The 140,368-nt window shown below is 48.7% G+C and overlaps 6 protein-coding genes across 15 annotated transcripts in view; 4 read left to right on the forward strand and 2 right to left on the reverse strand.

Moving 5' to 3' along the window:
- The first annotated feature begins 13,680 nt into the window (after positions 1-13,680).
- On the forward strand, positions 13,681-75,579 carry TMIGD3 (transmembrane and immunoglobulin domain containing 3). Of its 3 annotated transcripts, none has more exons than XM_089300154.1 (8): positions 13,681-14,263; positions 14,648-14,796; positions 68,494-68,599; positions 70,589-70,936; positions 72,185-72,251; positions 73,045-73,145; positions 73,625-73,686; positions 75,384-75,579. In XM_089300154.1, the coding sequence occupies exons 3-8, from the start codon at positions 68,560-68,562 to the stop codon at positions 75,447-75,449; spliced, it is 684 nt and encodes a 227-aa protein (XP_089156280.1). In that variant the 5' UTR covers positions 13,681-14,263; positions 14,648-14,796; positions 68,494-68,559; the 3' UTR covers positions 75,450-75,579. The 3 variants fall into 3 exon arrangements, with proteins under 3 accessions (XP_089156280.1, XP_089156281.1, XP_089156282.1); XM_089300155.1 differs by having other exon boundaries at positions 13,683-14,263; positions 74,712-75,579; XM_089300156.1 differs by having other exon boundaries at positions 13,974-14,263; positions 75,447-75,579.
- Positions 56,277-60,315, forward strand: ADORA3 (adenosine A3 receptor). Its single transcript, NM_001082058.2, is given in 2 exon segments — positions 56,277-56,855; positions 59,709-60,315. Coding segments are annotated over 2 exon segments (960 nt in total). The 5' UTR covers positions 56,277-56,502.
- A 5,463-nt stretch (positions 75,580-81,042) lies between the features above and the next one.
- Positions 81,043-85,965, reverse strand: C7H1orf162 (chromosome 7 C1orf162 homolog). 8 transcript variants are annotated; one of them, XM_008264678.5, is made up of 7 exons: positions 85,731-85,965; positions 84,365-84,403; positions 84,194-84,241; positions 83,002-83,071; positions 82,434-82,528; positions 82,129-82,178; positions 81,043-81,544 (listed from the first exon to the last, which is right to left on the reverse strand). In XM_008264678.5, the coding sequence occupies exons 3-7, from the start codon at positions 84,228-84,230 to the stop codon at positions 81,380-81,382; spliced, it is 417 nt and encodes a 138-aa protein (XP_008262900.2). In that variant the 5' UTR covers positions 84,231-84,241; positions 84,365-84,403; positions 85,731-85,965; the 3' UTR covers positions 81,043-81,379. The 8 variants fall into 8 exon arrangements, with proteins under 8 accessions (XP_008262900.2, XP_008262898.2, XP_069933981.1 ...); XM_008264676.5 differs by having other exon boundaries at positions 84,194-84,271; XM_070077880.2 differs by having other exon boundaries at positions 84,365-84,407.
- Positions 85,966-98,713: 12,748 nt separating this feature from the next.
- Positions 98,714-110,529, reverse strand: ATP5PB (ATP synthase peripheral stalk-membrane subunit b). Its single transcript, XM_002715776.6, has 7 exons — positions 110,437-110,529; positions 110,166-110,202; positions 105,689-105,834; positions 104,672-104,835; positions 104,180-104,305; positions 100,743-100,922; positions 98,714-99,101 (listed from the first exon to the last, which is right to left on the reverse strand). Exons 1-7 carry the CDS (start codon positions 110,474-110,476, stop codon positions 99,024-99,026), a joined length of 771 nt encoding a protein of 256 aa, XP_002715822.1. The 5' UTR covers positions 110,477-110,529; the 3' UTR covers positions 98,714-99,023.
- A 74-nt stretch (positions 110,530-110,603) lies between these two features.
- WDR77 (WD repeat domain 77) lies at positions 110,604-119,210 on the forward strand. Its single transcript, XM_002715777.6, has 10 exons — positions 110,604-110,966; positions 111,217-111,402; positions 112,282-112,423; positions 112,677-112,726; positions 115,606-115,676; positions 115,806-115,860; positions 116,305-116,376; positions 116,944-117,052; positions 117,532-117,600; positions 118,153-119,210. The coding sequence occupies exons 1-10, from the start codon at positions 110,852-110,854 to the stop codon at positions 118,310-118,312; spliced, it is 1,029 nt and encodes a 342-aa protein (XP_002715823.3). The 5' UTR covers positions 110,604-110,851; the 3' UTR covers positions 118,313-119,210.
- Positions 119,211-135,271: 16,061 nt separating this feature from the next.
- OVGP1 (oviductal glycoprotein 1) overlaps positions 135,272-140,368 on the forward strand; it is a gene marked incomplete at its 5' end in the record, with an annotated part of 13,022 nt that continues 7,925 nt past the window's right edge. The window contains 6 exon segments of the mRNA NM_001082105.1: positions 135,272-135,296; positions 135,833-135,862; positions 136,275-136,479; positions 137,263-137,319; positions 138,802-138,967; positions 139,435-139,559. Of these exon segments, the coding sequence (NP_001075574.1) occupies positions 135,272-135,296; positions 135,833-135,862; positions 136,275-136,479; positions 137,263-137,319; positions 138,802-138,967; positions 139,435-139,559 (608 nt within the window).

Consider the following 140,368-nt stretch of genomic DNA (forward strand, 5'->3'; position numbering starts at 1 on the left):
AATATAAATTTCCAAAGTACAGAATATGGATTACAATGGCTTCCCCCCCATAACGTCCCTCCAACCCACAACCCTCCCCTTATCCACTCCCTCTCCCCTTCCATTCACATCAAGATTCATTTTCGATTCTCTTTATATACAGAAGATCAGTTTAGCATACATTAAGTAAAGATTTCAACAGTTTGCTCCCACACAGAAACATAAAGTGAAAAATACTGTTTGAGTACTAGTTATAGCATTAAATCTCAATGTACAGAACACTAAGGACAAAGATCCTACATGAGGAGTAAGTGCACAGTGACTCCTGTTGTTGACTTAACAAATTGACACTCTTGTTTATGGCATCAGTAATCACCCTAGGCTCTTGTCATGAGCTGCCAAGGCTATGGAAGCCCCCTGAGTTCACTGACTCTGATCATATTTAGACAAGGCCATCGTCAAAGTGGAAGTTCTCTCCTCCCTTCAGAGAAAGGTACCTCCCTCTTTGATGACCCATGAACACTATGAGAAACGGTGACTTGATCAGCCCTCACCCTGACTGTCGATGAGCAGCTTAATATGTTATCCCTCTTAGTATTTTTTTTTGTTTGTTCTACTTAATACTTTTGGTTGAATACTGTAATCAATACACAATTCTTCTTAAGTGCTGAAACTTAACTGAAAAGTGATCGCTGTTAAATATAAGAGTGGGAATAAGAGAGGGAAGAGATGTGCAATTCGGGACATGCTCAAGCTGACTTACCTCAAATGGTAGAGTTAGAAACATACCAGGGGATTCGAATTCAATCCCATTGAGGTGGCATGTACCAATGCCATCTCACTAGTCCCAGTGATCAAATTCTGTTCACAATTGATCGTAATGATAGGACTAGAACCAAAGGGATCACAGAAACAAGACTAGTGTCTGCAAATACTAGCTGATAGAATCAAAAAGGGAGAGAATGATCCAACATGGGAAGTGAGATACACAGCAGACCCATAGAATGGCAAATGTCCTAACAGCACTCTGGCCTCAGAATCATCCCTTAAGGCATGTGGATCCGGCTGAAATGCCCATGAGAGTATTTCAGGCATGGAAAGCCAAGACACTCTGGGGGGAAAAAAAAAACCTAAATGAAAGATCTCCACGAGTGAGATCCCAGTGGAAAGAATGGGCCATTAAGTCTTTTGAAGAAATTAAGCTTCTTTATTCTGCCTTCTACTGTGGTGTCAAAAATCAGTGGTCAATTTTAACAATCATTCCTCTGTAGGTTATATATTTTGCTTTGTCCAGTCTTGGCTTTTTTATATCATAAATCTGTGGTTTTGCTCCAGTGTGTCATCATCTTCTTCTTCTTCCCAAGATTTATTTTACTTACTTGAGAGAGAGAGAGAGAGAACTATCTTCCATCTGCTGGTTCACTCCCCAAATGACCACAATGGCCGGGGCTGGGCCAGCCCAAACCCAGGAGCAAGGAGCTCCCTCCGGGTCTCCCATGTGGGTGCAGAGGCCCAGAAACTTGGGCCATCTTTCTCTGCTTTCCCAGGCACATTAGCATAGCAGGGAGCTGGATTGGAAGTAGAACAACTGGTGCTCATATGGAGTGCTGGTGTTGCAGGTGGAGGCTTAACCTGCTGTGCCGCATGCCACCCACCCCACCGGCCCCCTGAGTGTATTCTTTTTATTAGGGAATCATTGTGATTCCTTATATTGAATATTTGTGTCTCTTATTGGACTGGAACTTCTCAACTATTGTCTATCGCCCCCAAGCTTTAAAAAATTGTGAAATTTAGCATTTTAACCATTTTCTGTGTACAGCTCAGTGGCATTAAATACATTGTGTGCAGCCATCACCACCACCCATTTCCAGAATTTTTTTCATCTTACAGAAGTGAAACATATACGATAACTTTTTCCTCCTTCCCGTTCCTCATCCCCAATTTCCCCACCAGATACCTTTCTGTCTTTGACTCTGACTACTCTGAGTACTTCATATAAGAAGAATTATATAGTATTGGTTCTTTCATTCTTGGCTTATTTTACTTAATGTAACTCCTTCCAGTTCCATCCATGCTGCAGGGTGTGTCAGAGTTTCCTTCCTTTCTCCTGGGGAGTAATATTCCATTTTATGTGTATACATATGGTGTTTATCCATTGATTTGTAGGTGGGCACTTGTGTTGCCTTCACTTCTCAGCTGTGGTGGATAATGCTGCAACAAACATGGGTATTCAAATATTCGTTCAGGTCCCCACTTTCTTTTTCTTGTTTTTAAAATATTTATTTATTTGAAAGGCAAAGTTGCAGAGAGGGAGAGATAGAGACAGAGAAAGAGACAGATCTTCCACCTGTTGGTACACTCCCCAGATGACCACAACAGCTATAACAAGCTGAAGCCAGGAGCCAGGACCCAGCTTCTTCTGGGTCTCCCATGGGGGTAGCAGGGTCCCAGGGACTTGGGCCATCTTTTACTGCTTTCCCAGGCACATTAGCAGGGAGCTCGATCAGAAGTGGGGCAGCTGGGACTTGAACCGGCACCCATGTGGGATGCTGGCACTATAACCATGTGGCAGCTTAACCCCCTGTGCCACAAAGCTGGTCTCCTAGGTCCCTACTTTCAATTATTTTGGGCAGATGTCCAGACATGGAAATGCTGGATCATAAGCTACTTCTATCGGTAATATTTTGAGGGAATGCTATGCGACTTTCTATAGAAGCAGTACCATTTTGCATTCACATCAGTCGATATAGAAATGTCCAATTTCTCTTCATTCTCTGTTCTCGCCAAAGCTTATTGTCCATGCTTTAAATTTTTTTTTATTTATAGTCACCCCAATGGGTATGAAATGGTATCTCGCTGTGGTTTTGATTTGATTTGCATTACCCTAATAAGTAGTGGTGAGCACTGTTTCCTGTTCTTGTGGGGTATTTGTATTCCTTCTTTGGAAAAATGCCTACTCAAGTTCTTGGTCCCTTTTATTAAAATCAAGTTTTATTGTTATTATTGAATTGCAGGAATTCCTTATATATTCCAAATATTAGTTCCTTAAAGATAGATGATTCGCAAATTTTTAAAAAAGATTTTATTTATTTGGGGCCAGCGCTGTGGCTCACTATGTTAATCCTCTGCCTGCGGCACCGGCATCCCATATGGGCGCCGGGTTCTAGTCCTGGTTGCTCCTCTTCCAGGCCAGCTCTCTGCTATGCCTGCGGGAAAGCAGTGGAAGATGGCCCAAGTCCTTGGGCCCCTGCACCCACATGGGAGACCCGGAAGACACTCCTGGCTCCTGGCTTTGGATCGGTGCAGCACGCCGGCTGTAGTGGCCATTTGGGGAGTGAACCATCGGATGGAAGACCTCTCTCTCTCTCTCTCTCTCTCTCTGTAATTCTGACTTTCAAAAAAAAAATAAATCTTTATAAAAAAAGATTTTATTTTTTTGAGAGATAGAGTTACAGACAGTGAGAGGGAGAGACAGAGAGAAAGGTCTTCCATTGCTGGTTCACTCCCCAAATGGCCTCAACAACTGGAGCCGCGCCAATCCGAAGCCAGGAGCCAGGAGCTTCTTCTGGTCCCCCACGTAGGTCAGGGGCGCAAGCACCTGGGCCATCTTCTACTGCTTTCTCAGGCCATAGCAGAGAGCTGGATCAGAAGAGAAGTAGCCAGGACTAGAACTGGCACCCATATGGGTTGCCAGCACTGCAGGCAGAGGCTTAACCTACTGTGCCACAGCACCGACCCCACAAATATTTCCTCCCATTTTGTGGCTTGCCATTTCAATTTGTTAATAGTATCCTTTGGTGCAGAATTGTAAGTTTTGATGTAGTCCAGTTTATCTAGTTTTTCTTTTGTTGCTTGTGCTTTTAGGATTATATCCAAGAAACTGGTGCCAAATACAGTGCCATGAAGCTTTTCCTCTATGTTTTATAGTCTTAGCTTTTTTTTTTAAATAGGTTTTTGATTCATTTTGAGTTTGAACGCTTTCACAAATGGTACAGGAAAAGGGTCCAACTTCATTCTTTGTGTGTGAGTATCCAGTTTTCCCAGCACCATTTGCTGAAGAGACCGTTACCTCTTTGAAGAGTGCAAATCTTTTATGGGAAGTTTCTTTGGCTCTCTGACCTCATCTTCCATGGTTCTTACTGTTTCTCACTTTCCGTTTCATTATTTCTCTAGACTGAATGCCATATATTTTCTTTAGCTCTGTTTTCAAACTTCTAACTCTTCTGAGTCCATCTACTAGTTAAGCTGACCACCAAGTTTTAAATTCAGTTACTACATTTTTCCCCATTTCTAGGACTTTTCAATTCTTTTACACATACTTCTGGTTATTTTCAGTAATCTGTTATTCTTTTCTCATTTGTTCAGTTCTGTTACTTTTAAACAATTATATAGACTAACTTAATATTCTCAGCAGGCTATTTTTTTCTTACGTGTTTTTCTGCTCTCTCTCGGGGAATGTTGTTTATTTACATATATCGTGATTTATGGTTCTGAATTAATATTCCTTGGGACTTTGTGGGAATTCTCAGAGGCCTGAGTGGGGAGAATTTGTGTTGGCATTTGCCGGACTTGGCCAGTACTCTGAGACAATGTTTTACAAAACTTGTGATTTGGATTTTTGGGAACATGCAGGTCCCAACTCTATTTTAAAAATCTCATATGGTTAAATATTGTCAGAGTGGATGTTTTTACACTGTACCAAGGGCTGTGACCAATACATAAATAATTTTCCTCCTATATTCCTTTTAGGGTTATATGTGTATCTCTCTTTAACTATTTACTGAACATGTAAGCCTTTGAAAATCCTGGATTTGTGTCTGTAATCTTACTTTTGAACTTGCGTGCCCTGGAGTCACAGTGACCTGGGCGTTGGAACAAACGCTTAGTCCAGGCTTTGGTACACAGATTAAGATCCCCGCTGGGATGTCGGCACCCTATGTCAGAGTGCCTGGATTTGAGTCTTGGCTCTGCTCCTGATCCCAGCTTCCTGTTAACGTGCACCCTGGAAGATAGCAGGTGCTGGCTCAAGTTCTTGGGTCCCTGCCACCCTTGTGGGAGACCCAGATTGAGCTCTAGGCTACTGGCTTTGGTCTAGGCTCCACCTGGGCTGTTTGGGGAAGTGAACCAGTGGAAGGAAGATCTCTGTCTGTCTGCACATCTCTCTCTCTGCCTTTCAAATAAAGTGAAAATAAATGAATAAAACAAACGCTCTAAGATTATCATGGACCAACAAACGTCCTAGAATAGCTATCAGCTGTAATGTTCACCTTCTTTAAATTAAGGGTGTGGTTTCACCTTTGACCTTTGAGTATTCCCTCACTAAACAAGAGATGTTTGTTAAATTTCATCTGTTTTTTTTTTTAAATATTTATTTATTGATTTATTTGAAAGGCAGAGTTACAGAGAGCAGAGGCAGAGAGAGAGAAAGGGAGTCTCCCATGTGCTGGTTCACTCCCTAAATGGCCCCAATAGCTGGAACTGAGCTGAGCCGATCCAAAGCCACGAGCCAAGAACTTCTTCCAGGTCTCCCATGCAGGTGCAGGGGCCCAAGCACTTGGGTCATCTGCTGCTGCTTTCCCAGGTCATAGCAGAGAGCTGGATAGGAAGTGGAGCAGCCGGGACTTGAACCCGTGCCCATCTGGGATGCTGACATTGCAGGCGGCTACTTCAACCACCACAACACAGCGCCAGCCCCTCATGTGGTGGTTTTGCAAAGTTTATAAGGAAGATTTTTCAGATGTAGAACCATCTATAGTACCACATACCTACAAGGCTCTCCCTGCTCTGCAGTCTGTGAGGTTTCTGATTGATCTTTGATGCTAATTTTATGTGTATTAACTCAGTTCTCACAGGTCTGCAAGACATGTGTTATTGTTATCATTATTCCCAACTTAAAGATGAAGAAATGGAGGCACAGAAAAAAGCACTATGCCCCAGGGCACTCTGCCAGAATCGGAGAACTCTGGCTTCAGCCCATCTCATTTAACCACTCCAGTAAATCTTACTCAGTTTCTGTTTTGTGCCCAGCACTCTTCCTGGCTGCTTATGATCAGAATGGGGAGCAGTGATACCCATATGACGCCAGGATCACACAACTAGGGTAGCACAGACTCAAACTCTGTGTTGTGCACAGGTTCTCAAGTACAGCAGATGTTTGCAGAAAGGGTGGAGAATGGGAAAGTTTGCTGTCAGATTGGGACCTGAAATAGGTCTTTGAAAACGGATTTGAATCGACTAAGTAGGAGAAAAAGTAAACGGGAAGGAATTACAACAAGGGGGCGGAGAGGGGCTCAGTGCCAGAGGTGGAAACGTGTGCAGGAGAACCTGTGTGACAATCTTCGCCCGGGGGCAGGCCTTCCTCAGGAACAAACAGGCGTTCAGCTGGGTGTGCAGGGAGGAGCCTGATGTCCAGACAAATGAATGTAACCGATGGAAATCAGGTTTAAGGAAGCTACATTGGCCACAGCAACCTGGATGGAAGTTGTCAGAACCCGTGGCGCCATGTTTAGGAGCTGAAAAGTCCTTTGTTTCATGGACACTGGCAGAAGGCGTGAGACTCCCGGGATAGTGACCAAGCATTTTATTACTCAGAACACAACGAGCGGCACGGATGTCCGTTTCACATCCCCTCCCCTCGCTGCTTCCATTGCACGGAGGTGATGCAGAGTGAGTCCTGGCTGAGGAGGGGTTTTTGCCAGAGCCGAGGAACCCCGAGCCTAGGAAACTCGAGTCTTCCAAGCTGAGCTACGAGAGTACCTGCCTGACCTATGCCCCAGAGGAAGCCTTCTTTATCATCTTAGTCAATGAATAAGCCTGTTCCATACTCTGCAGAGAGAGTGTCAGAGTCTAAAAATAAGGCCATGTGTGCCTTTGCTTACAAAATGGGGATAAACATCAGAAACTCAAGAAAACTTGTTTCCCATCAGAAATCCTCTGAGAAATGCAATCTGAATCTGAAGTACTGGGGACATTCCACATAAGCCCCACAACGCTAGAGACCTTGGGGACCGGAACTGCAGTGCAGCGGGTAAAACGTCTGCCTGCCATGCTGGCATCCCGTGTGGGCACCTGTTCATGTGCCAGTTGCTCCACTTCTGATCTAGCTTCCTGTTAATGGCCTGGGAAAACCAGTGGAAGATGGCTCAAGTGCTTGGACCCCTGACACTCAAGTGGGAGACCTGGATGAAGCTCCTGGCTCCTGGCTTTGACCTGGTTCTGCCTTGTGTTGCAGCCACTTGGGGAGTGAACCTGCGGGTGGAATTTCTCTCTCTGTAACTCTTTCAAATAAGAATCTTTAAAAAAAATAGATACTTTTATCACCCCAATTTATGGATGGTAAAAATGAGGTACAGAAAGTTTTATCCAACTAATTATAATCAATACATATAGGAAGTGACGTTGTTGGGATTCCAACACCAACCTGAGTGGAGAATCTCTGGTTTTTAACTAGTATGATGAATTCTCTCTCAAGGCCTACCTGGTGGTGGTGCTGCTTACACCACCATTATTTATTTTTTTATTGTTTGACAGGCAGAGTGGACAGTGAGAGAGAGAGACAGAGAGAAAGGTCTTCCTTTGCCGTTGGTTCACCCTCCAATGGTCGCCGCGGCCAGAGTACCATGCTGATCCAATGGCAGGAGCCAGGTTCTTCTCCTGGTCTCCCATGGGGTGCAGGGACCAAGCACTTGGGCCATCCTCCACTGTACTCCCTGGCCACAGCAGAGAGCTGGCCTGGAAGAGGGGCAACCGGGACAGAATCCGGTGCCCCAACTGGGACTAGAACCCGGTGTGCTGGCGCCGCAAGGCGGAGGATTAGCCTAGTGAGCCGCAGCGCCGGCCACCACCATTATTTTTCTTAATAGAAAAACAGACAAAGGAAACTTCTAAAGGAAAGTTGGCTGACTTTGGTGAATTTCTGGATATAATGGAGAAAAGAAAAAGGATGAGTCGTGATCTTAGCGAAAATAGTGGAGTAAGATATTCAAAAAGCTGGGGTAGTTAAGATGCTCATGTTGGCATTGGGATACCCATATCCTGTATCAGAGTGTCTGGGTGCAAGTCTCAGCTCTGCTTTTAATTCAGGCTTTCTGCTAATGTGTTCAGCAGGTGCAGCAGGTGATGAATTAAGTATTCGAGTCCCAACCACTCATGTGGGAGGCCTGGATTAAGTTCCCTTCTTCCAGATTTGGCCTGATGCAGGTCTGGCTGTTGCTGGTATTCAAAGAGTAAACCAGTGGATGGGAGCTCTTTGTTAGTCTGTCTTTGTCTTTCACATAAATGAAATTTTAAATAAAGATATGCTAATGGCCAGTGCTGTGGCATAGCTGGTAAAGTCACCACCTGCAATGCCGGCATCCCATATGGGCTCTGGTTCGAGACCTGGCTGCTCCACTTCTGATCCAGCTCTTTGCTATGGCCTGGGAAAACAGTAGAAGGTGGCCCAAATCCTTAGGCCCTTGCACCTGCGTGGGAGACCTGGAAGAAGCTACTGGCTCCTGTCTTTGGATTGGTGCAGCTCCGGCCATTGCGGCCATCTGGGGAGTCAACCAGTGAATGGAAGACCTCTCCCTCTCTCCACTTCTCTCTCTCTCTGTAACTCTGACTTTCAAATAAATAAATAAATAAATATATTTTAAAAAATACACTAAAAGTCAAGTTCTCCATAAAACACAAACCATCAGGCAAAACCAAACTGAAACAAAACAAAACAAAAACACATGAGAATCAATTTTTTAAGAACCCTGGAAACTCATTAGAAACTTGCAACAACCCAGGGAATTCGGGAAAAAGCCGGAGCTTGGTAGGAGAACAAAGCTTGTGGCATTTTCACTTGCTCTTGTCCCAGCTCACTGGTAACCCTGAACACAACAGTCTGCATTTTAGTACCAGTGACAGGGGAAGTAGAGTGAATGTCATTTGGAAGTCCTGGTCCTCAGTGGATGTGTCTGGTGACTTCCTAACTGATCAGCTCAGCAGAAGGTGTTTCCTTTTGCTTCAGAACTTCCATAACCTTTACGCCCATTACGTTGGGCCACTTGATGAAAGCACAGGCAAGTGTTTTAGGTTCTGTTGCTGAGGCAATGGCTATGAGTCAACCAAATACCTTGGGAGGAAAGGCTGGGGAATGAAATTCTTTGGGGAACAAGCTCTGACGTTTCTGGGAATCCCAAAGTCTATTTGCATCCTCAATGCTGTCCACCTGTTCAAGAAAGAGTGGATCAACTCTCCAGCTTTTCCCTATGATTGATCTTCACAAACAAGAAGTGAGGGCTAAGGCAGAGCTTTAAACCCTCTGGCTGAGTGTTGAACCCATGCTCTAACAAAGAACAGACTCCCTTAGCAAAGACGGAGAGATCTTTTGTTTCAGGCGCTTTAAGAAAATATACGTCCAATCACTAGCTGGCCACTAAGTTAACAGAACAGACTTTAGTGGCTGCACTTGACAAAGAATACAGACTTTTCTGCAAAATTATCCCGGAGAAGTCACTAAACAAATTCTCACAGTAAGCAGCAAAGCCTGTGGAGGGAGTAGCATCTGATTTCCAGAGTTGCTAAATTAAAATATTCAAAACATCTAGTTTTCCATACACATTCTGAGGCATGCACAGAAGCAAAGTGTGTCTCATTCACAGGGGAAAATTCAATCCATTCAAAGTGTCTGTAGACCTGTTGGGCATTTGTGCAGTGGTTAAGATGGTGCTTGGCATGTCTGCATCCCACGTCTGAACACCTGGTTCTGTTTCTCTTACCTGGTTCTGCTTCTTACCTACATTTCTGATAACCCACATCCTCAGAAGCAGCAGGTGATGGCTCTAGAACCTGGGTCCTTGCCACCCACATGGCAGATTTGGATGGAGTTCCAGGCTCCTGGCTTTGGTCTGGCTTAGCCCCAGATGTTACAGCCTTTTGAGGAGTGAACTATTTGATAGAAGTTCTACCAGCGCCGTACCTCACTAGGTTAATCCTCCGCCTGCAGTGCCGGCATCCCATATGGGCACCGGGTTCTAGTTTTGGTTGCTCCTCTTCCAGTCCCACTTTCTGCTGCAGCCCAGGAGGGCAGTGGAGGATGGGCCAAGTGCTTGGGCCCCTGCACCCGCATGGGAGACCAGGAAGAAGTGCCTGGCTCCTAGCTTCAGATCAGCGCAGCGCCGGCCATAGCAGCCATTTGGGGAGTGAACCAATGGAAGGAAGACCTTTCTCTCTGTCTCTCTCTCTCACTGTAACTCTACCTGCCAAGTAAATAAATTAAATAAAAAAGTTCTCTCCCCACCCTTCTCTCTCTGCTTTTCAAATAAATAAAAATAAAATTAGTTTTAAAACTTTTTTTTTTTGACAGGCAGAGTTAGAGAGAGAGAGACAGAGAGAAAGGTCCTCCCTCCATTGGTTCACCCCCCAAATGGCTTCTACAGCTGGCGTGCTGCACTGATCCGAAGCCAGGAGCCAGGTGCCCCCTCCTGATCTCCCACGTGGGTGCAGGGCCCAAGCACCTGGGCCATCCTCCACTGCCTTCCTGGGCCACAGCAGAGAGCTGGACTGGAAGAGGAGCAACCGGGACCAGAACCAGGGGTGCCGGCGCCACAGGTGGAGGACCAGCCCAGTGAGCCATGGCGCCGGTCTTAAAACTTTTTTTTTTTTTAAAGAAAGTATTCTTGAAGAAGCCTAGACCTATAGCACTTACCAAATATAGTCCAGACATATTACGTATTACCAAACACGTCCAGAGACCTAAAGGAAGCCATTCCTAAGGAACTAACAAGAAATTGGAAACCCTACATTGCCTCACCAAATAGAATAGCAACACAGAGATAGAAGTTACCAGAAGAAACCAAGTAGAAATTCTGGAATTGAAAAGTATAGTAATTTAAGTGAAAAATTCACTTGAGCAGCTCAATAGCAGATCCGAGGAGGCAGGGAAATCAGTTACCGGAGGACAGATGAATTGTGATTATCCAGCCTGAGGGACTGAAAGGAAAAAGAATGAAGAAAAATGAATGGAGCAAAAGACCCTGATGGGACACTGTTAAGTGAACTAAGTTATGATGAGTTCCCAAAAGAAAGGAGAGATAGAAGGGAGTAGAGAGAGTATTTGAATAAATAACGTCCCCATATTTCCCAGATTTGATGAAAAATCATATTAGTTCACATCTTCAGGGAGACAACAAACTGAGAGAGAGCCACACACAGACACTTCATATTTTTATTGTCTGAATATGATTTGGCTCCCCCAATTAAACCACTAAGTCTTATGCTAATGGTTAATGGTGATGAACTGCTGTTGGAGGCCTGATCCAGTTATGGTGTCTGGGAGGTGGGCCTATGGGAGATCTTCATGTCATTGGGGGCTTGCCTTCAGAACACTGCTTGAGAGAGGGTTGGTTACATAAGCCAGATCACCATCTCTCTCTGCCTCCTCCCTCACCATGGAATCCTCCCACTACCCATGCTCTGCCACGCACTGCTCTTGTCAGTCGTCAGGCTAGGTGGGTTGCCAGATCTTGGGCTGAGTGTCCAAAACCCTGAGCTGAAAACAAGCCTTCCAGGTGTGGCACTGTGGCACAACAAGCTAAAGCCCCGGCTTGCAGTGCTGGCATCCCACATACAGTTGCCAGTTTGAGTTCCAGCTGCTCTACTTCTGATCCAGCTTCTTGATAATGCACCTGGGAAAGCAGTGGAAGATGGCCCAAGTCCTTGGACCCCTGCATCCATGTTCGAGACCGGCTCAGCTCTGGCAGTTGTGGCCATTTGGGGAGTGAACCAGAGGATGGAAGACCTCTCTCTCTGTCTCTACCTCTCTCTGTAACTCTGTCTTTCAAATAAATAAAATAAATCTTAGGAAAAAAGAAAGAAAGCCTTCTTTCCTAAGTAGCACTTTGCAGGTATTTGTTATAGTGACAGAAAGCTGATTGATACAATAGTCAGGCTGTTGAAAATTCAAGTCAGAGAGACTCTTGAAAGCAACAAGAAGCAATTCATCACATACAAGGGATGTTTAATAAAATTGAGAATGGACTTCTCATCAGAAACCAGAGGCCAGAGCAGCAGCAAAACATATACATGGCAAAAATGTTCTTCAGAATTGGAGAAATTAAGCCATTCTCAGATTAAAAACAAAACAAAACACAGTTTGTTGTTAGCAAATCTACCCTAAAAATATTATGAAAAAGAGCCCTGTAGGCTGGAATCAGAGAATACTAGGGTAATTCAAATCCACAAGAAGAAATAAAGAATGTCAGTAATGGTAATTATGTATATAAATATAAAAGATAGTATTACTCTACTTTTTGTGTGTGCCTTCTCTTTTTTCTAATTTAAAATATATTTAAATGTATTTAAAATATAACTGCATAAAACAATACTTATAAACTTGTGTTACTGGTGAAACATACAGATGAAATCTGTGGCAATAATAGCTTACAAAAAGACGAAGAAACTGAGCTGCATTGGAGCAAAATATCATATACTGATGAATTAACTTAATATTAGTCTGGATTAGATTGCAGTAAATTAAGGCATTGACTGTAATTCTCAGGAAAACTACTAAGAAAAGAACTAAAATATATACAGTAAAGGAAGTGATAATGAAATTAAAATAGCACCTTAGAAAATTACTCATTAAAATAGTAATGGAGAAATTGAGGAATGACAAGAAGTATAAACAACAGCAAAATGGTGGAATTAACTCCTTCCTCATCAGTTAACTTTATTAAATATAAATGGGTTAAACTCTCCAATTAAAGTCAGAGATTGGCAGTAGATTTTAAAGAAACATGATCCAACTATATTCTAGAATTAGATAGTGATGATGGCAGTACAACGTTGAGAATATACTAAAAATTATTGTACACTTTAAAATTGCTAAAATGATGAATTTTGTATTATAGGATTTGACCTCAAATTATTTATTTTATTTTGAAGATTTATTTTATTTATTAGAAAGGCACAGTGATGGGGTGGGGGGAGATCTTCCATCCATTGATTCACTCCCCAAATGGTCCAACAGCTGGGGCTGGGGCAGGCAGAAGCCAGGAGCCAGGAGTTCTATTCAAGTCTCCCACATGGGTGACAGGGACCCAACTACTTGGGCCATCTTCCGCTGCCTTTCCAGATGCGTCAGCAGGGAGCTTGATTGGAAGTAGAGCAGCCAGACTCCACCTGATGCTCATATGTGATTGCCAGTGTTGCAGGTGGCAGCTTAACCTTCTGCGCTGCGACACTAGCCCCGGCCTGAATTTACAGAGTGGGTAAATCAAATATGAGTGACCCTGCTTGAGCTTCCATGGCTGGGTAATTTAGAGAATGATATCCCACCGCAGAGAGGAGAGTGTCAGAGGGGGCGCCTGATGCTTGAGGACAAATGGCAAATCTCACTTTCAATATGTTGGCTTCAACTTGGAGACTTTATTTGGTTGGTAATTATGACCTCACACAGGTGTCTGGTGAGAATTCAAGACTGGAAATAGAACTTAGGACCCCTCAGCATAGATTATGATAGGGGTTAGGAGTGTGGGACATTCCCTGAAAACACGGCCCTTTCTTTGGAGGTCATAGCCAATTCTCTGTCTGCGAAGGCCCAGAGCTTTAAATAAGGAAAACTTGCACCAGCTTGACAAATGGCCACCCTGGGGGCAGGACGAAGGGATGACACAGAAAGGAACAGGGGGAACTCGATTTCCATTTGAAGTTTCTCTATCTGTAGTGGGGCTTCTTCCCTCTCCTGCTCAAGGCAGAGCCAGGTCTGGCAAGGAGAGAAACCCACCTTTCATTTTCCCAAAGCCTCATGGCACCGAGAAGTGAGTGTGTTAACATTCCAGTGATAGTCCCCCCAACCCCACTGTTGAAGTTGATTTCTTCTGAGAGGATTCGTTCTGAGAAGAGGAGCGTGGTGGGGGCAAGAGGCACGGAGCCACCACACAGACCCCGGGAGTCGGGTGAAAGCGGGCCAGAGGCTAGCAGCCCTCAGACTCATTTATTTCAGTTGCTACAGCTGCTTAGATAGCCAAGGCAGCCAATCTGGTCAAGGGGCGGTCTATTCCCTAACCAATCACAGCCTGTTGCCAGGCAGTTTCCAAAGCCATCCAATCATAGCCTGTTGCCAGTCAGGCTCTGTTGTCATGTGGTTTCCGAAGCCATCCAATCATGCCTGTTGCCAGGCAGTTTCTGTTGTCAGTGGCCATCTTGGCATGACCTTCTCACCTCAGCAGCCATCTTGGCATGACCTTCTCACCTTCTCATTCCACCACACCCCACCCCGCTCCAGGAGGTGTGAGCAGAAGACGTGGTCCAGGTGTGTTTCTAAGAGCCTGCCCCGCTTGCTGTGTGGAGAAGGGGTGGGAGAAGGTATTGCAGTGAGAACAGGGAGGACAGTTTGTCCCTTTTGGCAGTGACTCTTCCTTGGGAACGAAAGGTTCACAAAACACAGACAACTGAGTTCACATAGAACTACTTTCGTCTGAGGATTTGGGGTTCATCCGTGAAAAGATCCACACAAGTCGACATTTCACATCCGGGTTACCAAAGGACTCTCACCTCTGCTGTGTGAGTTTAGGAGAAAAGAACTCCTCTGGACTTGGTCTAGATACTATAACCCGTGGGACAATGTACAAACAGGCTTTTGATTTCAACTTCTCGTTGCATTTCACGTGCTGGCTTTTCTGTCTTCTTTTATCAGGAGGGAGCTGAGCTTGTGAAGGGGCCGCCAACCACAGCTCCTTCGCGTAGTTTCTTGCCTGGCATTGCAGCAAGCCTGGCTGCATTTCTCCTTGAACAAAGTCCAGAAGTTTCCAGCAAAAGAAACAGAAATCTGCAAGTGAAACTTGGGTAAGATATTGCGGGAGTCGGGTTAGGTGTTCTGTTGAGTGTTCCAAGTCTTCAGAGGCCCAGGAATTGAAATGGATGCTCTCAGGGCTATCAGAAGCTAGGAAAAGCTTTATTTATTCATTTATTATCTATGGTTACTGAAAGAACTAGACATGGCAACTTTTGAAGGTAGGAACTGATCTGGAAGTAGACAACTATGTCTGATACAGGAAGTTGACAGAAAAGCGCAATGCCCCCTTCACAATAAAAACACGAGAGAGGAGGCCAACATCGTGGTGTGGAGCTGTTAATGCTACCACCTGCGATACCAGCTTTCCTATGGGTGTTGATTTGTGTCTTGGCTGCTCTATGGCCTGCGCTGCGCTGATCCGAAGCCAGGAGCCAGGTGCTTCCTCCTGGTCTCCCATGCGGGTGCAGGGCCCAAGGACCTGGGCCATCCTCCACTGTACTCCCGGGCCACAGCAGAGAGCTGGCCTGGAAGAGAAGCAACCAGGACAGGATCTGGCACCCTGACCGGGACTAGAACCTGGGGTGCCGGCGCCACAAGGCAGAGGATTAGCATAGTGAGCCGCGGCGCTGGCTAGGCTGCTCTACTTCCAATCAAGCCCCCTTGTATTGGCCTGTGAAAAGCAATGGAAGATGGCCCAAGTGCTTGGGCCGCTACACCCACATGGGAGACCCAGGTGAAGCTCTTGGCTCCTGGCATTGGCCTGGCCCAGCCCTGGCTGTTGCAGCCATCTAGGGAGTAAACCAGTGGCTGGAAGATTCTCTCTCTCTCTCTCTCTCTCTCTCTCTCTCCCCTGCCCCCATCTCTTATTCTCTCTTTTGTAACTCTTGACTTTCAAACAAATAAATAAAACTTAAAACAAAAACAAAAACAAAAACAAACACACAGGAGAAAAGGCATTCAAATGGCTGTGCGGCCATGGAGTAGGCACGAGACTTCCCCCGGTCAGCTGTCTCTTCTGAAACTTCACTCTTCCCCTACAACTCCCTCCACAGCCCCCAGCTTCCTCCCTCAGTGCTGTGCCGAGTTCTTCACCAGATCCACCGGAGGCCACCAGGCAGCTTCCTGGTGCTCTTCCTCTCAGCGCGCACAGCCCTTTCACCCACAGGAGAGGGAGCCATGGCTGCTTCTCCTTTGCCTCGTCCCAAGTTAAACCCCTTGAAAGAGATGTTATCGTTTAGATAAGGGAATACTTGTGGAGTGACCTGTGGTCTTGGTGACACAGGCCTTACAAAAATTCACCGTCTCGGAGTAGGCATTTAGCACAGGGCTTGACACCTGCATCTCACATCAGAGGCCCTAGGTTCAGCTCCCAGCTTTCGATTCCTGCCTTTGATTCCACCTTCCTGCTGATGCAGACCTGGTAGGCCCTAGTGATGGCTCAAGGCATTTGGTGTCAGCCACTCACATGGGAGACCTGGACTGAGCTCCTGGCTCCCAGCTTGGGCCCCTCTCTTCTGAGTTCCAGTGGCGCCCAGGCTGCCAGGCTGTTTGATGACAACCCACAGCAATGGTCTGTGAGCTCTTCACGCAAGAACCAGGTCTTTTCCTTCTCCTTTTCCTATTCTTGTTTTTCTTTTTAATTCACAGTAGCTAAACACAAGATCTGGCATACAGATAACATCTGTTAAACCTAATTGAAGGGAATACGAGGTCTCCCAGGCAAGAGTCTGCTGCTAAGGGTGGGATATCAGTGCCATTGGCCAAGGGAAGTTCAAATGGGAGAGGTCCTCTAGTACCAGGTCTGGGGACCAGGCTTGCTGGAGGGTAGCATATCTGACCCCTTGCAAGGGAACATAAGTATCAGATGACTTCCATAGAGCAGCCTTCGAAAATTCCCCTGCTGCCTGATGCCACAGGGCATCTATTCAGAACAGTATATAAAGTTCAGGTCACTCCAAAGGCCACTCACTGGGCAACAATCCAATTCCTCTGGGGTGTAGCAGTCCTTTGCTGGAGGCACGCCAGAGGCCCTGGGAACCCTTTTATTCTCCAGTACATTTAGACAGAAATACGCCTGCTGAAACGGTAGTCCCGAGTTCCTGAGAATGTTTCTCCCAATGCCGTTCGATGACTGTAGATGCTGGGATTGTTTTGTACACAGCATGACTCTGAAGCCAAAGGAGACCCAGTGGGCTTGGTTCCTGGGACATCAAAGATGAACAAAGGCGTTTAGAACCAAGTGAGTAGTGGTAGGTGGCTACCCTGAAGGGCCAGACACGGGAAGTGGGGTGATTCAGCAACCACAACAGAAGAGAGGGACGCCCTCACCAGGAACCTCCTCCTCGTGTTCTGCTGAGAGCCGTTAGTCACAGGCAGACGTGTGGCACCAAGACAATGCGCCTGGCGAGAGGAAGACCACACGATTTCTGTAGATACGTGAAAGGAGTGAGTGACGAACTTCCCAGATCAAAGCCTCGTGCCATATATGGCAAACTTGATGTGTTAAGAAAATCTATTTTGGGGGCCGGTGCTGTGGCACAGTAGGTTAATCCTCCTGCAGTGCCAGTATCCCATATGCGCACTGGTTCTAGTCCCGGCTGCGCCTCTTCCGATCCAGCTCTTTGCTGTGGCCTGGGAAGGCAGTGGAGGATGGCCCAAGTGCTTGGGCCCCTGCACCCATGTGGGAAACCAGGAAGAAGCACCTGGCTCCTGGCTTTGGATCAGCACAGCTCCAGCCGTTGCGGCCATCTGGGGAGTGAACCAACGGAGGGAGGACCTTTCTCTCTCTCTCTCTCTCTCTCTCTGTCTGTAACTCTACCTCTCAAATCAATGGATAAGAGTCTTTAAAAAAATCTATTTTTATTTGAAAGAGAGATGCGAGAGAGGGAAGAGAGAGAGAGAGAAAGACAGAGAAAGCTCTTGCATCTGTTGGCTTACTCCCCAAATGCCTGCAACAGCTAGGACTGGACCAGGCCAAAGCCAGGAGCGTTGGAACTCAATCTGGGTCTCCCATGTAGGTGGCCTCCGTGGATCTGGTGAAGAACTCGGCACAGCACTGAGGGAGGAAGCTGGGGGCTGTGGAGGGAGTTGTAGGGGAAGAGTGAAGTTTCAGAAGAGACAGCTCACCGGGGGAAGTCTCGTGCCTACTTGAGCCATCACTTGCGGCTGTCGGGGTGCACAGTACCAGGAAACTGGAATCAGAAGCAGAGCCAGGACTCCAATCCAGGCTCAGTGTCTCGTCCGTAATATGTACTTGATAAGAGATCCAGTTCTAGGAGGATAAACTGTGCTTCTCCGTGAAAGCGAGGCAGTTCTCCGCATCTTACAGGAAGTGTATTTTTAGTGGCTGATACTGTCCACATCATCCTGATGTGCTTGGTTTTCTGACCCAACATTCTTTTAAAAATTGTGAAAATGCCATATGAGCTATTAAATAGCAAACAAATGGTCTGAAATCTTAAAAGCTTAGGTGTTTGAGGAAAGTATTTAAACAAAACAGAGGACTATTGTGGTGGAGAGGGCTCAGGGAGAAAAATAAATCTCCTTGAATAAATGAACAGTAATCAAAGTGGCTCCGCCAGAAAGATCACACCTACTATCACTCTGGCTATCCTGCCCTCCATGTGTCTCATGTTGCCAATGACGTTGCCTTAGTTTTCTTTAACATTTATTAATTCCAGATTAGATATGTCTTCCTTGTGCTTAGTGCAATAAGATTGTTTCCCTTGGAAACATAATATTTTTATCCCTTAACAATTTTGAGTTCATGCTACTTTCTAATTTTTTAAAATAATGTGTCAAGGAGGGATAGTTCTCTTTTAAAGAGGAATTCTCTAGGGTCCTAAAATAGTGTGTCCTAGGAGAAAGTTCAAAGTTCTGCTTGGATGTTCAGCCTCTTTGTCCTTGATTTCCCAAGAAGGGAAGTTTCCCATTTAAAAATAATGTCCTCTGAACATCGTGTGTGTGTGTGTGTGTGTGTGTGTGTGTGTGTGTGACAATTGCTTTTTTTTTTTTTACATACCTGCCTACACCATGGGTGATGTACTGATGTCAGATTAACTTCACCTGCTCAGCAAGTCTTTGCTGAGCGCCTGCAGAGGACTCAGTGCTGGGCCAGGTAGGAGTTATTTAAGTAATTCCATGCCTATGCGATGCTGCAAATTGGAATACAAACCAAAAGGATGATCCCTGTGTGTGTGGGGGGGCACCTTTGTTCAGAATCCAGGTGCGGAGACAGCCTATGAACACGTAAGCGCGCAGCAAGTCGTGTGCGCGTGTGCTACAGAGGAGTGCTTGGGGAGAAGGAGGGAGGGATCATTGTGCTGGGGCTGGGGACCAGGGACTTTTCAGGCCTCAAAGGGTGAGTGCAATTTCATCAGTTAAAGAAGAATTAGGTGAGAATCATGGAGGAAAAAAAAAAGTTTGGGTGGGTAAGGTGGTTGCAGGACAAGTGGCAAACCTGGGGGATGGCCGAGACCCTGAATTGGTGAGCGCGCAGGTCGCCATCAGCCGTGGACTGAGGAGCAGAAGGCTGGCATGGCCGGTGAGTCGTAGAGCAGTCGGATGCTCTATGATCAGCTGCACCGATCCGAAGCCAGGAGCCAGGAGCCTCTTCCTGGTCTTCCCATGTGGGTACAGGGGCCCAAGGACTTGGGCCAAATTCCACTGCTTTTCCAGGCCATAGCAGAGAGCTGGATTGGAAGTGGAGCAGCTGGGACTGGAACCAACACCCATATGGGATAACAGCACTGCAGGCGGCGGCTTTATCCACTACGCCACAGGGCCGGCCCCTGATGCAACATTTTGGAGACAGAGAGGCTGGGCTGCAAGCAACCAGGTCGTTGGTGTGGCACTAGTCAACTGGAGGGTGCACAAGCCTGCAACGGGGCTGAATGAACGAAGGGAGAGGAATGGAAGGGGCTGTAGCAGGAAGGGGCAGTGCGTGGCCCCCGGAAGGAGGAAAAGAAATGTCTGTTGACAGATGATTGAATATTTAAGTGGATAATGAACAGGACTAGCTGAGGTATCCAAAGTGTGTGTGTGTGGGGGGGGGACGGGACACGAAGCATGACTATGACTATAAAGATCTGAACCTAAAGGGACAAAAAAGCCCGGCTTATGATTTCAGTGGCGGGGACTGGGGAAATACCAGAGACGAAGTGGATTCACAGAAAAGGAACTGCACCGGTCTGTAGAAACTCCTGCGCGGTAGGGTTTTGCTTCCTTCTCCCAAGCACGGGATGTAGCACACAGCAGTGGAGCGGGAACCGCTAATGGGAAGGGAACAGTGCCGGTGAACCTGGCACAGGAGGGCACGGCCCTCAGCCAACTCCCAAGATAGGTGGGTGGGTCCTGGGGGGGGGGTAGTCCCTTGCTCCAAGCGCCCCTCTGGCTGCCAGCCTCTCTGGCCTAAGTTTCTTTATCCGAAAGATGCAGAAGTTGAATTGTGGCTAACTAACATCCTGACCGTGTTAGTAATTAGAGACTCCCTTCTTTTTGCTGATATTGGTGGTTCTTCTTTTGGAAAAAAAAAAAAAAAAACTTAAAAGTTAAACCCTAGTTCTTCGGCCCTATCCTGTCCCTCTGGGGTGTCTAGAGGAAAGGAAATGGAGGAGGTCGGAGCAAATCCAGCGGCCTTGGGAGTGGAAGGGGGGTTCCCGCTGCTTTGGAGGATCCCCATTGCCATGAATGGAAGTGGTGCTTGCAGTGCTGTTTGCCATTTTGCTGGACTTAAATGGAACTAAATTCTCTCGCAGAGACGAGGGCGGCAGGGGAGGGGTGCCTGGGCTGGGAGCTGGCTGCTAGTCTCTGCACCGCGCCGGGCGGTTCAAGTTCAGCTATGCTTGCAGGAAAGCTTCAGTTCTGTTTCTCCCTGCATACAATGCCACTGTTGTGCGTGCAGAGGCTGTCAGAAGGCAGCTGGATTTCTCGAGCTCAGCGGCCAGCGTCGTTTTGATTCTGCTCTGTCGCGGACACACCCCACAGGACACACGTATTTCTGCCTTGGTCTGGAGAAGAAAATACTAGTGAAAAACATTGTGTGAACTCCAGCATACGAGCCATACATCCCGAGCAGGATCTGCCAGCCTTCATTAGCACACGGCCTTGGCGAGTTGCTGAGCAAAACGAGGTTTTCAGTAAACATCTTACCCTCACTTTAAACGTTTTCTCTGCCTGTGATGACTCCTAGATGCTGGACGGCTGGGTCCTTTTGCTGTGTCGGCTTAATTTTGTAAATGACCCCTACAGGAATGTGTTGAATAAATGCCCATCTGATTTCCAATGTCCAGAGGGACTTTTGTGCCTGCTGCTTACAGGATCTGACCAGATGGCTCCTGATAGGGCTCTGACCCCCTCTTTTGGAACCATTTCTGGAGTTCTATATACTTGTGCACTAAGCCTCTGTGTGATAACTTTCCTGTGACTTCTCTTTAAACAGAATGAAATGTAAGAAAGTTGGCACCAAAGAAAATGGAGGTTCAGAGGTGGAGATGAATTTAGTTTCAAGGATAATAGCAGGTGAATTTCTTCAGTGCTTACGTGGTGCCAGGCACCGTTAGAGATACTGTATGAGTCTGATGCCTCTAATCCTCAGTGTGGCTCCGTAAAGCCAATGTTGCTGATACACAGTTGAACCAGGCTCCCAAACCTGGTACTTCCAGCTGTTTCCTGTGCTAATTTTCTGTGAGTGGGCTGTTCACCTAACTTTTGTGCCTCCTGGTTTCTTGACAGCCATGTTGTACTTTAGTTCTGATTACAGTTCTTAGCTCTCTGTTGATTTTTATACTCTGATGCCCAGATGTAAAATGGGTAGAAAACAATAGGAGAGTCGACAGAGATGGAGATAAAGGGAAAAGTCATGGTGCTGAATCCACACCCAGGCACACACACACACACACACACATGCATCCACGCACACTCTGGCCCCATGATTTTATATTCGCATCACTCATATGTTCCCAGAGGCCCCTTTCTTGCCCGGTTATACATAGATCTTTCCTCAGGGATCAGTTCTTCCCACCCCAGGTCATGGGAAGGGGCAGGCAGGAGGTGACTTCCTTTCCAAGGGCCTGCCGGAGAACCATGTTTGGAGAGGAACACTTATGGAAATTGATCAGTGAGGATAGTAACTGTGCTGGACAGACATTTAGCTGAATGGTTAGTGCCTGGCTTCTTTTTTGGCTCTGGATCCTGACTCCAGCTTCTCAACAATGCAGACCTTGGGAGGAAATGGCGATGGCTCACGTAATTGGGTTCCTGCCACCCACGTGGGAGACCTAGATTGCATTCCAAGTTTACAGATCTGTCTCAGCCCAGAATGGCCATGGTGGGCATTTGGGGAGTGCATCAGCAAATAGGAACTTCCTGCCTATCTGTCTCTCTGCCTGTTAAATAAATAAAATAATTTTTAAAATTAATTAAAAGCAGCTTAAGCTCGTTTCTGGACTAGTGATTTATTTGCAATTCAGAATTACAGAGAGAGAGATAGAGAAGAGGGAGAGAGATCTTCCATCTGCTGGTTCACTTCCCAAATGTTCACAATGGCCAAGGCTGGGCCAGGCCGAAGCCAGGAGCCTAAAATTCCATCTATATCTCCCATGTGGAGGCAGGGACCCAAACACTTGGGTCATCTTCTGCTGCTTTCCCAGACACATTAGCAGGTAGTTGGATTGGAAGTGGAACAGCCAGGACTTGAACCGGTGCCCATATTGGATGCTGGTGCTGCAGATGGCGGCTTAACTTGCTGTGCCACAGACAACTCCATCTCTTATAGCCATACAATCAAATGTCATTGTTGTCATTACAATGACTGGGATCATGTTAATATCGAAAGATGCCTGTTGTACATTTATCAGGTGACACAAGCATGGAGAACAGTACACATATATGATCCCGTTTGTGCAACAGATGAAAATGCACACATAATAACAATCGTTAGCATGTACAATGATACTAGTGTTACTCTAAGTGTTTGCTAGCTATTTATTTCCTTATTAATCCTCAAGAAAAAAATCTCTAGGAAGTGGATACTAAAATTATCTCAATTTTACATGGAAAGATCCAAGTATGGTGAGGTTAACTCGCTGAGGGTTGCCCACCTAGCAAGTGGCAACACCAGAAATCAGAACCAGACGTGCTAGCTCTGAGCATCTATTAGCAGCCGAAGCACTATGCTATACGCTATTGTAAGTGTAGAACAATTCTAGACAAATACACAGCAAACTGCTAACAATGGTTGGCTGGGAGGTGTGGAAATGTTGGGTGGGCTGAAGGGCAGGAAGGGCTATTTTATTTTTATAACTTTTTAATACTTTTATACCTTTTGGTGTTATTCTTAAACTGTTTTATTACTTGTTTACACTTTCTCAAACCCACGAAGGGATGTGGCCAGCCATTGGGTCTGTGGCAACCTGGTTGAAAGAAGTGACCACACAGGTTCTGTTGGCAGAACTGGGCTAGGTTTATCAGTGGAAAGGAAAGAACAGGCCAGCACCTAAAGAAAAGGGGTCAAGGAGGGGGTGAGAGGACCAAGGAGCCAGCAGAGCCAGCAAGGAAGGGGGGAGAGTTGAAATCTGTGGATCAGTGCATGGTGAGGAATTTGGATAGCTAACGCTGTCAGAGTTAATGATTCACACTTAAATATAAAGTCTTAGTACAGAAAAAAAAAAATACCCTGTGTTCTCCATGGACAGAAACGAAATATTTCACGCATTTTAAAAGTTAAGTAGTCATTGTCCTGTGGGAGAGGGTCAGAGGCCCTTCTAAATTGATTTTATTTATTTGAAAGGAAGAATGACAGAGAGAGAGAGATCTTCCATCTGCTGGTTCACTCCCCCAAAAGACCACAACTGCCAGGGTTGGGCCAGGCCAAAGCTAGGCGCCTAGAACTCCATCTGTGTCTCCCACGTGGGTGGCAAGGGCCCCAGGGGCCCAAGCATTTGGGCCATCTTCTGCTGCTTTCTCAGTCACAATAGCAGGGAGCTGGATGGGAAGTGGACCAGCCAGGACTGGAACCGATGTTCCAATATGGAATGCCGGCATCGCAGGCAGTGGCTTAACCTGCTGGGGAGAACCCTAACCACAGCACACTGGCTCCAGCCTGAGACCAGATACTGGGGTTTGGAGAGAAAGCTGCTGTTATAAAGCAGGCGTGGGCTCCCTGCCTCGAAAAGGCCAATGCAGATCCATCATCCCCTCCACAGAGCAGTAGGGACCAGGACCACCCACAGCTGCACCAGGACCCGAGGCAGGGATCCTCTTTCCACTGTTGGGACACCTTGCCGGCTTGGTGACAGGGGTCCTCATTCCAGCAACCCCAGTGGTAGCTTTGCTAGGTCTGCCATCAGCTCATCCACCTCCCGCCTTGAGCGAGGCAGAGGTCTCTAGAAGCAGGAGTGTGCTTGTTGCCTTTCTTTCGTGTCTGATGTTCCTGGGACACGCTGTGGTCAGGCAGTGCTCAGCCGCGAGTGCTGTGCCCCAGGCTCTCATCTCAACCGCGTTCTCCTGGTAGGGGTGGCTACGAGAGGCACCGAGTCTCTGGAACAGGTCTAAAGGACTCTCAGCCAGGCCCCAGAACAGGCACCTTCACTTAGAATACTTCTGACAATTTGCATTTTCCGGAGTATGGATGAGATTGTATTCGGTGTTTTAAGGCTTGGATGGACTTCATTTCAGATGGCATGTCCTCATTTTGATAAGTATAAAGAGGTGCCGCCTTCGACTTCCTTCCTGTGGGCAAGGTTTCTTCCCCAGATGGCCACCGTAACAGTGGTTACAGCTCTGATGCTGAGTGAATGTCGTAGGCTGGGGCTCATATGAACCCTTTGCAAAAAGCTGCAAGAGAGAATGCTGTCGCCACTTTATATGTGGATAGAACTGAGAATTAGAGCAGTTAAGTGTCTTGTTCAGAGCCACTCATTGGCTGCAGAAAAGTGGGATTTGAACCCAGGTCTTCTCAACCTGAAAGCTGGTAAATTATACATTATGCTGTGTTGCCCTTTCAAATGTAAATAGAAGCTGTTTTCCAATCAAGTAGCTCCTAACAAATAGGAGGCTGGAGCTGCAGCAACAGCAGAGAGGGGTAGCTTGGCTGACCCAAGGTCTCTACCTTGCCAGGTGTGAATGGCACCTGTGGAGCTTTGGAAACCACATTTACTCACCTACTAAATACCATGAGGGTCCAGGTGAGAGATTGCATGCCTAGGGTTTCTCTCTTGCACTAAGAAGGATTTGCTCTGATCCGTGGAATGAGCCAATTAGACCCACCCCACCTCCCATGCTGAGGCCAGTGCCGGCCCTCTGAGGTCCTCACTGCCCAAGCAGAAGACTGAGCATTACTGCTCTTGGAAGAAGAATCATTGATTATCAGTGAGGGCTGATTGGCATCTGAGAATTGCTTCTCTGCCGATGATATCTCCTCGTGGGGAAGCAGATCTGGGTAGTCAGTCCTGGGCTCGATTTCCCATTATCTCTTGTACATGACCTTAATTATTTATAACACTTAACTTCAAGCTCAATCTTTATATAAGTTACAGCTTCTGCTAGAGAACTTAGGAGGGTTCTGTAAGAGAGGTAAATTGCTAAAGTTATTAAGTCTCTGCATGCCTATACTCTGCAGTGGGTAGAATTTTTATTCATGGAAAGGTTTCTTTCTTTTTTTTTTTTTAAAGATTTATTTATTTATTTGAAAGGCAGAGTCAGAGAGAGGCAGAGGCAGAGAGGGGCAGAGGCAGAGATGGCTGTAATGGCCAGAGCTGCGCTGATCCAAAGCCAGGAGCCAGGAGCTTCTTCTGGGTCTCCCACGTGGATACAGGGGCCCAAGGATTTGGGCCATCTTCTACTGCTTTCCCAGGACATAGCAGAGAGCTGGATCAGAAGTGGAGCAGCTGGGACTCGAACCGGAGTCCATATGGGATGCCGGCACTATAGGCGGCTTTACCCGCTACGCCACAGTGCCGGCCCCGGAAAGGTTTCTTTAAAGATGGTGTTTTTCATTATGCTGAGTGATCTAAGCCAATCCCAAAGGGACAAATACCATATGTTCTCCCTGATAGGTGACAACTAAATGAGCACCAAAAAGGAAACCTGTTAAAGTGAAATGAACACTATGAGAAACGGTGACTTGATCAGCCCTCGCCCTGACTGTTGATGAGCAGCTTAATATGTTATCCCTCTTAGTATTTTTTTTTGTTTGTTCTACTTAATACTTTTGGTTGAATACTGTAATTAATACACAATTATTCTTAAGTGCTGAAACTTAACTGAAAAGTGATCGCTGTTAAATATAAGAGTGGGAATAAGAGAGGGAAGAGATGTGCAATTCGGGAGGGACATGCTCAAGCTGACTTACCTCAAACGGTAGAGTTAGAAACATACCAGGGGATTCCAATTCAATCCCATCAAGGTGGCATGTACCAATGCCATCTCACTAGTCCCAGTGATCCATTTCTGTTCACAATTGATCATAATGATAGGACTAAGAACCGAAGGGATCACATAAACAAGAATAGTGTCTGCAAATACTAACTGATAGAATCAAAAAGGGAGAGAACGATCCAACATGGGAAGTGAGATACACAGCAGACTCATAGAATGGCAGATGTCCTAAACAGCACTCTAGCCTCAGAATCAGCCCTTAAGGCATGCGGATCTGGCTGAAAAGCCTATGAGAGTATTTCAGGCGTGGAAAGCCAAGACACTCTGGGGGAAAAAAAAAACCTAAATGAAAGATCTCCACGAGTGAGAGCCCAGTGGCAAGAATGGGTCATCAGAGAAGGAGGTACCTTTCTCTGAAGGGAGGAGAGAACTTCCACTTTGACCATGGCCTTGTCTAAATATGATCAGAGTTGGTGAACTCAGGGGGCTTCCATAGCCTTGGCAACTCATGACAAGAGCCTAGGGTGATTACTGAGGCCATAAACAAGAGTGTCAATTTGTTAAGTCAACAACAGGAGTCACTGTGCACTTACTCCTCATGTAGAATCTTTGTCCTTAGTGTGCTGTACATTGAGATCTAATGCTATAACTAGTACTCAAACAGTATTTTTCACTTTATGTTTCTGTGTGGGAGCAAACTGTTGAAATCTTTACTTAATATATGCTAAACTGATCTTCTGTATATAAAGAGAATCGAAAATGAATCTTGATGTGAATGGAAGGGGAGAGGGAGTGGGAAAGGGGAGGGTTGCGGATGGGAGATACGTTATGGGGGGAAGCCATTGTAATCCATAAGCTGTACTTTGGAAATTTATATTCATTAAATAAAAGTTAAAACAAAATAAAAAAAAATAAAATTGATTAGATTTATGAGATGGAGACCACGCCCTCCACCATGCCCCCCCCCCCCAAAAGATGGTGTTTTTTTCACAGCACCCCTCTTCCTCTACCACACTCTCAACCCACAGAAATACAATTCAGTTTTACTTCTGGCCAAGGTGGAGTAAGATTTACCAAGATGAAACCAGGTTTACCTTTCTGCCTGAAACAAGGAATAAACTGACCAGAACATATGAAGCAATGTTCTGACACTCATCAGGCTGTGCAGGAAAGGGATCCCAGAGAGAGGGAAATCAGCTGATGTGAGTCCTACAGTCACCCCAACTTTATTCTGGAGACGAATTCCCCATTGCAGTGAAGGGAGGGGAAACGATTGAGAAGACGGACATGGGAGTTCAGGGAGATCTAGATTTCTAGAGTTTGCAGAACAGAATGCCAAACAGGAGAGAGCTGTGTCCAGAAGGGTCCAGTCCTGAGGATCTGAAGAGGGTCTCCCTGAAGTCTTCAGCTGAGTGTGTGAGAGGAAAACTACAAGTCAGGGAAAGAATTACCCCCAAATGAGCAAAGGACAAAGTCAGAAACATTTGCATTCCAGTCAGATAGGGTGGGATCTTTATAATGAATCCTTAAAGATTTACTTATTTATTTGAAAGGCAGAGCAGTGTGATGGCAGGTGGGGAAGAGATGGTTGCATCACTGGCATCCTATAGTGGAGCAGTGGTTTGAGTCCAGATACTGTGCTTCCAGTCCAGCTTGCACCTAGGAAGGTAGCAGTTGATGGCCCAAGTACCTGAGCCCCTGTCACCCATGTGGGAGACCTGGATGGAGTTCCTAGCTCCTGGCTTCAGCTTGATCCACTCCTGGCTGCTGCTGCCCTGTGGGGAGGGAATCAGTGACTGAAAGATCTCTTTCTCTCTCCCTCTCTCTCTTTCCCAGTCTCACCCTCTCTCTGTCACTCTGCCTTTCAAATAAATAATTTTTAAAAAAAAAATTTTCAGGGTACAAGGTAAATGTCACAAAAGTCAATTATGTTCTCATACTCACAATGAAAAATTGAATTTTGATGTTAAAAAACACAACTTACATTAGCACACCCCACAGTGAAATACTTAGATATAAATCTAACAGCACATGTATGAGGAAACCCACAAAATTCAGGTGAAAAAATTTTAAAAGCGTAAAGAAATGGGCAGTTATTCCATGTTCATGGATAGGAAGACCAAGTGTTGTCAAGGTGACAGTTCTTCCCAACTAGATCTATAGGTATAGGTTCAAAAAAAAAAAAAAAAAAAAAAAAAAAAAGAGAGAGAGAGACTCAATGAAAACCCTAGCAAATTATTTTGTACATATTGATAAACTGATTCTAAAGTTTATGTGGAGAGGTAAAAGACCAAGAACAGCCAGCAAAACACTGAAGGAGAAGAACAAAGTCAGCACTGATGCTACCAGACTTGAAGACTTATTATGAAGCTACAGTAATCAAGACTGTGTGGTATCGGCAAAAGAACAGAAAAATAGATCAATGGGCTAGAACAGAAAGTCCAGAAATGGACATATGTAAATATGGTAATTGATTTTTGACTAAAGAATAAAAGCAATACAGTGGGAAAAAAGAGTTTTTTTTAAAAAATCATGAGCAACTGGATATCCATATGCAAAATTTAGAAAAAAAAAGCAGAAGAGGAAGAAGAAAGGCAGACTTTATAGCCTTCAAAAAATTAACCCAAAATGGATCGTAGATATAAACAAAATGCAGAGCTCTAAAACTCCTAAAGGTAACATAAGAGAAAATCCAGATGACCTTTGGGTAGGGCAGGGACTTCTTAGATACAATACCAAATGCATGGCCCATGGGAAAAGAATTGATAGACTGAAGCTCATTAAAATGAAAAATCTTTGCTTTGTGAAAAACAATATAAAGAAAATAGAAGGCAAGCCAGAGACTGGGAGAACTTTTTTTTTTTTTTGCAAAAGAGATCTAATCAATGATTGTTGCTTAACAAAAAGACAACTCAACCACAAAAGGCAAAAGACCTGAAGGGACATCTCAGCAAAGAAGATATTAGTGACAAGCATACGAAAAGATGCTTCACTTAAACTGCTATTAAGGAATTGCAAATTAAGAAGAGAATGAATTAACAATACATAACTATTAAAATGCTGAAAATCCTAAATACTGACACCACCAAATGCTATTGAAGGTGAAGAACAATGAGAACTCTCATGCATTGTTGGTGGGAATGCAAAATGGTGTAACTACTTTGGAATACAGCCTGGCAGTTTCTTCAAAACTAAGTATACTGTTATTGTACTATCCAGCCATCATGCTTCTTGGTATTTACCCAAATGAGTTGGAAGCTGTGTCCACAGAAAAACCTGCACATGAATGTTTGTAGCAGCTTTATTCCCAACTGCTAAAAACTTGAAAGCAACCAAGACCAACTTCGGTAGGTGGGTAGGTCAACAAACTGTGGCCCATTCAGATAATGGAAGGTTATCCGGTGTGAGAAGGAAATGGGCTCTCAAGCCATGAAAAGACACGGAGGAAAGTTAAATGCATATTACAAAATAAAAGCAGCCAATTTGAAAAGGCTACATACTATACGATTCCAACTAGGTGACATTCTAGAAAAATGAAAACTACGGGAAACGTAGAATGAACCGTGGTTTCCAGGGGTTGGTGGGCAGAGAGGGATGAATGTGTGGAGGCCAGAGGGTTTTTAGGGCAGAGAAACCATTCTGTATATACTATGATGGTGGAGACTTACAAGTATACATTTGTCAAAACCCAGGCCACGAGTGCTGCACGAGTGAACTCTAATGTGCGGTGTGGGCTTTGAATGATAATGACGCCTCAATGTAGGCGCTCTCATTTTAACGCATGTACCATGCTGGTGCTAGATGTTGACAGTGGGAGAAGTTGTGTGTGTGTGCAGGAAAGGGGGTAAAAGGTGCACACTGTACTTTCTATTCGGTTTTGCTGTTAACTTGGAACTGCTCTGAAAATATGTATATAAAAAAAGCCTAACTACTCAGTTCAGGAGGCTGGCGCTGTGTTGTAGCCGGCATCCCATATGGGCACTGGTTGGAGTCCTGGCCTCTCTACTTCTGATCCAGCTCTCTGCTAATGGCCTAGGAAAAGCAGTGGGAGATGACTCAAGTGCTTGACCCCCTGCCACCCATGTAGGAGACCTGGAAGAAGCTCCTGCCTTCAGATCAGCTCATCTCTGGCTATTGCGACCATTTATGGAATGAACCAGCGGATGGAAGACCTCTTTGTCTCTGTCTCTTCTCCCACTCCCTCTCTCTAACTCTGCCTTTCAAATACATAAATACATCTTTAAAAAAAAATAAATTCAAAAGAAGACATAGAGGAAAAAAGGGAACCAAGAGCAGATAGAACAAATAAACAGCAAGATGGCAGTTTTCAGCCCCACCATATCAACAATTACATTAAGCAGTTATTAAAAAGAGATTGTCAGATTAGATAAAAGAACAAGAATCATATGTTGCCTGCAAAGAAAATCACTTTAAATATACAGACACAAATAGGACAAAAAGTAATGGGATGGAAAATAGTACTCCACAATCACACTCATCAAAAGAAAATTGTAGGGGCTCTGTTACTACCAAACAAGGTAGAATTCAGAGCAAGGAACATTCCCAGGGACAGAGAGGGCTATTTCATAGTGATAAAAGGGTCAGTTCATTAGGTGGGCATGGTAATCCCAAACAGTTTTGCACCCAATATTAGAGTTTCAAAATACATCAAACCAAGACTGCTAGAAGTGCAAAGAGAAACAGGCAAATCCAGTTATAGTTGGAATTTTAACTCCCTTTTTTCAATAATTATTAGAACGCATAGATGGAAAATCATCGAAGATATAGAAAAACTGCATAACACCATGAATTAACTGAGCCTACTTTGGCATTTATAGAACTCTCCACCTAACAGTAGAATGCATATTTTTTAGGAGCACAGAGAACATTTACTAATTAAACATAAAACACAAGTCTCAATAAATTTAAAAGGGTTTAACTCATGCAAGTTGTTCTTTTATCACATGGAATTATATTAGAGCTTGATAATAGAAAAACATTAGGAAAATCCCCAAATACTAGAAACTAACACATGTTTCAATAATCTGAGATGCAAAGAAATCTAAAAGGAAATTAGAAAATATTTTGAAATATATGAGAGTAAAAATTTAACATTAAAAATACATAACATCTGGGGCCAGTGCTGTGATGTAGCAGGTAAAGCCGTTGCCTGCAGTGTTGGCATCTCATATGTGAGCTGGTTCAAGTTCCAGCCATTCCACTTCCAATCTAGCTCCCTGCTAATGAGCCTGGGAAAGCAGCAGGGGATGGCTCAAATACTTAGGCCCCTGCACCCACGTGGGACACTTGGAAGAAGCTCCTGGCTCCTGGTTTCAGGTCAGCCCAGCCTTGGCCATTGCCACCATTTGGGGAGTGAACCAGTGGATGGAAGATTCTCTCTCCCTCTCTCTCCCCCTTTCTCTCTTTCTCCCTGCCTCTGCCTCTCTGCAACTCTGCCTTTAAAACAAATCTATATATATTATATATATTTACATATATATTATATATAAAACACATCACAAAACACAGCTAAAGCAAATCTTAGAGGGAGATTAATAGCATTTAAATACCTATATAAAGAAAGGTCTCAAACAGATGACCTCAATTTTCCCATAAGAAACTAAAAAAGAAGGGTAAACTCAGTGCAAGCAGAAGAAAGAAAATAATAAAGGTAATATCATACATGTATGAAACAGAAAAATGAATCAAAGAAACAAAACTGGTTCTTTGAAAATGTCATTAAAATTTGCAAACCCCTACTTTTACTCAACATGGAAAAAATAGACAAAGTTAGCAATGTCAAGAATAGAGTAGCCAGCGCCATGGCTCACTAGGCTAATCCTCTGCCTGCGGCGCCGGCACAGCACCCCAGGTTCTAGTCCCGGTCGGGGCGCCGGATTCTGTCCCGGTTGCTCCCCTTCCAAGCCAGCTCTCTGCTATGGCCCGGGAGTGCAGTGGAGGATGGCCCAGGTCCTTGGGCCCTGCACCCGCATGGGAGACCAGGAGGAAGCACCTGGCTCCTGGCTTTGGATCGGTGCGAACGCTGGCTGCAACGCACTGACCATAGTGGCCACTTGGGGAGTGAACTAATGGAAAAAGGAAGATCTTTTTCTTTGTCTCTCTCTCTCTAACTCTGCCTGTCCAAAAAAAAAAAAAAAAAAAAAAAAAAGAATAGAAGACATCATTACAGCTGCCACACACATTAAAAAGATAAGTGAGTACTAATCACAACTGTTTGCCAATAAATTAAACAATTTAGATGAAATAGAAAAAAATGTTTTGAAAGACATAGAATCTTAAAGCTACAAAAATCGAATTTATAATTAAAAATCTTCACATAAACTCCAGCCCATATGGCTTTCCCACTGAGTTTTATCAAACTCTTAAGATTATTACCAACTCCACACAGACTCTTCCAGATAATTGAAGAAAAACCTTCCTAACTGATCCTATAAATCTAAAATTGCTTTGAATCTGAAGACAGATATTACAGGGGAAAATTATAGACATATATTCTTTTTTAAATGAATGTAGGGGCCAGTGCTGTGGCATACAAGGTTAAGCCATTGCTTGCGATGCCAGCATTTCATATGGGCAGTGGTTTGAGTCTACTACTCCACTTCTGATCCAGTTCTCTGCTAATGCACCTGGGAAAGCAGTAGAAGATGGCCCAAGTGCTTAGGCCCCTGCGCCCACGTGCAAGGGGAAGAAGCTGGAAGCTACCCACCTAGAAGAAGCTCCTGGTTCCTGGCTTCAGTATGGCCCAATCCTGCCCGTTGTGGCCATTTGGGGAATGAACCAGCAGATGGAAAACCTTTCTCTCTCTCTCTCTCTCTTTTCCCCCACCCCGACTCTGTAATTCTGCCTTTCAAATAAATAAATCTATTTTTTTAAAGGAAGCAGTTCCTGGGAATGCAACCAGGTGACTACAGTCTTTTTTTTTTTTTTTATGTTATTAGCTAAAGAAAAATGGGGCCAAAGTGGGTTTTTTTTTTTTTTTCCAAATAAAATTTGAAAGGGAGAGAGAGAATCAGAGTCAGAGATTTCCCATTCATTGGTTGACTCCCCCAGTTACCACACAGCTTGGATTTGGCCAGGCTGAAACAAGGAGCTCTGAACTCAATTTGAGTCTCCCTATGGTTGTCAGGAGCCTGAGCACTTAAGCCATCACCCGCCGCCTGCCAGGGTGTGCATTAGTAGGCAGCCAGAATCAGAGGAGGAGCCTCTTTAACCTAGGCACTCTGATGTGGGATACAGGCGTCCCAAGTGGTGTCTTAATAGTTGTGTGAAATGCTTGCCCCTAAAGACTTTTTAAAATGTTTATTTCTTTGTTTTCATCTACTTGAAAGACAGAAAGAGAAAGAGAGAGAGTGTGTGTGAGAAAGCGATATCTTCCATCACTGGTTCATGTCCCAAATTTCTGCTACAGTTGTTGAATTTGCAGTTCTTTCCCAAACTGATGTATCAATTTAGCACAATCCAATAAAATGCCTAAAACAAATGCCTAAAATTTTTTGGGGAAAGATTTGAAAGTTGATTTTAAAATGTATTTTAGAAAATTCAAGGGGCTGGCACTGTGGCATAGAGGATCAGCTAGTGCCTGGGATGCTGGCATCCCATATCGGCATCAGTTTGAGACCTGGCTGCTCCACTTCCAATCCAGCTCCTTGCTACCATGCCTGGGAAAGTGGTAGTGAATGGCCCAAGTGGTTGGGCCCCTGTTCCCAAGTGGGAGACCTGGAGGAAGCTTGGGGCTCCTAGTTTCAGCCTGGCCCAGCCCCGGCCGTTGCAGCCATTTGGGGAGTGAGGCAACAGATGTAAGATTTCTGTCACTCTCTCTTTGTAGCTCTGCCTTTCAAATAAATGATAAATAAACATTTAAAAAATTTCAAACAACTTAGAACAGCCAAAACAACTTTGAAAAAGAATAACAAAGTTGAAATACTATAGTACTTGATCTTGAGACTTACTATAAAACTACAGCAGTCAAGATGAGGTGGTATTGTATAAAACTAGAGAGAATGATGGAACAGAATAAAAGTCAAAATAGAAGTAGACCCACACACATATGACCAACTGACTTTCAAGAAAAGTGCTGGGGGCCGTTGCTGTGTCATATCGGGTAAAGCTACTGCCTGCAGTGCCGGCATCCCATGTGGCCGCCAGTTTGAGTCCCAACTGCTCCACTTCTGCTCCAGCTCTCTGCTATGGCCTGGAAAAGCAGTAGAAGATGGTCCAAGTCCTTGGGCCCCTGCACCCACGTGGAAGACCCAGAAGATGCTACTGGCTTCCGATTGGTGCAGCTCTGGGCATTGTGGCCATCTGGGGAGTGAACCAGCAGATCTCTCTCTTTCTCTCTCTGCCTCTCTGGAACTCTGCCTTTCAAATAAATAAAAATCATAAAAAAAAGAAAATTGCCACAGCAATAAGTAAAGAACAATTTTTTTTTATTTTTAAAAAAGGTGTATTATTTGAAAGGCAGAGTCAGACATAAAAGGACAGAGAAAAAGAGCTTCCATCTGCTGGTTCACTCCTCAAATGGCCACAGCGGCTGAGGCTGGGCCAGGCTGAAGCCAGGAGCCAGGAGCTTCTTCTAGGTCTCCCACAGGGGTGCAGAGGCTCAAGTACTTGGGCATCTTCCACTGCTTTTCCAGGCCATAGCAGAGAACTGCAATACAAGTGGAAAAACTGGGACTGAACCAGTGCCCATTTGTGATTCTGGCTTCCCACAGAACAATCTTTTGAACAAATGCTGCCGAAACAATCACATAGCCCTGTGCAACAAAATGAACCTCAACTCCTACCTCACAATATAGACAGAAATGAACTTAAATAGACATAGTCTTGTATATAATGTTAAATTATAAAATTTCCAGGAGAGGGGAAAAAAAGGGGGAATGTCTTACTGGCCTTGGGTTTGGCAAAGGTTTCTTTCTTTCTTTTTCTTTTCTTTTTTAAGATTTATTTATTTATTTGAAAGTCAGAGTTACACAGAAAGGAGAGGCAAAGAGAGAAAGAGAGAGAGAGAGAGAGAGAGAGAGAGGTCTTTCATCTGCTGGTTCACTCCTCAACTGGCCGCAACAGCTGGAGCTGGTGCCAATCTGAAGCCAGGAGCCAGGAGCTTCTTCCGGGTCTCCCACACAGGTGCAGGGGCCCAAGGACTTGGGCCATCTTGCACTGCTTTCCCAGCCCATAGCAGAGAGCTGGATCAGAAGTGGAGTGGCCCAGACTTGAAATGGCACCCATATGGGATGCTGGCATCATAGGTGTTGGCTTCACCTGCTACGCCACAGCACTGGCCCCACAAAGGTTTCTTAAAAATGACACAAAAATTACTAATTATACAAATAACATTAAATAATCAAAATGAGATCTTCTGTCTTCAAAGTCACTGTTAAGAAAATGAGATTAGCCACAGACTGGGAGAAAATATTCCTAAATCATAAATCTGCTAAAGGATTTGCATTGAAAATACATAAAGAACTTTGACAACAAGGTGAATAACTCCCTGTCTCTGTGTCTCTGCCTTTCAAATAAACAAAAAGTAAATTCAACTTTTACAAAGGAATAATTCAATTTTAATTTAAAAACAGGCAAAAGCTTGACAATCATTTTTCTAAGGATGATACATGATGATCAAAAAAGCACAGGAGGAGCCAGCATTATGGTGCAGCAGGTGAAGCTGCTCTGCCTCAGATCCAGCTCCCTGCTAATGTGCCAGGGAAAGCAGTGATGGTTGCCCCAAATGTTTGGGTCCCTGCCACCCATTTGGGAAACCTGGATGGAGTTCCAGGCTCCTGATTTTGGCCTGGCCCAGCCCTAGCTATTGTGGATAGCTGGAGGAGTGAGCCAGTGAACAGAAAATCGCCTTCTCTCTTTGTTTCTGCCTCTCTCTTTCCACCCTCTGCCTTTCAAATAAATAAAAGGCACATGAAGATATGCTCAGTCTCACTGGTCCTTAGGTATACACGACTTAAAACAGGAGATACTGCTACATAACCACTAGAATGGCTAAAATGAAAGCAACTGACTTTTCCAAGCAATGGTGAGGATCTATGTAAAGGACCCGGGAAGCGCATTCATGACTTGTGGTGATGTAAAATGGTACAATCCTTTTCCAGTAAGATGTGGCAGTTTCTTACGGAGTTAAGCACACAGCAGCCATATGACCCAGCCATTAGATAGCCAGGTATTTATTCAAGAAAATGTTTGTCCACCTAAAGACTTGTACATGAATGTTTATGGCAACTTTATTTGTAACAGCCCCAACTGGAAATAATCCCGATGTCCACCAATAGGTGAATGTATGAGCAAATTGTGGTAGATCCATACAATGCAAATTTTTCAATAAGATTTATTTATTTATTTGAAAGGCAGAGTTAACAGAGAGAGAGGTGAGATGGGGAAGGGGGAGAGAGAGAGAGATCTTCCATCAGCTGGTTCACTCCCCAAAAGATCGACAAAGGGCCAGCAATGTGGCACAGCAGGTTAAAGCCCTGGCCTGAAGCACCGGCATCCCAAATGGGCACTGGTTTTAGTCCCGGCTGCTCCTCTTCCAATCCAGCTCTCTGCTGTGGCCTGGGATAGCAGTAGAAGATGGCCCAAGTCCTTGGACCCCTGCACCCGCGTGAGAGATCTGGAAGAAACTCCTGGTTCCTGGCTTCAGACCGGCACAGCTCCAGCCGTTGCGGCCATCTGGGGAGTGAACCAGTGGATGGAAGACCTCTCTCTCTGTCTCTACCTCTCTCTGTAACTCTGTGTTTCAAATAAATAAAATACATCTTTAAAAAAATAGAAGACCAGGGCTTTTAAAAAAATAAATCTTTAAAAAAAAATACCGCCAAGACCAGGGCTGGGCCAGGCCAAAGCCAGGTGCCAGGACTTCATTTGGATCTCCCACATGGATATAGCAGCCCAAGAACTTGGGTGATCCTTTGCAGCTTTTCCCAGGTACATAAAGCTAGATTGGAAGTGGAGCAGCTGGGACTGGAACCGACGCCCATTGGGATGCCGGCACTACAGATGGAGGCTTTACCGGCTGTGCCACAGCACCAGCTCCTTACAATGCATTCTTACTCAGCAGTAAGAATGAAAGCCTGTAGATGTCTACAACAACATGGATGAATCTCAAAATTACACTGAGTGAAAGAAGCCAGATGAATAACAGTACATACATAGTACGGGACCCAATTTCTATGTTTTAGAAAATGCAAACTTAGCTACAGTGACAGAGAGCAGACCCGTACGTAGTTCCAAGGTGGGGTGGGGAGAAGAGGAAGGGAAGGATTGCCTAGGGGCAGGAGGAGTCTCTGGGAGTGACAGACACGTTGATTGTGGCAGTGGTAGGTTCACAGGTGTGCACATACGCCCACAAGTATCAGCCTGCACACTTCAAACGTGCAGTGTGTCGTATGTCAGTTACACTTCAATAAAGGCATAAGACAAAAGGAGGTATTTCAAACTGCTACCTGTCAACACACAAGTGCATCACTGGAACAAAAACACCCTTACTATACGCAGCATAATCTGACACACACGTTTCTTCCCACTGCATTGATTGAAAGCATACTGTGGTCATGACCCACAAGCTGATTCCACAAGTCACTAGCATGTTGACATGTGTAGCTTGAAAAAGCCTGTTTTAAGATGTATTTGTAAAATGAGTGACTCGCTCCTGAAACAGACATAGTTACTTTTCTCCTCTTAGGCACTTTCTGTATCTTTACCACTTGGTTTCACCTCCCCTCCTGATCATGTGGTTAGCAACTTGTAGTCTTAAAGAGAAAGCCTGCATATTTTACATTCCTGCATTGATTTCCTATCACCCCCCCTTTGCCACCATCTTCCCACTCACTTGTTTGGGGGGCGGCTGATTTTACAATCTCATAATGAAAATTCTTTGGTGATGACTCTATGGGGAATTGTGGACAACTCTGATGTGGCAGATTCTGGACTGCACAGTTACTGAGGCTGCCAAGGCTGCTGAGTACTGGTTACATACCTGGGCAGTAACAGCTGTCAGCTAGCAGTTCTCCTGCAGAGGAGAGCATTCCGGGCTTGGGCATGGAAGATCCAATGGAAAGGAGGTTCTGTTTGCAAATGTGCAGTGCGTTCACCGTGTTCACTGTCTGTGTACAACCTGGCCCAGCAAAGAGGAGGAAAAGGCACCAAGCTGGAGGGTGAGAGTAGGGCACTAAAATATGATGAAAGAAACCTTGGCCTAGGCCGGCGGTGCGGCTCAATAGGCTAATCCTCCGCCTGCAGTGCCGGCACACCGGGTTCTAGTCCCGGTTGGGGCACCGGATTCTGTCCCGGTTGCTCCTCTTCCAGTCCAGCTCTCTGCTGTGGCCCGGGAGGGCAGTGGAGGATGGTCCAAGTCCTTGGGCCCTGCACTCGCATGGTAGACCAGGAGGAAGCACCTGGCTCCTGGCTTCAGATCGGCGCAGCGCCGGCCAGAGCAGCTATTTGGGGAGTGAACCAAACGGAAGGAAGACCTTTCTCTCTGTCTCTCTCTCTCACTGTCTAACTCTGCCTGTCCAAAAAAAAAAAAAAAAAAAAAAAAGAAACCTTGGCCTAGGGTCACTTCCATTCTTCTGTGAATTAATGTTCCTGTATGCAACTTGGTATTTATGTGCCGGGCACTGTGTCTTCAATTTCACACCTGTGTAGAGGCAGAGGTTTAATTCACAAATTTGGTCCATTTTGTGTCCATAGGGATTTTAGTAAGTTAATCTGGAACTAAACAGAGATGCAGCACAGGCAGAGGTTTGAGCTGTGATTCTGGTCTCAGCGCTTTTCACACAGTGGCTGAAGGCAAGCCATGGGAACAGCTGCCGTTGTGTTTCAAGAGCCCAATGTTCCCAGTGGTTCCACACCCAAGGGACACAGGTGTGTAACCCAGAGTGCAAATTCCTAGGCTTAGCAGAATGGCCAGGGTCACAGTCGATTTAGCTCCACAGATCTTACATCTAGGTGTGCTCTAATAAGTGGCAGTCAGAGGTTGTTAAGCATAGAATTTGAAGTTTTGGGAAAAGGGAATTGGAGTGGATTGATGCTACTGCTTCGGGACAGATGGATTTCAGTATCCCATTCCCAGCTTCCTCACTTAGGAACCAGGAGACAGTGTGAGGTAGTGATAAATACTTGGGCCTTGATGTTAGGCAAACTTTGGCTCAGATTCTGTCTCTTTTGTTTGCCAGCCTAAGCCCTCAGAAAATTGCCTAACCTTTCTGAACTTTACTCTTGTCACTTGGAGCAGAGGCTCGCCACTGGGAGTGGTGATCTTCGCCCCCTAGAGAACATTTGGTAACGTCTGGGGGACAGTTTGGATCATGTGACTTGGGGCTGGGGTTGTCCTGGCATTGGGTGGGTCGAAGCCACGGGTGCTGCTGAACATTCTTTAGTGCATAGTCCTTCCCAGTCCAAAACGTTAATAGAGTTGAGGTGGCCGGCGCCGGATTCTGTCCCGGTTGCTCCTCTTCTTGTCCAGCTCTCTGTTGTGGCCTGGGAAGGCAGTGGAGGATGGCCCAGGTCCTTGGGCCCTGCACCCGCATGGGAGACCAGGAGAAGCACCTGGCTCCTAGCTTCAGATCATCGTGATGCGCCGGCCACAGCGGCCATTGAGGGGTGAACCAACGGAAAAAAGGAAGACCTTTCTCTCTGTCTCTCTCTCTCACTGTCCACTCTGCCTGTCCAAAAAAAAAAAAAAAATAGAGTTGAGGGTGAGAGCCCTGGTTTTGAGATAGAATGTGCAAAGTGCCTGGCATAAGTGGTGTAGCTGCTGAGTCAATGGTAACTGTCATTACCAAAACACCAATTCTTGTGGCTAACTGAAAATATTCCAAGGAAGCAAGGACCATCCATATCTTCCCTAGGTTCAGAAAAAGTCAATATTAGTGGTACTGCAGTCCATCAGACTGCACGGGTGCAGCAAAGAGGTTAAAGGCTGTGGCTCAGGAGCCTACCTGCCTGGATCCAAATCCTGGACCTACCATTTATCACATAGGTATTCTCAGTAAAGTCACTTAACCTCAGGCTACTTAGCTATATAATGGATACAATAATGACCTCTGCATCGAAGGAATGTGAAAAGGCCCACAAGAACCAGTCTGCATAGCGTATCAGGTACTCAACCATCATTCACTGTTACAACAGGAGCTAATGCTGAGAAGGGTGCTTTTTTTTTTTTTTTTTTTTTTTTTTTTTTTTTTTTTTTTGACAGGCAGAGTGGACAGTGAGAGAGAGACAGACAGAAAGGTCTTCCTTTTTCCGTTGGTTCACCTTCCAATGGCCGCTGCAACCAGCGCACTGCGCTGATCCGAAGCCAGGAGCCAGGTGCTTCTTCTGGTCTCCCATGAGGGTGCAGGGCCCAAGCACTTGGGCCATCCTCCACTGCACTCCCTGGCCACAGCAGAGAGCTGGCCTGGAAGAGGAGCAACCAGGACAGAATCCGGCGCCCCGACCGGGACTAGAACCCGGTGTGCCAGTGCCTCAGGCAGAGGATTAGCCTAGTGAGCCGCGGCGCTGGCCAAGGGTGCTGGTTTTAATAAGAGGCTCTGGGGGCCGGCACTGTGGCTCAGTGGGTTAAAGCCCTGGCCTGAAGTGCCGGCATCCCATATCAGCGCCAGTTCGAGACCCAGCTGCTCCACTTTCAAATAAATAAATAAATCTTTAAAAACAAAACAAAACAAAGAGGCTCTGAAGGGGAACACAAACAGAAACAGGTAATTCACACAGCAATAGAAAGTACGTCACCCCACTAAGAACCTGCGATGAGCTGCCCGAGCAGGGGCCAGGTGTTTATGAATGCCATCTCACTAAATCCTGACGATGTCGTAAGGTAGCGTCCGTTAACCCACTTCAGCCTCATTTTGCAGGTGCGGAAATAGGCTCAGAACAATTAAGGTCACTTGCTCCAGCTCAGGCAGCGTAAGTGGCAGGGCTGGGGGTCTGAAGCCTGGTGTGACTCCAGCCTGTGTTTCTGTGGGCTGAAATTCAGAAATGCTCTACTCCGGGTAAATTCCCAGAATAGAAATTACAGAAAACATTCGACGAGCCGAAGCTTTCTATGTGTGAGGAAAGAAGACAGTTTTAAAGCCAAGCTTCTGTCTCTGGCGGGGACAAATGGCCTGGGTTATGTGGAGAGGAGCCCAGGGGAGCAGGACGCAGTTGACAGCAACTGTGACAGCCACGGCTAACCGTAGAGCACTCCCCCCTCCGCGGCCACAGCTGCCCACAGGCAGTGGGACAGAGGGCTGCTCGGCCATGTCTACGCCTCCCAGACTAGGAGGGGAACCGTGCGCTGTCAGACTGCCCTGTGGGTGCTTGCTTCCACGAGGAGGGGTCTTCTAGAAGATTCTTAGGCATCTGTCCTCCCGTCACATGTTTCATGAGGCTACGTCGTGTGTATGTGTGGGGTAGGAAGGCAGAGACAGGGAGGCGGGTAGGAACCACCAATACCAGGGCTGAGGGACCGGCAGAACTGAAAGTTCTAAGGTAGCCACGCTGCCTTTCTTCAAACAGCTCTGTTTAGGTAAGGGTGGAATGGAGCCTAAAAAGCTAAGAGGCCTAGGTACGTCCCAGGTGGAGCTGTGGGGAGAGTCTGCACCCAGGAGGGCTCTGGCCCAGGCTGGGAAGCAGGTGTCCTTTCTTGCGGCTTCTCCTCCCCACATCCGGTGTGGCGAGGCATCCCCCAGCCCCTGGGCTGACCACCCAGCTGCCCGCGGCCAGGGGCGTCCGCACACTTCCGCTTTGCTGCTTCCCGCACAGGATCGTGGGTCTGAGGCGCGCTCACCCAGCAGGGCTGAGGAGAGAGAGAGGCAGAGAGCAGGCCACAGCCCCGGCCTCATCTTGTGCCCAGTGTGTGCGCTGCGGGAGGCTCTGTGCTTCCCTGGCCCTCGTAGTTCACTAACCTGGTGGTTTAAATATAGGGGAGGAAACAGATGCCGGCGGGGCCGGAAGTCTCTGAGGAGGACAAGTTTGGCAGCGGCCTGGGAGGCAGATAAGGGCCTGGGGTGGGCTCCGAGAGCAACCCCTGCTGGTTTGCGTTCCGGGCCTTTCTGATGTGGCCCTGGGCCCTCACCGACCCAAGTTGGCTCCTCCAAGAGCTCCTCCTTCCTCACGGCTGGCCCGGAGGGGTTATTTTTAAGCTGCTCTTTGTGACTTCCTTTGGCTGGCCGCCCAGCTCCCCTCTCTCCAGTGCGCCCGGAGCAGCTTCCTGCTTAGGCAACTCCAGCAGAGAGAGAGAGAGAGGTGCGGTCTGCAGGGCCAGGGAGCCAAGGCCACGGTCCTGGAAGGCAGGTGCAAACCCCGTGGATCTCCCGGGGCCCCAGGCCAGGCCCATGGTGCTGGCCTCCGGGCGAGCGGGGCTGCAGATCTGTCACCCGGCAGGAATCCTGTGACCCGACCTGCAGCGTCTGTGTTACCTGGCAGGAACGCCGCGGTGGCGTCGCCGCCGAGCCGCTGCCGCCAGCCGCCGCCGGGGAACGGCCCCTCTGTGGGCCGGGGCTGCGCGGGCCTCTGCGGTCTGCTGGGCGTCGTCCGCGGCTGGCGCAGTTCCGGAGGAGCGTGTCCGGCCGGCTGCACCGCCAGCATCCTCAAATTGTGTCGCGGGTGAATCACAGCGACAGCCGCCCTCCCCGCGCCGCGGCGGAGAGGGGGGGACAGGAGCCGACAGCCACAGCCAACGCGCGCAAAGCCGCCTCGGGGCCCTCCTCTGCCGCCTCTGGCTTCCTCCACTTCGGGGTGCCAGGGCAGGCATCCAGGTGCCTCTCACCGCTGGCGCCCTGCGCGCCCAGGGGACTCCTCGCAGGGACTGCTGGAACACCAACCCTCTGGCTTCTCAGATGCTTAGCTTTCTCTCGGGCTACCGCTCTCAGCTGGCGATGTTCATGGTCAAAGGAGCAGAGCTGAGGACGGGTAGGCCAAAGTTTGGGAAACTGGCGCCTCCTCTCCAAGGGCTCAGCGGGCCCCCAGGCTGGGTTCTGACACGGGCAGTATCCTTTCCAGGTTAGGGTCTGGGTCAAGAAGTAGGTTTGGCTCTAAAGATTCCCTTTGTAGGGAAGAGCTGGCCCCCTGGGCTGTCTTTCTGCTGAATTCAGGATTCTCAAGTCCCAGGCTCTCTTAGTCATCTGCAGAAATGAGCAAGCGAAAGGCAGTTCTCCCATTGTAACGGATTACATGGGCTGCTCTGGGCGATGGAACGCGGCAGCTGGGCGTGTGACTGCTGCAGGGAACGGCCGGCACGACTCTCACGAGCAGGGCAAGCTGGGGCAAGAATCTTAACCTTGCTGGACGGGGGTTTCTTTCCCCACAGGCAGTAGCTGCGATGACAAGGACTGGCGGTGTCACCGGGCTGCACCCGGGGTCAGGCAGAACCTGTGACAGGGCAACTGTAAGGTGAATGGAAGCTTGGATGTTGTGCCAGCCTGGTGCCAGGCCCAGAGAGAGCCCAGAAGCCTGGGGAAGTCCCCAGCATGGCTCCTGACCTTAGGGAGAGCAAGACTTCCTTGAACAGGACGGGAAGGAGGCAGTAGAGCGTGTGTGTGTGTGTGTGTGTGTGTGTCCCGGCTGCACACCCCCCCCCACACACACACACCTACTCTTGGTAGGGTGGTGCTGGTGCTTGGATGAAGGTCAGTCTTTGGTTTTACCTTGCTCCGTCTCCTCCCTCTTTGGGCCTTTATTGTTGTCACCAATGAAATGGGAAGCTGGGCCGATAGCTTCCTAAGCTCCATTTCAGCTTTACCACAAAGCCTTCAACACCTACCATGGAATTTATAAAAGCATAGTCACGGACTCCCTTCACTGGGTCAAGAGTTCATTTTCAGCAAGTACAAAGGTTGGGGGGGAACCCTGTAATCATCTTAGGACCTTATGCCAGGGTCCATCAGCCCGTTTCTGGGGTTCTGTTTAGCCTTCACCCCTTGCTGTCCTCCCTGAGGATTGGGGACCTTCCTCTTGTAGCTGCTCCTGCCTGCTCCCCCTCCCCAGCCAGCAGCTGCCCTTGCGCCCCTGCAGGTGCGTCCAGCCTGCACATTGCATGGAGTTCATGCTGCTCATTTGTTCCATTTGCTCAGAAACAACGGCCAGCTTTATTGGCAGGGGAAGGAGAGAGTGCCAACTCCAAGAAGACACAAAAAGCCCCAGTCATGGGCATGGGGCGGGGGCGGGGTGGGAGGGGGCGCGGGAGCATGGCCGGACCATCTGCAGTGACCTGCAGTCCCGTTGCCCCCGCTGAAGTCATGGTCAGTGAGGCAGCGTCTGGCTGTCTTCTGGGAATGGGAAGAGCAGCAGCCCAGTTGACTCATCTCAGAGGGACAAGGACAGAAAGCAATGCTATCTTGGAGGCCTGGGAGTGACTGGAGAGCCTGGCTCCCTGGCCCAGCCTTGGGGCGAAACTCTCCACCTAGAGCAAATTCTATTTCCTTGCCCCTTCAAATCAGGAAAGAGTCCAGAGCTAATGAATGATTAGAGGATGCTTGGTGTTTAGGGCCCAGAGCAAACACAAATAAATGTAATGCAAATTAAATTATGGGCTCCCTGTTTGCCATGCCACTGTTTTGGCAGGGCCAGGCCACCATATCTTCCATGTTGCTGACATCCAGTAACCCTCACAGCCTGCCCAGGAGGCAGCTCTTCCAGCAGTGAAGAGTGCCTAGCCGTCTGCCCGGCCCCCCAGAATGAATGATTCACGAGAAACAGAATCCGTGATTGCGGCCCTGAATAATCAGGCTCCTGAGACCGGCCTCTCGGAGGACTTCAGCTGCAGCGACTTGGGGACTGGAAACTCACTGTGCCTTGGGCGCAGGAGCCAGCCCAGTAGGCCTGGTTGTGCGGCTGGGTCAGATGTCTCTTGGCAAGTGTGGAGCAGGAAGAGGAAGACCCTGCTGCCTCCTTGCAATCTCCAACAGGCCTTTCTGGCTCTGAAGCCTGGAGCACTGCTGGGGGGGGGGGGTCTGGAATAGTGTTCGAGCCACTCTAGCAAAAAAACCAAGAACAAATCGGCCCTGAAGAGACTTGGAATCCGGGGAGCGCATCCTCACAGATTCCTAGCAAGCCCCCACTGCATCGTCTGGGGAGGGGTGGTTGATGTGGAATGACTCTCCTTTGGCTCAGCACCTGCCCTGAGCAGGACACATGGACCCTCCCGATCGCAGCCACATTGCTGGTGACTGCCCGTGGTGCTGGGCAAGCCCAGTTCTGTGCCTACGTTGCATCAGTCGGTCCTCAGAGAAGGGTCTTTCACATTTATCAAAGGGGAAATGAAGACAGGGAGGGATTAAGCAACACAGTCAAGGCTATCCATTTAGAAACAGAGCTCCAAAGAAAGACACGGCGTGTCCTCAGACATGTGGCTGGAGCCTGACAGTGACTTCTCTGAAGTGTGTCGGGGAGGGTGGAGTGGGGCAGGCCCGTCGCCTGGAGGAAGAGGCCCCGGGTATGTGCTGTGCAGCATGCCCAAATGACGGCAGATGTCTCACTGTAGCCAAAAATGCGTTGGGCACAGCACAATGGGGTTGGTCTGGAAATGCACTGCTGTTGAGGGGTCATCAAGTTGATTGGCACCCATTACTGAACCCATAAGCCTGATTGACAGGTACAAGGTAAAGGAGGAAGGGCCAACTGGGTGCTTGGTGGGAGCCCTAGATGGCTTGGGCATTCAGGGAGGTGGGCACCATTATATCGGGGAACCAAAGGACCCTACTAAGAGACTATTAGAACTTGTAAGAGAATTTGACAGGGTTGCAGGATATAAAATCAACATATAAAATCAATAGTATTCTTAAACACCAACAATATTCTGGTTGAGAAGAATTTACAAGATCAGTCCCATTTACACTATCTACAAAAAAATGTGAATAACTTCGGAATAAATTTGATCAAGGATGTGAAAGATCTCTACAATGAAAATTATAAAACATGAATGAAAGAAATAGACACAAACACACACCCCCCAACAAAAAAAAAAAAAAAGAAAACTCTTCCATGTTCATTTTTTGGAAGAGTATCATCAAAATGTCCAAACTACCCAAAGCAATTTACAGATTCAATGTAATCCCAATCAAAATACCAAGTACATTCTTCACAGCTCTAGAAAAAGCAATCCCCAAGTGCATATGGAAACAGAGAGATGGGGACCGGAGCGATGTAAGAGTGAGTGAGGGGCTTGCTAGTGAGCAGACCTGGTTATCTGTTCTGGTTGTGACCAGGTGTCGGCTGCTTTGGGTGTCACTCTTCCTCTGGTGCTCCATCCGCCATCCTGCCCCAAATCCATTGTGTCCCAGAAGCCTCATCCCGAGCACTGGTCAGTGGTCTGTGATCAGGGACAGTGTGTCAGGACAAGCTGCCCACCAGCCCCGGAGGGGATCTAGGAGCGTGAACAAGATCAGTAAGAGTACAGACCAAAGACAAGGAAATGAATGAAAGAGTTCTTTTTTTTTTTTTTTTTTGAAGATTTATTTATTTATTTGAAAGAGGTGCACAGAGAGAGAAGGAGAGGCAGAGAGAGAGAAAGAGGTCTTCCATCCGCTGGTTCACTCCTTAATTGGCTACAATGGCCAGAGCTGCGCCGATCCACAGCCAGGAGCCAGGAGCTTCCTCAGGGTCTCCCACGTGGGTGCAGGGGCCCAAGAACTTGGGCCATTTTCTTACTGCTTTCCAAGCCATAGCAGAGAGCTGGATCGGAAGTGGAGTAGCCAGGATTCAAACTGGCGCCCATAAGGGATGCTGGCACTGCAGGCGGCGGCTTAACCCAGAAAGAATTCTGACTGTGCAAAGTGTAACACAAGAAATAAGCAGAGGGAAGTCATGGCCAGGGCATGTGTGTTGCATGCATGTATGGGGGCACCATTTTAGACAGACCACGGAGGTGAGAATGAAATAGGCTATTGTCAATGAACGTGCTGAAATTACAAAGTGTTGTGTAAATATTAGCCGTAAACTCTGGGCTCCCTGTAACTAGACCCGAAGATGTAGGTCCCATCTGTGCTGGTTTGGGATTGAGGCTAGAAGATGCAAAAACCCCATGTTTGTTGAGAGGGAGATCTTCCTGTAGCCCTCCTGATTCCTCATTGGCCGTAGGTGCAGGTGAAGAGAAGACAGACATGAGAGCAGTATGTACAACTCGCATACTCAGCTGGAATCTGTTCGGTCAGGCACTATATTAGGCTCTCGGTGCTTTGGGGAGGGAGATACAAAGATGAATAAGGCAGTATCCTCTCCCTTCAGGACTTCGCCAGCTAGTGGGAGAACCAGTCCTGACAATAAGTGTGGTCAAGTGGTGTACAAGGGCTCAAACAGGGGTGCGGGAGCTGACGTGGGTGTGTAGAGGACAAAGCTTTAACTCAGTCCTGTAGTGGCCTCAGTCCCTGGGGGAAATAGAGGGGGTGGATGGAAATTAAAACAGGTTCTACCTGGGGAATCAGGGCCTCGGGCTCTGCACGCCCCCACCGCTGGGGACACGGATGCCCGGCAGCGGTGCGGTCAGCCTGGGAGGGCATTTCCTGTCTCTTGGTTTCTGCTTTGCTAAATTGGAAATACAAAATGTGACTGTGGACCAGTTGTGGGAGACAGACAATCCTCACCCCTAGATCATGGGTGGGACTGCAAGTATCCCTGTGTGACAGACTGGAATGACCAACCTGTAGACACACCTGCAAAATCAATGCCAATGCCTTCTGATGTTCGTCCTAGGTACTTGTTATGACTTCCAAGAAGCATGCGAAGCTACTCTTCAAGGAAGGAACAGGGAATGACAGAATCACTAAAGCACTAGGAGCCAAGGGGTGAGCAGGGGCAAATACAAGAGCACCTCAAAAATTCATGGAAAAAAATGGAATTCAAAGATAAATTTATTTTTAGTGCAAAAAATTGAAATCCGTGCATTTTTCTCCATAGGATGCATTTTCATGAACTTTTTGCTCCCAAATAAACTTATCTTTTAATTCACCTTTCCATGGACATTTTAAAAAAAAAAGCTTTTTATTTTGTTTATGTGAAAGAGTGACAGAGAGAGAGGGAAAGACGCACAGAGAGATGGCTACCTGCTGGCTCACTCCCCAAATGGTCGCAATGGCCAGGGCTGGGCCAGGCTGAAGCCAGGAGCCTGGAACTCCATCTGGGTCACCCACGTGGGTGGGAGGGGCCGAGTACCCATGGCATCTCCCAGATCAGCTTCCTGCAATAACAGGGAGCTGAGACAGAAGTAAGGCAGCAAGGATTCGGAACTGGCACTCCTATGGGATGCTATTGTCACAGGCAGTGGCTTAACCCATGGCGCCACAACACCAGCCCCCTTCCACGAACTTTTTGAACCCCCTTTTATAGAAGTCCCAGAAAAGCTAAGCTGAGAACGAAGACTTGAGACCGAAACCGAACACCAGTTGTGAACCTGTAGGTAAAAACAAATTCAACCAAGCTCCCCTGCTCACCAGATGAACTGAAACAGGCTAATTGATTAAGAAAAGCAACCTCTTTGCAAGCCCTGGAGTTCTCAGGGAAGTGTTCCCCCAGGAAACTTTATGTGAGGGAGCCAGCCACAGATGCTATCTTCCGTGTGAACCTTTAATAAAAAGCAGAGGGAAGGTTATCTGGAAAGACATTTCAGCAAGGACCTGAAACAGCATGGTTTCCTGAGGTTGGTGTGCCATGCACTGGAGGCTCGGCTGGCTGGCCGCTCGCCACTGGCCTGCGTGGCAACCTTCCTAGCTGAGCTTTGATGGCAGCAGGAGGCAGACAGTGGACACCCAACGTCCTGCCCCCAGAAGCTCGCCTGATCAGTAAAACGAGTCGTACCCACTGGGATGCTGAAGACCTTCTACCCCAAATGGGCAATTTAGGTTTTGGGAGTTTGGCATAATTAATATTGGCTCATTCTCATGTAAAAAACCCCTGACTTTGGAGGCAAAATAGACTCGGGTTCAGGGCCCAGCACCTGCCATTGGCCAGCTGTGGTGCCCAGAACCGCTCGGTTCTCGCCAAGCCTCAGATTCCTCATCTGGGAAGTGGATCGGGTAGTTCTTCCTTGCAGAGGTGGGATGGAGTTAGTGACGTGTGTCCAACACCAGGCAGGGTGCTGGCGCCTGTCAGCTACAGCAGCAGTGAGGACAGTAATTCTGAAAGGGCCTCCTGGAGTAGGAGGGGAAGCCCCACGTTGTCACAGTGAGGGCGTTGCTTCTCCCCCGCGATGGCGGGATGGTCTGCATCCCAGTCACTTAGCTGTTTGCTGTCTTTGTCAAGTAGGTTACAGAGGAGAGGGTGGGAACACAGCTCGCTGTGCACTTTGAGGATTGGCAGTTGCTCCGTTCGGAGTTCCCTCCGGCACCTTCTGGTCTTTAGATGGAAGGTGTGGGTATGGACACCAGGTCCACAAGAAGTCAGGGGATGCGGCTAACACCTGATGGAGGCTGGGCATGCCCAGTGTGGCCGATTTGGAAGCGGGGGTCTTGATGAGGAGGAGGCCTGGTTGACAAGAGACGCAAGGGTTAGAGAAGACGGAAGCTCTCCAGCAAGGCCAGGAGAGCCGAGCAATGGGTCCCGTGCCTGCAGGGGGAGGATAGGTCAGAGACTGTCAGGCAGGTGAGAGGGAAGGTGCAAGGCCCACGTGTGTGGCAGGCTGCTCAAAGCCCAGAGAGACCCCCGCACTGGCAAGGAGACCAGGGGCTGTGCTCCCATTCCCCAGGCGGTCTCCCCTCAGCGGTGCAGTCCCAGGCAGATCACTCAGCCTCTCTGCCGGTTTCCTCCTCTGTGGGATGAGGCTGCTCACACCTGCCTTGTGGAGTGGTCGTGTTAATGTGACGAGCGGAGCGTGTGAGGAGCTTTGCCCGCTGCAGAGCAAGGCCGATTGGAATGCTGGCAAAACAAGCAGCCTCTCCACCAAGAGGGGTTGCATTGGGTAACCACCCAGGAATGCAGGAACTACGTGACTGCACTGAATGTAGGCAGTTGGCTATCTGTCCTTGTCTCTCATACCCTGGTTCCCACTTTGCACACCTGAGGTCTCTGGCTAAGCAGTGTTTCAATAGGGAAATCCTCGATCACATATTCTTGCTCAACCCAGCCTGGATCCCCAGTGGCAATGGAAACGTGCTGCCATCTGGTGGTCACTACTGAGCACAGCGCCGCAGCAAGACCAGGAATAAACATTTCAGACCCTTGGAAGCTGAGGCTACCTCCCTAAGAATTCCTTACTTTCTGAATGCTTCGAACCTGGAGCAACTTTAGAGTTAAATAGATCCTTCTCTAGATTCTCCGCTCGTCCCTGAGGCTTTCCGACACTCTTGGTGCCGGGTCTGGTGGGTGGGGCGTGAGCACCTGCAGCAGGTGCCCTGTTCCGGGCGGGACTTCCTGGTACTCCAGGGAGGTAACTTTGACCACGCTCTCCAGACCTCACCTCTCCTTCCCCCTCACACTGGCACAGAATGAACCTCCCCGTAGTTAGACCTCAGGCCCACGGGTCATGGACTCCTGGGTCGCAGCTGGCGTGGCAGAAATAGCTGGGCCCTAGGAAGAAGCTCTAGGGGACACCGGCTCCAGCTAGTGCCCAGGAGCCAGACACTTTCGGGGGCAACTCTGAGACTGGTCTTTTCTAACCCTTGGCTGGCAAAATAAAAGCTCTGTGAAAAATAGAAGGCTTTAGGGAAGTGGCGATGGGGCCAAGAGGAAGTGAGCAAACCGATTTTGTGCAACTCTGCAGCAGCAGTGGAGTCAGTGAGAGAGCCCTGGGTGGAAGCTGCCGGCCGCCTGCCACCCATGGGAGCCCCTCTGATGGACGCTGGTGGCGGGGAGTTTTCCAGGCTCTCTGAGAAGCTGTCTGCTTGTCCAGCCTCTTGGGATGTTAAGCAGAGCCCGGAGGACAAGGCTGCAGCCTCATAGTTGAGCCGTGTCCTGCAGCATCAGGCCCTAGAGGCTCCAGGCCAGGGTTTGGGAAAGGTGAGACCATTCTACTGCATCCATTTCCCTGGGCTTCAGGCCCAGGGTATCTCCCAGTCCCTGCCTCCCTCATGGCGTTCAGGTTCTTCTCTTCTCTTCTCTTCTCTTCTCTTCTCTTCTCTTCTCTTCTCTTCTCTTCTCTTCTCTTCTCTTCTCTTCTCTTCTCTTCTCTTCTCTTCTCTTTTCTCTTCTCTGAAAGTCTGCATTACAGAGAGAGATCTTTCATCTGCTGGTTCACTCCCCAGATGGCTACAACAGCTTGGGTTGGGCCAGGCTGAAGCCGATATCCAGAAGCTGCATCTGGGTCTCCCTTGTGGGTGCAGGGGCCCAAGAAGTTGGGCCATCTTCTACTGCTTCCCCAGGCCACAGGCAGAGAGCTGGATCAGAAGTGGAGCAGCGGGGACTTGAACCGGTGCCCATATAGAATGCCTGCGTCACAAGTAGCAGCTTAATCAGCTGCACTGCAGCACCAGCCCCTGCGCCCAGGTCCTTTCAGTGGGACTAGAAGTAGCCACAGACTCCCTTTTAGGTGGGAGCCACAGTTCACTGTAATTGATTTAACTACCTGCACAATACTTTTAGCAGCCTGGTGTAATGAATGGTTTGCTCTCTGGCCCAGAGCTCCCCCGGGGCCCAGCCCACCAGCGACCTGCTCCTGCAGTTGTCTCTCCCCTCTCTTCCCGAACTCCGAGCAGTGCTGCATCTTCAGCGCACCTGCGCTCTGTCCCCATGGTCTCGGAGGCCACTTTGTTTCCCAGATCTGAGAACACTGATTCCTACTGCTACTGACGAGTGGCGACATCAAACCCAGGCAAACTCTGTGCACTCGTATGTACTTCCTAGGTTTGTTCCTTCCACTCACTCACCGAAGAGCTTGAGTTCTGGAGCCAGGAGCCTGGGTTCGAATGCCAGCTCTGGCCCTTCCTAGCTCCGCAACCTTGGGCAGCTTACCCAGCCCTTTCAAGTGGCAGCTTGCTCGGCAGTAGTCATGTTGCCTGTTCCATCAGAGACCGTGAAGGTGAGATGCTTACAGCCATGGGTATCAATGGCGAGTGCATCACGGGTCCTGGCTGGTGCATTGTCCTTGTACACCCAGTGCCGAGTTTATGCCACCTGGCTCAGTGAGGTGCTTTCCCATTTGTTCATTCATCTGAACTGTACTGAGCGCCTTCCGTCTGCCAGCCATCATGATAGGAGCTCAAAGTCCAGAAATGAGAAGTGGTGGTCTCTGCCCTCCAGGAGCCCACAGGATGACAGGGGAGTGGTGATGTCAACATAATGCAGTGGGCCCACGGTTGTAGGCTGGGACTGGGACGCTGTCTTCCAGATCCTGTTTGAGAACAGTCTCAAAGGGAAAGTGTTCGTCTTCCAAGTGGCCGGGGGGGAGAAGGGCCCCCGTGCAAAGAGCCTGAGTGCAAGGGAGAGGAAGTGAAAGAGACCAACTCTGAGCCATGCGTGGTCAGCATGGAGTTTATGCCTGCTCTGTGTGGGAGGGGGCCGGGGCAGCAGGTGGCAGGAATCTGCAGAGGCTGGGAGGCCCCACCCACCTGCAGGATGACTCATCAGGAGCCATTCCGAGAGTCTGGACTTGATCCCACAGCAGCATGGATACCGAGTGGCTCATAAGCAGGCAGTGAGGGCCTCTTGGGGACTCTGGTGGCCTCCGGGCCCGGGTCAGGCAGCTGAGGAATCTTCTGCGTGAGGGGATGGAGGAAGTCAGCCAGGCCTGGCTGTGGGCAGACGAGGTGACCTTGCACCCCGGCCTTTCTTTCTTTTTTTTTTGACAGGCAGAGTGGATAGCGAGAGAGACAGAGAGAAAGGTCTTCCTTTGCTGTTGGTTCACCCTCCAATGGCCGCCACGGCTGGCGCGCTGTGGCCAGTGCACTGCGCTGATCCAATGGCAGGAGCCAGGTACTTATCCTGGTCTCCCATGGGGTGCAGGATCCAAGCACTTGGGCCATCCTCCACTGCATTCCCTGGCCACAGCAGAGAGCTGGCTTGGAAGAGGAGCAACCGGGACAGAATCCGGCGCCCCGACCAGGACTAGAACCCGGTGTGCCGGCGCCACAAGGTGGAGGATTAGCCTAGTGAGCCACGGTGCCGGCACCCCGGCCTTTCTGTCTTCTTTCCCAGGTTGCATTTTGGTTTTTGTTTTTCAAAAATATTCATGTACTTATTCATTTGAAAGGCAGAGTGACCAGGGAAGGGGGATGGCGGAGAGAGAGAGAGATTGATCATCCATCTGCTGGTTCACTCCTCAAACGACCACAACAGCCAGGTCTGGGCCAGGCTGCAGCCAGGAGTCAGAAACTCCACCCTAGTCTCCCACATGGGTGACTGGGGCCCAAGCACTTGGGCCACCCTCCATTGCCTTTCCAAGCACATTAGCAGGAAGTAGAGCAGCCGGGACTCGAACCAGCAGTCCCATATGGGGTGCCGGTGTTGCCAGCAGTGAATTAACCTGCTGCACCACAACTCCGGCCCCACCTTTTGGCTTCTAATCCAGAATGAAAAGAACACTCAAGGCCCAGCCCTGGGCTGGCACCTTCCTGTGGTTCTGAAAGTGCCTGCCTTCACTTCTTGCTTCACCCTGGGCTGCAATGGACTCTGTCTATTCAGAACACATGGAAGAAGGGATTCCCTGCTTCTGAGAAAAGAAACCCCCCAACATGTGTGCCGAGGATTCTAGAAACAGAATTCGCAGGTGGGAAGAAGTGGCCTGGTTGGTGGCCCAGGTGTGTCCCCCGCCGCTGTTCTCCCTATGATTGTCTTGCCTCCAGTGTACCGACACATACTCCTCTCCTTGGTTTCTCTGGCCCAGCCCAGACGAGCTAGTCCTACAGAGGAGAAAGAACCTGGATGCACAGGCCAGCCAGTTTCCAGAGCCAGCGTCAAACCCTTCCCTCCTGCCATGGGTTCACCACCAGCAGGCTGCATCCACTGTTTAAGCATGGTTCCTGGCCTCTGCCACCCTATCCCTCCCTGCTCTGGTTTCTGGGCACTAACTACACACGAGGCATCATCTGCTGCTTTCTACCATGGGGGTTGCCCATTGTCCAAGCAGCTCTCCTAGGCAGAGCCAACATCTGTGCTCCAGCTCTGCCACCAGGCCCACACCGACCACCCTTGGGTGCACAGTTTATGTGTCTGGGGACGCCAGCCACCCCCTCCCCCACCTCGGCTTTTCGATCATCACAACATCCAAGCGACGTGACTTGCCCTGCACGCTAGGGTCCCTCTCTCAGATAAGGCTTCATGGTGCTAGTGGGTGGTTTGGGATGGGGTGGTGGGGTGGGGTGGGGTGGGAGGGAAGGACCAGAAATTGTTTAAGTGCCAAACCAAGATTTGAAGATGTATCTGTAGTGAGTTTGGTTTCCCGTATGGCCTCTGAAATGCAATACTTGTTCCCGGTTACTTCCTCCTCTGGGGCAGAGATAAAGGTGGCAGTTACAGTAAAAACCATTGACCAGAGGCCACGTTGGTGGCTGACGAAGCTTTGCAAGGTTCTGGCAGTAGAGGGAGGTGGACACAGCTGACCCTGGGATGATGGAGATGCAATCAGAGAGGCCTGCCCCCGGGTCCATGTCTGGGAGAGGTGATGAGGCCAGGAGGGATAAGCATGGGATTTGGTGAGACTTGGGCCAACTTGGGACCCATGCAGTGCAGGGGGGCAGTGGGTGCTGCCCAAGGGGGCTGCAGAGGAGGTGCTTAGCCGGCCCAATGCCAAGCCTACTCTCCAATGCCCGGCTGACACGTGCTGGCCAGGTGATGCCAGGACACACCGTCATCATCACTGACTTACATTTCTGAGCGGACATAGATAGGTAATTTTTACAAGCTCTTCAGTGCACTGTGCGGGCCTTGGTCCATATGTCCTCTCGTGGTCTCTCTAATCTGCCAGCTTACACCAATCTCTCTCTCTTTTTAAAGATGTATTTATTTATTTGAAAGTCAGAGTTACACAGAGAGAGAAGGAGAGGCAGAGAGAGAGAGAGAGGTCTTCCATCTTCTAGCTCACTCCCCAATTGGCCACAACAGCCGGAGCTGCACTGATCTGAAGCCAGGAGCCAGGAGCTTCTTCTGGGTCTCCCACGCATGGGACTTGGGCCATCTTCTGCTGCTTTCCCAGGCCATAGCAGAGAGCTGGATGGGAAGTGGAGCAACCAGGACTCGAACCAGCACCCATATAGGATGCCGGCACTGCAAGCTGCGGCTTTACCTGCTATACCACAGTGCTGGCCTCACACTGGTCTCTTTGTACATCACAGAAGAGCACCTGAATCAGGTGATCCCCAAATAATAATTGCACTCAAGTGTCTGGTGCCCAGATGTTGGTGACCAGGTGAGCAACTCCCAGGAAAGGGGTCTGATGCCCAGAAAGAACCCTGTTCCTATGGAGTGGGGTTGGAGCTTGGGGTCTGGGGAGCAGGTGTGGCAGGATATGCCACATGGTTTAGTGTGTGTGTTGCCTCCCCCCCCCCCCAACACACACACAATGGGTGAGTGGCCAACTGTGGTCCTGTTGTTTCTCAAATAGTTTGCTGGTGTGAGGTTGTGGGGCTGCGCTGGGCGTGGGGCCGGGAGAGATGGAGCCTCTGCCAGCGTGATGCTAATGGGAGGTGCAGAGGGGCTGCCCTTCTGAGTGGGCCATCTTTGCTTGGCCCTCTGACAAAGGGTCTTTGCTGCGAACACGGTGGCCAGCAAGGAGACATCCCCATAGCCAAGTTCGCGCTGCTTGCTGCGGCGCACTAAGAAGGGGCAGGTTCTGGCTAAGCTCCGGGGGCTGCCATCAAAACCTACTGCTGTTCCTCCACCGCTCTCACTTGCTTCCTTATCATGGGCCCTGTGTGCCAGACAAGCAGAAGGCCGGAACACTAGGCGGTCAGCACTTCCAGCTCCTCTTCCACCCACTCTAGTCTCCGGTGGTCCCTGAACGAATGACTCCCCAGAGCCAGCCTCGCCTCGGGCCTTCCCCACACCTCCCGTGTACCTTGCTCTGCTCTTTCCATCTTTGGCGGGCAGTCGGAGGCTCTGCACTTCCTCTCGGCCCATCTCACTTCCTGAAACGCCCCTGGAGAGGGCTGCTTATCTCCCTGGTGCTCTGCTTGAAGAGCCCTCTGGGGGCAGGGGCAGGCAGGGGCCTGGACCGTGGCCGCCTGGGGAACTGGGAGCTGCTGCGCTCTCAGACTCAGCCCTCGCAGACCCACACTCTGGGTTCTGGGCAGTCAGGAACGTGGGGCCTGCAGAGGGGCTGGAAGTGACCGGCTTGCGCAGGGCGCTGTTTGACGAGCCGGGTCTCCCAGAGGTCGCCCCCACCAGCGAAGGCAAGGAACAGGCGCGGTGTGACCTTTAGACGCTCTGCTTATGGACCTCGGGGAAGATGTCTGGCTAGAGCTGGGCGCTCTGGCACATCCGGATCCTGCTAGCTCGCCTGTCAACCGAGAGACAAGATGCCCGACAATAGCACCACCCTGTTCCTGGCCATCAGAGCCTCCTACATCGTGTTCGAGATTGTCATCGGGGTCTGCGCCGTCGTGGGCAACGTGCTGGTCATCTGGGTGATCAAGCTCAACCCCAGCCTGAAGACCACCACGTTCTACTTCATTTTCTCCCTGGCCCTGGCCGACATCGCTGTGGGGTTTCTGGTCATGCCTTTGGCCATTGTCATCAGCCTGGGAATCACGATCGGCTTCTACAGCTGCCTTGTCATGAGCTGCCTGCTGCTGGTGTTCACCCACGCCTCCATCATGTCCTTGCTGGCCATTGCTGTGGACCGGTACCTGCGGGTCAAGCTCACGGTCAGGTAAGCTGCTCACAGAGGGCCGGTCACAGAGGTGCCTAGAATATGGGGGCTGCAAAGTGCAGAGCTCCAACTTCGCCAGGGACAGTGACTCCAAAGTGACCCTTGAAGCGGAAAGAAGGCCACAGATGTGTTGTGATGCCGTGGTCAGGGAAGGCTTTATCAACAACCAGCTGAGACTCCGGAGCTGGAAGTCTCCCATCCTTGCTCCTTCAACCATGGGTGTGAGCTCAGTCACTCAGAATAGCAGGAGAGACTCGAGGCGTCTTTAGTGAAATGTGCTCTGGAGCTCTAGAAATGAGGGAAACGTGTTAGATAAGATTTCCTTCTTTTTTCTTTCTTTCTTGTTTTTTCTTTTTCGTTTCTTTCTTTTTTTTGTTTTTGAGAAGTGTGCAGCAGATAAGAATAAGAAGAGCTAAACAGATGATTCAACATGTTGCCTTGCAAATGTTAGGTTTTTTTTTTTTTAAAAAACTTTATTTTCTATCCTGCACCCACCCCAATGTTGAGAGAGGGATTTTTCGGTATGGAGGGGCTTCAAAAACACTTAACTGACAATTTGTCCTTTTATTTTTACATTTTATGTATGAGTGAGAGAGAGAGAGAGAGAGAGAGCATTCCCATCTGTTGATTCACTCCTGAAATGCCCACCATGGCCGGGACTGGGTCTGGCCCAGGTCTCCCATGTGAGTGACAGGCACTCGATTGCTGGAGCTGTCAGCTGCAGCCTCCTAGGATCTGCACTGGCAGGAAGGTAGAATTGGGAACCAGAGCTGGGACTTGAACCCAGGCACTCTGATACAGGATACAGTACTCCAAGTGTTTCTCTTTTTTTTGAAAAAAAAATTTATCTATTTATTTTTATTTATTTGAAAGGCAGAGACAGAGACAGAGAGACAGGCATTTTTTATCTACGGGTTACTCTCTCTCTAAATGCCCATGAATAGTTGAGGCTGAATCAGTCTCATGCCAGGAGCTTGGAACTCAATCTAGGTCTCCCATGTGGGTGGAGGGGCTGCAGTCCTTCGCCCTAACTCCCTGTTCTTAGCGTGCACCTCAGCAAGAAGGAACTGGAAGCAGAGCCAAGATTTGAACCCAGGAACTCTGATATGGGATGTGGGTGTCCCGAGCAGCATCTTAACTGCTGAGCCAAACGCCCATACCCTGTGCTATCTTTTAAGTCAATTTTTCATGAACTTCCTGAAGCCCCTTTGTATACTCTTTTCTTTTTATGAGATGTGGGATATTTTCCCCAAAAACCCATTATCTGTTGCTTCAAGTGGAACCAAGATGGCCAAGTGGAGAAATCCAGTGCCCCAGGTGTCCTAAGTCACATTGGGCTCACGTTTCTCCTCTCCTCTGTGAGGGAGCTACAGACAAGCTTTGAATATAAAGAAGCTGGAGTTCAAATCCCTGATCTTTGGATCTGAGCTTGGGGAAGGTATTGCCCTGTCTCTGCCTCAGTTTCCTCATTACTGTGGCTAGGGCACTCTGAACTCAGACTTGCCTCCTCTCACTATTTGCCCCATCGATTGTAGCTTGTAGCAGTTCCTGTCTGCATTTCATTGTTTTCAACCTATGAAATAGAGATAGTGATTGTACTTCCCTCCACAGCACTAAATGAGTTGCCACATGTGACTCTCTTAGAAAAAGGGTACACATTTTAATAAACTGGTAGCTATAATAACTATTATTTTCACCATTGCCCTCAATGAAATGGAGATTATTGAAAAATATCTCAAGTACCACCTTCACAACTCCACTGGATTCGTTTAACTCTTTTTTTTTTTTTTTTTTTTTTTGGACAGGCAAAGTGGAGAGAGAGAGAGACAGAGAGAAAGGTCTTCCTTTTCCATTGGTTCACCCCCCAATGGGGTGAAAGAATCCGGCGCCCCGATCCAGTGTGCCAGTGCCGCAAGGCGGAGGATTAGCCTATTGAGCCGCAGCGCCGGCCAAGGATTTGTTTAACTCTTAACACTGAGCGTGGATAACAGTGCAGACAGAGACCAGGAGCAGGCACAGGCAGAGAGGCAGTGAGGGGGCAGGCAGAGTGTCAGTTATGAGCAGCCACATGGCAGTCACAATGACCCAGAGTGCAGCAGGCTTTGAGAGTGTGTCTCAGCCGGCGCTGTGGCTCAATAGGCTAATCCTCCATCTGCGGCGCCGGCACACCGGGTTCTAGTCCCGGTTGGGGCGCCGGATTCTGTCCCGGTTGCCCCTCTTCCAGGCCAGCTCTCTGCTGTGGCCAGGGAGTGCAGTGGAGGATGGCCCAAGTCCTTGGGCCCTGCACCTGCATGGGAGACCAGGAGAAGCACCTGGCTCCTGGCTTCGGATCAGCGCGGTGCGCCATTGGAGAGTGAACCAACGGCAAAAGGAAGACCTTTCTCTCTGTCTCTCTCTCTCTCACTGTCCACTCTGTCTGTAAAAAAAAAAAAAAAAAAAAGTGTGTCTCACCAGGTGGGAGATCCCAGGAGACACAGATAATGCCCACCTCCCAGGCCTTGAAGACTCCTCAGGCTGGAAATGGAGCCCTGAGTGGGGCATACACTGGCTGACTTGAAGCAGTGTATTCTCGATCTGTTCTAGATTGTTCTTCCTTAGGACAGTGCCTGGAGAAGTTTGCTAGATTTCTTTCTGTAACCGCTGTTCTGCTCCTCTTGTCCTCCGTCCAGTTGAGTGTCGCTGGGATCACCACAGAGTAGCAACACTCCCTCCCTTCACAGGAGCCTGGGGGACTGAAGGCCCCAGGCTTTCTGTCTCCCTCTCTCCTCCTCCACTGGCAGCTCCGTCTCCCTCCCCCGCCCCCAATTTAGCAATTCTTGCTGTGGACTCACTGGCTCTTTCCCATTCAAACAGATACAGGAGGGTCACCACTCAACGAAGAATATGGCTGGCCCTGGGCCTTTGCTGGGTGGTGTCACTGCTGGTGGGATTTACCCCCATGTTTGGCTGGAATATGAAGCCAACCCTGGAGTCTGCCAGAAATTACAGCGACTTTCAGTGCAAATTCGATTCTGTTATCCCCATGGAATACATGGTCTTCTTTAGCTTCTTCACCTGGATTCTCATCCCCCTGCTTCTCATGTGTGCCCTCTACGTTTACATCTTCTACATCATCCGGAACAAACTGGTCCAGAGCTTTTCTAGCTTCAAAGAGACAGGGGCCTTTTACAGACGGGAGTTCAAGACGGCCAAGTCGCTGTTTCTGGTTCTTGCCTTGTTTGCTGGGTGCTGGCTGCCTTTGTCCATCATCAACTGTGTCACCTACTTCAAATGCAAGGTACCGGATGTCGTGCTGCTTGTGGGCATCCTGCTGTCCCACGCCAACTCCATGATGAATCCTATCGTCTATGCTTGCAAAATACAGAAGTTCAAGGAAACCTACCTTCTGATTTTCAAAGCCCGTGTAACCTGCCAGCCCTCCGATTCCCTAGACCCAAGCAGCGAGCAGAATTCGGAGTAGTTACCCAGGAAAGATGCCTCCACCTCCCATCGACCTTCAGCCTGATCATCGCCAACACTGACAGCCCACTCTTCCGGGACCAAGTGCTCCTTGCGTCCTTGGTTCCTTCCACTGAGGTGGGGAGTATTTGGCTGGTTGCCTGCAATTATCCGTACCCTGTTAACTTTGTCACCCATTTCAATTTGCTCTTTCTCACCCTTCTCAAAGTTTCCAGAGACCCAGCTTGAGAGCAGCCTGCTGCTGATGCTGTTGCCCGTTTTCCTTCTTCCCAAACACAAGTCATTGACTCACCGACAAAAAGCACTGCTGAGCTGGATGTGTGTATAACAATGGACTCAGCTTCAGCAGAGAAACTGCTCTCAGAAGATGCCTGACAGGTGATGGGAACAGAGAAGTGAGCTGAGTTTAAGAGGGGTTTAAACTGCTGAATTTAGGGCCAGCACTGTAGCGCGGTAGGTTAGTCCTCTGCCTGCGGCACCAGCATCCCATGTGGGCACCAGTTATAGTCCAGCTCTCTGCTATGGCCCGGGAAAACAGTGGAAGATGGTCCAAGCACTTGGGCCTCTATACCAGCATGGGAGATCCAGAAGAAGTTCCTGGCTCTTGGCTTTGGATTGGCACAGCTCCAGCCATTGCAGCCATCTAGGGAGTCAACCAGCAGATGGAAGACCTCTCTCTCTGTCTCTCCCTCTCACTGTCTATAATTCTGCCTCTCAAATAAAGAAATAAAATCTTAAAAGAAAAACTGCTGAATTTTACCTGTGGATGTATTTGAGTGAATGAAAGATGACAGCTAAGTGTTTTATAGCTCTTTGTTGGAGTCACTTGGGGCTTGAAGATTCAGCTGTGTGTTCTTGGCACTCAGCCTGCTTGCTGCCTGAAACCAGATGGTATGCTCACCTTATTCCCGGGCTGATCAAAGCATTTGTCAACTTTATGAAACACTCGTCTGTTTCCTAAAAAGAATCCTAATAATTTCTCTTGGTGTTTCATTCCAGGAGCAGAGGGTGGAGGGCAAAGAGAGATAACGGGCCACTATTACTTATTGAGCTCTTTCCGTGCACTGAGCGCTTTGCATGAATTATCTCTTTTGGTCTTGGCAATCTATGAGGTAGCTACCACCATTATTATCATCTCTAAGTTGCCAAAGGAGAAGTGAGGTGACTTTCCATAGTTCTTCAGTGAACAAGTCGTAGGATTTAAGCTCAGCCGTGTTATGGGAGGGCCCAAGCTTCTCACCACCTGTTCTCAGATGCCAATTAGGGCTGTCAACTTCCAAATCCCAATGCTCAAGCACACCTTCTGTACAAGTGACAGATGGGGACAAACCAGTTTGCACATGTGACAACTGCCAGGTTTTTGCCTAAGCTACTGTTGCTCAGGACCCTGGGCAGACCCAGTGCCAGCCATGTCACTCCAGATGACCTCTCTGGTCTGGTGCAGATGTGCACCTGTGGATTCTCACTCCCCAGGCAAGATACCACCTTAGCAAAGGCAGCGAGATGAGATTTCAGTTAAACCACAGCAAAGAGGCGGAGCACAACTGAGAAAGAAATGAATTCATAGCCAGTTCTGAGACTTTATCCTAAGCCAAATCTCAGGTCCGAGCCTGATAATGAAATTTATCTTGTTAACATTTCACTTCAGCAAAGGGTCACGCTACTCCTCCCCCGCCAGCCCGGGGAGAATGGGAGAATCCGAGGCCTTCCCCCTTACTTAAATTTTGGTTTTAGTTAAAGTGCCCCTGGCGAAGAGGCTCTGGCTTTCTCCCAGGACTCCTGGTGACCCTGGGGCACGCTCTGCCCAGGAACCGCCTCTGCCCAGTTGGGGAGTGCAGAGGAAGTGCCGCTAACCTTGGTTCCCTGGAGCTCTCCCTTCCCATCCTGCTGCTGCTGCTTCTTTTTTTAAAAGAGTTACAGAGAGAGGTGGAGATAGAGAGAGATATGTCTTCCATCCTCTGGTTCACTCCCCAGATAGGCGCAACGGATGGAGCTGTGCTGATCCGAAGCCAGGAGCCAGGAGCTTCTTCTGGGTCTCCCACATGGGTGCAGGGGCCCCAGGACTTGGGCCATCTTCTACTGCTTTCCCAGGCCACAGCAGAAAGCTGGGATCGGAAGAGGAGCAGCCAGGGCTAGAACCGGTATCCATATGGGATGCTGGCATGTCAGGCCGGGGCTTTAACCTGCTGCGCCACAGTGCCAGCCCCTCCATCCTGCTTTTAATCTACACACATCTCTCACCTCCTTGTGGTGGCAACATTTAGCCCCAGTCCTTTTTAGAGATCTGGTGTCAGGATTTTTTTTTTCTTGTTTCTGATTGTCACTGCTTGGCCAGTTCGCTGATGGTTTGCAGGGAATTGTGCTTTTTGTTTTCTTGCTGTTGAGTGGGCATCTCCCCAAAAAAAGCCCTTAAAGTAGAAGTGAGTTTTGTTCTTTTCCTTTTTTTTTTTTTTTTTGAGAGAACTCAAAAATGATGAACTAAGAGTCATTGCTGAGGACCTTGATAGAAGTGAGGAGCCCCACCCTGCACTCGGGTTGTGAGATTAGTGTCCCAGGAGTTTCCCCAGGAGCTGCCCTTCCAGCTGGCTCCCTTTCAGCCACTGGGTAAGGATCACTGGGCTTTTACCCTAAAGGTGAAACTCAGCCATGCTTCCTCCTCCACTGGAGTAAGTTGGAACAGAGGTACACACGTGTAACTGGGTTTATTTACCTTGTTTTTAAAAATTAAATCAGTTGTGGAAATAAGCAAAGGTTATTTATTCTGAGCTTACTGCGGCAAGGGAGTCAGCCACAGTCATTTGGGTTTTGCAGGGACTCAAAGGCAGGCAGAGCAGTGGGAAAGCTTAGAGCAGCGTTCGGATAGACTGGGGCACAGTGACATTTTCATGAGTTTCTTTGCATTCACAAGTTCATGCATTGGGCAGCACCGACTGCAGGTGGTTCAGCACTCCACAGAGAGGGTGCCAGGGGACATTTTTAAAAAAGATTTATTTATTTATTTATTTATTTGAAAGATATATATACATATATATATATTTATTTATTTGAAAGATATATATACATATATATGTATATATATACATATATGTATATATATATATATATATATATAGAGAGAGAGAGAGAGAGAGAGAGAGAGACCTTGACCTTCCTTCTGCTGGTTCATTCCCTAAGTGGCCATAACAGCCAGGATTAAGCCAGGCCAAAGCCAGGAGCTGCTTTCCCAGGCCATTAGCAGGGAGCTAGATTAGCAATGGAGCAGCTGCTGGGGCTGGTGCTGTGGTGTAGCAGGTAAAGCTGCCTTTTGTGATGCCGGCATCTCATATGGGTGCCAGTTTGAGTCCCAGCTGCTCCACTCCCGATCCATCTCTCTGTTATGGCCTGGGAAAGCAGTAGAGGATGGCCCAAGTCCTTGGGCCCCTGCACCCACATAGGAAACCTGGAAGAAGCCCCTTGTCCCTGGCTTCAGATCGGCATGCAGCTCTGGCCGTTGTGGCCATCTGGGGAGTGAACTAGCGGATGGAAGACCTCTCTCTCTCTCTCTCTCTCCCTCTCCCTCTCCCTCTGCCTCTGCCTCTGCCTCTCCTTCTCTGTGTAACTCTGACTTTCAAATTAAAAAAAAAAATCTTAAAAAAAAATAAAGAAATGGAGCAACTTGGACACAAACCAACACCTAAACGGAATGCAACGGAGTTGCATGTGGTGGCTTTATGTGCTATGACACAACACTGGCCCTGGCAGGGGGAATTTTTTTATAAGGTATTCGTGGAAGCAAGACAGGAAGCAAGGCTTGATTGGCTGAAGTGGGAAGTTTCTAATTAAGGGCTGGCTCGGCAGTTTCTGGTTGATTAAGCTTAAGTTTCATTTCACTGTTTGCAGAGTTGGGCTTCTGTTTGCTTCCATAGGCTCTGGAACCATCTCCGCCTCATGGTTTCCCAACTAAAGTGTTTTGGTGGCACTGGGAAATAATCCAGCTATGTTTTATTTTATTTTTGATTTGAGGTGGCCGAAAGACACAGAGAGTGGGCTGCCATCTGCTGGTTCATTCTCAAGAACCTCTTACAGGTAGGCTGGGCCACTCTGAAGCCAGGAGCCAGGAACTCCATCTAGGTCTCCCCCATGGGAGAGCACTTGAGCCAACACCGGCTACCTTCCAGGGGAAACATTATAAGAAGTGGGAGTCAGGAGCTACAGCCAGGTGTTGAACCTAGGTGCTCCTATATGGGACATGGGTTTCTTAACTATAGGCTAAACACCTGCCCTCCACCAGTTAAATTTTTTTTTAACAGAGGGGGAAGAAGGGATTCAGGAATTCCCTGATTGCTGGAGACTGTTGGCATGGGGGAGCTCTAGGTGGGCTAATCAAAGTGGGACTATTTTTATACAATTTTTATTATTTATTTATTTATTATTATTTGTTTAATTTGAAAGTCAGTTACATACGGAGAGAAGGAGAGGCAGAGAGAGAGAGAGAGGTCCTCCATCTGCTGGTTCACTCCCCAGATGGCTGCAATGGCCGGAGGTGCACCGATCCGAAGCCAGGAGCCAGGAGCTTCTTCCAGTCTCCAACGTGGGGTGCAGAGTTGGGCCATTTTCTACTGCTTTCCCAGGCCATAGCAGAGAGCTGGATCAGATGTGGAACAGCTGGGACACAAATTGGTACCCATACAGGATGCTGGCGGCAGCTTTACCCACTATGCCACAGTGCTGGCCCCTCTACTTTTTATTTTTCAAAGTTTTATTTATTTATTTGAAAAGGAGAAAGAGAGAGAGAGGGAGAGACAGAGAGAAAGAGATATTCCATCCACTGGTTCACTCCCCAGATGGCCACAACAGCTGGGACTGGGCCAGGCCAAAGCTAGGATAGAGAGCTCCATTTTGGTCTCCCCTGTGTGGGGCACTTGCACCATCCTCCAGTACTTTCCCAGGTGCATTAGCTGGGAGCTGGATCAGAAGCAAAGCAACTGGGACTCAAACCAAACTGTGATGCAGGATGCTGGCATCACATGCGGCGGCTTAGCCTGCGGCACCACCATGCCAGACCACAGACTTTTTATTATGGATCATGGCAAACATACAAGGTAGAGTAAGTAGCATAATGAGCCCTCATGTGTCGACTAAGCTGATTAAATAACCGTCAATCTATGGCCAACTTTGTTTCGTGTGTGGCCATGCCCCTTGCCCCTACCCTGATTATCTTGAAATTCTGGTCATCCAGTTATTTCAGCCATGAACGCTCTGGTTCACACTTTTAAAAGACAGCTCAGAAAGTGTTATTGCTTTAGTCTTAGTCCCACATTCACACATGTAGATTGAGTAAAAGTTAACTGTACCTTTAAGAGGGAACAATGCAACCACAGCACCACGTAATACCCGTAATACCCGGAGTGCTGGTAGACACATGGTCCACGCCCTGTCAGGCTGGCCTTTTCATTCACTCCCCATGGTGGGCGTTCTGCTGCTCATCTGTGCACAATCCACTTCTCTTTTTGCTGGCATCTCCTTTGGCTTCTCGGTGCTGTCTCTGGGCAAGGCAGAGCGGGTTTGCTTTGCATGTAGCATTATCAGGGACAAGGACAGCTGGAAAAAGTCGCCACAGTATCTGCACTAGCTATCCAGTGCTGGAAACCAAATCCCCTGAGGCGGAGAGGCTTGGAACAATCACGCTGTGGTTTCTGTGGTCAGGGACCTGGGCGTCTTGGTTGAGTGATCCATGCTCATGGTCCCTCAGGAGGTGGCTGCATCTGCAGTCCTTGGAAGGCTGAACTGTGGCTCCAGGGTCCGCTCCTCAGGGGAGAATTGATGCTGGCAGATCAGTTCCTTCGCACATGCACCTGGGGGACCTCCCCTGCTGGGGGTGGGGGGCTAGGGGTGGAGGGGTTGGGTGGGGTGGGAATGGGAGCATGCAGGAGACCTGCGTGGAAGTCGCACGCCTTTTGTGACCCGGCCTCTGAAGTCACACAGTGTTACTTCCATGTTTTATCGATCACACAAGACAGCACTGATTGGTTTTGGGAGGAGACTACATAAGGGCATGAACACCAGCAGCCAGCCTGAAGCCCTGGGGCTGTGATTAAACAACAACTAAATATTCTATTTAGACAAAGAGAGTGGAGGCAGCTCTTGTCTTCTGATTCCCTCCCTAAACACCCACAGCAGCTGAGACTGGGCAAGGGCTAGGGCCAGACCCAGGAACCAGGAACCAGGAACCAGGAGCTTAATCCAGGTTGCCCAAGTGGGTGGCAGGGAACCACTGCCTGAGCCGTCACAGCTGCATCCCAGTCTGCATTAGCAGGAAGCTGGAGTCAGGAGCTGGAGCCAGGGATCACACTCTGGTACTCTGCTGTGAGCTGGGGACATCTTCACTGCTGGGCTAAGCACCTGCTCCCTGGGTGCTGTGGTTTGGAGTTTAAGCCCCAGGGTGAAGTATTAAGTGGGTGAAACCTAGTCCACCAATGGTGCTTAAAGATGGGCCCTTGGAGAGGTGATTAGGATTAGGTAAGGTCATCAGGGTGGGGTCCTTGTGAGTGAATGTTGGTGGGATTATACGAAGGCGGGGGGATGGGGGACCAGGACACACACACTCTGTCTCTCTCTGTGTGATGCCTTGACTCTGCCAGCAAGAAGGCCATCACCAGCTATAGCAACTTGACTGTGGACCAGGACCATGAGGTAGCATAAACTGCTTTTTTTTAAATTTTTAAAATTTGTTTTTAATTTTTTAAAAAAAGATTATTTACTTGAGAGGCAGGGTTCCAGAGAGAGGGAGAGACAGAGAGAAAGATCTCCCATCCTCTGGTTCACTCCCCAAGTGGCTGCAATGGCTGGAGCTGCGCCAATCTGAAGCCAGGAGCCAGGAGCCAGGAGCTTTTTCTGGGTCTCCCATGCAGGTGCAGGAGCCCAAGGACCTGGGTCATCTTCTACTGCTTTCCCAGGCCATAGCAGAGAGCTGAATCAGAAGAGAAGCAGCTGGAACTAGAACCAGCGCCACAGGCAGAGGCTTAATGTATTACACCACAGCCCCAACCCCAACCTCTTTCTTTTTGGAAAACTTTCCCAGTCTGTGGTATTGTGTTGTCTACAGCAGAAAACCGACTAGCACATTGTCACTTCTGAAAAATAATGTAGCAATCATTTCTTAGTAAGGTTTAAGGATTATTTCAGCTACATAGACACTGTCAAAATTTTCTGAATGGCTGACTTCAGTCCAGATCCAATCCGTGCCATACGTTGCACTTTGTTGTACCTCTTGATTCCCTTCTAATCTCTGCTTTCTTTCCTTTCTCCTTCATTTCCCCCTACAACCGATTTATTGAGCTCTTGGAAGTTTTTGATGGGGAATAATATGAGGTAATGTACAAAAGCACCCTGCTTCAGGCTTGCTGCTGGCCCATAGGCTGCTTTTGCATGAATCAGAGGAAGGTTGCCCATGCTGGAGAGAGGACAGAATCTGAGTGACCATCAGCAACTGGCCCTTGGCAAGCTGTGCTGGTGCTGAGACGTGATAAGTAACACCTGACTTCAATGCGATGCTTCAAGCCAGGGTCAGAGCACGGGAGTCCCGGGGGACTCACAGGCAGCAGCTGCTGCCACCTGGACACATGACCTTGATTTATCCCTGCTCTGCCCGCACACCTGCCGGTGCACATGCTCCCGATTCCAGACCCACATGTGTCTAACAGCTGACACTCTCCAGCCCTTAGCCACATTCCCCAGGTGTGGCTGCCATGTCCCCCGGCAGCCAGCTCGGTTAGGAATCTCTATCCTGGGATTCCTCCAAGAGAGAGGGACAGACAAGAGAAGTGGCTTCTGATAATCCCTGGGACATTGGCAGGACAGGACTCAGCCGCACACATAGATGTGTGCCGGTGATGGTGTGTGTGCTTGTACTCTGAGTGTGTGCAAAGCTCTGTGTGCTGGGGTGGACTTACCCAGGAGGGGGGATCACCACGGCTCTTTGGGCTCTTCTAGGAAGACTGGAGTCTTGTCAGCTGTCCCACAAGTAAGTTTATGACCATGAATGGCACCCCTCTGATGAAGTACCCTTGTGCAGTGCACAACCTGGGGACCTATACGTGGCAGTCCCATTTGGATTAGCTGGTTGTTTCCCCTTTTCACGGCTCCCTCCAAGCAGGATAAAGCCATCATGGGTGCAAACACAGCCGTTTCCCTTACACAGATGCAGGATTCCTGAGGTCCCCGGCACATTGCGTCATTGCAGCCGAAGGTTCATTTCTTCCCGGTCATGGCGGTCTTCCTTCTGTTCTCCTTGGCTGTCTTTTCAGGTAAAATGCGGGGAGGGAGTGTCTCAAGGCACACCCCCCCCCCTCCCGTGCTGTGGTCTTCCCAGAGTCTTTGCATTTTCCCTTGCATCCTGGTAGGAGGCCCTGCTTGTTAGCCTGGGCCACCTAGGGGGCCCGCACAGGAGAATAAAAGGAGCCCAAAATACTCAAGGTCTCCTCTGGGTCAGTCCTTGTTCCTAGCTATGATTGCAGGGCTCGTGGGGCACTTGAAACCCATGGCTCTGTGTTCTCTCAGTTCACTCGGATTCCCTTTCCCCTTCCCCTACTTCCCTCAAAAACCTATGATGCAGAAATGAGAGATCTTCAAAATTTCATGGAAAAATGAATATTATGAAAACATGATTTATGCATGGATTCAGCATTTTTTGCACGCAAATAAACTTTCCTTGAATTCTACTTTCCACATTTCTAAAAAAGATCTATGTATGTATTTGAAAGGCAGAGCTAGAGAGAGAGGAGGGGAGAGAGAGAGAGAGAATCTTCCATCTGCTGGTTCACTCCCCAAATGTGCTGAGCCAGGCCAAACCAGAAGCCAGAAACTCCATCTGGGTCTCCCACATAGGTGGCAGGGATCTGAGTACTTGGGTCATCTTCTGCTGCCTCCCCAGGTGCATTAGCAGGGATCTGAATTGGAACTTGAACTGGTACCCATATTCCCATATGACGGCTTAACCTGCTGCGCCACAGCACCGGCTCCCACAAATCGCTGAAGTATCCTCGTCGGTGAAGATGCTAACAGTTAGACTTGGAAGACTGGCCTTGTCCCGGCTCTGTGGCCCCCCAATTGCATGTCCTCTGGGTTACCACGCCTGGGAATTGAGCAGACGTCAGTCTGCTTTGCAGGATGGTGCCACCTGCTGGGAGCCACAGGCTGAGTGAGGAATGGACTTAGCTGCCCCATCTCGTCTGCTGGCCAGACGTGTTCCCAGCCACGGGCAAGCCGGCTGCGGTGGGCGCCACTTCCTCCTGTGCAATATCCTGAGATGACAGAGGTTCCCACGCAGGTCTCGTGTGACAGGAACACGAGGTTCTTAGCCCCTAAAGGCAGGGCCGTCTCCCTCTGATTTCAGTCCCATGCGGTCGGCAGAAGCCGCCAAGCCCCTCACTTTGTTTTCCAGGCTGCCAGGGTGGGTTGGGGAGCCAGGGACAGAGGTTGGTGCCCTGACAGTTAGCGCTGGGCTCTCCTAGGCTCCCTGCCAGGCAGTGGGGGGCCTGCGTCCTGCTCCCTCCCTTAGACCCAGGGAGCGGATCCTGCAGGGCCCTGTGTCAGTTTCCGAAACAGAGACTCATTTCCTCACAGTTAGGGAGGCTGAAGTGCAAGGTCAAGGTGTTGGGGGCTGGGTTCCTTCTGACTGACATCTCTCTCCTCGGCGTGCAGACGGTGATGCCCGCTCTGAGCTGTCCATAAGGACATTAGCTCTGTCAGGTGAATGGCTACCGCAGTGGCCCTGTTTTAACCTCATTGCCTCTTGAGAGGTCATAGGGCCAAATGCTAGCTATCTCACTCGGAAGCATCGGGGTTAGGACTTCAGCATATGAATCTGGGGAGGGAGGATAGAGTTCCACTCATTAACAGCCTAACAGTAGCCAACCCCAGGTGGGCAAAAGCCAGCTTCCAATTCTTGGATTATTATTCTTCAGTGTCTTTTAATTATATTTTTAAATATTTATTTGAAAGGCAGAGTTAGAGAGGGAGAGAGAGATTTTCCACTCATTGGTTCAATTCCCAAGTGGTTGCAATAGCCAGGACTGGGCCAGGCCAAAACTAGGAGCTTCTTTTGGGTTTCCCACGTGGGTGCAGGGGCCCAAGCACATGGACCATATTCTGCTGCCTTCCCAGGTGCATTAGCAGGGAGCTGGACGAGAACTGGGCAGGTGGGACTCGAACCACAGCACTGGTCCCTGCAGCGTTGCTTGGAAGAATAGTGCTTGTACGTGGGTGCACATGTGAGTCTGTGTGTGTTTCCACAGAGGCCATAGTCATGGACCAGAAGGTCAAGGAAAGCTTTGTGATGGACACAGCTTCTGCCACCTGCAACTACAACACCCACTATAAGGACCACCCCAAATACTGGTGCCGGGGCTACTTCCGGAACTACTGCAACATCATCGCCTTCACGCCCAACAGCACAGAGCGCGTGGCCCTGAGGGACACGGGAAGCCAACTCATCGTTACCGTGTCCTGCCTGACCAAGGAGGACACGGGGTGGTACTGGTGCGGCATCCAGCGGGACTTCGCCCCGGATGAGATGGACTTTACCGAGCTGATTGTGAGCGACAACAGGGCCGCCCTCACCAGTGAATTCTGGTCTGGGGAAGGTAAGGAGGCTGCCGGGGGTCGAGTGGTGTAGGTGTCTGTGGGTGACAGCTTCTTTGCGTCTCCTGGGCAGGGTGGCTGTGAGCGGTGCTGGGGGTTAGGGGGGACCTGGGGGAAGGAGAGCTTCTGGGCCCTGGGTGCTCTTGGGCTCTCCCAGCCCTCACAGCCATTTGGTCTAGGGGCCTGGGGAGGGGCTGGCGGGCCTGACAGGAGGGAGGCTGTGTGGGTGCTCAAGAAAGGCTTGGGGGTTCTTAGGAAACCCCTGTGCATCACGGTCAGCCTGGGGCTAGACTCTCCAAGCTCGCTGCCTCGAGGGGTACGGAGGCTGCAGAAGCAGCCGCCAGTGCCTGCAAGCGGTCGGCTTAGATATCTGCACGTCCAGCCATTTCCAGGGCTCGATGCCACAGGCAGGCTGGTCGGCGCCTTCCTTTACTCGGAAGGGTGGCGGTTCACACGGGGGACGCCTTTGTGTCTATCAACACAGAGCACAGCACCAGCAGGAAAGCAAAGCAGGATTTAAGGGGAGCCATGGGATCTGCACTCCCTTCCCCTCCCCTCCCCTCTCCTCCACTCCCCTCCATCGCGCTGGCCGAGGAGGCTTGCTCACACCTGACCCAAGGGGAGCAGATCTGAGTGTGTAGCGAGCCTCACACCCACAGGGTTTCTGCTTGTCGTGCTTCTGCTTTGACTTAACTGTGGGGCCTGTGTCTTTGAGTTTCAGGCTCAGGACTACGCAAGTCCCACATGGACACGCACCTTAGTTTAAGCAAAACGCTGACCTGTTGCAGATTTTATCAGAGGAGGCCGTGTGGATGGCAGAGGCAGGACTTCTGCCACCCTCAGAGACACAGCTGTGGCTTGGACATCACCCGTTAACCAGGTCCTTAAGGAGAGCCCTGCCCCCCTCCAGTGCCTCTGTGCTCACCTCCTGCGGGAGGGGCCCTCAGCCGGGGACTCTGACCACGGCCACCTCCGGTCCACACGGGCCTCTGTGCAAATCTGGAGTAAGACGCCTCTTCTTCCAGGTGCAGCAAGCCCAGTGGCCTGAGTGGATTACAGCCCCTACCTGTCCCCACAGCCTGGTTCCCTGGGTAGGGCGCGTAGAGCTAGGTGTGCTCGGTGCCCCTGCTTCACCCAGAAGTCAAGCGAGACGCTGACTCTCTGGAGACTAAGGAGGCCTACGTGCAGCCAGAAGGCAGAGAGAGGAGCTGAGGAAGGGCCTTCCTCTCAGTAAGTCCTTTCTGCTTCAGGCTTGTCCAGCCACCAGAACCGAAGCTGCAGGGCCTCCCAAGTCGTGCACAAGGCAGATCGCTCCAGGTGAGTCCCCGGCTTTGGAGGCGAAGAGGCTTGGTGGTGGGAGTGGGCACCACGCATGCACGCACCTGCTGCTTTCCACCTGTGTACTGGTCCCCACCTGAGCCGTCTGTCCTCCCCATGACTGCTTGAGCTCTTTCGAAAGAACAGGCAGGGGTCTTCAAAAAGATCATGGAAAAGGTGCATTATGACAACTCCCTGCGTGGATTTCAAAAGTTGTTTGTACCCAAATAAATTTACCTTGGCATTCCACTTCTTCATGGGCTTTTTGAAATGCTCTGGGACAGTTTGGGACGTTGGGAGGCGAGCAGCAAAGACGACTTGTCTCTGATTCAGGTTCAAGGCAGCACTGATGGCAAGGAGAGCGTGGTGATTGTACCACGGGGGCTGGGCTGCAGCCCCAACCAGAGGCGTCCAGGAGCATCTCCAGGACTTTGTCTCTAACCTGCCAGCCCTCTGTCTGCTTGCTCTCTTCCTTCTCGATTCCTACGCTTTCGTTTTCCTCTTCCCTGTTTGCTGCCACGCGGAAGCCATTCGTTTGTCATTCCCGTGTTTATTTCTCCCCGGCTCGGGCACTGGCAAGTCCGAGGCTCCAGTTACTGGCTTTTGAGGAAGAGGCTCCAGCTTGGTCGGTCAGACGTGGAGCAGAGTGCGGCCTTGCCCCGCGGGAACTAGGGGGTCAGGAGCAAGCGGGCTCGGGTGGATGGCGCACAGCTCCCAGGAGACGGGGTCTGGAGCAGAGAACCGAAGGGCGGTCACTCCTACTGGGTGTGACCTCTGCCACCATTGCTTCCAGGATGTCCATTCTTATCATCTGCATTCTGATCACCGGTTTGGGGATCATCTCTATCATCAGTCATTTGTCCAAAAGGAGACGAAGACAAAGGAGTAGGAGGAGTGAGTAGCCATCTGATGGAGAGGGGCTGCTGGGGGGGGTGGGGTGGGGGAAGGGCAGGCAGGAATTAGAGCAAGCCAGAGGTCGGAGAGCAACCGTTGGTTGGACCTTATTGCCTTGGTCACCTGGAGACCTGTGCAGCCTCTGGGTGACGGAGGCACCATGGGAGGTGACAGGGGGGCACTGCCAGCTGTGTAAGCGGAGGTGTGTGGAGACAGGCAGGGGCGGCCCTGAGACAGCCACAAGGAGGTTTCAGCTCTGACGGGACCTGGCCGCCCAGCGCACCGAAACTTCCTGTTCACTTGGAGGCCCCCCCTCCCAGGGTTTTCTGTCTCCCCCACCCCACCCCATGTAGGCAGCTGAGGAAGGGTGGTGGTGGAGGGTCAGGGCGGGAGAGGACGGCCCCTGGGCCTAGGCCCCAGGCTTCAGCCAAGGCAGTGGCCCATCAGCTGTGTCTCCTTTTGCTCTTGTGTGGTGACAGGTAAAGGACAAGTTAGAAGCTCGAAAAACAGCCAAACTTCTCCTGTGATCCCGACACCCTTGGTAGGTTCCCCCCTTGATCCTCCTGTCCTCAGTCTCATGGCCAGGTCTTCCCCTCACCCTCCCCGTGGGGCTGCATCAGCGACGTGAGAGCTGGTCCTACCATCCAGAAAACCCTGGGGACCACCAAGTGGGGAACCTGCTAACTTCTGAGGTCCACATGGAGCAGGAGGAACTTCAGACGCAAGTGCCACTCTTTGGGCAGTCGTCATGTTGGCTTTTTTTTCTTTTTGTGCTCAGAAACCGCAGAGACACCTTAGGCAACGAAGTGTGACTACAGATGTAATCACAAGACAGGCTCCAACTTCCTCTGGATATGGAAATGTAGAAAGACAGCATTTCAGAGCAGGGACAAGGCAGCCTAGGAATACCCATTGGTGCAGCACCAGGGTCCACAGCCGGGAGAACCTGAAAGCCAATGATAAGGCATGAGTTCTCATCCTTTCCCTGTAATAGTTTGGCCCTCCTGGCCAGGGATTGTGGCTCCCAAAACGTTCCTGGGCTTTTGGCCTTGGAAACTGTTAGGTGTGGAATATGTGGCTGAATCAACACTTTTTAGGTTTGTCCAAGACTTCTCCCTGTGGGACACGTGATTGTGTTCTAGGCTTTTTTATTTTTTTAATTTCTTTTACAAAAACCATTGTCATTTTTTTTTTTTTTTTTGGACAGGCAAAGTGGACAGTGAGAAAGAGAGACAGAGAGAAAGGTCTTCCTTTGCCGTTGGTTCACCCCACAATGGCCACTGTGGCCGGCGTGCCACGCTGATCCGATGGCAGGAGCCAGGTACTTATCCTGGTCTCCCATGGGGTGCAGGGCCCAAGCACTTGGGCCATCCTCCACTGCACTCTCTGGCCACAGCAGAAAGCTGGCCTGGAAGAGGGGCAACCGGGACAGAATCTGGCGCCCCAACCGGGACTAGAACCCGGTGTGCCAGCGCCGCAAGGTGGAGGATTAGCCTAGTGAGCCGTGGCGCCAGCCTATTGTCACTTCTTTGAGGCATGACCTTGGGTGACTTTTTACTTTCCTAGGCCTGCTTCCGTCTCTGTCAATTGAAGACTTCATTCCCATAGTCCTCAGGATTTTTCATTCATGCACGCATTAACTTATTCAACAAACAGGGGCGTGCTAGGTGCCGGGCACCTGAGAGAAGCCTGTATGGTAGAGCGGCAGGAAGACAGCCGCCGTGAACTAGAAGGTCCGTGCTCCAGAGGAGAGCTGCGGGTGCTATGGACATGGAGGCAGCAGAAGCCGGTGCTGATCCTCTTCCACAGGCGTTGTGCGAGGGAACTTCAAGCAGTTTGTGGGTGAAGAGAATGAAGAGTTCACTTTGATGCAAAAAAAAAAAAAAAAAAAAAAAAAGGAAATCTATGTATAGTTTTTTTGCAGTACACGTTTTCCTTGACATTTTTGAAGATCCCTTGTACAATGATTTTAGCCATGGTCCACTCCCTCGTGCTCAGGCCATTGAGAATGGCAGCCTGAGCCAAGGTCCCTTCCATCTTTGACATCCTTGGGTTCTGAAGAAGCCTGGGTATGTCCATATCACCCAAACTTGGTGCATCCGAGTCCCGGGCACCCAGCTTTCCTGTTGGCTGGTGGATGGTCTTTGCTTTAATGACATCTAATTTCAGCCCTGAATGCACACTGTGGTATTTGGTTGCCATGAAACCCCCCATGAGAGTTTGTACTTTTTCCTACAGACATACCCAGTGGAGGTAGCAATGGATCTCAGCTCAGCTTTGCTTTTCTGTTCCCCAACAAAGTAGGTGACCCTTCTGGAGCCTCTCTCACGTGTCCTGATTCCAAAGGAAACGGCAGATGGGAACAGATGTGACGGAAGATTGCTTTTATTTGGTTCATAAATAAAGTGATGCTACAGTAGAATCACCATGGAAACTGCCTCCTCCCACTTGGAGACCGACTCTGACCTCTTGTGTTTTTGAAAGGCCGTGCACCCTGGCCAGCAGTCCCCTGCAACTCGGTGCCAGCCATGGTAGTCAGAGGAGCTGTGCTAGACCACACCCAGGCAAGGTTGCAATCCAACAACAGCTAACACCTCAAGACCCGGGTTCTCATACATTCAGTTAGCCAGAAGTGAAGAAGAGGTGCAGAATGTGTTGGCGGGAGGGAAGGAAATCACTTGTGTTCTGTTTGTTAGCCAAGAAATTCCTGGCCAGCGCTGAATGAACCCCAGGGTCTGACTAACTTCTCCCAAGGCATCGCTGGAAAAGTTTCTGAAAAAGAGTGCCATTGCAGCTCCATTCTGAACTGCTGTGAAACTGTCTGACCCGAATCGCTAGTTCTCAGACACCCTTGGTGCAAGGCTGTGGCCTCGGAGGATGTCCTCTGTGAGAATCTGCCACCGCACCCAAGCGGTGCTGCTATGACCAGTGGGGAGCCAAGGGGTGATAACTTGGGCAAAATATTCCTTCAGATGAGGAAACACAAAACAAGACCTGCGCATCCGCAGCCGTGGGTGTGAGTGAGGTTATGTTGTCTTCCGTGCCAGAATTACCAGCACTCTCGCTCCCACCCGCACGTCCCCCCCTCTGTGGTGTCTCTGCCTCAGTTCTGAAACCTCCCAGGGCCTCCCCCAGCCCTGCCCCTGCTGCCTTCACAGGGACCCTGCTCATGATACTAGAGTCTCTTCTATGGGGGCCCCCAGATCCACAAGTGGCCCCCTGGGCTGGGCAGGGGTGGGGCAGGGAGATTGGCTGTTGCAGAGAGTCTACATGTGCCCTGCACGATTGGATCCAGATTGCCATGCAGTCTTTCATGAACACACTTCCCGCAGCTTCCACCCTAACTCCTCTCTCCAAAGGCAGGGAGCTCAACACCCTGCCACAGGGAAGGGGGGAGGCTGCGGACACCACAGAGTCTCTCATCAAACACCACCAACCATGCTCTGTGTTCCCTCAGCCACAACTCCCCCCACCCCACACATACCTCCTTGTGGTCTTGTGTTGAATTTATGCAAAGGGGTCACCAGCCCATTGGTTCTGCAAGTAATAATGGCACAGTTCAGCTCTGTTAGGACATCCTGTGATCCAAGGCAGGAAGGCAGACAAGGATCTCCCACGACAGGTGAAGCCATGTATAGATGTCTTGGGAAATGTACCATCACGCTGTCTGGAAAACCATTTCCCCTCCAAGTTTGCTCCGATTCTGTGGTCCAGGATCTAAGAGCTTTGTCCTGTCCCTACCCAGCTAAGACCCTTTGGATCTGTGGTCAGTTATTCAGTGACTCTTTTTGCAAGCACCAGTTGTCACAATAGGGAGACAACATACAGGACTTTGCTTAGGACTCAGCTATTAAAAACAGAAAGCGTCAAGACAACAAAGGGGAGGCCAATGACTTCGATAGCTCCTGGGCAAGGGGATGGCCACAGACAGCGCCTACTTGTGCTGCACTCTGTTCATCAGGCGCAGGCCCTGAACCGGAAGGCTGATGTGGCTTGCAGCTTCAGGGCTGGCGGAACCGCGGTCAGCGCAGCGTTCTGGAAGAGCTGGGAGCTGTGTGTGCTTCCTACAGCCAGCCCAGAGAAGATATTCCCGGGGCTCTGCCGCCCTCCTGCGGCCGGCTGTTCTGCGTGTGAACCCACCTTGCTCCTGCACCTGTTCCCTCCCACCCTTAGAGCCCCTCCCCTTGGGTTCTCCCTCAAACTCCAGCTGCCGGGAGCTGCTGCTGTGTCTCAGGAAGAACGCGCCTCTCTTCTAGGCCGGCCGCGTCACCTGCCTTTCTGGTCCCCCTGCCACCTTGAGTGCTGTGGGGCAAGACGCTGTGGGGCAGCACACAGGACTCGGAAGCCGGAGGGCTTGGTTGAAACTTCAGTTCCGTTAGCTGTGTGGCTTTGAGAAAATCATTTCACCTCCTTCAACTTTCTTACTGTGTTTCCAAACGAGATTTGTGCTGGCTGCTTCTCTCCCACTTCCCTGCAGTCTGAGCCCCTCAGGACAATGCTCCCCAGTGGCTCCCCGTGGGAGGAGGAACTGGGCGTGCCCACTGGGCCCCTTCCTCTTCCCCTTTTTAGTGTTTTGGGTACAGGTTGCAAACAGCACACAGGATCTCTTCTGCAACCCCTTAGGGGCAGGCTGAACCCCGGGAAGGGGCAGCAGGAGGGGATGAGACTTGCTGTGGTCCAGCTGAATCGGGATGGAGCCCAGTGCTTTGAAGCCCGCTTGTCTGCAGCTACGGTATAAGCGGTTTTCTCTGGTGCTGACTGTGTTCATGATAAACATGATATCTGGGCTTCCATCTGCTGGGTCTCCTCTTTCTTTTCATCGGTTCAGGACTCAGCTGGGGAATGGGAACACTGGGCACTGGGTCTTCGGAAAACCCTCAACAAGGTAAACAAAGATCTTCAAAGGCTGCAAGAAAGCCTTTAAGAGCAAGCACACTTCCCTCCCGACTCTGACTCCAGGACCTCCAGGTGCCAAGTTCCCCTCCTCAGGGGCAAGCAGTAGGAGCAGTTAGCCGTGTTTTCTCCCAGAGAGACACTACACACATTTGACCTCTATGCACGTTTTTCTTTTCTTTAAAATACCAATTTTTCATGAACTTTTAAGAGACCACTTGTACAAGTGGATTTCGATTTGGGGGAGCACCAAAATAAGCTTCTCTTTGATCTGTATTTTCCATGCAGTTTTGGAAGCGCCCTGGTGGATTCTGTACTGTCCATAGCAGAGCATGTTCAGAATTCCGCTCAGCAGCCTGCACTTCTCATTTAGCGGCGTGTCTCCACCATCTTAGCCTCATTCTCTGTAATGGCTGCCCTGTGCTCCAGCAACCAGTCCCTTAAGGGAGCTGTGCCTGGTGGGTATGAAGATAATTAAACCCTTGTCTATGAGAAACTTTCAAACGTTTTCCAAGCTTGTCATCTGTCAACTTTTTAATGGTGTTTTACAAGTCAAGTTATTCTTGTTTGGCTTCTGGGCTTTGGGTCATAGATTCAGAGGCATGATATGCTGGGATTATTTTTAAAATTCTCCCTTATTTTTTTTCCTGGCAACTTCAGGGATATTTTTATGGTTGAACATTTTTTCACTACTAGGACCTTTTTTGGTCCCTTTGAAAGTCTGAATTTTAAACGGATTCTTGACCTGTGGCTCAGCTCTACTAGCTTTTTCGATGTTAGCACCTGTGTCCTCCCCAGCGGCCTTTCCTGGTGGAGCACTTCACATAAAAGCTCCGTGAGTTTTCCCGATTCAGACTTAGGCTTCTTCAGCATTTTTACTTTTCTGATGAAGACGTCATGGAGAGCACAGACAGGTTGGCAAGCCTTGTCTGTGTCTTTTCTAGTGCTGCCTGGAATCAGTAATGATCACTTTCTTTCAAGTCATTTGTTTGCACCTTTGGGTCAGGATTTCCATCTTTGGGATTTGGCCGACCTATAGGTGCTAAGCCTAAGTCCTCTGTGTCTGAGATGCACACAGAAGAATCAGCCAGTGGTAGTCCTGACATCAACTTGAACTTCAGTCTGAAACTGCCAGTTTTCGACTATGGGACACATTTTGTCACGAGTAAGATCCTCACTGTGGAAGTTAGTCACGCGGTTTTTGCCCTGAACATCCTCAATAATTAATTAGCTCAAATTTTCTAAATGCAAATTCATCATTCTGTGGATCAGCAAGACTCATTTCAAATGCATGACCCTTGGGCCGTCAGATGCATTTTTCGTTCCTTGAGTCCTCGTGACTAGAGGTTTTCCAGTGTCTCTCATATTGAACATACCAGGTGTCTTCACATCATGCCCATCTTTCTTAGAAAACGGATCAACCACTTTCCCCTTGGCGTTTTGCTGCCTTTGGTTTTAAGGGGCTTGTTCTTGCCAACCACCATGGTGGTGCTCAGGGAACCGAAAGGCTAGGGTTTAATTTTGGAGACATCTTCAATTTCTTTTGATAAAAGGAGTGAGCTGTGGATACTATTTTATTTTCATCTACATGACCACCTAAGTATCAACACCATTTATTTCTCCCAACTGATCTGAAATGCATCTTCATCATATTCTAAGTGTCCCTATGTACTTTGGTCTCTTTTGTCTTTTTTATTCTGTTTCACTGATTTATTGACTTGTGCACCATTAGCATGTTGCTTTAATTAGTAGTGCTGAATAAAAGAGGGACTTTGAGTTAGCTGTTAGGGCTAGTTTTCCTATATTACTTTTTTAAAAAAATGATTTATTTATTTTACTTGAAAGAGCTACACAGAGAGAGGAGGAGAGGCAGAGAGAGAGAGAGAGAGAGAGAGAGAGAGAGAGAGATATGTTCACTCCCCAATTGGCCGCAATGGCTGGAGCTGTGCCGATCCGAAGCCAGGAGCCAGGAGCTTCCTCCGGGTCTTCCACGTGGGTGCAGGGGCCCAAGGGCTTAGGCCATCTTCTACTGCTTTCCCAGGCCATAGCAGAGAGCTGGATTGGAAGAGGGGCAGCTGGGACTCAAAACGGCACCCATATGGGATTCAGGCACTGCAGGCAGTGGCTTTAGCAGCTGCGCATGGTGCCGCAACCCCCTACATTACTTTTATTATATATTCTGGATGTACTTCTTTTTTATTATTTTTTTTTACATAGGAATAATGTGAATAATCTTATTGGTTTTGTTTTTTTTTTTGGACAGGTAGAGTTATAGACAGTGAGAGAGACAGGTGTTCCTTCCATTGGTTCATCCCCCAAATGGCTGCTACAGTCGGCACTGCGCCGATCCGAAGCCGGGAGCCAGGTGCTTCCTCCTGGTCTCCCATGCGGGTGCAGGAGCCCAGGCACCTGAGGCATCCTCCACTGCCCTCTCGGGCCACAGCAGAGAGCTGGACTGGGAGAGGGGCAGCCAGGACTAGAACCTGGCACCCATATGGGATGCCAGCGCTGCAAGGCGGAGGATTAACCAAGTGAGCCATGGCGCTGACCCCCTTATTGATATTTTTAATGAGTTTGTCTAGGTGATTATCCATTGGGATTTGTGGGCATTAACATTAATCTTATCTAATGTTATGGATGTCTCGTATGCTGTAGCAAGAAGAAAGAAATTCACATTTGCATAGTTCTGTACCCAATAGAGACCTTGCATTTGTTGCGTAGGACTCTGGGATGCTGTGTATAAACATGCCATTTAATCCTCTGTCCCTAAGAGGTGAGTGCTATTATTCCTGTTTGAAGAAGAAGGATTTAAGGTTTCAAAGTGTTTGACCAGCTTGGCCAAGTAAATACCACTGGTCAGCATGAGACCCGCACACTAACCAATCCCAAGCTTGTTCCAGAATACCGTCACCTCTGCTAGTTGTTTTAGGCTGTGGCTGAGCTCAGGATTTCTGAACTCTGGAGAAGGTGACAGTGACAGACAAATAAATGATGGAATCAACACTGCGGAGGGTTTGCCTTTATTTGAAGTTCTTGGTTCATTTGGTTGACCCCACCCAAGTTGATGAATACTCTTTGTGCCCTGAGCTCTGTACCACATACATTAGAAAAAAGCGTCAAAGGACACGGTGTGGTCCTCAAGTGGCTAACCAGCTGTGCCAGTTCAAGAGTGAAGGCCGACAGCCTCGTCTCAGGCCAGGAACAAGTCTGGTCATTGGCCTTCAGAACTGCTGGATGGCGTTGCTAGGCCACGCCTCCACAGCTCTGACTGCAGCTGCACGCAGGCTGTGATCCCACGTTTGTAACAAAGGGAAAGTGGGCTGGGCTGAGCGGGGCTGGATTCAAGCCTCTCTGGAAAGGCAGGGTGCGTCTGCCACATTGATCTGCGCATAGACAACGGGTTCCAGGTCTGCAGAACGATGCTCAGTCGAGTGATTGCGTTTTTTTTCCGAGATTTTGAAAGTCATGCTTGCGTAGGTGAGAGACTCATCTGGGGTCGAGGAAACCTGCAGAGGGGTGAAGAGCAGGACTAAAGAGTTCAATTTGGAGCAAAGATGTCTTTTTAGAAGCAACCTGAAACCCTTGGTCAGAGAGGACCCAAAGATATAAGAACTCTGCAAAGAATCTCTTGCTTAGGGTCCAGAAAGCAATACCACTATTCCAGTTGACAGTGTCAAGTGTAGAGGGACATTCCAATGGGCGCAGCCCTCTAGGGTCCCAGAAATGATCTGGGAGGGGCCAGCGCTGTGTAGCAGGTTAAGTCACCTGCAGCGCTGGTATCCCAGATAGATGCCGGTTCGAGTCCCAGCTGCTCCACTTCCAATCCAGCTCTCTGCTAATGCACCTGGGAAAGCAGTAGAGGATGGCCCAGGTGCTTGGCCCCTGCACCCACATGGGAGACCTGGAGGAAGCTCCTGGCTCCTGGCTTTGGTCTGGCCCCAGGCCTGGCCTTTGCAGCCATTTGGGGGAGTGAACCAGTGGATGGGAGACCTCTCTCTCTCTGTGTCTCCTTTTCTCTCTGTAGATCTGCCTATCAAATACATAAATAAATCTTAAAAAAAAAAAAAAAAAGCTGGCGTGGGTATCTTACCTTGGCTGGAGGATCTGAATGAGGATCCAGGACCTGGGAAGTGGAGTGACCTGTAACAAGTGCCAGGAAGAAGAGGGATAAGGCTCAGCAGTGGGGCCTGGCAGGGTGGAGCCTCTGCCTTCAATCTTGGGTGAAGGATGGGGGGACAGAAAGGAGGGAACGTGGAGGGGTTCAGGTCCCACGTCTGCACTGAGCTTGGGCTAAGCGCGTTTTCCCAGCCCACCTGCACCCCTCGTCTGCACTCCCGGCTAACTATTTGCAGCAGCAGGGAGGGAAGGTTGTTCCGTTCCTTGGAGACCACTCACATTTCCGGTAGCTCTTTATGATGAGGAAGACAAAGGCCAGCAGTAGCAGTGTCAGCAGAATCCCAACGAAAAAGGCCAAGAGTAAATATTCCTTGCTGTTTTGGCAGAGAAGGGGAGCACGTGCGCTGTTGGGCTGTGTGCAGGGCCTTTCCGAGTGAGAACTCGCCCACCTGCCGCTGAGTCCCCGGCCTGGCTCTCACACAGCTCAGCCGACTTCTACTCTCACCCCTGGTTCTCAGCTCCTTCCTTCAACTCCAGGTCCGTTCGAGCGTTGGAGGGCTCAGTGAGAGCTGTGGATGACTCCCCCGCCCCCGACCGTTGCCCCTGCCCATACATACAACGTTTACTCCCAACAGCAAGTTTTATAGGCTTAGGGGATTCATGGATCTCCTGAAGCCTGGGAGACACGAACTGAAGGATCACTGATGTAGAGCTGATGTAGGTCTTGCATTGTTTCTGGTCCCTTCTCTCCATAGCCTCCCCCACCCCTGAAGCCCCCAGACCAAAGCTGCCAACTCAAAATCAAAATCGAATGCCATGCGGTACAGAGAAGAGGACGCTCATGTACCTGGGCTGTTTCGAGAGACAGGCCGCAGGGCTTGTCGTTGGGGCTGCCGTGGACAGCATGGCTTGTCTGCCTGCAGGAGAACGTGGAAGGGATTTGTGTATCTGCCACTTCGCACACACCAAGTCCTTCCAGCGTAAAGTCCCAGGGGCCCCACCCCAATCAAGCAACCAGGGGAGAGTCACGGCGGGGCTGCAGCTCTACAAAGCGGGAGAAGAGGGGCTGGCGTTGTGGTGCACGGGGTAAGCCACTGCCTGCAACACAGTATCCCGTATGAGTGCTGGTTGGAGTCCCCGCTGCTCCACTTGATCCAGCTCCCTGCTATGGCCTGGGAAAGCAGCAGAATATGGCCCAAGTGCTTGGGCCCCTGCCAGCCACATGGAAGACTCAAATGGATTTCCAACCTCAGGGAACTCCTGGCTCCTGGCCCAGCCCTGGCTGCTGTGGCCATATGGGGAGTGAACCAGCGGGTGGAAAATCTCCCTTTCCACTCTGTCATGCTGCCTTTCAAATACATAAAATCTTTAAAAACAAAAATGCAGGGGGAAGAGTATTGTTTCTTGGACTCTGGGTTCTTTAAAATGCAAGAACAGAACTGGTAAGACAAGCAGCCACACGAGTGGAAAGGGAGCCTAAGGCCTGGCAGGCACACATGAAGCATCTCACGCGTCTCCCTCCTCATAGACTGGTAGGAAGCCCTGGGGAGCCATCTCCCCTGGACCTCAGCAGAGAGTCCCGGGGGGCCAGGGAGTAGAGAGACAAAGGGAAACCCGGAGAGAGTCTTCCCAAAGGCCTTAGGTGTTCGATGCTGGCAGCTTCTGCCGCCTCTGTCCGCTGGTGTGCAGGGCGAGTGCTGACCGCCTCTCACCAAACCCAGCCACGGTGCTCTTCCCAGGGCCCGCACCACAAAGAGTGCAGCAGTGAGCGCCGTGCTCCAAGTCATGTGAATTGTCCAGCTGGGGGAATACCCAGCCCAGAGTCAGCCTTCACTCAGAAGTGCAGGGCCAAGACGTTCTCTCTGCTCCCGCCTTTCAGCCCTCCCAGTGTCAGAGAATGCACTGTGGAGACGGAACCTTCCAGTTTCAGAAGTGAACAAGCCAGTGCGGTCCCACCACAGCCCGCAGCACAATGTCCACAGCGCCCAGTTCACTCTAACTGAGCAACAAGGGGGTAGCGGTCCCTGTTCCAAACTCACCCGTACTGGTCTTAGGTGTGGACCAACTTCCTCCCATGCTGTCTTCTCCTGGGAACGAAAAAGGGGCCTCGCAGAAAGCTTGGAAAGGAGAGGCAGCGAAGGGTTAACTCTGAGCCGGCGCTGGGATGCGAGTCAGGGTGTCCTGGTGCCACCGCTGGTCAGGGCCTTTACCTGGTGTGGTTGTCGCAGGGCGGGTATACAAATTTGATCCTATCTGGGCAACAAGAATTGAATGATGGCTCCAGAATTGATTCCCATCGACTTTACTCACAAGAGACTGATGTATGAACTGGAACAGAAGGAACACGTTGAGGTAGCCGGGGCATTCTACCTCCCAGCACGTGTAAGATCGCCAGTTGAAACCCTGATTTTGCCCGGTAAGCACAGAGATAAGTATGAGAGAAGACAAGTGGGTGATTTGAAGGCTGACCATCACCCAGAACTGACGCATCCATGGCAGTGCTGGGCAAACTTTCACTGACACGGACCATACACTTCTATTCTGCTTACACACCAATAGCCTTGTCTAGACTGTGGCTGGCCCTCTATACTGCTCCTCCTGTGCCAGTTATTGTTCACCAAAAATTGGAAAGTATGTAGAAGAAAAGTAAAATTACCCAAGTCCCTACCCACTGTTAATATTTCCGTGCCTTTCCTTTTGGTCATATATGCATGCATTTTTTCAAAACTTGACTGAGCTACTTCTTTACAGGAAATGAAACCATGGATAGGGGGAACTGCTCTATATTCATCTTAGCCAGTCCCTACTTACAAATGGTTTCTGTGTTAATTTAAACAAATAACAATGGCACAGACACTTTTGTGTATGAAACTGTATGCACCCCTGATTGTTTTTTAGGTGGCCACAGTTTTAATTTTTTGTATGTAGGCACTATTAAAAATCTTGACAGTTTCTGGCTGAGCTATTTCTTCTGCACTTTAAAATAATTTTATTTAGACAACAAATGCCATCAGTTGTGTGCTGGAAGTGCTCATCTTTCAAAAGTAAATTTCCGAGTCCTTGAACATGGGGCAGGCTGGGAGGGAAAAAGCCTCATTGCCAATCAGTGGTCCCAGCAGCAGCAACAGCACCAGGATCCAGCATCTTAGAAGTGTGTCAGCATTTCCAGATGCTGGAGGCTGGGACTAAGCAAGGTGCTAACAGGAGAATGAGCGAGTGGCTGGAGCCACCAAGTCAGGAAGCCCACAGCCCACAGCAGAATCCACACTGGCAACACTGTTTCCTGGCACTTTTGGTTCCCTTTCTAATGTATAGGTCAAGGCTGCTCTGTGTGGAGCATCATAAGGGATTGAAATAACGCGCTAAAAATATGCAAATGGAGGTGTGTACCTAGCAGAGTAGGAACGTGGATTAGACCAGCTCCCTGGGGACAAGGAGGACAAGAGGACTATGATTTCCGTAGAATCTTGGTCTTCCCATCCCTGGTCCTGACCCTGCCACCAGCCCCCCAGAAGGCTCCCGTGGGCCACCCCAGCCTGGAGACCGAACCAGCATCACAGGGAAACTGCTACTTACACATCCAGGCAGAAGAAAGCAGAACAATGGTCGCAACGTTTGCCTGAGGCATGAGGTCAGATGGAACCGGTGTTATAAAGACATCTCTTTCACCCAGCACTGGAGAATCCACTGAGGGCCGTGAAACCCCGCGTCTAAGGGCGGTCCTTGCAACCTGAGCTTCGCCCACCGAGTAGGAAGAAGGAGTGAGAATGGTGCCGCGACCTCCCCTCTTGGCCCGATTCTTTCGTAGACTGGAAGCAGGCTGCAAATGCACGCACCTTTTAAGAAAAACTCTGATCATAAGACACAGTTGCCTCAGAAGGAACTTTTCATTGGCTTCCAGTTACTTCTGTGTCCCAGAAGTGACGAAATCAAGACGACTGTCCCTGCCTCTGCCACCATCACGCTGCTCCAGGGCAGACTTCCTCTTTGAGGACATGTTTTTTTTTTTTTTTTTTTTTTTAAACAGGCATTATCTATTTAATAAGTGTAATATATGCACAAATCCTCTTGAAAAGCTTCATGTCATACAGAAACATATTTATAAAATGAGACATAGTTGTTTATTTTTAACCCTATAAGCAAAAAGAGCCTCTTGTCTATCTTTGGAGACATGAATACCAGATATAAGGGGAAAGGACGAGTTATTATTTCTAATTAAGTATTAATTTTTTTTTTGACAGGCAGAGTGGACAGTGAGAGAGAGAGAGACAGAGAGAAAGGTCTTCCTTTTGCCGTTGGTTCACCCTCCAATGGCTGCTGCAGCTGGTGCGCTGCGGCCAGCGCGCTGCAGCCAGCGCATCGCGCTGATCCGAAGCCAGAAGCTAGGTGCTTCTCCTGGTCTCCCATGCGGGTGCAGGGCCCAAGCACTTGGGCCATCGCCATCCTCCACTGTACTCCCGGGCCACAGCAGAGAGCTGGCCTGGAAGAGGGGCAACCGGGACAGAATCCAGCGCCCCGACTGGGACTAGAACCCAGTGTGCCAGCCCCGCAAGGCGGAGGATTAGCCTATTGAGCCATGGCACCGGCCAAGTATTAATTTTTTAAAAAGATTTTTTATTTAATGATTGGCAGAGTTTCAGAGAGAGAGGGAGATATAGAAATCTTCTACCTGCTGGTTCACTCTCCAAATAGCCACAATGGCCAGGGATGGACCAGGCCAAACCAGGAGACTGGAGCCTCTTCCAGGTCTCCCACATGGGTGCAGGGGCCCAAGGACCTGGCCTGCTTTCCTAGGTGTGTTAGTAGGGAGCTGCCTCAGAAGTGGAGCAGCCGGCATCACAGACGGCAGCTTAACCCACTAGGTCACAAGTATTGCTTCTTTGAACTCTCTGCCAGATATCGTGGAGGTCACAGCAGTATGACATTATATCTGCCATCAGGAATCATACACCCTCACCTGTTCTAACCGGAAAGATAAGGCTGATGAAAGAAAACAGAAAGTACTGTTAAGTGTCAAGTACCAATTGTGCAGACTTCAAATCCTTTGAGGAGAAATCTAATCACCTGTCTACAAAAACTTATTCTTGAAATAATCTTATAAATGCACCTGTTAAATAAAAGCTATGGGCCAAGTGCCACTGCAGGCTTCTCAGAGAGGAAGACAGAGTGGTTCTGTCTGAGAAATGAAGGTTAAGTGTAAGAGAGATGACTGAGACACCGAGAAAGAGACAGAGTACCCGGCCCGAGGGTCCACTTTTCACGGGGGCGAGCGACCAGGCAGTCCCTGCCCTGAGACACTCACACAAGGAGGGGCAGAGAGGGTGGCGCCCCGCCGAGGGGAGAGCAGCTCGCGGAGCTGGCGGAGCTGGGGACTCCAGCAGGCTGCACCCGGGTAAACCTTAAGCTGGGGGCGAGGGGCATGGGGGAAGGCTTGGAGCATGGGTAGAGCTCGGATGGATGGGAAAGGGAGGGACCGTGGCAAAAGGACCACAGGACCAAGGATTGGCTGCTGAGGTGCCAACGCAGTACTTCCGGGTTATTGGCATGGTTCAAGGGTGGGCGTTTGCAGAGTGTGAGTGAGTGCAGTGGTTTCGCCACTGTGTGAACCTCACAGAGAGCACTTACGCAAACCCAGCTGGCGCAGGACGGCCACTGCACGTGACCTCTTGATGCAATCAGGAGACGCAGCAAGCTCGGTTGTGGGAACACGCAGACTGTTTTACAGTAGGCTTTTTTTTTTTTTTAAATAAACTTGTCTTTTAATGACATTTTTCATAAACTTTAAACATTAGTTATTTTCATTTTACCCGAAAGGTGCACACACACAGACATAGACACAGAGAGAGAGAGATCTTCTATTTGTAGGTTCACTCCTCAGCTGCCCACCACGTTAGCAAGGCAGTGCGTGGCTGTATTTAAATTATTGATAACATAAGGAACCACCATGGAGCCAGTGCTGTGGCATAGTGGGTGAAGCCCCGGTCTGCACTGCCGGCATTCCATATTGGCGCCAGTTCAAGTCCCGGCTGCTCCTCTTCCAATCCAGCTCTCTGCTATGGCCTGGGAAAGCAGTAGAAGATGGCCCAAGTTCTTGGGCCCCTGCACCCACGTAGGAGACCTGGAAAAAGCTCCTGGCTCCTGGCTTTGGATCAGCGCAGCTCCAACCATTGTGGCCATCTGGGGAGTGAACCAGGGAATGGAAGACCTCTCTCTCTGTATCTACCTCTCTCTCTGTAACTCTTTCAAATAAATAAAATAAATCCTTTAAAAAAAAGGAACCACTAAAGGCTTGTGATTGAGTGGTAACATTATAAATATGGCATTACTATATAAATCACTGCTGCTTTGGCTTGTCGTTCATCAGGGTGTGGATGGCAAGAATGGAGAGGAGACCTGGGTAGGCAGACCTAAGACCCAGGGGAATAAAGTAGCAGGATGAGTCAGTGCCTCGGCTCTGGAACCTCAGTGACTGAGAGAATTCGTTTTATCACTCACTCTGAAATCACTTACTATGTGCCATGTAACTACACGAAGCTTGGAGCACATTGTGGGGACCAATAAATGGTCTCTTCCTGCCTCCGTGGTACTTGGGTAAAGGAGGCCGTTACTACAGAAAGATGTGGTAAAGTACCGCAGTCACCTGTGCTGTGTCCACCTAGAACACGGAGGATCAGGGGAGGCTTCCTGGAGGAAAATCACTTGGGCAGTGACCTCGAGTGTGAGCTGAAGTTCACTAGATGGAGACGGAGGGGACGTTCAGAGAGAACAACGCTCGACAGCCCTGTGCCAGAAAGGAGGGTAGGATGACCGAAGACCAAAAATAAAACAGAATGAGAGTGTGCCAGTAGCCAGAGGGCCAAGGAGATGTGTGAGGTGACACCAGGGGCGGGGGTGGACATGTGTGGGACGTGGTGGGGATGAGGCCAAGCACGCAGGAAGGGGTTGGGACCTCCAAACCTTTTTTTTTAAAGATAGATTTATTATTTATTTATTTATTTATTTAAGATGTAGAGTTAGAAAGAGAGGGAGAGACAGAGAGAAAGGTCTTCCATCTGCTGATTCACTCCCTAATTGGCTGTGATGGTCGGAGCTGTGCTGATCCGAAGCCAGGAGCCAGGGGCTTCTTCGAGGTCTCCCATGTGGGTGCAGGGGCCCAAGGACTTGGGCCATCTTCTACTGCTTTCCCAGACCATAGCAGAGAGCTGGATCAGAAGTGGAGCAGTTGGGACTCAAACTGGCACCCATATGGGGTGCTGGCACCACAGGCAGAGGCTTAACTCACTATGCCACAATGTGGGCCTCCTCTATTTTATAATTACAAGCTTAATCCTCCACTAAATCAATAATTCAACAAGTGCGCATAGATAGATCGCTCTTTTTCAGGAGCATGGACAAGGGCTATAAGCATAATCAAGTCTCAAGATGTCAGTTTTCACTCAGGCACGTTACATTTTTTGGGTACTCTATATAATAGCTACCACAAACCAGAGAAAACATGATATTTGTCTTTTGGGCTCTGGCTTATCTTTTACAACAAATGGATGCAACTAGAGACTGTTATGCTTAGAGAAGTGGGTTTTTCTGTACTGCATGTATTTAAGCAATGTTAGCATGATGAAATTTGCATTTTTAAAAAAATATTTATTTGAAAGAGTTACAGAGGGAGAGAGACAGAGAGAGGTCTTCTGTCCTCTGGTTCACTCCCCAAATTGCCACAATGACTGGGACTGGGCCAGGCTGAAACCAGGAGCCAGCACCTTTTTCCAGGTCTCCCACCTCGGTGCAGGAGCCCAAGCGATTGGGCCAGCCTCTGCTGCTTTCCCAGGTGCATTAGCAGAGAGCTGGATAGGAAGTGGAGCAGCTGGGACTCGAACTGGTGTCCATATGGGATGCCAGCATTGCAGGCCACTGCTTAACCTGCTATGCCACAGTGCTGGCCCCTGGATTTGCATTTTGGATCAACCACTGAGATTGGGTCAGAGAGAACAGATTGGCAGGTAGCCAGATATGAATAGAGCAGTTGAGAGATGACTGCAGTGAGCAGGTCAGGAGTGACAATGACTTGGACAATGTTGGGAGCCGTGGAGAGATGGGGCGAGGGAAGTGGATTTGAGGGAATCGGTCAGCCCTCCACGTCTGCGGGTTCTGCTTCCATGGATTCAGCCGACCGGATTGAAAATATGTGGAGAAAAGAAATTGTATCTGCACTGAACACACACAGACTTTCCCCTTATCATCATTCTGCAAACAACACAGTGTAACAGCAGTTTACTTGGTGTTTACGTAGCATTACTGCAAGTCAGTAGAAATGATTTAAAGTGCAGCTGTGTGCTGTGTTGTGACACTTCAGTCAATGGCAGATGACAAAGACAACAATGGTCCCATGGGTTATGTTGTCAGTGATGCCACAGCCATCTTAGTCTGCGTAAGTGCAGTCTGTGGTGTTTGCACAATGGTGACATTGCCTAACAAGCCATTTCTCAGAACGTATTTCCGTGGCGAGTTGAAGTACGACTGCTTCCAGGTGGGTGTGCATGGGTTATACACGAGTATGATGCCTTTTTATATAAGGGACTCGAGCATCCACGGACTTTATAGCTGGAGTGAGGACCGGTTTCCTGGAACCGACCCCCGTGAATTCCAAGGACTGTATTCAGGAGAGCTGCAGCAGACGCAAGGGAACACAGAGGGGTCAAGACTCTTGATCAAAGACATCAGCAAAGGGCAAGAAGGAGGAAGCGGAGCCAGAAGGAAACAGCGATGGTTGCGGTTTTGAGTGAGAATTAATCAGTCAGACATTTGTGGAGCGTCTGCTGTGACACAGATGCTCTGATAGGTTCTGGAGAGGAAACAGCGAGGTCCGGTCCCTGGCTTGAAGGATTTCAGTCGTGCAGAGACCGTTATCACCACTCATCTCTGACACCACGTTCCAAGCTGGCCAGTCTCACGTAAGTGTAATGAAATGTGTGGGTGCTATGTTGTCGGTACAGATGGGGCAGGGTCCAAAAGACAGAGAAGTCGGGCTACACAGTCAGCAGGGGGAGTGGCTGTCAGGCAAAGCTTCCTGGAGGAGGTGACGCTGGAGCTGCGTCTTGAAAACTGAATCACACTTTCCAGGCAGACAGAGGGACAGACAGAGGACATACTCTGCCATGTTGGTCGTGCTTGGGAAATGCGCGCATTTCACTGCCGCTGATCCTACGGGGCGGGGGTGGGGAATGCAAGAGGCAAGGCTAGAGGGAAGGAGGAGCCCAGAGAGTGGTAGATCTTGAACAAACTTTCCCTTATGGCAATGGAGACAGCGGAAGAGGAGAAGGGGATCACTGTGGGTTTAACCAACAGAGGGTAGGGGGTACAGATCAGCGGTCGGACAGTGACCAACAATGGCCTGAACAGGGGCAATGGCCATGGGGAAGACGCAGTCGAGCACCTGGGCTGTGAATGGGCTCATTTCCCGGCATAAGAGGAAGGTCAGGGAGAGAGAGGAGCTTGGGCAAACCACCAGTTACCCCCACTGTGTCCACGGACTGATACTGAGAACACAGGACGGGGGATAAATAACGAGTTTAATTTTGGACACACTGAGGTTGGGGTGCCCAGAAAGCATCCAGGTGCACAGGTCTAGAGGGCAGCTGGGTGCACACACCCAGGTGCTGTGAAGAGCTCTGGATCTGAGTGGTAGATAGTACTGGTTCTTCCGGACAGCTAGTTCTCAGGACCTTTGCACAAGCTGTTTTCTCTGGCGATCTCCCTATCCTTCAGGTATCAGTTGAAATATAACTTGTCCTAGAGGTCTTTCATGATCTCCTGTACTAGATTAAATCCACTTTGTCTGCATTCCTCAATCCCCTCACATTTGGGCACTAGAAACACTTACTCAGTGTCAAGATTGCTAGACTGTAACTCTGGGGACAGATGTTACCTTGTCTTACTGTAGTTCTAACAATGAAGGGGCTGCAGCCAGGAGCTGGGAACTCAGCCCAGGTCACCCCCTTGTGTGGCAGGAATCCAGTTACTTGGGCCAACATCACTGCCTCCCAGGGTCTGTGCTGGTGGGAAACTAGAGACAGAAGCCAGAGTCAGGAAGTAAACCCAGGACTCTGCTGTGGGGCATGGGCATCTTAGCTGCCAGGCTAAGCACCTGCCTCCATGGTGTGCTTTTAACAAATCAATGTTGAATGAGCTTCCTGTTCCCTCATTGAAAACTTTCACACTGCATCCTCACATTTCCAGCTTCTTCCTTTTCGTTTCTTTCTGTCATTCATTTTTTTTTTAAGATTATTTATTTGAAAGGCAGAGTTAGAGAACGAGAAGGAGAGATAGAGGGAGAGGTCTTCCATCCATTGGTTCACTCTCCAGATGGCCACAACGGCCGGGTCTGTGCCAGGCTGAAGCCAGGAGCTTCTTCTGTATCTCTCACATGGGTGCAGGGGCCCAAGGACTTGGGCCATCTTCCTCTGCAATCCCAGACATTAGCAGAGAGCTGGATTGGAAGTGGTGCAGCCAGGACTCGAACTGGCGGCCATATGGGATGCTGGTGCTGCAGGCCACGGGTTAACCTGCCGGCCCCAACTTTTCTAGTTTATTTATTTATTTTTTAAGCGGTTTATCTTAAAACAATCAAACAACAACAAAAAAACTGGTTTGTCCAGTCACATACTGGGGCAGATCAACTACCACAGTAGGCCTGTGACAGACACCAGGGGGCGCTCACCACACAGTACCTGAACAACATGGCTAAAAACCAGGAGTCCCATGGGACTCCCTGGTGGCTGCGTTTGTTAGCAAACAGTGAGTGAGAGGCCAAGGCCCAGGTTTAACAGTTGATGACTCAAGGCTTTATTGAAAAACAAAACAAAAACAATGCCCCCCCCCCTTCCCCTGGGCACAAGGGAAGCCTATCCTATTTTATTTTATTTTTCTCTTCCCACATGGGTCAGCTTTCCCAATCAGAATGCTGAGTGGTGCCCTGGGTGTTGTGCTTGGTAAACCATTCAGTTTTCTTCATCTTCCAATTCTTCTGTGTTCTGCAGCCACTCAACAAATTTATTTTTCTTTCTTTTTTTCTTTTTAAGATTTATTTATTTGAAAGGCAGACTTAGAGAGGCAGAGGCAGAGGCAGAGAGAGAGAGAGAGAAAGAGAGAGAGAGAGAGATGAGAGAGAGATCTTCCATTTGTTGGTTTACTCCTCAATTGGCCACAATGGCCAGAGCTGCACCAATCCTAAGCCAGGAGCTTCTTCCAGGTTTCCCACTTGGGTGCAGGGGCCCAAGCACTGGGGCCATTTTCTGCTTTCCCAGGCCATTGCAAGGACATTTTTTTAAAAAAAACAATTTTAAATCTTGGAGTAATATATGATACTTACTCATTTTTAAGGAATACAGTACAACTTTTCAACATGTTAGGTAGGAAGTCAGATATGAGTGTGTGTGACAGAGGCCTAAAGAGTTGACATCTAGGTCCAGCATATGCACCTCAAAGTCATCCTGATAACCTGCCAGGCGGGGTCCTGCCCCTTCTGCCTGATAACCTTCCAGGTGCAGCCCAGTATCTGCACTTCGAACATCCTACCGATCTTCCAGGGGGTCCTGCCCATCCTTCCTCTAACCTGGGCGATGCCAGCCAGGCTTGCTCCTGTCTGATAACTTCAGGGGTAAAATTTAGAAAGGAATTTTTTGTGTTTACATCCAAAAAGTCCTTTGTTCCAGGAAGAGCAGAGGTGGGGAGGCAAGAGCTATTCCCTTAAAAACTCCCGGCCTCAACCAGACTGGATGCTCACCCCTCTGCCTCCATGCTGAGCCGCCCACCTGGCCTGCCCAGGTGTACTCACTCCACTCAACCATGTAACCTTGCTCTCCCCCAGTCCAAGTGACTGGGCACTCTCAGGTTCTGTCTGGAGAGGTGCCCATCCGTTCTTACGGATGTCCCTGCCATAATAAATCTTGCTATTTGCTTTCCACTTACTCTCTGTCTCACACCTGAATTCTTTCTTGTGTGAAGACAAGGCCCCTGCCATTCTCCAGTAACAAACACATACACACCCCTTAAACTGACCAGCGGGTTAACTCCCTGACCTGAAGCACTAGCATCCCATGTGGGCACCAGTTCTAGTCCCAGCTGCTCCACTTCTGATCCAGCTCTCTGCTATGGCCTGGAAAAGCAGAAGATGGCCCAAGTCCTTGGGCCCCTGCACCTGCGTGGGAGACCTGGAAGAGGCTCCTGGTTTTGGATTGGCACAGCTCTCGCTGTTGCGGCCAGTTGGGGAGTGAACCATCGGATGGAAGATCTCTCTGCCTCTCCTCTCTCTGTGTAACTCTTTCAAATAAATAAATCTTAAAAAACAAACAAACAAACAAACAAAAAACTGACCACAACTAGGGACCCCTGCTTTCTACTTCCTTTTGTGTTTGGAGCCTACCAGCCTCTGTCCCAGTACTTTATGCAAAACATTACCGATCATTGTGAGCCAGTCAGCCCCTTGTGTGGCAGAATGAGATTTCTGAGTGAGATGGGGGGCAGGCTGGGTGGGAAGCAGTATTTTGCAGCTCAGATGCTGGCGTGTTGGCTCCCAAGTTGCAGCTAGGTGACTTCCCCACCTATCCCATGGTCACCGTTTCTCTGACTAGGTGTCTGTGACAAAGAACCTGGGATTGTACAGGACAACCACACTATCAAGGCCAGCGATCACCCGAACCGCTGAGTTCCAGTCTGTGCTGTGATTTCTACTCATCTGCACATCTTCTTTATATCCATCTTCCCTTCCCTAACTGCCTGCCTGGTGGACTCACTTCAGCACCAGAAAACAAACAAAAGCAGCAGAGACTGCTCAACCAGCTCCCATGATAAGGTGGTTGGATCCCTTACACACAAACATACACGCACCCCAGCAGTTCCACTCCTGACTGAACCCTCCTGATCCCAAGTCTCTTCCAGGAAATGAGGGGCTGGTGGGTGACCTAATGCTGCTTGTCATACTCCCCAAGCACCCTGTGCTGAAGGGGATGGTATTGCACTCTTGTCTAGCAGAATTCTGAGGGACAGACTTTAGCTGAGCACAAACCAGGTGTTTTATAATATTGTTAGACGAATAATTAAATAATCTGATGACCCAATCAAAATCTCCTTAGGTGATGACAAAAATGTCCATCTCATTTCTATACTGGAACATTAGCCATCAGTAAATACTGACCCAAATGACTGTCAAATTCTTTCAAATATTTTCTATTATCTTAGTCGTTCAAGTAAGCATACACATTTTTGTACACGTATGGGAGTATAAAAGATAAATCTAGGCTTTTATCTGCTGGACTTTCTAGTGATGAAATAGATAACAAAATTCACTGTTAATCATTTGTTTATTTCAGTGGTATTAAATACATTCGTAATGTGTAATCATCACCACTCTCACCTCCTTGTCTTGTAAAACAGAACTACACTCACTCATTAAACATAAATCCCCACCCCTCTTACCACCAGTCCCTGGCAACCACCATTCTAACGTCCATGATTTTGACTACATCTCACATAAGTGGAATCGCACAGTATTTCTGTGTATGCAACTAGCTTATTTCCCTGAGCACAATGACCTCACGGTTCATCCAGGTTGTAGCAGTTGTCCCAAGTTCCTTCCTGAAGGATGAATACATTGTATAACACTTTACTTATCCATTCATTACTTCCATATTTTAGCTGTAAGGAATAATGTTGCTATGAACCTGGTGTGGGAGAATCTCTTCAATGCCTTTTCATCCAGCAGTGTCAAGTGCAGAATCAATTAATTCTATTTTGAGTTTTTTGAGGAGCTCTCACACTTTTTTTTTTTATCCCTCCAACCCACAACCCTCCCCTTATCCACTCCCTCTCCCCTTCCATTCACATCAAGATTCATTTTCAATTCTCTTTATATACAGAAGATCAGTTTAGCATACATTATAAGTAAAGATTTCAACAGTTTGCTCCCACACAGAAACATAAAGTGAAAAATACTGTTTGAGTACTAGTTATAGCATTAAATCTCAATGTACAGCACACTAAGGACAGAGATCCTACATGAGGAGTAAGTGCACAGTGACTCCTGTTGTTGACTTAACAAATTGACACTCTTGTTTATGGCATCAGTAATCACCCTAGGCTCTTGTCATGAGCTGCCAAGGCTATGGAAGCCCCCTGAGTTCACTGACTGATCATTTTTAGACAAGGCCATGGTCAAAGTGGAAGTTCTCTCCTCCCTTCAGAGAAAGGTACCTCCTTCTTTGATGACCCGTTCTTTCCACTGGGATCTCACTCACGGAGATTTTTCATTTAGGTTTTTTTTTTTTTTCCCCCAGAGTGTCTTGGCTTTCCATGCCTGAAATACTCTCATGGGCATTTCAGCTGGATCCGCATGCCTTAAGGGCTGATTATGAGGCCAGAGTGCTGTTAGGACATTTGCCATTCTATGGGTCTGCTGTGTATCTCACTTCCCATGTTGGATCATTCTCTCCCTTTTTGATTCTATCAGCTAGTATTTGCAGACACTATTCTTGTTTATGTGATCCCTTTGGTTCTTAGTCCTATCATTATGATCAATTGTGAACAGAAATTGATCACTGGGACTAGTGAGATGGCATTGGTACATGCCACCTCGATGGGATTGAATTCGAATCCCCTGGTATGTTTCTAACTCTACTGTTTGAGGTAAGTCAGCTTGAGCATGTCCCGAATTGCACATCTCTTCCCTCTTATCCTAGTACAGGAAGCTCACAGAACCCCTAATAAACATGACCAAAAGAGATCCTCACCATGACACGTTGTAATTAAACTCTCCACAGTGAAACATAAAGATCCTAAAACGTGCAAGAGAGAAACGCCAGATTACTCTCAGAGGATCTCCAATCAGACTCACAGCTGACTTCTCATCAGAAACCCTACAAGCTAGGAGGGAATGGCGAGATATAGCCCAGGTACTAAGAGAGAAAAACTGCCAGCCCAGAATATTATATCCTGCAAAGCTATCGTTTGTGAATGAAGGTGAAATAAAGACTTTTCATAGCAAACAGAAATTGAAAGAATTTGTCGCCACTCGTCCAGCCCTGCAAAAGATGCTTAAAGATGTGTTACACACAGAAACACAGAAACACGGTCATCAATATGAAAGAAGGTAAAGGAAGGAAACCTCACAGCAAAAGATCACAGGGAATTCAAAGCATATATTAGAACTTATCTTTGGCAAATGGCAGGGCAAAGTTATCACTTATCATTAGTCACATTGAACGTTTGGCCTGAACTGTCCAGTTAAAAGTCACACTTTAAAAAAAAAAAAAAAAATTTATTTACTTGAAAGGCAGAGTTGGGGGTAGGGGGAAGGGTGAGAGATATTGACCATTTTTATTTGACAGATAAGAGTTAGACAGTGAGAGAGAGACAGAGAAAGGTCTTCCCAGCTGGTGCCGCGGCTCACTAGGCTAATCCTCCGCCTTGCGGTGCCGGCACACCGGGTTCTAGTCCCGGTCGGGGCGCCAGATTCTGTCCTGGTTGCCCCTCTCCCAGGCCAGCTCTCTGCTGTGGCCCAGGAGTGCAGTGGAGGATGGCCCAAGTGTTTGGGCCCTGCACCCCATGGGAGACCAGGATAAGTACCTGGCTCCTACCATCGGATCAGCGCGGTGTGCCGGCGGCAACGCGCTGGCCATTGGGAGGGTGAACCAACGGCAAAGGAAGACCTTTCTGTCTCACTGTCCACTCTGTCAAAAAAAAAAAAAAAGGTCTTCCCTCTGTTGGTTCACCCCCAAAATGGCCACTACAGCTGGCACTGCGCCAATCCAAAGCCAGGAGCTAGACGCTCCCACACAGGTGCAGCCCTGGCCACAGCAGAGAGCTGGACTGGAAGAGGAGCAACTGGGACTAGAACCCGGCACCCATATGGGATGCTGGCACCGCAGGCAGAGGATTAACCAAGTGAGCCATGGCGCCAGCCCCAAGAGATACTGACCTTTTACCTGTTGGTTCTTTCCCCAAATGCCCACAACAGCTGCTAGGCCAAGCTGAAGCCAGAAGCAGGAACTCCATTCCACATGCCCAGCAGGAATCCACGCACCTGGGCCATCATGTCCTGCCTCCCAGACACTTTAGCAGGATGCTGGATTGGAGGTGAGGAAGCTGGAACTTGAACCAGGCACCCTGATATGGAATATGGGCATCCCAAAGGGTGGCTTAAGCCATTGTGCCACAGCTTGCTACAGTAGCTACACCACTTCAAATTCCTACCAGTAATGCATAAGGTTCCATGCCTCCACATCCTCGTCTTTTCTGATTCTGAGAAATAGCTGCTGGATTCTCAGAAGCGACTTTATGACATACTGAATCTATAATTTCCTTTTCAGGCTCTACTACCAAGATGGCAACAAGTCAATAACATGTTTGATACACAACGTTCCAAGAACACTAAGAAGCTTTAAATTTCGTGTAATTTATCAGTTAGCTATAAATGGTCTCATAAACAAGGTATTAGTTCAATGACATCTTTAATTTTTACCCATATGACAAATGTTAAGCAGTATTTTATAAAATTATGCAACTTGAAAAATATTTCAATTTTCACTTTATTGCAGGATGGTAGAATTAATTATAAATTCAAAGTGTAACTGAGTAATCTTTTAGTCAGGCAGCATGTTTTAATAAAAGCAAACTGCTCATTAAACGTGATCATGGAACAACTCGAAATACATAGAACAAAGGATGAGAAACATGACTGGCCAAGAGTTCTCTCATTTTATGAAACCTAAATTTGACTTTTAGGAAAGATAAAGTGTAACTTCAGGAGAGGGCAACAGTCACATTTAGTTTCCATCTGGTGAGTCAACTGATTCTAACAGTCTCCACCGGGCAGGTGCACTACATAACTGGCTGTGCCTGCGCCTTCTTTGCCAGCAGCTTTAGATCTGCGATGCACTTGGCAATTGTCTCCTTTTCCTGCGACAAGGAAAGAGAAATTGTGTTAGACCTTTCTAGAACAGTAAAGGGTAAAAATGCTGTAATTCTAAAAGATGTCTTTTACTAAACCAGAACGACATGATTACTGGCTTAATAAGACTCTTAGAAAAGTTTAGAAGTATAATCAATTAGTTACAATTATTTAACATAGGGAAGATTCAATTTATTTTAAGCAAATCCTGGGACTTGGTTAAAATTCCCTCTTATTTATCTATCTGAAAGTCAGAGCTACAAGGGGGGGAGGGGAGAGGGGGAGAGCGAGAGGGAGAGAGAGAATCTTCCATCTACCCAGTTTACTCCACAAGTGATTTCTACAGCCAGGCCAAAGCTAAGAGCTTCATCCGGGTCTCCCACATGGTGGCAGGGGTCCAAACAGTTGGTCCACCTTCTGCTACTTTTCTCAGGCTGTAAGCAGGGAACTGGATCAGAAGTGGAGCAGCTGAGACTTGAACCGGCATTCAGATGGGATGCCAGCATTGCAGGCAGCGGCTTTACCAGTTAAGCCCCAACTCTTATCTTCTATGAGTAAAAACTATATAGAATGTGAAGCCAAACATCTGCCACTAATGTTTGCTTATATAACTAACAGTTGCTTTAAAAAGAACCCCCCAGGTATTAGCAATATAGAAATGTTAGGAAAGGATGAAAATAATTTTTAGTCTCTACTCCACACGTTTTTGTATTTTCTGTTTCTTACACAAATTATTTTAATGTAAGAGATAAATTTGTAAAAAAAAAAAAATCACCATACTTTGACAGACTTTCTGTATAACCTACACAGGATTAGAAAACAAAATGACTAGAAAGGCCTAAATGTACAGTGTATCTGGGAAAGAGGAAATCAAATCATAAATAAATGAAATATAAATAATAAAATTTTAAGTAAATGATAAAATATTCACAATAAATTAAGTAGCTAGAAAAAGGGAATGAAATGGAAATCATGGAACTAGGAAATGGAAGGGGCCGGCGCTGCGGCTCACTAGGCTAATCCTCCGCCTGCGGCGCCGGCACACCGGGTTCTAGTCCCGGTCGAGGCACCGGATTCTGTCCTGGTTGCCCCTCTTCCAGGCCAGCTCTCTGCTGTGGCCAGGGAGTACAGTGGAGGATGGCCCAAGTCCTTGGGCCCTGCACCCCACGGGAGACCAGGATAAGTACCTGGCTCCTGCCTTCGGATCAGCGCGGTGCGCCGGCCGCAGCGGGCCAGCTGCGGTAGCCATTGGAGGGTGAACCAACGGCAAAGGAAGACCTTTCTCTCTGTCTCTCTCTCTCACTGTCCACTCTGCCTGTCAAAAAAAAAAAAAAAAAAAAAAAGGAAGGGGTTCACATTAAACTCCACAGAGAAATTGAAAAAATTTAATGTTACCCCAGATGACAGAACTTGAACGAGGCCTGCCATCTTTCCACTGTTTTTGACCTATGTGGTGAGAGACCCTTTGGTAACCAAACTTTGAGGAAAGGGCAAAGTCATCACTGCAGCTGTGCGGCATCTTCTAGGGTAGCACTACCCAAAAAAGCCCACCAGGGTCTCCGTACGCCAGCTATTCCCACCGTATCACAGCGCACAGCGCCAGCAGCAGCTGGTCTGACCCAGTACCCTCCAGAGAGTGCGTCACTGACCTGCTGTGCAGAGATGCTCTGCACCACGTGCTTCTCCACCCAGTTTATCATGTGCTCCTGCTCCTTCCGCTGCATCATATTCTGCACAGAGATGTGATAGTCCAGGCGATTCTTCACCTCCTTGTACACCCTATGCAGCCGTTCCCGGTACGTCAACTCCAAGGCCATAGCAATGTTATTCTGGAGCAAAATTAAGAAATGCTGAATGTCGTGTGCATACTTGAAAGAATATTTCCACTCCAAGGATTCTGCCAGATACAAGGTACCACTACTTTTTTATATTTCATGTCAAGTTCTTTCATTTAATTGGAATAGGTACGATATACACAGTAAAATGTTTTAACAGCACATGGTAAAATTATTTTTAGAAATGCATGCAGGGGCCGGCGTTGTGGTGCAGTAGGTTAAGCTGCTGCTTGTGATGCCAGCATCCCATGCTGGGAGCGCCAGTTCAGCTCTCAGCTGCTCTGCTTCCAATCCAGCTCCCTGCTAATTGCCTGAGAAAGCTGTGGAAAACAGCACAAGTGCCTGGGCCCCTGCTATCCATGTGGAAGGCCTGGATGGAGTTCCAAGCTCTTGGATTTGGTTGGCCTGGCTAATAAATTGTGAAGGTCTGAAAAAAAGCAGTCACGCCACAAAGCCCATGCTCTCGAAGATCTCTACTTGGCCAACACACAGGTATCTCGAACCAACGCAAACACAACTGGAGGCTATTTACCAGTCAGTCAGGGTGATCCTTTAAACTGTGAAGTCCCATCCTCCTTAAAAGCCTTCCATGACTCTCATTTACATTACAAGTCAGTCTGTGAGACTGGTACAGGGCCCTCTACCCAGCGGCCTCCTTTTCCCCTCCGCCTTGCCTGCTCCACTTCACCTGTGCTGGCTTCCTTACTGTGCCCTGCCTATCAAGCAAACTTCCAAGCTTGGGGTCCTTGCCAGTATGTACTTCCCCCTGCCTGGAACACTATTTCCCAGAAGTCCACAGCTCACACCATCACTTCTTCCAGGTGTCTTCTTGAATAGCACACGAGAGAGCTTTCCTGACTGCCCAACAAAATACTAACTACTCCCTCTTGCACCTTGCTTTGGCAAGAGCTCCCACACAGGAAAAACAACAAACATCTATTAAACAATACTAAACACATCACTACCAGCTGGTGCTCATGAAAAAGCCACATCTTCTAATTTGGTCACACACACAACCAGAATCTGTGTGTATGAGTGCATGTGTTCATGTGGTGTGTGTACACCATGTACAAGGCAGAGAACATTCTGCACCTGGAACCTAACTATGCAAAGAGGCTCTGACATTTTCTGAGATTTTCACATACTCAGGTGTTAAAAATCTTTAAGACTGTAGATTCTTTTTTTTTTTTTTTTTTTTTTTTGACAGGCAGAGTGGACAGTGAGAGAGAGACAGAGAGAATGGTCTTCCTTTTGGCTGTTATTTCACCCTCCAATGGCCGCCGCGGCCGGTGCGCTGCAGCTGGCGCACTGTGCTGATCTGAAGCCAGGAGGAGCCAGGTGCTTCTCCTGGTCTCCCATGGGGTGCAGGGCCCAAACACTCTTGGGCCATCCTCCACTGTACTCCCAGGCCACAGCAGAGAGCTGGCCTGGAAGAGGGGCAACCGGGACAGAATCCGACGCCCCGACCGGGACTAGAACCCGGTGTGCCAGTGCCGCAAGGCGGAGGATTAGCCTATTTAGCTGTGGCACCGGCCAGACTGTAGATTCTTGGGTAGGTCCAACAGGATCTAATTCCTCAAGTCTTAGAATGGGTTAGCAACTCTACAATGGGGTCTGGCACTGTGCACAGTGGGTTAAAGCACTGGCCTACTGTGCCAGCATCCCATTTGGGCACTGGTTAAAGTTTCAGCTGCTCCTCTTTAAAATTTATTTGACAGAGTTAGACAGTGAGAGAGAGACAGACAGATAAAAAGGTCTTCCTTCCGTTGGTTCATCCCCCAAATCGCCGCTACGGCCAGAGCTACACAGATCCGAAGCCAGGTGCTTCCTCCTAGTTTCCCATGTGGGTGCAGGGCCCAAGCACTTGGGCCATCCTCCACTGCTTTCCCGGGCCACAGCAGAGAGCTGGACTGGAAGAGGAGCATCCGGGACTAGAACCTGGTGCCCAGATGGGATGCCAGTGCTGCAAGGCGGAGGATTAACCAAGTGAGCCACAGCACCGGCCCCAAGCTGCTCCTCTTTTAATTCAGCTGTTAGAGCCTGGGAAAGCAGCAGAAGATGGCCCAAGTCCTTGGGTCCCTGTGCCCATGTGGGAGACCCAGAAGCTCCTGGATCCTGTCTTTGGATTGGCTCAGCTTCGGACATAGCAGCCATTTGGAGAGTGAACCAGCAGATGGAAGAACTCTCTGTCTCTACCTCTCTAACTCTTTCAAATAAATAAATCTTTAAATCGTAAAAACAAAAAAACCTCTACACTGAAGATGACTTTGATGCATGTGGTGTTGTGATCACATAGAGAAATACTGGTCTAGATTCTCAATATTTCAGATACTTACTCTAGCTTAGCATTTAACAGGTGCTATTATAATAGAAAATTTCAATGCAAGAACACCTCACTTTTAAATATCCAGCTCAAAGTAAACAATGCCAAAACACTTGAACATGTTTTTTTTTTTTTTTTTTTTTTTGGACAGGCAGAGTTAGACAGTGAGAGAGACAGAGAGGAAGGTCTTCCTTTTCCATTGGTTCACCCCCTAATGGCTGCTGCGGCCAGCGCGCCGTGCTGATCTGATGCCAGGAGCCAGGTGCTTCTCCTGGTCTCCCATGTGGGTGCAGGGCCCAAACACTTGGGCCATCCTCCACTGCACTCCCAGGCCACAGCAGAGAGATGGACAGGAAGAGGAGCGACCGGGACAATAACCTGGTGTGCTGGCGCTGCAGGCAGAGGATTAGCTTATTGAGCCGCGGCACTGGCCTGAACATGTTCTTACAAATTATTTTGGAAACTAAGTACTTTAGAATTTCATTATGCTCTGACCATCGTAATAAATGCTAATGCAATCTGAATGTGCTTTGTAAATTTGGAATGTAAGTTATCAGTTTTTCTTACAGCAAATATTCAAATAAGGTACTCTTATAACAAGTTTATATAACTACACAGTATGTATTTCATCTATGGTCTTTCCTGAGCAGTGCATGCCATTCTCTCATCAGCTATAATTTAATGATAATTTTCTTTTGTGTGGATTCTTTAAAAATTTCCACTGTTTCTAATTTTAGGATAGCCACAATTATTTTCCTACTTGACAGTTCTTAAATGTCCCAGTAGCAGCAGTTCCCAACCTCTACCCACACCTCTTTTCTAAATAGAGTATGCTCAACTGATTTAACCATTCCTTCTAAGAAATTCTGATTTTTCCCCTAATGTACATAAATGAATATCCATATTCTTAGAAACTTCTGAAACCTACCCTCTGCACATCAAAAAGGTAGTGTCGCTTCTGAACCAGAGCCTGCTGTGATTTCTCCTGTTCAATTGCATTCTGGATTTGTTTGATGGAAGCCTGTTTCACTTCTTCTAGCTGAGCAATTTTTTGCTGCAATTATGACACAGGCAACAAAGGTCAGTGAGAGCACCAACGATAACAGAAAAACATTCATATGATGCTTCCTTAACACCGTATCCGTAGTCTGTGAATACATTTATAGAGACCACCCACTTATAGGGAAAAAGACACAAATCCTTAAAAAGAATTGCCCATACTAGCTACACGGTCTTGTTAGTGAATAAAGCTATGGAAAAATTGTAAGGTGTATCTCAAATTAGTAGCAAACATTGATAAATGCTTATAGTTGTTATAATCAGATTCATTTCTGTATGTTCTCCCTCCAACACATGCATGACTAGATGGCCCTGATGTTTCTGCTACAGTCTAATGGGAAATAAGGTCTATGGTTCTTACCTCATTGAGTTTATCTGCAAATTCGCCAATTGAGGCACCGTATTTTTTAATTACATATACAAGTAACCCTACTACTGATATGGTGGAGAAGGTCTCTGGGGTAATCACGTATATTTCTTTGGAGAGACAGTATAAGATAAGCCCAGTTCCAAGCATGTAGGGTCCTAAAAAAAGAAAGAGTTACTTTATAAATGGGTATGCTATGCCTAAAAAGGCAAAGATAGAAAAAATACTTTTGCATTTGATTGTTTGAAGGCAAAATTAAGTAACGATTTAGAATAATCAGATTCAAAGACCAAACACCAGACTGAGCAACAATATGGCAGAGTTGAGAGACACAGAACTGGACTCAAGGAAACCTGTGTCCTGATTCTGTACTTTATAAGCTGAGCAATCCAATGATCTCCAACAGTTTTCGCAAATGGGAAGAGTGCCCTCCTCAGAGCTGAAGAAACTGAGAAACCATGGCTGTACAACAGCTCCCCAGGAGCCGCCTGCAGAGATGTCAGGTTACTGTCTGGTGACTCCTCTAGCAAAACAGAAGACTGAATGGGAACACTGGACAGGATAAAACTGAGCCACTCCTTGTCTACTTTTATTGAACAGTACCCTGATAAGCAAGAAACGACTGTAAAGCCACAGATATAAAAGGAAGAACTAATTATCAAGATTCTCAACTCCTGTAGCATTTAACAATGTTTCAAATATGGTTATCTTTAACCAGGCTATGAGTTCTGAAAGGACACAAACCATGAATTACGATTTAAGACATAAATATTGCAGGGGCTTAGTTCACCAATGCATACCTAGAATCACATGAGCAGGCATTTAAAAAACTGGTTATCAACAAATGCAGATTCTATAAAATTAAGTTACAATCTCAACAAACTTAGAGTAAGCCCGGGCAATCAAATTAATTGTTATACTGAATCACCTTCACAATTCCTTTTAAAAAGGGCTGAATTGATTTTCGTGCTATCATCCAGACATTCTATCAAAGACTGGACAAATGCTCACCTGTGACACCAGTTTTAGGATAAAGGAACTGGAAGAATTCCTCAGGGATCAGCCCAAGACGAACTTTCCCTCCATATTCAGGGAGAGGTGGTACAGGGGCAAGACTTGGCTTCCCTGTGTGGAAGATCCTTGTTGCCTGCAATATCCTAAAGGTAGTAATTAGACAAATAAATGAAAGCATCTTCCAGGAGAGCACAACGTGTAAGCGGCTAGCAGAAACAATGGATGGGGGTGAGAATGGAAGCAGTCTCCCACCAGCTGGCAGAAAGGTGAGAGAACGCAGGAGGAACAGGAAGGCCAGGCTGCAGTAACTAGCTCAACAAGGGCAACGACTTAACCAGACTCCCTAAGGCTGGATGTGACCTTCTACACCATCCTGGAATCCCTCAGTCAAGCCCTTTGCCCGCTATTAGCACTGAAATATCTAAGAATATGGACTTTGCAACCGACTCCCTGGGCTAAGATCCTAGACATGCCTCTTGACTCTGAGCAAGGAATTTCTGCCCTCCTAATCCCGGATCTCTCTAACTGGGATAAGGATGTTACCTGAATTCAGGGCTGCTGTGAGGATTGAGTGCCTAGAGTGGTGCCTAGCAGATGGTAAAGTTTTATGTAAGCAGTTACTACATGGTTGCTATGTTGTAAGCTCCTTTATGCCAAAAGCTTTGACCTTGCTGAATATCCCTTTATACTATGCTAATTACTATGTGAAACAGTCCTTTTTAATTTAGGGCAGTTCTAATTCTGTTCATGTTTAATCTGAGCTACCACACAGATCCTTGGAATCTCACTCTGTTAGTTCTAGCTCTTCTATGGAAGGTAACACATAGCTGGTTCATCAGACCTTCTCTGGTTCTGGCCACAAAAAAAAAAAAAAAAAAAAAAAAAAAAAAAAAAAAAAAAAAAGAAAAGAAAAAAGGTAAAAAGAGGTATAAAGCACTTAATACTAAATAAGGCCTGGCCAATTCATTCATTCCATAAATATTTATTGAGAACTTGCTATTGCAAATACTGGGCTTGAATTAATATATTAGCATCAATAGCAAGCTCTTCTTGGAATAAAGGAGCCTGAGATTCCATTTTTAGCAGTCACAGCTAATAAGCTAATACTGATGTCTCATTAAGCTTCTAATAAAATGAAATCTCCTAGTTTCTTTCCTGTCTTCTGTCAAGCTTGGACTCCAAGCTCTCAGGACGCTTCTGTCCCCTTTTCTACCCTCCCACTTTCTCACTCTACTTCTATCCCCTTGCAGTTTACGAGTTTACAACATTTCACTGTTTTTGCTTAATGCTCATCTTCTATTATTTTTGCCTCCAATGATATTAACTACCTCACCAAGCTTTGAAATTTGAGATTCATGCTTGATATTCCTTCATTTAAAGTAATTTTCTCAACATCAGCACTATTTTGTTTTTATTTGAAAGAGAGACAAACAGATATTGATATTCTGTCTGCTGGTTCACCCCCTAAAGGCCCCAACAGCCGGGGTTCAGCCAGGCTGAAGCTGGGAACCCAATCCAGGCCTCCATGTGGATGGCAGGGACCCAACCACTTGAGGCATCACCCACTGCCTCTTAGGCTGCCCACTAGCAGGAAGCTGGACCTGAATCAAGGTACTCCAATCGCCCTAACACCACCTGCCCCACCAGCACTGCTGACATTTTGGACTGGATATTTCTCTGCTGTGGAATGCTGTTCTGTGTACTACAGAATGTTTAGCTGTATCCCTGTGGCTTTTATAAGCCTTCTCCCCCGCCCCTCTGTGACCCTATTCATACATCCAGAGGTAAAAATAAAAAAGTCTTCAGACATTGCCAATTGTACCCTGGAAGGCAAAATCTGTCCAGGTTGAGAACCACTGATTTAAATCATGGTACTAGAGAACCTGCACACAAATTCTCTCACCAAATAGCTGTCTTAGTTTAAGCCTCCATCATCTCTCGCTTAAACTAGTTCAAGGATCCAAAACCTCGTCTCTATGCTTCTTATCGAACAACCCTTAAACCTACCCTCCACATCACTGCTGTTGTTTTTAAAATGTAAACGTGACTTGAATAGGGTCTTCTGAACAGAAAACTAATGTAGCACACGTGATTCAGAACGTGTGAAATTTTATAAGCCTTATCTTCACTCATTTCCCTACACACTAGCCATGCGGAACTGCTCACAACTCCCAAAAAACCAAGGCTTGCCTTATGCTGCTCCTTCTGCCTGACAGGTTCCTTGTACCAACGTCTGCTACACCCAACCTGTCTTCAGAAAACCTCAAGCACAATCTTTACAAAGGCTCCCCCAGTCTTGGGCTAACATTCATTGATTTAAACAACCATTTACTGATTTTCTACCCATACCAGACACTGGGAACACAGCAGTGAACAAAATGTCAGCCCTTAACACTGCAGAGAGCGGTGTGGCAAGTGTCAGTGTGCACATTCACACAATTTCAAGTAGATAAAAGTGGTATGAAGAAAAACAGAGCACGGATGGGGGCCAGCACTGTGGCGTAGAGGATAAAGCCGCTGCCTGCAGTACTGGCATCCCATATGGGTGCTGGTTCGAGACCCAGCTGCTCCACTTCCAATCCAGCTCTCTGCTATGGCCTGGGAAAGCAGTAGAAGATGGCCCAAGTCCTTGGGCCCCTGAACCTGTGTGGGAGACTCAGAAGAAGCTCCTGGCTCCGAATTGGTACAGCTCCAGCCATTTGGGGAGTCAGCCAGCGGATAGAAGAACTCTCCCTTTCTGACTCCCCTCTGTGTAACTATGACTTTCAAATAAATCTTTTTTTTTGACAGGCAGAGTGGATAGTGAGAGAGAGAGACAGAGAGAAAGGTCTTCCTTTTGCCGTTGGTTCACCCTCCAACGGCTGCCGTGGCTGGCACGCTGCGGCCGGCACACCGCGCTGATCCGAAGCCAGGAGGAGCCAGGTGCTTCTCCTGGTCTCCCATGGGGTGCAGGGCCCAGGCACTTGGGCCATCCTCCACTGCACTCCCTGGCCACAGCAGAGAGCTGGCCTGGAAGAGGGGCAACCGGGACAGAATCCGGCACCCCAACCAGGACTAGAACCCGGTGTGCCGGCGCTGCTAGGTGGAAGATTAGCCTATCGAGCCACGGCGCCGGCTCAAATAAATCTTAAAAAAAGAAAAAAAAAAAACAAAACACCAGAGCACAGTAAGGGGACAGGGAGTACTGAAGCAGGGTAGGGCTTTTTTGGTTAAGTCCTGGGAAAGCAGACAAGCCAGCAGAAAGGGCCTGGGGTAAGAAAGAGCTTGGAGTTTCAGAGGAACAAGGCCAGTATGGTGGAGAATGAGCTAAACAGAATAGAAGGAGTCGGAAATAACAGGTAGGATGGATCAATTCATACTGGGTATTCTGGGTTACATTAAATTTGAATTTTATTTCAAGAGGGAGGGGGGCATACTGGGAGATGCTGGGTGTAAAACAGACATAATCCCTGTGGCTACTTGTGAGAATGGGCTATAACGTGGCAAGACTCAAGATGCAAGGGCACTAGTTAAGAGACTACTGGTAGTGAAAGAAGTGCTCAGGGTCCAGATGTAATCTGGAGGAGGAGACTTACTCATCTGGATGACGGAGTGGGAAAGAAAAAAATGCTCCTTGTAAGTTGTACATGTGGTTAACTGTGTATTACCTGAATTATAATTATTTGTTTACATGTCTGTATGGATGGCTTCTCTGGCAAGTTGGATGCAGTCAACTAGAGCTCTACTTTATTGTGAATCTGACTCAATGAATACCAGTACTCAAGTTATGGGATAAATTCTGCAAGCCTTAGGGTTAAGTCTGGAAATACACAGAAACCGTAAAGGAAACTGACATGTCTTATGAAATAATTTTTTTAACAGTGACAGCTGCTAATATTTCTTAAGCATACACTATGTATCAAGCAGTATCTTTAGCGTTTCACAGGACTGAAGAGTCTTCTAAGCTGTACTATCATCCCCGTTTGGGAGAGGAAGACTGAGGCCACACAAGAAGCAGAGGAGCCAGGTTCTACGCGGCCCCCACTCTAGACCACTACTCTACAGCTGCGAACACCCCAGACTGTGTGGGAGCTCCATCAAGCAGGCGCCCAGCCTTACAAACTCGTTGTGCCTTAGGCAAGTTAAATGTTTACGGACTCAACGTATGATTTCTCTGACATGATCTGGCAGGAAAAGGCAAGAAGCGGGAAGACGCTGGAAGTCAACACGCTGCACTGTTTCACGTAGTAAACTCTGCTCGTGGGTATGTAATCTTGTAATTTCGATTCAGGCTTTAGCAGCTGTGTCAGGTTGAAGGTCACACGGGAGAGGGGCGGGGCCTAGCGCAGGTTATTTATCCTCTTAGGACAACATTCCAGGCAATTACAAGAACCAGTGTTCAAGAAAGGAAATTTCTGGCCTAATGCTACGGGGGAGCCACAGAGAAATGAAAACGAGAGAAAACAAGGGCACAGAGAATGCTTCTCACACTTACCCCGGGCCCAGGAGGCCTGCGTTCTTCAGACCGGGGGCTGCGGAGACACAAGGCGCAGGTCAGCCAAGCCCAGGTGAAGCCTGCGCTGCCTTTCCCAGCCCCCGCGGTGCCCGACCACTAAGATCTTGCGCCGTTTTTGCCCTCCCAAGCGGCGCTCATCACGGTCCACCCAGGCCCAACGCGCCTTTCTGTGCCTTCTCAACCCTATGACCCTAGACTCTCTTTCTTTACAGTATCCCCGGTAGGCCAGACCAGAGTCTATACCCCTTACCCGCTGCGGCGGCGGCAGAAAGCACCACTCGGGACAGCATGGTCAGCGAAAGTCCAGGCGTCCCTGTGACCCCGGCCGGAGACTGTCAGGGGTGGGAGCAAGATGGCCGCCCACAAGTCTCGCGAGAAGAGAACGTGCTCCCTCCCTCCCCCGCTTTCGTCTGGAGATTTTTTTTGGTTTTCTCGCGAGAAGAGGCGCAGTGGGTTGGGAGGGGAGGGCTGAAAACCTGTTGCCGGAGGGCGGCCGCCGGAAAACGGGATGGGAGCGTTGAAACAAATTATCGCGAGAAGTGGAGTTATTGGAGCCCCCCAGAACGGGGCGGAGGCCCAGAGGTGCACCACGTGGGGTTGCCGCTGGAGCTGAATCCGCGTCCGGCGTCCAGTTCGGGGGTAGGATTGAAGCTGGAACCGTGGAGATGCGGAAGGAAACTCCGCCTCCTCCAGTGCCCCCGGCGGCCCGCGAGTGGAACCTTCCCCCTAATGCGCCCGCCTGCATGGAACGGCAGTTGGAGGCTGCGCGGTACCGGTCTGGTGAGCCGAGATCGGGGCCTGGGAACTCCCTCAGCCCTGCCCGGGCCGCTCCTCCCCCGGGATGCCCCTCCCCGCCCACCCTGGCCCCGCGAGCCGGCCAGACCTCTTGCCTTGCGTCGCCGAGCTGTCCCCAGCACTGCGCCGCGTTCCCGAGCCCAGATCCTGACTTGGCCCACGTGTTGTTCGGTGTGGTCGCCATGGAGACCGGCCGGTCCACGCCTCGCGCGCTGACAGCTTGTCCCTCCCCTAGATGGGGCGCTGCTCCTCGGGGCCTCCAGCCTGAGTGGCCGCTGCTGGGCCGGCTCCCTCTGGCTTTTCAAGGACCCTCGTGCGGCCCCCAACGAGGGCTTCTGTTCCGCTGGCGTCCAGACAGAGGCCGGAGTGGCAGACCTCACGTGGGTGGGGGACAGAGGGATCCTCGTGGCTTCTGATTCAGGTGAGTCACTTCCTCCCTTCATCTCCTCGTGTGGCATGGAGCGCTGGGGTTCGGGTTGGCTGGGCTGAGTGTCTGATGTTCCAAACCAGTGCGTGGAGGAGCCCGAGAGTGTAGGTCCTGAATGCAAAAGGCTGTGTAGGTGGGAAATAGCTTTTCCAAGATTCTAAATTGCATGGTGGGATATCCTAGGAAAAGCCACAACAAAGTTAAGAACTGGATTGGAACCATTTCCCTTCCCTCCTAACCACGCACTAGAAACCTCAACCTAGACCTACCTAGGATGATCTTGATTTTAAAGTTGATGCTGAGGCTTCCCATTTTCTTCTTGAATGTCAGACTCAGCAGTGGAGACTTTGAAACTGAAAAAAATCGGAATTTGAAACTAAAAAAAACTGCATTGCATGGTGGTTTAAAAGGGGCATGTCAAAGATTGATCTTCTGACAGCTGAGCGTTCACACCAAGTGCAAAACACACAGTCAAGTGCAGCAGATACTTATGAGTGTCCAAATAGTTGGGAAGAGTTAACATCACTGGACTGTGTGCTGCTTTGACAATTAGGGGGTCTTCATCCTTGTGCCCTGTTCGCTCACTGGAAGTGGAAACATGGGTTTTAGAGACTTTTGCCTTTTCCTGTCTTTTTTGAGGTGCTTCCCTCTTGTAGTTGTCTGGGTTGCTACTAGGAAGACAGTAATGCAGCAGAAAGACAAGCCTGGGAAGTCGGCTAAACCCTCTGATGATGTGGCTTTTGCTTTTATGAAAAAAGCAACGTTCGTTTAGTGACGATGACTACTTGAGTCTTAGAAGTGAATTTCTGTCTTGATATAATTCAAGCTTATGCTTCTCTCACCCCTGACCCCTACCCCAACCACCTCCGCCAGGTGCGGTTGAACTGTGGGAGCTGGATGAGAATGAGACACTTATAGTCAGCAAGTTCTGCAAGTACGAGCATGATGACATCGTGTCTACCATCAGTGTCCTGAGCTCCGGCACACAGGCTGTCAGTGGTGGCAAAGACTTCTGGTGGGTGCCTGTTCTCGCTGCTCCTGCCTCTGGGCCTCTTTTGCATGTCCTCGCTGTCCTTTTAACCTGCTCAGGGTGTAAGAAGCTGTTGACTGATACTAGCATGCTTTTTGCAGTCCATTGCAAATGGACCATAGGAAGAGTCCAGGAAGCAAAGACGTGAGACATGTTGCGGAAAGGAAGTTCTTGTTTGAGCCTTTTGATGTTGGTAGGAGAGATCAAGCTTAAGTGTCTGTTTCCTTTTGCTTCTCAGCATCAAAGTCTGGGACCTTGCTCAGCAGGTGGTGCTGAATTCATACCGAGGTGAGTATTCCTTCTTTCTCCTCCTGGCCTTAGCTGTTTTGTTTTTATTTCCCCTGTGGGTTATTTGCACTTGGCTTGGGTGTTGGAGAAGCAGTTCCGTGTTCTGCCTGCCTGCTAGTTTTCTTCTAAAATTATAGGCTCTAATATCTACCTCCATTTTCCTTATTTCTGTTTGGTTTTTAAGTTATATTTATTTTATTTGAAAAGCTGAGTTACAAAGAGAGAGAGAGACATTTGCTGGTTTATTCCCCCAATGCCTGTAACGGCCAGGGCTGGGCTAGGAGCCAGGAACACCACCCTGGTGTCCCACAAGGATGGCAGGGGCCTGAGAACTTGGGCCATCTTCTGCTGCTTTTCTGGCCACATTAGCAGGGAGCTGGATCAAAAGTAGAGCGGCAGAGACTCAGCCAGCACTCACAGATGCCAGTGTCACAGTTGGCGGTTTAACCTGCTACGCCACAACACCGGCCTCTCATTTTCCCTGTTTCTGTTGGTGCTCTTACCTCCTTCTCAGCCACAGAGAGTTCAGACTCAGTCCTCTTCCACTTCTGCTGTCCCTCTGCTGTTGGTCCCCAGGGTCTTGTGAGTCTTCTTCCATTTGGTCCATCCCCTCGCTGTGCATTTCTCCTGCGCCCAGTCGTTTTCAGGCCCTTCCGCACACAGACAGAAGTCCTGTCTCACACCTGGAACCTTCGGCTCTTTTGGTCGTTCATTGGTTCCTGTCTGTAGATCAGAATACCGTTTTTATGTCATGGCTTGCAAGCCCTTTTTACTGTCACTCTCCTTGCAAGCATATAGTCCTGGCCTAAGCCAGTCACAGTAGATGCTTGACATTCTTGAGGGAAAGCCCTGAGAATTGTGAATCTTGAACTTTTGAATATTCCCCTCCATAAAATGTTTATTTTCCTGGTCAGAACCATCTTTTTTTTTTTTTTTTCCCTATGTTTTTCCTTTTTGCCTTCATTAGCAACATGAGCCGTTGGGAGCCATTCCTCATGAAGATAATGTCTAGAACATAAAGTGCGACTCCAGGCTGTAGATGCTGGGTGATCCCTGTGGGAGTCTGTGGCTGGGTCCCTTTCCCTCACATGATCCACCTATAGGCCAGAGCAGAAATCACCGACTCGCACATCTCCCGGGCTTCCACATAAAGGGCAAATAGTGTTGAAACGCCAGTGCCCCCAGTCTACTACACTTGCCTTTGATTTCTTAGACATGTGATGTGCTTTCCTGGATGATGCTAGCTGTTTTTTCAGCATTTCCTTCATTCGTGTCTCAGTCCTGACACGGATGTCCAAAGCCTTTGAGAGCAGAGGAACCATGTTTCCTTTCTTCATCTTTTGTATATCTCCACGGTGCTTATCTCAGAGCTTCGCTTTTTTCCAGGGAGCAATAAAGTCCTTTTCTAGCTTATCATCCATTCATTCCAGGGCTGGGAAAGAACTGTGGAAGGCAGTTTACTTCCACCCTTCTGTGTCAGAGCGGAGCTACTCAAACTGTCATGGCAAGTCTAACTGAAGGACTCTAGAGAAGTGGTTTCCACAGCCTCTGATGAACACTTAGCAGTGATCATCAAAAATGTTTACCCGTAGAGTGTTTTGAAAACTGTACTCCCTCATATGTTTTTAATGCTAGCTAAAAGATTTTAAGCTGCAAAAGAGATAGTTTCTAACATCATTTATCAAATACTTATATACTTTTCAAGTATTTATTTGTTAGCATTTTTGATTTGCAGATTAAGCCTATTTGATTTGTACAAAATGTCTTCTCAAATAGCCTTTCAGGCAAAAATCCAGTATGCATTGTTAAGCCAGTTTCATAAATTAGACTTAACTTTTTATCAGAAAAAGTTGAATTCATTGCTAAATTCTGGCAAACTTGTTAGAAGTGTCTTCCTACAACACCTATCAGATCTTTCAGTTGTTTTTGTTAGGTGCAGGTAAGGCGCAGAGCCATACTGGAGTGCTTGATGTGACTGAAACAAGATAAGTCCCCTTCACTAAATTTTGTCAGTGTTCCTGCTCTGTAGCTCCCTGGCTCTTAGGAAAAAGCCCCTTTTGTTCTTTAGTTTGAAACCTTTGAATTATACACCCCATGAAAAGGTTTGGGATGAGTAAGAGCCATGCGTTCCTTCTGTAAGGTAGGAGACACATGATTGAAAGTAGGGGCAGTTGAATTTTAGGCAAGAGAACTTTGGAGAAATTGATTTTCCTAAGTATCCGCAACCCGAACTTCCTCAAAAATTGTGTGTTTTACTTGAAGATACAGGAGCTCCAGTTATGAAAACTGCTATTCTGAACTTGGCTCCTGTATCCAGGATACCTTACCTGAGTTCACTGTGCTTACTAAGCCCCTCATTTCTCCTTCATCATAACACTTTAGCCTTTAAAAAAAAAAAAGATTTGTTTATTTATTTGAAAGTCAGAGTTATGCAGAGAGAGAGAGGTCTTCCATCTGTTGGTTCACTCCCCAAATGGCTGCAATGGCCCGAGCTGCGCCGACCCTAAGCCAGGAGCCAGGAGCCTCTTCTGGGTCTCCTATGCGGATGCAGGGGCCCAGTGACTTGGGCTGTCTCTTCTTCTGGTTTCCTAGGCCACAGCAGAGAGCCAGATCGGAAGTGGAGTAGCCAGGACACGAAACGGCACCCATATGGGATGCCAGCGCTTCAGGCCAGGGCGTTAACCCGCTGTGCCACAGGGCCAGCTCCGGCACTTTAACCTTTCTTCTTAGGTTTTGTCTAGTCCTTTTCTCTCACAGAATTTGCTAAATGACAACAGGCCTGTGTCTTCAGATTCCCTCTTGCCCCTTGATTGTATCTGGCTTGCCTTGTAGAGCCCTCAGTTGCCTCTGTCATGTTTCGTTTTCTCTCTCCTTCACAGCTCACGCTGGGCAGGTCACCTGTGTTGCTGCCTCTCCCCATAAGGACTCCGTGTTTCTTTCGTGCAGTGAGGTGAGATACTGCCTCTGCTCTCCTAACCACACACCAGCCCTCTGTAGGCCAGAGTCTGTGGTGTGGAGAACTGGCCAGCAGTTGGTCCTTTGGCTTGTGAGACCATTTGAATGCTCCTCTTTCTTTTAGGACAATAGAATTTTACTGTGGGATACCCGCTGTCCCAAGCCGGCATCACAGATGGGTGAGTCTGAGAGCCTTGGTGGGGAGGCCCTAGGAGCTTACCTGGAAGAGACGTTCTCTGACTAGAGTAAAAGGAATACTGCTGTATATGACATAAGTGACATAATTTTTTTCAGCTGGGGCTCTGCTAACCCCACTCTATGCAATGAGTACAAAGAAGGAGGGAAAGGGGCTGGTTCCTGGGGGGTGATTTGCTTGGTCAGATGAGTGGGCAGAGGGCCGGAATTGGTATCTTCATGCTTTTTGCTTGAAATTTGGCTTACGTCTGGAAAGCGCAGGAGGCTGATGGATTAAGGTAGTTTATGAGGTGCAGGACTGAGGACCTGCTGCCTTAGCAGGGTGTGGGAAACGAAGTAAAGGTGCTCCTTGGAGTTCGAGTGACTTCTTTTGAGAAAGTGCTTCCTGTGGGTTCTGAGTTTTGTTCTGGATCCTCTTTCCTTTGCAGGCTGCAATGCCTCTGGCTACCTTGCTACTTCACTGGCTTGGCATCCTCAGCAAAGTGAAGTCTTTGTCTTTGGTAAGGCAGCGTGTCAGACTGCGTGTTGGCTCTGGGCACGGGCGGGTGGGAGAGGAAGCTCACTGGGTGCTGCACCGGCTCTTGCTGCTCCATCGCACAGCAACTTGAGCACTTGATGGATTGCAGTAATGGAGGGGTCAGGAAGGGGCATGACTCAAAAGTACTTGCGATTTAGCTTTGGCGAGCATAATGGTTTTTTTTCCGCAGTGAATTGATTCCTGTTTGTTCTGGCTCCCGTATTCTGGGCATGCCTAGTGGTTAGTGAGCCACAAAGCAAGTGCTTTGTTGTGTTGGGAATTCTATCCCATTGTGTGTTGAGTGGTACAGTTGTCTTGGTAATAAGGCCAGGTGTAATGTGATGTAGCTTATGGTTAAAATGACAGCTGCTTCATTCATTCACGCAGTTTTCACAACCACCTCATAGTTGTTATTCCTACTTTGCAAAAGAAACTGATGCTCAGAGCAGTCGACTTGTCTGGGCTTGAGAAACTGGGATTCAGATCTGGATCTGGCTGACCCCACAGCCCGTGTGCTTAACCTCGGCGCCGTGTCCCCTTTGTTCTGCAGGTGATGAGAATGGGACTGTCTCTCTCGTGGACACCAAGAGTGCGGGCTGTGCGCTCAGTTCAGCTGTGCACTCGCAGTGTGTCACTGGGCTGGTGTTCTCGCCCCACAGGTACTGTCCTTTGTCATCAGGGACCTGAGGGGCCTGAATGGGAATGGGTGTGGGTGAAGCACTGCTGACTGGGCGTCCCCTTGGAGCGCACGGTGCTCTGGCCCCGCTCTCAGAGCCTCAGAGATCTCTCAAGCCCGTGGACCTTTCTTGGGTTCCATAGGCTCTGTGAAAATGGCTGAAAAGGGGCCTCATTTTTGCTTAGCAGCCAAAGTGACTAATCCGTGGGCTCCTGGGCTGGGTGTGGGGAGAGCCTCTGTTTCTGGGTTGCTGCCGAGGCCACAGAGAGGGGCCAGATGCGATGGTTTGTGGCCAGGATAATGGCCAACCTGACTTTGTTCCATGTTCCCCTTCTTTCCCTGGAACTTGTAACGGGGACTTGCAGGGTTGCGACCTCAGCCGCAGCTAGTGGGCTGGCCCAGGGAGGGTGGTGGTGGGGATCCTCGGGCTCTCCTTTCCCAACCCTCTGCTTGCTCTCCCAGTGCGCCCTTCCTGGCCTCTCTCAGCGAAGACTGCTCGCTTGCTGTGCTGGACTCCAGCCTTTCCGAGGTGTAAGTGTGGCGTGGACTCCCGTGACTCGGAGTCGGGCAGGGAGCAGTGGGCGGGTAGGCGTCTTTCTCCTCAGAGGCGGGCATAGCCTCTGGAGGGATGGGCTGAAGGAAGCAGGCAGAGTGTTGACAGTCGGCTGTGTCGCTGGGGGAGGAGGAGTGTGGGTGGTGGGTGGGATTTCCAAGTCTAACCTTCAGCCCTCTCCCACCAGGAGACAATCTAGCCTTTTGCCGTAAAGAGCCAGGTCTGTGCAGTGCAGCCTGCGGTAGGGTAAAAGGCACCAGAGCCAAGATCTGAGTTAGGGCTCCGTCTTTGCTGTGGCTTGCTGTCTGAGCCTGACTCGTGTCCCTGCCTCACTCTGTCTGCCACTCTTCATTATGAGAATGGAGGACTGGGTGGCATGGCTGACGGCACACACCGTGGATAGTTACACTGCTGTCCTGGTGATAAAGCCACACAGACAATGTGCTCTGCATCTTTGGGTCTCTGTCTTCCCCGGGTGCACATTTTCTTGTCTCTGCCATGCTCAGACTGTTTTTGTTTCTCTCTTGTAGGTTTAGGAGCCGGGCCCACAGAGACTTTGTGAGAGATGCTACTTGGTCCCCGCTCAATCACTCCCTCCTTACCACGGTGGGCTGGGACCATCAAGTCATCCACCATGCTGTGCCCACAGAGCCTCTCCCAGCCCCGGGACCTGAGAGTGTAGCCGAGTAGGTTGGATTTCAAATGGCAAGCAGATCTGCTCCCGTGCCCCGCCCCTCAGTGTGAGACAACCAGAGCCTTTTACAGAGGGGCGACACCCTAGATCTGTGCAGTTAATCCGCCCTGTCTCCGCCTGAGGGAGGCCGGATTCTGGGAGCCTGTAGTCACAGAGAGGAAAGGCTTGGAACACGGGAATGTCAGTGTGTAGGTGTGTGTGCGATCTCTAGTTGTTGGTGGTGGGAGGAGTCAAAAAGAAATCCATCCCACACCTTCCCCAAGCACCGCCCCCAGCCTCCCCTCCCGCAGATGTCCACTGCTTCCCGTGTAGCTGTCTCAGGAATTGCCCATGTCTGGATGGGGTTTGGGATGGGGGCACCCCTGGGTTCTTGGAAGCAGCTCTCGATGCCCCTCAGGGACGAGAGCAACATTCTGAGCTCTTCTGTTCCCCAAACTCCAGCCTAGCTACTTTGAGGAAGAGGCAGGACACGCCACAGTTGTACATAAACTCCTTGCCATTAAACTGAGTCAGAAACCAACTTTCTGGCTGACAACCCAGCCTGGAGCGTGTGTAAAGCCCATAGCTTCTCCTTCACGCCCCCATCCCGCTCCCGAATGATGTGTGTATGAGGGATGAGTGTTCTGTCAGACTCCATAAAGAAAAGTTTGGAGATGATGGAGGCTTAAAGACATTTCAGTTACATTAGCAAACTGACATAGACTGTTACAGAGAAATCTCGGCTCCTTCTCCCACCCGAAAGCAGCCTGGCACCTGACCTCTCCTGCCCCTGGCCCCTTTCCCTGGATAGAGGAAGTCTGCATGCTGTGTCTGTGGACTCCGGAGGTTTTTAATTCCAGCATCAGAGAATTAAAAATGATTGTTGATGGAATAAAGAGGCATTGTTGGCCTGTGTGTTCTGCGGTATGTGTGGTACTTCACTTGGGCCCGTCACCAGGGTGCATTGTGTAGCCCATTGCCTTCTGTGTGCTCGCTCACGTCCCAGAGTGGCTAGCTGGAACATAGGTGAACATTTATTTGTTCCTTGGGTTGGCGGAGCGGATCAGTTACTGATTGTGTTAAAACTAAATACAGTCTATTACGTACTTTGGAGTTTAGGTAAAATTATTATGAAACTGGGGCGGTTTGGAGGAATTTGGACACGATCGTCCCAGCTCTGGCCATTGTGGCCATCTGGGGAATGAACCATCAGATAGATGAACTGTCTCACTCCCTGTCTCTAACTCTTTCTCTCAATAAGTAAATCTTTTTTTTTTTTTTTTTAAGATTTTTATTTATTTGAAAGAGTTACACAGAGAGATAAGGAGAGGCACAGAGAAAGAGGTCTTCCATCCAATGGTTCACTCCCCAATTGGCTGCAATGGCTGGAGCTATGCTGATCTGAAACCAGGAGTCAGGAGCTTCTTCCAGGTGTCCCATGTGGGTGCAGGGGCTCAAGGAGCTGGGCCATCTTCTACTGCTCTCCCAGGCCATAGCAGAGAGCTGGATTGGAAGTGGAGCAGCCGGGTCTTGAACCAGCGTCCATATGGGATGCCAGCGCCTCAGGCCAGGGTGTTAACCAGCTGCGCCACAGCTGGCCCCATAAGTAAATCTTAAAAAAAAAAAAAAGTGATGGAGAAAAAAACCTATAAGATTAAAATCCAAGAAAACCTGTGTGCCCAGGGAATCTTCAGAAAGTTCATGGAAAATATGTTTGAAAAAATATATGAATGGATTTCAAAATTTTTTGAACTAAAATCAATACCTTTTAATTCCATTTTCCCACAAATTTAGAAGTATCCATGTGTCACGGTGGTTATGACATCAAAGAAGGAGTGATGTTTGAAGAACAGTCTTTTATGGTGAAAAATGTGTATGTTTGGGTTCAGGGAAACCTGTGCTGATGAGAGTAATTCACATATACGAGTGCTCACTACCAAGATCTTTGCAAACCTACTCACAGTTCAGTATGACCACAGTGAATGGGTGGATGGATAGGTTGTAATAAGCAAAGAAAACAGTTCAAAGTGTGCTCAGTGAGAAGAGTCCTATCACACGTGGGTAAATCAATAGGTCCTGAGCTTGGGAATAGTTCCAGTAAAGTAAGCTTGGACTTACCGATGATGGGAGAGATAGAGTAGTTTTGTTTGGTTAAAAACAAAAATTACAAAAAATGCCAAAAATTACAGAGGCCAGTGTAGAGGGTTAAGCAACTGCCTGCGATGCTGGCATCCCATGAAAGGGCTGGTTCATGTCCCCGGCAACTCCAGCTCCTTCCTGGTGGGCCTGAAAAAGCAGCAAAAGATGGCCCTAGTGCTTGGGCCCCTGCCACCCATGTGGGAGACCCGGATGAAGCTCCTGGCTCCTGGCTTTGGCATGGGCTGATTCCGACTATTGTAGCCATTTGGGTAATGAACCAGCGATTGGAAGTTTTCTCTTTCTCCTTTCTGTAATTCTGCCTTTCATAAATGTCTTAAAAATTTTTTTTGCCTTTAACATCACTGGTTCCAATGTCTAAATATGAGTAAATCCATTTCCTAACTAGATTATTCTCACTTCAAGGTCCATTAACACTTGACTGACTATTCTGCTGAACTCTGTCTACCAGTCTAAGAGACTAATCCCTTGGCCAGTGCTCAGAACCACAAAGTACTGAAAAGAGCATATGTATGGCTTCGTCAGACATGGGGTTGGGATGTCTCCTGCCTGACATGACGATCTGGTTTACAAAAGCTATACGGACATTACCTACTGGTTCACAATCACAACAGCTCCCTGCTAATGCACCTGGGAAAACAGTGGAAGATGGCCCAAGTGCTTGGGCCTCTGCACCCATGTAGGAGATCTGGAAGAAGCTCCTGGCTCCTGGATTTGGATCAGCTCAGCTCCAGCTGTTGCGGCAATTTGGGGAGTGAACCAATGGATAGAAGTTCTCTCTCTGGCCAGCGCCATGGCTCACTCGGCTAATCCTCCACCTGTGACGCCTGGGTTCTAGTCCCGGTCGGGGCACTAGATTCTGTCCCGGTCACTCCTTTTCCAGTCCAGCTCTCTGCTGTGGCCCGGGAGTGCAGTGGAGGATGACCCAAGTGCTTGGGCCCTGCACCCGCATGGGAGACCAGGAGAAGCACCTGGCTCCTGGCTTCGGATCAGTGCGGTGCGCTGGCTGCAGTGGCCATTGAGGGGTGAACCAATGGAAAAGGAGACCTTTCTCTTTCTCACTGTCTAACTCTGCCTGTCAAAAAAACAAACAAAAAAACCAGAAGTTTTCTCTTTCTCTCTCTCTCTCCCCTCTCTTTTCTCTGTAACTGCCTTTAAAAGAAATAAATCTTTAAAAAAAAAAAAAACTTATTTGAAAGGGAGAGAGTGCTCTCATCCGCTGGTTCACTCTTCAAATGCCTACCATTTCTGGGCTAGGCCAGGCCAAAATAGCTGGAGCTGCGCTGATCTGAAGCCAGGAGCTTCTTCCAGGTCTCCCACACAGGTGCAGTGGCCCAAGGACTTGAGCCATCTTCCACTGCTCTTCCAGGCCATAGCAGAGAGCTGGGCTGGAAGAGGAGTAGCCAGGACTGGAACCGGTGCTCATATGGGATGCCGGTGCCACAGGCGGAGGATTAACCTGTGCCACAGCACCAGCCCCTGTTATAACGTTTTTATGGAAGACTATTTTATCTGATATGAAGTGTAGCAGTTCCAGCTGTCTTTTGGTCATCACTTGCATGGAATTGTTTTGTTTGTTTTACTATTCCTTCACTTCAGTCTTTGTGTGTCCTAAAAGTTAAAGAGTGTTGAAGAGAGCATATTGTTGGATTTTATTTTTATATTCCATTCAAGTACTCTATCTTTTCATTTAAGAATTTAATTGATTTGCATTTAAAGTAATTATTAATTGGGATTTACAGTCAATAATTGTGGACTGTGCTCCCTTCTTTCCTTTGTGATTTGTTCTTTTTTTTTTTGTAAGTGATGTGCTTTGATTCCTTGCTCCTTTTTTGTGTGTGTCTATTAGAAATTTTTTAATTTCCTTTGTAATTACTATGGGGCTTACAAAAAGCATCTCATAATTATTCTAATTTAAGCTGGCAACAGCTTAACTTGATTGCTTATAAAACCCAAACTTTTATCCCTCCAAGGACTTTATGCTATGGAGTGGAGCTTTCCATTTTTTGATATCTTGTATAAATTAACAAGTTATTATAGCTACAGTCATGTGTTGGATTCACTTTGGGAAATGTATTACTACGTGAATTCACTATGGTTTGAGCACCATGGAGTGTGCTTACAGAAAGCTGGACAGCACAGCCTACTACACAGCAGGCTATGTGGGAGGGCGTGCCATCCACATGGCCAGCTGTCTAATGAGCCATCAAGCAGTGCATGACTCGTTATTTTTAAGAGTTTTTTTTTAACTTTTGTGTCAGAGTTAAAAGTGATTTACACACGATTCCAGTACTAGAGTATTCTGAATTTGACCACATATTTATCTTTAGCCTTTTATTTTTCACTTTATTACTTAGTATGCTTTCATTTCAACTTGAAGAGCTTCCTTTAGCATTTGCTGTAAGGCAAACTTTTGTTCGTCAGGGAATGTCTTTATTTTTCCTTCATTCCTGAAGGACGTCTTTGCTGAATGTAATATTCTTGGTCAGCAGTATTTTTGTCTTTTCAGCTCTTTGAATATGCAAGGAAACTTCAAAAAGTTCATGGAAAATGGATTTATGATACATTTATTTTGAAATCCATGCATGATTTTTTTGTAATATACATTTTTCATGAACATTTTGAAGACTCTCCCTCATACAGAGAGATTTCAGTTTTTCTTGCACAAAAATTAGCATAAATTTTGCTTTTTCAAAAAGTTTTTGAGGTACCTACTCACTTTGCTTGCATGGTTTCTGTTGGGAAGTCTACTGATACCATATGGGGGACTCCTTAAGTGTAGCGAGTCTTTTTGCTCTTGCTGCTTTCATGACTCTGAGGCTTACACATATTTATTTATTTGAGAGGCAGGCATTCAGGGTTCTCATCTGCTGGCTTACTGCACAAATGGCTGCAGTAGCTGGGGCAGGACTGAGATCAAAGCCAGGAGCTGGGAACACAATCCAGGTCTCCTACAGGAGTGGTAGGAGCCCAGTCACTTGAGCCATCACTGCTTCACCCCAGGGTCTGTGTTGGTAGGAAGCTGGAGTCAGGAGCTGGAGCCAGGAATCAAACCCAGGTACTCCGGTCTGGGATACGGGCATGTTAACTGCTAGGTTAGATGCCTATCCTTTCTTATATTTTTGATAATTTGATTTTGTGTCTCAGGGTAGTCTTTGGGTTTATCTTTCTTGAGGTTCTTTAAGTTTTTTGAATATGAACGTCTGTTTACCACTTGAGAGTTGAGAAGTTCTCATGCAGTATTTCTTTAAATAAGCTTTCTACTCTTTTTTCCGTATTTTCTTCTGGAACATTGTTTTACATTTGATGGTGTTCTATAAACTCCTCTTGCTGTCTTGCTGGTTTTTCTTTTTGTCCCTCTAATTCAGGAGTGGGGAATGTCTGGTCCATGGATCATTTAGTGTGGCCCTGCCAAGCCAACTGCAGGTGGGACGCAGTAGATCTATAGCAGGCTAACATTTGATTTGGTACATTTGTGTGACCCACAGATGACATTGTAAGTGTCCAAATGGCCCTTGGCAGAAAAGTTTCCCCACCCCTGCACTGGTTCCTTTCAAATGACTTTTCTCTAACGTTGCTTTCTTCTGCATGATCAAGTCTGCCATTGAGGATCGCTGTTTTGGAATTTTCAGCTGTGTAATTGAATCCTTTAGCTCTAGGACTTCTGACTAAAAACTATTTTTGATTGCATTATTAAACTTCTCATGTGGGGCCGGCGCTGTGGCTCACTTGGTTAATCCTCCGCCTGCGGCGCCGGCATCCCATATGGACGCTGGGTTCTAGTCCCGGTTGCTCCTCTTCCAGGCCAGCTCTCTGCTGTGGCCCGGGAAGGCAGTGGAGCATGGCCCAGGTGCTTGGGCCCTGCACCTGCATGGGAGACCAGGAGGAAGCTCCTGGCTCCTGGCTTTGGATTGGTGCAGTACCAGCCGTAGTGGCCATTTGGGGGGTGAACCAACTGAAGGAAGACTTTTCTCTCTATCTCTCTCTCTCACTGTCTATAACTCTACCTGTCAAATAAATTTTTAAAAAAATTTGAAAAAACCTCTCATGCATTATTTTTCTAATTTTTCTTATTGTGTTTGTGTTTATATCTCATTGAGCTTCTCAAAGATGATTATTTTAAATTTTTCTTCAAGCAGTTTGTTCATCTCTCTTTCTTTCTCTCTCTCTCCCCCTCTCCCTCTCTCTCCCTCTTTCTCCTTCTCTCTCTCTCTTCCTCCCTCCCTCCCTCCCTCACTTCCTTCCTTCTTTCCATTTGTTCCAGACAGTGAGAGGGAGAGACAGAGAGAAAGGTCTTCTGTCCGTTGGTTCAGTCTCCAAATGGTCGCAACAAGCAGAGCTATGCTGATCTGAAGCCAGGAGCCAGGTGTTTCTTCCCAATCTTCCATGTGGGTGCAGGGGTCTGAGGACCTGGGCCAACTTCTACTGCTTTCCCAGGCCACAGCAGAGAGCTGGATTAGAAGAGGAGCAGCCAGGACTAGAACGGTGCCCATATGGGATGCCGGCACTGCAGGCGGAGAATTAACCTACTGTGCCACGGCACCGACCCCCTCTATTTCTTTTCAGTCTGTCACTGGAGCTTTGTTAGTTTCCTCTGATGGAATCCTGTGTACCTCATTCTTCATGACCTATGTAGCCTTGTGTTGGTGTCTGTACATTTGAAAGGAGGAAACATCTCTATTAGTCTTTTTTTAAAGATTTTCATTTTTTTAATTTGAAGGGCAGAGTTATAGAGAGGCAGAGAGAGAGAGAGAGAGAGGTCTTCCATCTGCTGGCTCATTCCCCAAATGGCTGCAATGGCTGGAGCTAGGCTGATCCAATGGCAGGAGCCAGGAGCGTCTTCCAGGTCTCCCATGTGGGTGCAGGGTCCCAAGCACTTGGGCCATCCTCCGCTGCTTTCCCAGGCCATAGCAGACAGCTGGATTGGAAGTGGAGAAGCCAGGACTTGAACTGGCGCCCATATGGGATGCCAGCACTGCAGGCGGCAGCTTTACCTGCTACGCCACAGTGATGGCCCCTCTACTGGTCTTTACATGCTGGTTTCATCAACTAAAGGCCTTCTCTTACTGGGTCCCTGGGCTGAGAATTGCCTCTTGGGATCCCAGCTGAATGGGGCTGAAGCTGGGACGTAGGGTTGCTGCTGAGTCCACAGCAGAGTCTGCAGTTGGTGGGCCTGTTAATAGGTCTTCTCCAGTCGTGGGTCCTCCTGGTCCCTAGGTGGACTGCACAGCCTCCAGGGCCTTGCTCAGTCAGGTTGGCACTGCAGTGAGGGTCTGTTTCAGGGTCTGCAGACGGAGGGCCCATCATTAAGATGTACAAATGGGTGTGGCTTTATTAGGTCCCTGGAAGTGCTCCCACTGGGGAACTGAGTGGGTCTCTGGGCAGGTAGTACTGGCCCTAGCTGGGAAGGGCTGGACCTGAGCCACAGGACTGCTTCAGGTTTAAAGTTGAGACTGAAGTCTACATGGCTGCCACTGGGGTCCTGGACAGATGTGTCTTCTAGTGGGTCCCTGGGCAGGCAGGAATTCTCCCAGACTGCAGGTAAGGGTGGTAGGTGGAGCTGTAGCTGATTTACAGGTCTATTTAAAGGTCCACAGTGGGACTGAGGTCAGACTGAGGGTCCCTGGGCTGGCAGGACTGACCTCAGACTGCAGCTAAGGGGGCTGGAGCCAATTGTCAGCGTCCAGAGCTGGGAGTGCGATTGACAGACCCACAGGCTTGTCACCTAAGCCACTAACATGCACGAAATTTCCTGGGACCCTGGGTGGATGGTTTTGGTAGCACAACAAAGGCCAACAGGTTGGTAGCTAAGTTTACAGGGGAATGTCACTATTTCCAGGTTTGGAATTGAGACCTTGGTTGGCCAGCCTGCCACCTGGGCAGGTGTATGTCTCTTCAAAACAGCCTTTCTAGGTCTTAGGCTCCACTGGACTTTCACAATGCCCTGCCTGTATCCCAAGACTCCCATGTAATTGTTGCTATAAGGGATGTGCGTGGGGGAGCCTCTGTTCTGCCAGCTTGCTGACCTGGGACGTAGATCTAAAGAGTGAGTCTTAAAGGTTAAGTGTGGGTTAGCTGATGGTTGGGGCTGGGGAAGTATTCCAGATGGAAGTGATGGTGTAGAAGTGCTGCTGTGGAAGGAATCTCAAGCACAGCAGAACAGAGAGTCTCCGCAGTCCGGGTTAGATGAGGCAGGGACAGAGCAGCTGGGTTGCTGCTGCTGCGAGCCATGGTAAGAATCTCAAACAGAAGCAACATGTTGGGTGTGCTTTTAAAATAGACTGCATGGCTGCGATTTGGAGGGAAGCAGTGGGAACTTAGAGGGGGCCCCAGTTTTCTTTGCCCCTAGGGTATAGGCAGGTGAATTGGTTTGGCCGTTTGGACATTCCCACCTGGCACTTAAACCTGGTGGTAGTGCTGCAAAGATTCGAGGACTGGGTAGCTGGGGAGGGTGCTGTGGCGGTGTGTGAAGCCTCCATTTGGGGTGACCACATCTGATCTCAGAGTGCAGGTTTGAGTTCCAGCTACTCTGCCTCTGATCTAACTCACTGCCAGGATGCCTGGGAAACAGCAGATGGTGGCTCAAGCACGTGAGTCTTTGCTACCTTTGTGGGAGACCTCAATGGAGTTTTTGGTACCTGGCTTCATCCTGGCACAGCCTTGGCTATTGCAGCCATTTGGGGGAATAAACCAGTGGATGGAAGTTTTCTCCTCTCTCTCCCTCTCTCTATTATTCTGCCTTTTAAATAAATAAATAATCCATTTTTTTTAAAGCCACAAACAAAGCTTGGGTAGCTGGCAATGAATGACAGTAGCCCAGTGTACCAGCAACAGGAGTAGCAGTGGAGTTTGCTAACAGGCTTCCCACAGCAAAAAACATCCATATGTAAAGGCTGGGTCCCCAAGGTGGTGGTATTGGGAGGTGCTGTGGAACTTTAAGAGGTGGGGCCTTGCAGAGAGGTCATTAGGACACTGGGGCCCTGCCTTAGGAGAGTACTGTCGGGTCCCAGACCCCTGTTCCTGGCTCAATATGTGATTGATTTCCTGTCGCCACCACTTCCCTTTCCAGAGGCCAAACCATGGCCCGATCTGGGACTGTGAACCTCCAAAACTGAACTCAGTAAGCCACTTCTCTTCATAAGCTAGCTGCCTCGGGTATGCTGTCGTAGTTCAAAGCCAACACATTCTCCAGGATTCATCTGGGTTTTGCAGCAGCCAACTGGGTGAATTAAGGAAGATGTCTTAGAAATCATCACCTCTGTACCTTTCTCTGAAGGGAGGAGAGAACCTCCACTTTGACTATGACCTTGTCTAAACAAGATAAAAATCGGAGAACTCAGAGGGCTTCCATAGCCTTGGAAACTCATGACCGGAGCATAGGGAGATTACTGATGCCATAGACAGGAGTGTCAATTGGTAAAGTCAACAACAGGAGTCACTGTGCACTTACTCCTCATGTAGGATCTCTGTCCTTAATGTGCTGTGTATTGAGATTTAATGCTATAACAAGTACTCAAACAATATATTTCACTTTGTTTTTTTATGGGGGTGCAAACTGTTGAAATCTTTACCTAATGTATACTAAACTGATCCTCTGTAAAAAAAAAAAAAAATTGTCAACTCCCAACTTGACTCTCACTGGGATTAAACATGACAATAGGTCTGATCTGATTTCATCATCATTTAAAAAAAATCATCTATTATTTTTCACTTCTTGTTTTTGTGTGAGCAAACTGTTGAAATCCTTACTTAATGTATACTAAGCTGATCTTCTGTATATTAAGATAATCGAAAATGAATCTTGATGTGAATCGAAGGGGAGAGGGAGTGGGAAAGGGGAGGGTAGTGGGTGGGAGGGACGGTATGTGGGGGAAGCCATTGTAATCCATAAATCATACTTTGGAAATTTATATTCATTAAATAAAAGTTAAAAAAAAAAAAAAAGAAATCATCACCTCTGAATTTCTCAAGTCTTTGGGGGTTGCATTTTTTCCCTCTGCAGTTCCTCTAGGAATTAGTATTGCTTTCCTTTACTATGTTGTTTTATGTGTGTGCTTGTATTCATACCTGATTCTAAGAACTTTTGCTTGGCCCTTCCTACTATAATAATGCTTCTCCATAGGTCCGTGAAATGAGATGAGGATTCTGCTTGTTGCTGACTAAGTTCCAGTGTGCATTCTGGGTCCTAAGGAATTAACCACAGGGATAAGCCCAGGGTCACACTGGGCCACTGTTAGATGAACTTGGGCTGGGACTCCATGTACCCCTAGAACTTCGTAAGCCCCCAGTGACAGGTAGACCAAGTGAGTGTTTCCACTCTCTGAGCACCAGCATTAATTTCGAGCCAGTGTTGAATGCTGCTGCGTGGGCTAGGATTTCTTTCCCACCAGTCATGTCACCCAGCCTGGATTATCTCTGGCAAATGCTTGGGTGCAAATTCAAACTTTACACCTATGAGTGCATGGGAGAATCCTTCCTCAGAGGAACCTAGCTTCCTTATAGTTGAGTGGCTCCGGGGCTGTGCGCCGGCTTGGATCTGGGAATTGGTTAAGAAGCCATGAATTCCCTGTATAGCAATCTAGGTTGGTTTGTATGTAGTAGACCTGGCAAGTTTCTACATGTATAGCAGTCCCTTGATAGACTCCTCATTTTTCCTTGGGACCTCACCATAAATTAATCATCACTACAGAATTCTGCAGGTCAAGTCACCTTTTCTTCCTTGTGACTTAGTGGTCATAGTGTGTGGCTTGTGTCCGTCAAATCGGGGGACAGTTTTCCTCGTACTTACTCCCACCTCCGTCTCTAGCCTACAGAAGATAGCCACACCTCTCTGCACTGGGACACAGTCACCGTGAGCAAAGGCACGGAACTGGCAGGGTGAGAAAAGAGCGGCTCGAGATGGGCTTGCCCCTGCCCCTGCCCCTTCCTGCCGGTCAGGGGGTCTCTGTCCCATTCCATCTTCTACTTGGCTACATGCAGCATCCTAGAATATCCCTTTGATTGTGTCGCTTTCCTGCTCAGACACCTTCCATGGCAGTGATGTTTCTAAGCCATCTTCTTCCCAAATGGTACATCTGCATGTTTTATTAGTCTACTTATCAAGACATGTAAGCAGATGGAAAAAGGTAGTTATAACAATAGTCGACATTGGAATTCCTCTTTGAATTTGTTTGAGAAAATACATTGATGTTTGCTTGGGTGTAGACAGTGAATCCAAGCAACTTAAGTCTGGTTAAAAGTACACTGCAACAAAAAAGCTAGGTGTTTCCCGGTGTTTCTGCAGTGTGGGAGATAGATGCTAGGACCGTGGAGAGGTGCCAGGAGCTGGTAGCAATCTCAGACTGTATGGTGACCCTTCTCAGGGACCCACACCGTGTCTTTAGAAAAAGAACCAAATCAAATCTCCATGTGTGAGGGTTTCTTACGGAAGACAGCTGGAAGCCTGCACCAGCAGACCACAGGATGCTTTGGGTCGACACAGGCGGAGTTGAATCAGACCACTAAGAGGCAGGCAGTCCGGATTGACATCTGAGTTACATCTTTAGTTTTGAATGTTTCTGATTTTTTTTTTGATTGCATCGTAAGGGTAGAATATACATGTTTGTTGAATAAACGAGTAAATGAATGAATGAATTGCTTTCAGGGCAATGCCACAGACTCTTAGAGTAGGAGAGGACCCCAGGTGTCAATTGGTCCCACCTGTTGGACAATTAGTGTAGTATTGTTAGGTCCTGACCTCACTGCCGATAGCAATAATCGGCAGCAACAGTTGCCACTGTGAGTGGTCAGCCCGAGCCAGCCATCTCACACTTGTCGTCTCTGTTCCCCAAAGATCATCCACGAAATATAGGGTCATTGTCAGATATATTTTTCAGTCTTTCTTGACCAACTGCCCCGCTCTGCCTGTTTCTAAGCCCATATGTGCTCATTTCCTTGGCCGTACTTTTTCTCAGCTTGTTTCTCAGTTTGTTCCAAAGCCAGACCACTTAACTGCTGGTTCTGGGGCTTTACTAAAACAGCTCACTTTGTAATAAAGGAGACAGTTTGTTTAATTAAAAAAAAAGACTTACTGTATTTATTTGAGAGGCAGAGTGACAGAGAGAGAGAGGGGTCTTCCATTCACTGGTTCACTCCCCAGATGGTTTCTTCAGTGGCTGGGAAGTCTGAAGCCAGGAGTCTGGAACTCCATCTGGGTCCCCTAAGTGGGCACAGGGACTCCAACACTTGGGCTATTCTCCTCTACTTTAGCAGGAATGCTAGACCAGAAATAGAGCAGCTGAGACTCAAATCAACGCTCATATGGACGCTGGTGTCCCAGGCAACAGCTTCACCTGCTGTGCCACAATGCTGGCCCCCATTTTGTTTAATTTTTAAATCTAGTGTTGCAAGTGTTTAAATAGTAATGCACTCTCAAGTTTGTGTGGAATGAAAAGAACAGAACAATGACAACAACAACAAAGAGCTGTCTGCTTAGCCCAGGGCTGCTCACCCTCTGCACTACTAAGTACCCTCTGTACTGCCTAAGTTTCTGTGTTGGGGCTGCCTTGTGCACTGCAGGGTGTTTAGCAGCATCCTTGGCTTCTATGCTTTAGGTACCAGATGCACACCCTCCACAACTGTTCCAACCCAAAATGTCTGCAGACCTTGCCAAGTGTCCCCAGGGGGCAAAACTGTGACCAATGGAGAACCACTGGCTTAAAAGGCAAAGAAAGGGACCAGGGACAGACGTGCAGTGACGTAGTCATCATCTCCTAATGATGGTCCTTTAGTCAGTTAGGATTTTTGTTTTGCTTTTAGTACTTTGTGTTACAGATAAAACTGCAACAAACAAACCAGTACTTTCTTTGCATATTTGGGCTAGTATATCTGTGTGGTACATTTCTATAAGGGAAAGTACTGGGTTGTAGGATGTGTGTGTTTAGGTTTGCAGTGTTGCCAAAATGACACCTAAAGAGATTAAGCAAATAACACTACATTTACTATTTTATTAAAGATATTCTTTTTTGAAGTGCCTTGACATTTAAGCTTAAATAAGGTCTATGAAAGTATAGGTTTATATGCTAATATATATTTTCTAGTATACATTAAAACAAATGCATTAGATATGAAGATAAAAAATCCTTCACACACCACCCCAAATCATCTTTTATATCAAGTATGGGGAAATCTTCATTGCCAAGATTGGATAACTGACTGGAGAATTGACACTGATCTGTAGTCAGCACTATTTGGATTCTCAGATTATTCAAGCCACTGATTTTGTTCAAGTCCTACTTCTCCATTCACAAGAGTGCTGTGAGGGATTCGGTCACATCTTTGTTAAAACCAAAGCACTTCAAAGCACTGAGAGCTTGCGTTTATCTAGATAAGTCTTCTAGAATATGAAAGTGGTTGCAGTTGTGTAGGAATTTCTTCAGTTAGTCACCCAAGCAAGAGACATTGGTAACTGTCTAATCTCCCTCGTGAGAAGAGCCCAAGCACTAAGGAGGAGTATTTTCTGAGCGTCCGGGTGGCTGTGTAAAAATAAAAAGCAATGGGTGTATTATATTTTTTTTTGACAACAAGAACTTGTGGAAAAGGATGAGGGCCAACAGAACAACATGGCATGCCAATTTTCAATAACCCTCATTCAGCATTTTGCTGTTAATCATCTGCTAGGCTCACAGAGTCACAGTTGCCTGCTCTTTGGCACGGTCATCCCTGAATTAAGCAGAGGTCATTCTTGCAGGTCCATTGTTAGGTCTTGGCGTTCTCAGCATCATCAGTTACTCTTGCAGGAATGGAGCGGTCAGGGCTGAGATCCATCCCTGCCACTGCGGCAGTGTGGGAACCCAGAAGGCTGAGCTGCAGGGGAATGAGGTTCAGATTGGCAGGCGAACTTGGCATCTGTGATGGGTACAGCCAGGAGTCTGTGTGGAAAGGCACAAGCCCAGTGGAGAATCTAATGTGCAGTCTTCAGTAGGGGAGCCGGCAGGTGGGGGACTCGGGGGTAGAGAGTGTCTGGTATTCCTCGTCAAGAAGATTTTAAGGAAGCTGGGTAGCTCTTGGGGTAGTGGGAGCCTGACAAGATTGGGTCAGGACCAGGCCCTAGAGTCAAGTGTGGTGCTTGCGTTTCACAGAACAGGAAGTCAGAGCAGAGAACAGAGGGCAAGAATTAGAAACTGGGGAACAAGCACAATGTATGCATGTATCAAAGCGTCACAGAATTTTCTGCATCAATTAATGAACAGACAACCACATCAGGGTTAACCTAACCAATAATACAAGTTATTGCCAAGCCTGATCCAGTGTTCAGACCACTACCTCCCCCACAGGTTAACATTGGCCCAGGTGGGACTCCAGGGCCCCAGTACAGAGCAGGAACTGAATCTCGATCTGTTTGATAAAACAACTCATGTTTTCCTCACCGCACCCCTCATGCTGCTTCTTCATGAAAAAAGACACACACAGGGGACGTGACCAACCTGTTCACGAGGCCATAGGCTCCTTGAAGGAAGGAACTGCCTGAGTTCCTAGGGGCACCTGGCACGTGCTCAAGGATTATCGTTGAATATGTAACGAAAGCAAAGACCAAGGAGCAGGTGGAGACCCAGTCTCTGTGAAGTGAGTTTCTCACAGCGCTCCAGGGAGCTCGCCCTGCCCAAGATAGTCTATACTGTTTACTGTTTTAGTCCACAATAGCCAAGAAAACCGCTGTTTTAAAAATAGTGATTTTCCTGATGTTGTTCATACTGGAAATGAGGATAGATATTCTGTGAATGTGGCCACTGATCATTGTTATTTTTCTTGGTCATGTTGGAGGGTACTTCAAAACATTTGTGTAAAAATAGAATTAAAAGATAAGATCCTTTTGGTGCAAAAGTATTTGAAATCCATGTATAGGTTTTTTACCACATCATTTTCCATGCATTTTTTTAAAAAAAGATTTGCTTATTTATTTATTTATTTGAAAGGCAGAGTGACAGAGAGGAAGAAACAGAGAAAGAGAGATTTTCTATCTGCTGGTTCACTTTCCAAAAGGCTCAAAGGACGGGCCTGGGCCAGGCTGAAGCCAGGAGCCAGGAACTCCATCCTGGTATCCCACATGGGTGGCAGGGACCCAAACACTTGGGACATCCTTTGCTGCCTTCCCAGGCACATCAGCGGGGAGCTGGATCAAAGTGGAGCAGCTGGGACTCAAACTGACACTCTGATATGGGATGCCAGCATTGCGAGTGACAGCTTAACCCATTTGGCACACACCAGCCCTTTCCATGAACTTTTTGAAGTCTCTTTGTGTTGTATCGACCCCTGCTTAGTACCTTGTGTTAGCACGTGTGGATTAGGCAGCAGGGACACATCTTTATGAGGAGGAAGATACAGCCTGGGACCCCCGAGGCAGAGGTAGACAACTGACGGCTGCTAGCAGCGGGGGCCTAACACAGACCTTTGTTTATTCTTGATACTGTGATTGTTACACTTTTCCCAAGTTGGCTGTCAGATGTCCAGATGTGTCTTCATCACATTGCTGAGGGTCGTGCACATTCTCACCATTGCTGCATACGCTGACGCCAATATTGTTGGCTCACTTAAAAATTCTGATTTGTGTCTTCTCTCTTGAGAAATTGAAGGCTCCACCAACACTGAGTCTGTTTCTCAGCTGTCTGACCGCAAAGCTTCGTGGAAGTGTGTCACTGGGCTTGAACCATTGTTCCTCTAAATGCAGAAAGCAAGCTATGTTACCGCATCTGCTTCACCCACTGACATCACCTGCCTGGCAAGCATCAGCCTTTGAGACCAAGACCCCTCCTGTGCTGCAGTTCACTGAGTCCTTACTATGTGCAAAGCACTGAAGGCACTTGTTCTCATACATTCTCTCTCAGCCTCACACAACCCTGTGAGTCGCTATCTCCCTTTTATAGGTGTAGAAACTAAAGTCACACAAGCAAAGTAACTTGTCCATGATTCTGAAGCTTCTAGGTCATGGCACAGGGATTCAAATCTAGAATTAAAGCCTTGAAGTTGGGGCTGGCACTGTGGTGTAGCAGATAAAGCCGCACCCTGCATTGCCGGCATCCCATGTGAGCACCAGTTCAAGTCCCAGCTGCTCTTCTTAGGATCCAGCTCTCTGCTAATGTACCTGGGAAAGTAGTGGAGGATGGTCCCAAGTCCTTGGGCTCTGCACCCACATGGGAGACCCATAAGAAGCTCCTGGCTCCTGGCTTTGGATCGGCCCAGGAGCCGTTGTGGTCAACTAGGGAGTGAATCAGTGAATGGAAGATCTCTCTCTCTGCCTCTGCCTCTCTGTAACTCTGCCTCCCAAACAAATAAATATATCTTAAAAAATACATTGATTCTTAGAAAAACAAACAAATAAATAAAACCCCTGAACTCAAAGCCTAGGCCCAAAGCTGGGTCTCATATTATTATAACCTCATATTATGCTGCTTCTCCAAGTACTAAGTTACAACAATGGACTTATTGCCAAACACAGTGTTTCTTCCCATACACAGGCCATGTGGGACTGACTTCCAGGAAGTGGGGCTGAGCACCAGGCAGGCCCGGGAGTGCTGCCCTGCCCTTGCCCTGGCCCGTGATGGACACCCAATTCCCTGCCAGTGTCAGCCAGAGCTGGGCTTTGTTGGCTCTGGGAGCCCAGCTGTTGTAGGGAGGGAGTACAGGTGGATCTGGGGTCACCGTGACTCTCATAGATCACTGATCCTGGCCGTGTGTGTGTGTGTGTGTGTGTGTGTGTGTTGGGGGTGCTGCTCTAGCTCTACACACAGGGCAGCTTCTATAAAGGGCTGGAGCTCTGGCCTCACCGCCGTCAGACCATTGAGATGGGGAGGCTGTTGCTGTGGCTTGGTGAGTGTGGCAGGTCCTGGCAGTGTCACTTACTCCAGAAAATAGCAGGCTTCTTGATTAGTTCTCTAGTGCCTAAGAGAGCTGCCTGGGACTCAGGGCCTAGGTTATGTAACAATGGACGGACACAGTGAAGGGTCAGAGGGACCCGGGGGGAATGCTCAGACCAGTGGTTCCTCAGCCATCTCCTTAGACATTTTTATGCTTGTGTTTTACTTTGGACCAATCAGAATCTCTGGAGTGGAGAGGAATCCAGGATATCGATACTGTTACATTTGTGCCAGGGTGAAGAATCACAGCCTAAAGTTTTTGCTGGCCCTGTGCAAAGCATGTGATAAACATGGTGTCCACTTGAGAGGAAAGGGACTTAGGTAGATGTAGCGGCACTTGCTTACTTTAGAGAAGAGGGAACGAGTTGTGTCTCCATCTGTGCATTGCAGCTGGAGGGGGTGCCCAGCTGATGGGTGCACTTGCTCGCTGGAGGCTGTGCTGGGCTGTGTGATAAATCCCTGTGTGACCCTCCCCTTTGTTTTCTGCAGGGCTGGTTCTTGTGCTGGATTGCCACGATGGTAAGGAATTGTGTTCTGCCCTCTAGGGCCAGGAAGCTGCCCTGACTTGAGACGTCCTCTGCACTAAGTGTCCCCTTCAGCCCTGCCCTCCCCTGGCTCTGTTGTCGGGGGTTATTGATCCACTGCAGTTCAGTGGAGGATTTTGGTCACCGGCTGTGGCACTCAGTCTGTGCCAGAATCCAGACTTGCACATCTATTCTGACCAGGATTTAACAGGCATTCTTTCTCCACCCCGGGACCTTAGCCGTAGGGGAAGGACAGGAACTTGGCGTAGCTTCGCAGGATGTATGTGGGGAGGGAGCAGAGGATGCTGCAGTGGCCTGACCTCCTGGACTGCATTCCCACTGCTCTCTGCAAGCTGGGCCCTGTCCCTCTTGGTCTCTGCCAAGTCCTATATGCTCTCCCTCACCAGGCGCTGCCTACAAGCTGGTGTGTTATTTTACCAACTGGGCACATAGTCGACCGGGCCCCGCCGCCATCCTGCCCCACGACCTGGACCCGTTTCTCTGCACACACCTGATATTCGCGTTTGCCTCAATGAACGACAATGAGATCGTTGCTAAGGATGTCCAAGATGAGCGAATTTTCTACCCAGAGTTCAACAAACTCAAAGAGAGGTGTGTTTGTATTAGCCCTGGGGGTCAGATTCTCAGATTTTGCAGAGACAAGAGGAGCATTAAACCCGCTTCCCAGCTACCCTTTGACTTCCCTCTGATTCTTCCAGTACTACCTCCTCTCAGGAGCACTCCCACCTTCAGAACTAGCCAGTGACAAACACCTTGAGCTCTTTCTCACCTCCTTGCCTTTGGCTGGCTGTTGCCTCTCTCTCCCTTCTCTGCCTCCCCCTAGCGGTGAGCTCCTCCAGGAGCACAGCAGTGTCTCCTGCGTCTGCACACCCAGTGCCCAGGTCAGTGGCTGGCGTGGAGCTGGTGCTCAGAAAGTGCGTGCTGAAGCGCTCCCCTCCCCAGCGCTCCTGGGTTCTTCCCCCCTGCGAGGAAAGTCTCGCCAGGGCATTAATGGCTATCAGCGGACAGGGTGCTGAAGGTTGAGCTGGTGTGTGCTGTTCACCGACGTCTCTCAAGCACCCAAAGCAGTCACATGGTCATTGCTCCATAGACAGTTGTTGAAATGGAGGAATGTTTTGGGTAGCTCGTTTCTCCTGGAAGCATCCTGAGGGTGTGGGGGATTTGGTGGGCTGCCGACAGCCCGAGAGCTGCTGGGCTGTGATGACTCAGGGGTGGTTGTTATACTCCCCTTTCCTGGGCTCTCCTCTCTCCTTCACGGCACCTCCTTTCTCCTCTGCTTCCCCTGCCTCCCATCCCCCCATTTCCCACTGTTCCCCCAGTGAGTGAAGCAATAGACTGAGGACCCAGCTCACAACCCTCTCTCCCGCACCCTAGGAACAGGGAGCTGAAAACACTGCTGTCCATTGGAGGGTGGAACTTCGGCACAACCAGGTGAGACTGCATCACCACCTTCTCTCGGGAGGGTGGCGCTCGTGGGCTAGAAGTGAGGACAGACTGGAGAGAAGAAGCTGGCATGGCCCTGCAGCTGGCAAAGTTGGTGCAGACACAGCCCCAACTCCTGACCTGGATTCAAGGGACCCCAGGGTCTCTTGCATGGGGAGTCGGGGAGTCAGGAGTTCCTACAAGTATGAGAAGGCAGGTGGGAGGGGACGAGAGACAAAACGAGGTGGAGGTTTGTCTCCAAAGGCCTTGTTCAGAACAGGAAGAATAAACCCCAAATCTCACAGGGCCTGGGTTTCTTTGTTGCATAAACAGAGCCAGTGACATCAACCTCAGCAGTGTGTTAGAGGGAAGGAAGTGACACACGAATGCTTGGCGTGGTGCATGGGCCTGGTGGCCACTCTGGTTAGCACCTCACCCTCCACAGGGCAGTGTGGGGATGACGAGGTCCTGCCTGTGCTCTGAGGAAGCATCCCCTGTCTCACGGCGGAGGCCTCCTTGCACAAGAGGGGGAGCTGGTGGCCGCAGTGAGGGAGGATGCGCCTTCCACGGGGCCCCCGGGTGCGATGGAGGAAGGACTGGTGTGTGAGCCGACAACTGGCTGTGCCCAGCACCAGGCAGCTCCTCTCCCACTTCAGGCACAAGCTCGGCCCTCGCATACATTATGTCCTCACTGCTCAGGAGAAGCTTACACCGTGGCTGTGTGTGTTCCAAGAGAAAGCAAGAGTCGTGGGGGTTGTGGAACTTGCCAGATTGTTCCCATGGGCCCCTCAGAGAGCACCCAACTGGGAGAGGGAAAACAAGACAATGGAACCCAGGCCCATCTGCCTCTGAGTCTGCTCATTTTCTGCACTCACAGAGCTAGCCTAGAATCACTTAAAGTTAGGCTCTTATAAGTTGGAATTTTTCCAGAAATTTATGTTCACTATGGAACAGAAAACAAACTGAAATAGGAAAAAAAAAAAAAAAGAAGAAGAAAGCAAACAAGCAAATGGAGAGGAAAACCAAAGGATGGGTGCCCCTTCACAGAGCACTGGCCTCTGCCAGGTTAGGCAGCTCAGACTCATAAATGGGCTTGTGGATCTTTCCAGAAGTGCTGGGTCAGTCCCCTCCCCTGATCCAGTCAGCGATGGCACAGGTATGGGGTTGGGTACCTGGTGGTGAGCAGACGGTAAATGCCTTGCCAGTGGATGTGCTGTGTTTTGGCAGCAGAGCTGGGTGCAGCCAGTGCCACCACTGCGGGCTGTGCACTTTTTGCGTCTGCAGCTTCCCTCCCCATGCTCCCTGCTGCTCCTGGGTGCTCAGTCCTGGTGCTGGAAGCGGCGTGTCAGAGGCAGGGAAGCCAGAGCTCAGCCCTCCCTCCCTCCAGCGCTGTGGGCTGTGCAGGCCACTGGGCACCCGGCTTGCGAGGGTCCCGGGGAGGCTGTGGCTTGGCAGACAGCCCTCCCTGCCTCACCCCTGCTCTCTCCGCAGGTTCACCGCCATGCTGTCTTCATTCGCCAGCCGTGAAAAATTTATCAACTCAGTTATATCCCTGCTAAGGACACACAACTTTGACGGTCTCGACCTGTTCTTCTTGTACCCTGGGCTCAGAGGCAGCCCTGCCCATGACCGGTGGACTTTTCTCTTCTTAGTTGAAGTAAGGCCAGGCTGGGAAGCTCCGGAATGCAGAAATGGTTCTACTTTGTGTGGTATCTGGGCTCATGGCAGGGGAGGAGCACAAGGCAGGGGCAGGGGCAGGAGCGAGGCAAGACAGTGTTCTTTGGCTGCCGCCACCTACAGGCGTTGGGAGGAACTGTTGCTGACAGGTGCCCCATGGGTGATCCAGTCCCCGAGCCAGAGAGGGGCCTTGTCTATGCAGCCCCTTGGACTCTCTCGGGCAGCGTCCGCCTGAGCTCTGTGCTCCTGGGCCTGACTGCACCCTTCTGTGAAGTCACCTTGGTAGCCTGCGCCTGTCTTTCTCACGAGCCCGTGGGTGGGCGGGGACAGCGCCTGACTCCCCTTTGGGTCCCAAGCTCGTGGGCTCAGGGAGTGTTTCCTGCGTGATGCTTGCTTTCCCGACTCTGTCCTGCCTGGGTCCACGCGCCTGACTCTCTTTCTCCCTAGGAGCTCCTGTTTGCCTTCCAAAGGGAGGCGCTACTCATCAAGCGCCCCCGGCTGCTGCTCTCCGCTGCTGTTTCTGGGGTCCCACACATCATCCAAACATCTTACGATGTGCGCCTTCTAGGAAAGTGAGTGCCTTGGTGGGGTGGGCCACTGCAGGGTGGAGGAGGGCTTTGAGCTCAGAACTGCGGAGCTGTCCAGCCTCTGCCTCTGACTTCACCGTGTGCCCGCCCTGCTGTCAGTGCAAGTTGGAGTGGGCTGAGGGGCACAGACAGGCAGGAGAATTCGCTCCAGCATGCCCCGATGCTTTCTGTAGAGGATCAGCGGGAGGTGATGAAGAACCAGCTCTCTGCCTTATCATGGGGGGTGGTTTTCTTGCAGAAAATCCCATGGACTTGGCCTCTTCCTGCCCAGAGTCCAGCTTTAAGTATACACTATGCAGTGATGCTGGCATGGAGGGACAGAGGAGTGACCAGCACTGCTACAAAAATAGAAGTAGATCGCCCAGGCACACCCAGTTCTCAGAGCAGGTCTCCACACCAAAGTTACAAGGCTTGCACGCACATCTTCTGGACACGCTGTCTCTGGGCTAATTTCCTCGAGTCTCAGAAAGCAAGGACTTACAGATAAAGCAAGTGGGGCAGATGCAGACCAAAGGCGAGGATGGGAGGTGGGCCTATGAGTGATGGCGGTAGGAAGGGCGGCTCCAACGTGGGAGCGAAGGTGAGCACACAGTTTACTAGTGTTGACCTCGTGGCCAGGCAGGATTTGGAGTCCTACAGCTTGGTGACTTCGGGCAAACAGACTATCCCAAGTTTGAACTTGGTGTACTTAGGCCGTTGGCCAGATTGAAATTAGATTAGATCTGTGTGCACCCTTACATCTTTGGCCTGGTGCGTGTTTCGCTAGACCTGATGGTCCCGAGAGCTTTCAGGAG

The sequence above is a fragment of the Oryctolagus cuniculus genome, chromosome 7 (assembly GCF_051225735.1).
Source record: "Oryctolagus cuniculus isolate XC-2025 breed Fujian yellow rabbit chromosome 7, ASM5122573v1, whole genome shotgun sequence".
NCBI classification, from domain to species: Eukaryota; Metazoa; Chordata; class Mammalia; order Lagomorpha; family Leporidae; genus Oryctolagus; species Oryctolagus cuniculus.

Coding starts and splice junctions, on each gene's coding strand:
- TMIGD3 (XM_089300154.1), top strand. CDS start 68,560: ATGGCGGTCTTCCTTCTGTTCTCCTTGGCTGTCTTTTCAG. Junction 68,600..70,588: donor CTCCTTGGCTGTCTTTTCAG/GTAAAATGCGGG, acceptor GTGTTTCCACAG/AGGCCATAGTCATGGACCAG. Junction 72,252..73,044: donor CACAAGGCAGATCGCTCCAG/GTGAGTCCCCGG, acceptor CATTGCTTCCAG/GATGTCCATTCTTATCATCT.
- C7H1orf162 (XM_008264678.5), bottom strand. CDS start 84,230: ATGGGAGGAAGTTGGTCCACACCTAAGACCAGTACGG. Junction 82,179..82,433: donor CATAAAGAGCTACCGGAAAT/GTGAGTGGTCTC, acceptor CACTTGTTACAG/GTCACTCCACTTCCCAGGTC. Junction 81,545..82,128: donor ATTCAGATCCTCCAGCCAAG/GTAAGATACCCA, acceptor ACCCCTCTGCAG/GTTTCCTCGACCCCAGATGA.
- ATP5PB (XM_002715776.6), bottom strand. CDS start 110,476: ATGCTGTCCCGAGTGGTGCTTTCTGCCGCCGCCGCAGCGG. Junction 110,203..110,436: donor TTCTGCCGCCGCCGCAGCGG/GTAAGGGGTATA, acceptor GTGTCTCCGCAG/CCCCCGGTCTGAAGAACGCA. Junction 105,835..110,165: donor GCAGGCCTCCTGGGCCCGGG/GTAAGTGTGAGA, acceptor TACTACCTTTAG/GATATTGCAGGCAACAAGGA.
- WDR77 (XM_002715777.6), top strand. CDS start 110,852: ATGCGGAAGGAAACTCCGCCTCCTCCAGTGCCCCCGGCGGCCCGCGAG. Junction 112,424..112,676: donor AGTGGTGGCAAAGACTTCTG/GTGGGTGCCTGT, acceptor TTTGCTTCTCAG/CATCAAAGTCTGGGACCTTG. Junction 117,053..117,531: donor CTGGTGTTCTCGCCCCACAG/GTACTGTCCTTT, acceptor TTGCTCTCCCAG/TGCGCCCTTCCTGGCCTCTC.